Source organism: Ascaphus truei, chromosome 16 (genome assembly GCF_040206685.1).
Source record: "Ascaphus truei isolate aAscTru1 chromosome 16, aAscTru1.hap1, whole genome shotgun sequence".
In the NCBI taxonomy this organism is placed as follows: Eukaryota; Metazoa; Chordata; class Amphibia; order Anura; family Ascaphidae; genus Ascaphus; species Ascaphus truei.
Genome location: NC_134498.1, coordinates 34328183 through 34450078, shown reverse-complemented (window position 1 = coordinate 34450078; position 121896 = coordinate 34328183). Strand labels below are relative to the sequence as shown.

General features: G+C 44.1%; 1 protein-coding gene across 1 annotated transcript; it reads right to left on the bottom strand.

The window, feature by feature from the left end:
- Nucleotides 1-8659: 8659 nt before the first annotated feature.
- On the bottom strand, nt 8660-86134 carry PLS3 (plastin 3). Its single transcript, XM_075573131.1, is given in 19 exon segments — nt 8660-9895; nt 10590-10714; nt 12120-12243; nt 18651-18784; nt 19081-19195; nt 19574-19652; nt 25859-26054; nt 26299-26394; nt 27929-28071; nt 30151-30316; nt 31204-31236; nt 31238-31273; nt 31275-31287; nt 32143-32275; nt 39707-39836; nt 47472-47635; nt 53986-54071; nt 57479-57529; nt 86022-86134. Coding segments are annotated over 17 exon segments (1887 nt in total). The 5' UTR covers nt 54053-54071; nt 57479-57529; nt 86022-86134; the 3' UTR covers nt 8660-9762.
- Between the last annotated feature and the right edge of the window lie 35762 nt (nt 86135-121896).

Sequence of the window (121896 nt, the reverse complement as noted above, 5' to 3'; positions counted from 1 at the left end):
CTGTAGGACCGTGTCAAGGTATATATAAACGTGACAAATTCCCCTGAAGAAGACGTAATCACGTCGAAACGCGTAGAGTCGGGCTTTCTCCGCCATCTTGGGAGAGGAAAGAAGCAGGGGAACCTCCGCAGTCTGCAGTTCCGGTGAGCGGTGACGTCACATTCCGGAAGTGACGTTCGCGGATGCCGGTGGAAAGAAGACTGCATGAGACGAGCTACACTACTGCAGAGACTTTATTCCCAATGCTGTTTTTCCTCGTAAAGCCGTAAGCCTCCAATTGTCTTTTACATTTTATAAATTGTATTTCCATCTACACTATGGCTGTTTTCTGCTTTCTTAAGATGTGCTGACCCATATACCAAACCTCCGGAACGGGCTACACCACAGAATTTATTTGATTCACATGCTTGCGTTCCTGCTACTTTTGTGAGTAGGAATTTGTCACGTTTATATATACCTTGACACGGTCCTACAGTATTACACTATCCACTGTTTTCTCTTTTTTGGGTACTCGGCGACGCTCCCCTGGAACCTCATCCACACAACTTGTATACCAAGACCAGGTAGGGTCTATTCCCACTAGGCAGGCTTCTGACAATATCCGCAAGATAATAGATCTGTCCCACATATACTGGCAAATACTGACCAGGGTCAAAGAGCTATATCGCACTCGATCAGTAAAAATTACAAATGCAGGATTTATATCCAGCTCTATCCATATCTCAAGATTGACTAGACAGGGTTGCCTCTTGTCTCCATTGCTCTTTGCTCTATTGATCGAGCCCTTGGCCCATCTGGTCGAACCCTAATATTGAAGGGATATGAGCAGATGACATGGACTACAAGGTCTCCTTATTTGCGGACAACGTCTTATTGACTATCACCAAGCCCTTAACTTCTCTTCCTAATTTGTTGCAGGTGCTTGAACTGTATCCAACGGACTCAGGCTTCGAAATTAATCATTGAAAGTCCCATGCCCTTGACATTAATATGCCCAAGGAAATGGTCAAATTAATTACATTTCAATTTTAACTGGCAATCTCTCCCGTACCTGGGGGTGAATATTCCCAAGAATTAGGCTACTCTGTACAATTTAAATTACCCTCGCCTAATCAAGGATTTTAGGAAAGACTTGGAGACATGGGGCAAATACAACATCTTACGGGTTGGCAAATGGATCTCCATCCCAGAATCATGTATTTCTTTAATCGCTGCCCACACCAGTCCAACACGGAGACCCGAAAGGGCTCCAAACACATATCTCCAGGTGTGTGCGGGGAGGGAAACACCCCAGGATCAAAAAGGCGATCTTATACAGAGCCTCAAATTGAGGGGGATTGGGTCTTCCCAATCTAGTGAAATATTATCCAGTATTTTGATTCCAGATACCTAGAAAAGGGCCTAATTTCCTCAATTTAAAAACTATTGCTGGGCCAGGCCTATGACCAAAATAATCCATATGTGCGCAAACGGGGGGGGGGGGGGGAGAATAAGGCGAGATCCTATTTGAGGACGCATGGGATAACATATGTCTGGCAGCAGCAAAGCGCTCGATATGCACGACCATTAAGGGAAATGCATACAAGACTCTTCAGGTGGTACGTGACCCCGGCCAGATTACATGCCATGAATAATAGGCACCCAGCCAACTTCTTTAGAGGCGGTGGCCAGAGTGGTTCAATGGCTCATATCAGGTGGTTTTGCCTTGTGTTGGCTCCTTTCTGGGAAAGGGTGTTTGGCCTCATTAACTCATTGATGAACACCTCATTGATGAACACCTCATTGAGGCCTGAGCCTTGGTTAGCTCTGTTGAGCAGACCTCTCCCCCTCCCCACCTCTAGATGGGAGGTTAAACTCAATCACATTCTCACGGCCTCCAGGTGTTGTATCGCGGCTTGGAGAAAAACAACTGTCCCAAATATGAACAGGGTTAAAAACAAACAAAAAAACAGGATTTGGCAAACCATTACCATGGAACGTATAATGGCTTTCCTGAGGGAGAGATGCAGCCAGTTCTCTGGAGTCTGGAACCCCTGGCTGCAGTCAGAGGGACTGGGGTACCCCAACAGTGGCATAGCATTACTTTAATCAGGTTACTAAAAATATCTAAATTATTAGAGAAGAGAATTGGAGGTTTCGGGTTAGGTGACACCCTCGGGGGTTCCGGACCTGGTAGTTGGTGTCAGACAGACCCCCCCCCCCCTCCACACTTTTTTCCCCTGTGTTACATCTTTAAGAATGCTGTATAAAACTCCCTCGCAACAAGACATGACCTTTGTAATTTGGAAATGGATGGGGGTGTACCCATTTCACTGTCATAATGTCCAATTCTTTTTTTTTTGTTGTACTCTCTCCCTCCCCCCCACCCCCCATTTTTGTTATTTTAAAAGCTCTGTGTAACACACAGTGAATGGTACAGTATTCCCCACTTTCATTGCCATCGGATCTTGTGTACAGGACAATTAACAGCCGCATTACGAGTGAGATCTGAGAGAGAACATTTTGTGCAGTAAACAGCGCAAGAATAGGAGAATGCTAAAAATAGCCTGCATTAAGCACAAAGTATAACCAGATGTAGGGAAGGTGTTGGCCAACTGTGGGCCTGCGGCAAAAAATATATATTGGGAGTTTCCATGTGACCGTGCCCCGATCGGCACTCAGTTTAATGAATAATCCCCCCGCCCCCACGCATAGAATAATAACTTGACATTTTGTATCCTGTTTCAGATCCCATCCGGCTCCATCCATGTTCATATTAACCAATTCAGTGCCTTTACAGAATGGAAGGGGTTAAAACAGGGGCTCTCAACTCCAGTCCACAAGACCCCCCCTCCCCCCCCAAAAAAGGTCAGATTTTAAGAATATCCCTGCTTCAGCACAGTCTTCGTCTGAGCCTCTGATTGAGCCAACTGTGCTGAAGCAGGGATATCCTTAAAACCTGACCTGTTGGGGGGGAGGGGGGAGGAGGGGTTCTTGAGGATTGGAGTTGAGAACGCCTAGGTTAAACATGTAATCTCCCTAGAAGCCGGGGAGGGAGGGGTTAATTCGGTGTGTTACTACGCCGCATGGGATACCGTGACTCGGGGGCGGGATTCAGGCGGCCGGTGATGCGGTGGCAAGGCTGTAGAATAATAGGCACCAGGAACTTTTGTAGCACAACGGTTATTTGTGTGCCCAGCACAAGGACAGATCATACACATTAATAACATAGGACCGTGCTATATAACAGACAGACATGAACACCGTTCTTCCATCATTGCCCACTCAGCACTCCGATGAAGGTACTTTCATTTCGTTGCTGAGTAAACGTGGGACCCCCTTGTGGCTACAGAACGATAAGTGGTATTAATCCGATTATTCGGGCAGCCCCTTCAGAAATCCTGGTGGGTCCTTCTTACTTGACCCGGTACCTGGTGCCTGGTTGGGAACTGCTACTTCCACACAGACAACCAAGGAAAATTAACTCTTTGGGCACTGGAGGGCTATGGCCTCGCCGGCAATCCGTTTCCCCTACATTGCAGACGGCGTCCGGCGATCTCCCCTGGGACACGAGCATTGTGAGGGCATGACGTAGCCACTACGTTGTGGCGCCCCCTGCTGGAGTGCCAGACTCCATGACGCAGGGCATGGGTGCTCAACTCCAGTCTCCAGCACATCTGGCTCAATCAGTCCCTGCTTCAGCAAAGGTGGCCCAATAAGAGGCTCAGTCTTAGACTGAGCCACCTGTGCTAAAGCTAGAATATCCTGAAAACCTGACCGTGTTGCTTGAGGGCTGGAGTTGGGCACCCCTGATGTAGGGTGTTAAATATGTAAAATCACCTAATCCTGCAGCCATTTAACTGTTACATACGCCTACAACGTATATTATCTCTAAGGCTGAGGCCCCAGTACCTCCGCTGCACGCGCGCCCGCGAGACTGGCGGCGCGTGCAGCCGATTCCCCGGTCTGCAGGGAACTGCAGACCAAAAGACCGGGGGGGCGTGGTGAGGGAGTGACGGGGGCACGGCCATGACGTCACCTGGCAGGTTCGCCCTCATTGGCTGAACCGCCCGGGGGCGTGGCTTAGCGCTCCGTAGCGAGTCCCGCTCTCAATTCTATTAAGAGCAGGAGCAACTCGCGCCACAGCACTGCGGCCCCCCCTCGCAGCGGGCCCGGCGCCATTGAGGGGAGGGCTCTCGTCCCTGCAGCGTCCGCCACAGCGGGGACCAGCCCTTACTGTGCATGCAATGTCTTGTATATAATGTATAACCCTGCTCACTTAATGTAACCATGTATCTGTCATCATAGCTCTGTGCCCAGGACATACCTGAAAACGAGAGGTCACTCACTGTACGACTTCCCGGTAAAATATTTAATAAATACTGTAAATACATTTAAATACTGAGAAACAAAACAAATAAATGCACATTTCCTCTGTTGTCAGCCAAGCCATGTGACTGCCAGCAGCAGCAGCACCTCTTATCAAGACACTTGTGTGAAGAAACGTAAGGATTTCCAGTCTTGATGGTGTTTTACATTAATCAAGTATTTTCTTTGACATTTTAGATGAAATAATGTGGGTACTGGGCACTGCCTGCCAATTGATGCCTCCCAATGTAAAATATGCAGCTGTTAACAGCAGAAGTTTCATTCAAGTCACATGGTCACAAGGGAAGGGAATAAGAGGACTAGTTAGCAGTAACTGGTAATAAACAAATTGAATGCAGAAGTTATATTCGGCAAAGGTGTATGTTAGCCCTCCAACTTTTGAAGAAGCAATTCAAGCCTACAAATATATATATATATATATATATATATATATATATATATATATATATATATATATATATATATCATAGAAGCAGGGGGTCTCCGGAGCTGAACCCCACTAATTTCAGCTCTGGGGACCCCCTGCTTCCGGAGATACTTACCTCCGCAGTAGGTGCCGGTAGCCGCTCCGGCAGAGCAAGCTGGCCTTTAAAGTTTAAAGCTCCCGTGTCACGTGGGCCAATAGGAAGCCGCACAGATGACATCACCGCTTCCTATTCCCCCGCATGACGCCAAATCTTTGAACAGCGGCCATTACGTAATCCCTGGTAGTCGAGGAAAGCTGGTACCGGCACGTAATGCGGAGGCAAGTATCTCTGGAACAGGAGGTCCCCGGAGCGGAAATTAACAGGGTTCAGCTCAGGAGACCCCCTGCGTCAAAAAAAAAAATATATATATATATATATATAAATCTAAAATTCGCAGGCTTGGATTAACTCTATAAATGTCACCGACACACGCACACCCGTAATTAACTCATGATGAAACCTGCTGCAGAATTTGCCTTCCTCCTTGTTGCATAGATCTGCGACTGGACAGCGATTCCCCCCCTGCTGGCGGCTCAGGTAACAGCAGCGCTAATTGTTTAAATCTACGAGAGGGGAACAAAGCTACACGAAAAGGGAAGCGCAAATCCTAAATTAAACAAATGTTCTAGAATTGCAATCAGAAGGGTCAGTACATAGTGTAAAAAGTGAAGCATTTAATTTATAACCACCTTACTATACACGCTCATATCTGGGGGGGGGGGGGAAGGGGGAGGGAGAGATATTGGGGGATATCGGTCATATCTCTTCACATTCATCCGCACAGATATTTTTGTTAGTGTTTAATGATAAGGAGCGGCTCAACTAGAATGGGTTCCAAATCATTATAAACTTTTGCTTTAAATTAAAACCGTTAATCTTATCTAATGTTTCCATGTGTCTTCTGTAAAACTAACATCTAAATAAATGAATACAAAAATATACTTTTTTAATGACAGCCTTTTGTTAACGGCTTGCACGTAATGAATACGGGCTATGAGCAGCTCCCCCTGCTGGACAACGTGATCTGATAATGTTGAAAGCCTTGTACTGTACATGTTTTCAAAAGGCATTCAACTATTAGCTTCCTTGCTTTTGTTAATAGAAAGAATAGGGGCGAGCTGTGCTGTGTATAGGCTGGGAGGTGTCTTATAGCAGGGGTGCTCAACTCCAGTCTTAAAGACCCCTCCCCCACGCCCGCAAAAGGTCAGGTTTTCAGGATATCCCTGCTTCAGCACAGGTGGCTGATTCTGTCCCTGCTTCAGCACAGGTGGCTCACAAACTATGCTAAATGTGCCTTTTTTTTAAAGTCTACCAAAAAAAAATGGCAAAGAAGTCAGAGCCGAGTTAGGGCTCCATCCTCATTCGCTAAGCTTTTCAATATTGTGCAGCATGCCAAATACCACCCCCCCCACACACACACACACACACACACACACACACCCCGCCCCCCCTCTCCAAACCCTGAAATAGGGCTTTTGAAGGCAAGGGAAAGAAAGCAGAGAGGGTTGCAAAAACAAAAGCCGTATATCAGCTGTTGGGTGAGATTTGGCACCATTGAAACGCTTGGCCAACCACTTGCAAATTGCGCCAGCTGCGATTCAGTGGCAAAAACAAGTATGGTGGAAATGTGGCGCTTTACTTGGCCGCGATCATGCGATTGCCCCGGCACAGACAACGGAACGAGAGTTGTCACCGTCCCTGTACGATCATTATAGCATGTAGCGGCTGTATCATGGCGTGCCAGACCCCACGACCTAGTTCCGTCCCTGGGCACCAAAAGGGGTTAATGTTGATGGCACAAGCAAAGATGTTGAGCATTGTACAAGTCACAGACCCATGTTACCTTAGGCAAGTCGATTGACTTCTGTGTGCAGTCCGCTGTGACGGGATTGTCAGGCTTTCAGACGCAGGGGTTCTTTATTACGCCAAGTGCATTAAGAGAACTCTACAAGCATCATTACTGTTATACAGAGCTAGCCGTTATTTCCCTCACTGCCTGGAGACAGTAGTGCGCTGCAGGGAATGCAATGGTGCGGATGAATGTGCCTATAGATGTTGGTCTCTAGAGCCCTGAAGATTGAATATAATTCAGCCTTTATGGCGTTCGCTGTCCTGTAATTTTAATAACGAGTATTGATGCAAAAATACACATGCCGGTCACCAACGCAAATTCTTCCGAGGTGGGCAAACAACAAAGATGGCAAAGTTGTGATCAGATGTGAGATATAGATATATATTAAAGGAAAAAAAATTGTAACCTGTATGGGTTTATTTTATTTCAACGAAAACAAAAAGTAAAACAAAATGGGAGTTTCCGAGCGACAGTGCCCCGATTGGTACTATTGCAGTTCGTTAAATAGCTCTTAGGAGTCAAAATGATCAACAAATGCACCTACTCCATCATGAAATTTGATAATTCACGGAAAACTTACCATTTACAGCAGGGTTGGCCAACTCCTGTCCTCAAGGGCCACAAACAGGTCAGGTTTTCAGGATGTCCCCGCTTCAGCACAGGTGGCTCAGTCTTCGGTTGGTGGCCCTTGAGGACTGGAGTTGGCTACCCCCAATCTGCAGGCTATATCTTTATCTTATTTACTTGTGAGAATAAATCAGAAGCCTTGATGCTGAATCAGACATACTTTAAGTGAGCAGTCCTACGTACCTGTACCCGGATATATTAGGAAGGGTACTAAAATCATTTTTTAATAGTACCATTTTTTTTTAGCATCCAACTTTTATTGTGGCATAAGAAAATACAACAAGCAAGCCTTGCACAACATTTTGGAGGTTCTGCTCCTCTTTGGCAGGTGAGAAGACTCCTTTGCTTGAACCCTGAATTACAATTGCATGGCAGGTTCATCTGGCAGCATAGGACTTAACTAATTATATTTGAGATTACTTCAAATCAGCACTATTTACATATTAAGGGTGGGAAAGGATCAGTTCTACAGGGTAGCATAGAGCATAGGGATATCATAGGACATGTCCGGCTCTAATGCTATATACGCCGAATCGGCTGTTCGGACCATTAATGGACAAAAATCCCAATTGATCCAGATGGCCACTTCAATGTATATACTGTAGAATGAGGCCCTAAATAAGAAGCAATCACCATAAAAAGTGGGGATTCAAGAGCATGACGTTTGCACCCATACCACACGTTATCTCCTCGTGTTGCAACCCTTGTGGGAGATCACCCTCCCTCTATCCTAGCATTGAAACCCTTGTTGGAGTTCACCCTGTCGCTCGTGTTGCAACCCTCATTGGGGGATCACCCTTCCTCTCCTAGAGTTGCAACCCTTGTTGGAGATCACCCGATCTTTCCTCGTGTTGCAACCCTAGTTGGAGATCACCCTCTCTCTATCCTCCTCCTCGTGTTGCCGCCCTCATTGGGGGGTGGGGGGAGGGGAGATCACCCTTTCTCTCCCAGTGTTGCAACCCTTGTTGGATATCACCCTCTCTCTATCCTATTATTGAAACCCTTGTTGGAGATCACCCTGTCTCCTCATGTTGCAACCCTCATTGGGGGGGGGGGGATCACCCTTTCTCTCCCAACCCGTTTTTGGGATCACTGGATTAAAGTCATCTTTCCAAGTTAAGAAAAACACTAAAGTATGTGCAGATGTAGCAAGACTTAAGGTTTTCTGTAGTGGAGCCAGACGCAAGGTTTATCGCTGTGGGGGTCCAACCCAGAAACATGGACCACCCGCAGCGTGACCGCGCCATCTCCAAACCCGCGTCTTTTAACTCTGGAGACAGCAGGTCTGGCTTCCTCTGTATTCTGCCCATTGGGTACAGAGAACAAAAATGGACAAAACAGGACATGCTGAAATTGATTCTTTTTATTTTAATTTTGCTTTGCCACCATATTAGTTTGAACAGCTTAAAATAGCAGCACGGTCTTAAAAATATAGCAAACAGCTTGCCAAAGCAAGAATAATACCTGTAAATATAGATCTATTTCTTTGGTGCTTTGCCTTTTCAGATGCAAAGATATTAACGCTCAGCACACTGCTACTTGCTGTCTATCGTCTGCAGCACGTATTTAACCAGCGGTTTCCAGATAAAACAGGGTCGTTTTATAGAGGATAGCAGTTTTAAATAAAAATTGTAACAAAAAACGTTCATGCAGGTCTTATACAAAAAGAAAAATATTTTCTATGGTTATGCTTTAAACCAAGATACATACAAAAATGCGTTCATTCTGAATATTACAGTATACTGATGACTTTGGGGCAGGAAAATACTTATTGCTCATAGTATGCACGATGCTCTTAAGTGGAATCTATATGGACAGCTATGGAATAAAGAGAAGCAAGCTGGTATGTGTTTCTTCCAAATAGGATTAGATAGCAAGCCCCCAATATCCAGATGACTGCAGTAAATATTTGCAGTCAATTTGTGTATATAGTTCCTTCATACAGAACTTAAAAGGCTGTCTGCATGGATATTCAATGGTGCGGTCTCAAACGAAAAACCATGATGTTGAATGAAAGATAAATATTTTAGTGTATAAACAGAAAATTAGAGATGTGTAATAAATTCCATCACCATATGAAGAAATGCCAGCAGTAGAAAAACGTCTTGATTGTACTTTGTGTTAAACCCACTTACTACTGCGGATGCCTGAATCGCATTGCTCTGCAATGCATTGAAAGTGCATCCTATAGTAAAGGGGTTGAAACTGGAACAACCAAAATCAGCCCATGTATGAATGCATTTCAGTGTGAACTTGACAGGTCGACGGGGAAAGAGAGCACTTCTGGCAGACCGCTCTTCTTCCTGAGAATCGGGAGGTTTTTAATGTTGCGAAGCAAACCTTAAAATCTTGCCACCTTCGACAGTTCTTAAACCGGAACTGCCAAATTTTGCAAGCCGTACACCATGGGGTTTTATCCACGCTCCTCGGTTACTGCGAGTGCCAGGCTTAGACTTTCTTCATCCCTCGGCCCATCAAGCAAGCAAAGACTGTCATGACCATCTTGGGTTTCACTTCCACCAGATCCTCGGGGAGAGCGTAGACTTGTGCACCAATTCTTCTGGCCATGGACACTGCATATCTGGTGGTAGAAGAGATGCAAATGGTCTTCCCATGATCACAGGCACAGGGGTTCAGGGATAGAGGCCAGCAGATTTGAGAGGGATTAGAAGAGTTAGCCCAGGAGTAGTCAACTCCAGTCCTCAAGGCCACCAACAAGTCCAGTTTTAAGGATATCCCGGTTTCAGCACAGGTGGCTAAAATCAGTGACTCAACAACAGCCACCTGTGCTGAAGCAGGGATATCCTTAAAACCTAAGCTGTTGGTGGCTCGAGGACAGGAGTTGGCCACTCCTGCTTTAGCCTATCAAATTATTTGGATGCATCACACATTTGCCTTTGACAGTGCTAGACCAATGAAGGTCCATGGTAGGAATAGTTTGGGGCAACAATTTCTCTTCATAATACAAATGTTAATAAATAACCATGCATAGTCCACGTTCACATAAAATCGGTCAGCATTTTGCTTGATGAGACTGCTCATCTCTGGATTCTTTAAAACACGAATGTATTCTTCATAACCGTATGTACAATCTACAGGAACAATCGCTTGCTCCTACAAATACAATCTACATTTTTCCCAGGAACAAAAAGATTATACTTTTGTACCAAAACCAGAAAAGTTGTCCAAGACTATAGGGCATTTAATCTATCTTCAAGTAGGATGTGTGTTCATGGAATATCCATGCTTGTTTTGTAGTGTTTTGCCCAACTTACTTGGCATTCTCATGTTTGTCTTCTTCGGAGAAATCACCAGTCTTAACCAAGTCATAATTAATGCAACCGGGCTGTATGGCGTCAATCAGATCTACTACTGGCAAGCTGGTACTGATGGATTTGTCCTGGAAAAAAAGGGAATATACTCATGACCAATGCATGCAGCTTCTAATTATTACCAAATACATATGCAGACGAGAGTAGAGTAACCACAAGGTTGTAAAGGTACCATACAACCTATGACAAATTAACCAAAAGCAGTGGAATGTTGAGTTAAATCTGTGTGTTTAACAAGAGGGGTTTGCGTTTCTCTAGTTACGCCCTTTTGTGCGATTTAATTGCATTTGGCAAGAGTTTGCATAGGTAACCCCCCTTCCCTCCCACTTTATCTTTATTGCCATTCACAGGTAAAGAATGGGATAGAGGTTGAGTAAATATTGGATTAGTAAACACTCCTGCATTCAGAAGCCCCAACAAGAGGAAAAATGTACTAGATTTTAAAAGAAACAAAATAAAAAGACAAACTATTACCTGTAAGTATGATTACATTTGTTTAAAGAAGATGGTTACATTTGTTATTTTTATTCATCTTTAAGTAGGATATCTAGGTATAAGGAAACCCAACCACCAAATAGAAAACGTTATTTATTGCCATTTAATCACCAAATGTTAAAATGACACATTCCCATTGCCTCATCTGGAGTACTAATAAATGTGAGCACCTCACATGGGTAGATGGGTTGGGAGGAAAGGTGATACTTTGTACCCTGCATTACAGGACGTATTGTGAAGTACATTGATCTCTCCCTCTTCCCTGACATTTGAGATTCATCCTCCGTAATATACAGAACACTTGCGAGCACATCTCAAGGCAGGTGCCCAACCCTGTCTTACCCCATAACCACAGAATTACTGTCTGTCTTACCCCATAACCACAGAACCCTGTCTTACCCCATAACCACAGAATTACTGCATGTTATTTGACTGCCACTTCAAAATCCTTCATTTAAACTCAAGCCCCCTCTCTAACTTACAAAGCCTTCAACAACACTTCCCCCCAATGCATCTTAACCCTCATCTAGAAACACACCCCAAAAACACCCCTTCCATTCTGTCCATGACCTCCGTCTCACTTCCCTTATTAGCTCTTCTCACTACCGTGCTGCCCCCTCTCTCCGCAATTCCCTACCATGCACCATCAGACTCTCCCCCAACTTCCAGACTTTTAAAAGCTCCCTGAAGGGCTTCCTTAAAAAGGTGAGTTATTCAACATAAACTCACTCACTCCCCCCCAAGCCACTCCCCCCCCCCAAGCCACCCCTCCCCTTCCCCCCCCACCCCCCGGAGCGGAGGCCTTCTGCGGAGCGCATGTGGGCGAGCCCGGCAGGTCCACCGGGCCCCACTTCCGGCATCCGCCTGCCGGGGCCCACCTCCACCGTCAGACCAGGGATAACCATTCCGGCTCTTCCCCCATCAGCGGCCCTGGATGTTCTACCAATCACTTGGTAACTGTATACACACAACTATTACCTTAAAGCTCTGAATAGAGGACGACTTTCCAGCATCAGTCAGGGAACGGTTCACCCAACTTACGATGATGTCATCGTTTGCTTTCTGTCCGTCGCCAAGATCCTCCAGAACATTGAGTGTGTACCTGGAAATAAAAGAAAAATCCACAAATTGAATTAGACCAACATGGTCGATTAGAAAGAAGATCTAAACGAGAGAGAAATGGGCTTACAAGCCGGGCAGAAAAGAACCAATCGGCATGTATAGATTGTGACTGTAAATATTGACAACTTCTACATGGTCTAATTTTCTTACACTGGTGTGAGTAGCATTACTGCAGGGGGACTCAACTCCAGTCCTCAAGCCCCCCCAACAGGCCAGGATTTAAAGCCATCACAGCTTCAGCACAGGTGACTCAGTCTGTCCATGCTTCAGCACAGGTGGCACAATCAGCCACCTGTGCTGAAGTTGGGATATCCTGAAAACCTGACCTGTTGGGGGGGCTTGAAGATTGGAGTTGAGAACCCCTGCTTTCCTGTATTTCACATAACTGGATATGCTCGTCGCCCATCACAACAGCAGTGCATGTACTATTATTGCCTACGTTGGTTTTGGAAAAGGTCCCTCTAACCTGCATTCTTGTTTCAAACTAACCAAGATACAGGATTAATAAAAAGTAAAGAGACACAGCTTGAAACAAAACTAATGATAAACTAAAAAAAGATATACCCTATAACTCAGCGCAAAAAAATATATATATATATAAAGTGTAAATACAATATGTGAATAATAAGCTTATTGCTAAGTGAAAGCTGCCACGGGGTCTCTGCCAAACAAATTCCTCACAAACTCATTACAAACAATTATACAAAAAATGCAATGACCCGGCGCTTCAGGCTACAACAATACCCCAGTCCAATGATTAGTCCATATAGATATGGAAAGTTCTTTTCAATATTCCAGCTGATGGAGCGATGGTGATCCAATTGCTGGCTGCTGGTTCCGAACTCCTCCTAGTATGTAATGGACAAAAAGGAAAAGACCATTGCGCAGCCACAAGAATCCATAAATAACTCCACAACAGATTAAAGTAATGAACTTACAGACTTGCTGTGTTATTGTTCCTTTGAGACAATCTGTGCTTTTAACCTCTTCTCTTCCAGATATCACAAATCCCACGTGTTGTATGTCTATCCTCCAGGTTTTCTGTCTGTTCACAGCATTACCACTTGGTCATAGTTCCCATGTGTTCCCAGAAAGGAAATAACATGAAAGATGATGGTGCAGATTGATAAAAATGTATTACAATAAAAATAAAAAACAGCCAAGGGCTTACTCACATAAACCAGGCTGTATAAAAACAGCTGACAACGTGCCGTCCGCAGCTTGATACAATCAGGTAGGCAGGCAGGCTTCTGGGAGGATGGCGCTATTGTTGTTTGCAAACCCTGAAGTGGCGTCTAACTCTCAGTAGTTACTCTGCGAGATTCACCCTCTCTATTTGCTATAGCTTCCTCTATCTCAGCTTGAGGTGGCCAGCACTGCAGAATGTGCTCTGCTCACCTCTCTGGGTAACTGCCGTCAGCCCGCGCTAAGCCTCGTGATGTCACACTCTGGCGTCTCTCCTGATCTCTATGCTCCTGCTTCTGAAGACCGTGTCAGTTCTAGCTCCTCCCTCTCCATACGCGTTTCTATCATGGCACTATTCACTAATAGAGCACTTTTAGAAAATGATTTTCAAGGTTTCTTTGAAGAAACCACAAGTAGTATGGAATTAGAATCAAATACACTAGAAACACAATTCACAAAATTGGAGAAATTGTTGAATCAAGAAATTAGGCAAAAATGGGAGATTTTCACGTTGAGGAAGTATTTAGAGCACAAAAGGATCCCTAGGGGGTTACGTAATGTTAAAGCACCCACCTTAGACACGGATGATGAAAGCTTTCTGACTGAATGGAAATTTTTATTAGACACATGCTCTGTAGGGTTAATGCAACTACTTATCAAACATAGAAGCACCATTCTAGATAAGATAGATGGGGAGGCCAATAATATTAAAAACCAATTAGAACCTTTTATGACCATGAGAGAATATAAAATCCTGGAGGACAATATTATTCAAAAAATGGCTAAATTAGGTAAAGAAGTAAAAATAATTAAACAGAAAAAATTTCTGAGAGATAAAAAGGACTATGATGAGGAAAAAGAGAGGAATTGGAAAAGAGACAAAAGAGTTTCAACTACTGATGATATTGACTCTAAGGTAGAACCGAATCCAGAATCTACCCCCAAGCCCGAAACTTTACTTACAAAGAAAAGGGCCATAAATAAATCCAATATCACTACCCCGGGACGAGTAGAACCTAGTACTAGAACAGATAAAATACAGGGAACTAAAAATAGTAAAAAATCTAACTCTAAACAGGAGTGGTCGAGGTTAGAACGTAAGGGGGAAGAAAGGGATTATGATCATAGGGAGTATAGAGAAAGATCACCCCTACATAGATTAAATGATAGGGACCAAACCTATAGGGGTTACAGAGAAAGATCACCCATTTTAAGATCGAATGAGAGACCCAAAGAGAACCATAGGGGTCCTACCCATTTTTTAGAGTATCGCAGGGACCACGAACCAGTGAAAGCACAGTGGAGAGAAAAAGGAATTCCATCAATGAAACAAGGTGTATTAGAAAGAAAGCGGTCCAGAGCGGACGATATAGAGGAAAGAGGGGAGGGACACGAAAGAGAAAGAAAAAGACAAGACCCAGGAAAACACTGGTAGAGCATAAAAGTAATATCTTTAATATTAGTTCGTATCAACTTACCCAGACTGAAACTACAGTTTTAGAGAAAGGCCTAAATTTTGCCCCAGTACGTGGCCCAAACCCCTTTGAACTCTATGTAGATGTCCATAAATTCATCAGGAAGCTTACACTAAAGAAATATTTCCTGAGGGACCCTGTTAGTAGAACTTTAAACACAGGAAACCAAGTCCCTAAAGAAAAAATAGAAAATCCCATAACACCCTTTAAAAATAAAAGTAAATTTTACCCCAGAGCCATAAAAGGGAATTATATTGATACTTTTACAGATATGGTGATTAGTGATCTTGAAAAAACAGGGAGTAACTTTAAGGGTAAAAAATACAACCTAACCAAAGGAGAAAAGGAGGCTGTAAAATCTTTAACTGAGAATAAGGACATTGTTATAAAAACAGCGGACAAAGGGGGGGGGGGGTCTGGTTGTTATGGACACCAGCTTCTATAGAGAGGAGTCCAGTAGAATTTTAGGTGACAATTCCACCTATGATAGGCTTTTGAGTAACCCTACAGAGACAATCAAAAAGGAATTAACTACTATCATGGAAAGAGGATTTGAAGATGAAGTAATAACAAAAAAGGAATTAGAATACCTAATAGTTAAAAATCCTAAAGTACCAATATTCTACTTCATCCCTAAACTACATAAGAACACAACCAGACCCCCCGGCCGCCCAATAATATCAGGCATAGGTTCGCTTACATCTAAACTGAGCAAATTCTTAGATCATCTGTTACAGAAATATGTCCAGAAAACTCCTTATCTAAGAGATACGTCCCATGTACTACAACTAATTCAAGATGTTGAATGGGATGAGCAATTAATATGGGTAACATGTGACGTGGTGTCTTTATACACCTCCATCAAACACGTGGATGGTTTAAAGGCAGTCCAGCAGACACTTGAGGGAGATATGAATGTTGGAGATAATTTGAAATCATTTATATTAAGTGGGATACAATATATACTAACCCACAATTATTTTAATTATGATGGAGATTACTTCCTCCAGACATGCGGCACCGCAATGGGCACCCGGTTTGCACCTAGCTACGCTAACCTATTTATGGATATGTGGGAGCGTGGCTACATATGGAACAACAACCCATATGGTGCAAACCTGGTGCTCTGGAAGAGATTTATCGACGATGTGCTGTGTGTCTGGAGGGGGACGATAGATGATCTAGAATTGTTTAAAGTATATTTGAATAATAATCCTTTTAATATAAAATTCACATTTACCTGCAGTAGTATAATTATCAATTTCTTAGACTTAACCCTGTATGTAGAAAACAGATACAAACAAAAACATACCATAAGGAGGTGGATGCTAATACGTATCTTTTGGCTTCTAGCCACCACCATCCAAAATGGATACAAAATATCCCACAGGGACAAGCCCCAAGAATAAAAAGAAACTGCTCACAGAAGGATGTTTGCACAAACCAATTGAACTCCCTTAGAGAAAAATTTCTTGAGCGAGACTACAGCAGGGAAAGGGTTAATAAAGCTATCTGTGCAGTTAAAGATATAGATATGTCTAGTCTTACCAACCCTAATAACAGTAAAAAGACGTCCACTGTTCAAGGAGAATGTATCCCCTTTATCACCAAATTCAATAGTATGGCCCCAGAAATAAAGAAAATTATAAATAAGCATTGGGGGATCCTCCTTAGAGACCCAATATTGAATACATTCCTGCCAGAACACCCACAAATTGTTTATAAACGTGCTGACAACTTGAAAAGTAAACTATCACCTAGTTGTCCCCTCAGTGGGCCAAAAATAAGTAGCACCATGTGGTTATCTAACCTGAAAGGTTTCTTTACATGCAACAAATGCATAGGTTGTTCTTTCAGTGTTAAAGGCAGTACATTTCAATCAAATGTAACAGGTAAAAGTTATGATGTAAACACTTTTATAAACTGTAAGAGTATGTACTGCGTATACTTATTAGAGTGCCCATGCGGGTTGCAGTACGTGGGGAGAACAGGGAGGAAACTCCAACGTAAACTGGCAGAGCATGTATACAACATAAAAAGGGGGTTGGAAACTCATAGTGTGTCAAACCACTTTAAAAGCAAACACAACCAAAACCCAGAGGGATTGACATGTAGGGGCATAGAATGCCCAAAGGCATATTGGAGAGGAGGTGACAGGCTGACCCATTTATCCAGAAGGGAGACCTTCTGGATTTATACCCTCAAAACCTTGTCACCGCATGGTTTAAATATAGACTTTGATCTGGCCTCCTTTTTGATAGATTGAAGTGACCCCCCACTGCTGTATGTAATGATCAATCATGCAATAATTGTTTTCATAATTATTATTTTTTATGTGGAATGGTAAGAAATGTTATGTCTATGAGCTTGGTGCATTGCCACTTAATCCCAGGGATGATTCCCTAGTGGCTCTTATCATGTAAGTAGATGTGTGCAATTTTAATCAGTTTATTCGCTTTTAATCAATTAATTTGCAATTAATTTGCAATTAATTTGCAATTAGTATTCATCACCTTCCAGGGTATATATATCAGTAGGTAACAACTCCCCCCTCATCCACTGATGAAGTGACCACATTGCGTCACGAAACGCGTATGGAGAGGGAGGAGCTAGAACTGACACGGTCTTCAGAAGCAGGAGCATAGAGATCAGGAGAGACGCCAGAGTGTGACATCACGAGGCTTAGCGCAGGCTGACGGCAGTTACCCAGAGAGGTGAGCAGAGCACATTCTGCAGTGCTGGCCACCTCAAGCTGAAATAGAGGAAGCTATAGCAAATAGAGAGGGTGAATCTCGCAGAGTAACTACTGAGAGTTAGACGCCACTTCAGGGTTTGCAAACAACAATAGTGCCATCCTCCCAGAAGCCTGCCTGCCTACCTGATTGTATCAAGCTGCGGACGGCACGTTGTCAGCTGTTTTTATACAGCCTGGTTTATGTGAGTAAGCCCTTGGCTGTTTTTTATTTTTATTGTAATAATTTTTTATCAATCTGCACCATCATCTTTCATGTTATTTCCTTTCTGGGAACACATGGGAACTATGACCAAGTGGTAATGCTGTGAACAGACAGAAAACCTGGAGGATAGACATACAACACGTGGGATTCGTGATATCTGGAAGAGAAGAGGTTAAAAGCACAGATTGTCTCAAATGAACAATAACACAGCAAGTCTGTAAGTTCATTACTTTAATCTGTTGTGGAGTTATTTATGGATTCTTGTGGCTGCGCAATGGTCTTTTCCTTTTTGTCCATTACATACTAGGAGGAGTTCGGAACCAGCAGCCAGCAATTGGATCACCATCGCTCCATCAGCTGGAATATTGAAAAGAACTTTCCATATCTATATGGACTAATCATTGGACTGGGGTATTGTTGTAGCCTGAAGCGCCGGGTCATTGCATTTTTTGAAACAAAACTAGTGCAATAAAATGTACGAGATCCCTTCAGTCAATATGTCACTGGGTATGAAAACACGCACATTAACATATATGTATATGTATACCTTAATAAATGTTAAAACAAACAACCAGTGGCCCCCTCGATGCACTATTCCTATTCTATAAAACTGCATTGAAGGAGTCCATTTAATTAACCCCAGTAAGCAATCTTCAGTGCCAGCTAGAAACACATTATTTCTCACTGCTATGTTATTTGCAGTTTCCCAATAAGGAAGCCCATGGAAGTAGCCTTGTGTTTGAGGCTCTGATAACACTGTGTGCACTGACCTTCTCATCAGTTGCCAGACCAATGCCAGCGTCAGTGTCGAGTTTCCATCATTCAGGTCCTGCCCGCCAATCCCCACCAGGGAAAACTTGGCCGGATGCTTTCCCAACTCCACTGCGTAGTTGCAGTTCTCCAGCTGGAAGACCAAAGTGAAAGAAGAAAATCATCTCAGGTGCAGCCCTCATTTACCCAAAGTGCTGCAAGTTCCCCGCGGGCTGTTACTTCAAATTACTATCCCCTTGTGAACTGGTAAAAGGGAGCCAATGGACATTATTAATAATAATAATAATATTAATAATAATAACATAACAGCCAATGGACAGTAAAAACAAGAAGTCCCCCTTTCTGCTCAAATGACCTGCACTGAAGCCGTGCCAGCAGCCTTGTGGTTAATTTGCCCTCCCAATTCACAAGCAGGCGTTTTCTGCTTACCTTTTTCATGTTTGCCCCAAGTTTAGGGTATGGTGGCCGGTTAACTTTATTCCAGTCTACAGGGACTTTGATCTTCTCGTACAACTGTAAAATTACTAGGGCGTCCTGTAGGTCACTGAAAAGAATTGGGAGATACTGCAATCAGTGAAATAGGCCTCAAATTAAAGTACTCACAGCGGAGTCGCGTATAGATTCAACATGCGTATAACGTGATGCTAGTTGTGTCTGTTGCAATGCTCGATATGGAGGATCTTTATATATCCCAGAGTTTACATAACACAACTGCGTATCATTATGGAAACCTCCTGTAGGGAGACACCTTATGTTCTCAAGACCCTACCCTCGCTGAATGCAACTAGTCACTTATAACATACAGATCTGCAGATCTGTATTAAATACCCTGTGTTTCCCCCTTGCATGCAATGGACAAAGCTTGCCGGGGCCGGCGTGCCTTTTGCAGATCCGAATGCCGTTTTCGGGAAACGATACGTACCCGTACAGATGGTTAACGTGGGGATTCACGCCCAGGGAGTTCATCCAGTTACGGAATGTTCTTTCTTCCCGGGTCTCTCCTAACACAAAGTGAGAAATGCGAGTTCACTATGAGAAGCCAGTGGGGTCTGCCGCGAGTTTCAGGCCATTAACGGACTTGAGCCATGTGGGATGTCCAAGCTTCCAGTGGATTACCCTTTGTATCGTTTGCACTGGTGTGTCCTTGTTTATATGTCATTCTGTTTATGTAATTCATGTCCTATTGTACCGCACTGTGAATATGTTGGCTCTTTACAAACACACAATAATAATAATAATAATAATAATAATAATGTCACTGACCATCTGTCCCCATCCCAAGGTAGTATCGCGACGGCAATACTTAAATTAAATGTATCTTTGGAAACAGGTTGGTCAAGTAGAGTGAAACCAGCAGCTTTTATTTATGTACAAATCAAAGGAGCAATCCAAGCAATATCCTACGTGTGGTTTCAAATTAAATTAAAAAAAGCACTTCAGTAGTGTTAGTTAGTACTTACTATTTTTATAATTTTAAAATTCAACTCTTAATGCCATTTGTAATGTTTTAATATACTGATCATCATTTCTTTTCTACAGCAGGATTTAGCACACTTCCCCCAGCAGTGCAAGATCTTTGCAACATTTTCCTGTTTGTGATAATTTGTTGCCAACGTTCCAGCAGTTTGAGCTGCAAACTAACAATAGATAATGTTACCATAGTAATATAAGGATATATTGTAGCTGCTGAGTTACACTGACTGAAGGATTGATTTGAAACTGAAAGGCGGCCATTTAGTGAACCCTAGGAAACATGATTTTGCTGATCGGGAGAACCAAATCGAACGTCAGCTTAGGTAATCAGATTTTACTAAAGGTAATCAAAGGCTGCAAATATTAAACCAAGAAAAATATTGTTTTATTTTTTTTAAGCCGACTTGATTGCTGCTTTAAAATCCCTCGTTTGGTCTCGGCTGTGTATAATGCATGAACTACATCTAACCAGTAGATGGCGCACATTTACAATCTTTCATGTGCATAGTGCCTCAAAGATGTTGAAATCCAACCGAGTGCTGGCGGGCTCCCTGCATCTGGGGAGAACGGCAGGGTGCCTCCAATGTATGGCACTGAGTGCAGGCGGGCACCCTGCATCTGGAGAACGGCAGGGTGCTCCCAATGTATGGCACTGAGTGCTGGCGGGCACCCTGCATCTGGGGAACGGCAGGGTGCTCCCAATGTATGGCACTGAGTGCAGGCGGGCACCCTGCATCTGGAGAACGGCAGGGTGCCCCCAATGTATGGCACTGAGTGCTGGCGGGCACCCTGCATCTGGAGAACGGCAGGGTGCCCCCAATGTATGGCACTGAGTGCTGGCGGGCACCCTGCATCTGGAGAACGGCAGGGTGCTCCCAATGTATGGCACTGAGTGCTGCGGGCACCCTGCATCTGGAGAACGGCAGGGTGCTCCCAATGTATGGCACCGAGTGCTGGCCGGCACCCTGCATCTGGAGAACGGCAGGGTGCTCCCAATGTACGGCACCGAGTGCTGGCGGGCACCCTGCATCTGGAGAACGGCAGGGTGCTCCCAATGTACGGCACCGAGTGCTGGCGGGCACCCTGCATCTGGGGAACGGCAGGGTGCTCCCAATGTATGGCACTGAGTGCTGGCGGGCACCCTGCATCTGGGGAACGGCAGGGTGCTCCCAATGTATGGCACCGAGTGCTGGCGGGCACCCTGCATCTGGGGAGAACGGCAGGGTGCCCCCAATGTATGGCACTGAGTGCTGGCGGCACCCTGCATCTGGAGAACGGCAGGGTGCTCCCAATGTATGGCACCGAGTGCTGGCGGGCACCCTGCATCTGGGGAGAACGGCAGGGTGCTCCCAATGTATGGCACTGAGTGCTGGCGGCACCCTGCATCTGGAGAACGGCAGGGTGCTCCCAATGTACGGCACCGAGTGCTGGCGGGCACCCTGCATCTGGAGAACGGCAGGGTGCTCCCAATGTATGGCACCGAGTGCTGGCGGGCACCCTGCATCTGGAGAACGGCAGGGTGCCCCCAATGTATGGCACTGAGTGCTGGCGGGCACCCTGCATCTGGAGAACGGAAGGGTGCCCCCAATGTATGGCACTGAGTGCTGGCGGGCACCCTGCATCTGGAGAACGGAAGGGTGCCCCCAATGTATGGCACTGAGTGCTGGCGGGCACCCTGCATCTGGAGAACGGCAGGGTGCTCTCCCAATGTACGGCACCGAGTGCTGGCGGGCACCCTGCATCTGGAGAACGGCAGGGTGCCCCCAATGTATGGCACTGAGTGCTGGCGGGCACCCTGCATCTGGAGAACGGAAGGGTGCCCCCAATGTATGGCACTGAGTGCTGGCGGGCACCCTGCATCTGGAGAACGGCAGGGTGCTCCCAATGTATGGCACCGAGTGCTGGCCGGCACCCTGCATCTGGAGAACGGCAGGGTGCTCCCAATGTATGGCACCGAGTGCTGGCGGGCACCCTGCATCTGGAGAACGGCAGGGTGCTCCCAATGTACGGCACCGAGTGCTGGCGGGCACCCTGCATCTGGAGAACGGCAGGGTGCTCCCAATGTATGGCACCGAGTGCTGGCGGGCACCCTGCATCTGGGGAACGGCAGGGTGCTCCCAATGTATGGCACCGAGTGCTGGCGGGCACCCTGCATCTGGAGAACGGCAGGGTGCCCCCAATGTATGGCACTGAGTGCTGGCGGGCACCCTGCATCTGGAGAACGGAAGGGTGCCCCCAATGTATGGCACTGAGTGCTGGCGGGCACCCTGCATCTGGAGAACGGCAGGGTGCTCTCCCAATGTACGGCACCGAGTGCTGGCGGGCACCCTGCATCTGGAGAACGGCAGGGTGCTCCCAATGTATGGCACCGAGTGCTGGCGGGCACCCTGCATCTGGAGAACGGCAGGGTGCCCCCAATGTATGGCACTGAGTGCTGGCGGGCACCCTGCATCTGGGGAACGGCAGGGTGCTCCCAATGTATGGCACCGAGTGCTGGCGGGCACCCTGCATCTGGAGAACGGCAGGGTGCTCCCAATGTACGGCACCGAGTGCTGGCGGGCACCCTGCATCTGGAGAACGGCAGGGTGCTCCCAATGTATGGCACCGAGTGCTGGCGGGCACCCTGCATCTGGAGAACGGCAGGGTGCTCCCAATGTATGGCACCGAGTGCTGGCGGGCACCCTGCATCTGGAGAACGGAAGGGTGCTCCCAATGTATGGCACCGAGTGCTGGCGGGCACCCTGCATCTGGGGAACGGCAGGGTGCTCCCAATGTATGGCACCGAGTGCTGGCGGGCACCCTGCATCTGGAGAACGGCAGGGTGCTCCCAATGTACGGCACCGAGTGCTGGCGGGCTCCCTGCATCTGGAGAACGGCAGGGTGCTCCCAATGTATGGCACCGAGTGCTGGCGGGCTCCCTGCATCTGGAGAACGGCAGGGTGCCCCCAATGTATGGCACCGAGTGCTGGCGGCACCCTGCATCTGGAGAACGGCAGGGTGCTCCCAATGTATGGCACTGAGTGCTGGCGGGCTCCCTGCATCTGGAGAACGGCAGGGTGCCCCCAATGTATGGCACCGAGTGCTGGCGGGCACCCTGCATCTGGGGAACGGCAGGGTGCTCCCAATATATGGCACTGAGTGCTGGCGGGCACCCTGCATCTGGAGAACGGCAGGGTGCTCCCAATGTATGGCACTGAGTGCTGGCGGGCACCCTGCATCTGGAGAACGGCAGGGTGCTCCCAATGTATGGCACCGAGTGCTGGCGGGCACCCTGCATCTGGAGAACGGCAGGGTGCTCCCAATGTATGGCACCGAGTGCTGGCGGGCACCCTGCATCTGGAGAACGGCAGGGTGCTCCCAATGTATGGCACTGAGTGCTGGCGGGCACCCTGCATCTGGAGAACGGCAGGGTGCTCCCAATGTATGGCACTGAGTGCTGGCGGGCACCCTGCATCTGGAGAACGGCAGGGTGCTCCCAATGTACGGCACCGAGTGCTGGCGGGCACCCTGCATCTGGAGAACGGCAGGGTGCTCCCAATGTATGGCACTGAGTGCTGGCGGGCACCCTGCATCTGGAGAACGGCAGGGTGCCCCCAATGTATGGCACCGAGTGCTGGCGGGCACCCTGCATCTGGAGAACGGCAGGGTGCTCCCAATGTATGGCACCGAGTGCTGGCGGGCACCCTGCATCTGGAGAACGGCAGGGTGCCCCCAATGTATGGCACTGAGTGCTGGCGGGCACCCTGCATCTGGAGAACGGCAGGGTGCTCCCAATGTATGGCACCGAGTGCTGGCGGGCACCCTGCATCTGGGGAACGGCAGGGTGCTCCCAATGTATGGCACCGAGTGCTGGCGGGCACCCTGCATCTGGGGAACGGCAGGGTGCTCCCAATGTATGGCACTGAGTGCTGGCGGCACCCTGCATCTGGAGAACGGCAGGGTGCTCCCAATGTATGGCACCGAGTGCTGGCGGGCACCCTGCATCTGGAGAACGGCAGGGTGCTCCCAATGTATGGCACTGAGTGCTGGCGGGCACCCTGCATCTGGAGAACGGCAGGGTGCCCCCAATGTATGGCACCGAGTGCTGGCGGGCACCCTGCATCTGGGGCACGGCAGGGTGCTCCCAATGTATGGCACTGAGTGCTGGCGGCACCCTGCATCTGGAGAACGGCAGGGTGCTCCCAATGTATGGCACTGAGTGCTGGCGGCACCCTGCATCTGGAGAACGGCAGGGTGCCCCCAATGTATGGCACTGAGTGCTGGCGGGCACCCTGCATCTGGAGAACGGCAGGGTGCTCCCAATGTATGGCACCGAGTGCTGCGGGCACCCTGCATCTGGAGAACGGCAGGGTGCTCCCAATGTACGGCACCGAGTGCTGGCGGGCACCCTGCATCTGGAGAACGGCAGGGTGCTCCCAATATATGGCACTGAGTGCTGGCGGGCACCCTGCATCTGGAGAACGGCAGGGTGCTCCCAATGTATGGTACTTAGTGCTGGCGGGCACCCTGCATCTGGAGAACGGCAGGGTGCCCCCAATGTATGGCACTGAGTGCTGGCGGGCACCCTGCATCTGGAGAACGGCAGGGTGCCCCCAATGTATGGCACTGAGTGCTGGCGGGCACCCTGCATCTGGAGAACGGCAGGGTGCTCCCAATGTATGGCACCGAGTGCTGGCGGGCACCCTGCATCTGGAGAACGGCAGGGTGCTCCCAATGTACGGCACTGAGTGCTGGCGGGCACCCTGCATCTGGAGAACGCAGGGTGCTCCCAATGTATGGCACCGAGTGCTGGCCGGCACCCTGCATCTGGAGAACGGAAGGGTGCCCCCAATGTATGGCACGAGTGCTGGCGGGCACCCTGCATCGGGGAGAACGGCAGGGTGCCCCCAATGTATGGCACCGAGTGCTGGCGGGCACCCTGCATCTGGAGAACGGAAGGGTGCTCCCAATGTATGGTACCGAGTGCTGGCGGGCACCCTGCATCTGGAGAACGGCAGGGTGCCCCCAATGTACGGCACCGAGTGCTGCGGGCACCCTGCATCTGGAGAATGGCAGGGTGCTCCCAATGTACGGCACCGAGTGCTGGCGGGCACCCTGCATCTGGGGAACGGCAGGGTGCTCCCAATGTATGGCACTGAGTGCTGGCGGGCACCCTGCATCTGGGGAACGGCAGGGTGCTCCCAATGTATGGCACCGAGTGCTGGCGGGCACCCTGCATCTGGAGAACGGCAGGGTGCTCCCAATGTATGGCACTGAGTGCTGGCGGGCACCCTGCATCTGGAGAACGGAAGGGTGCTCCCAATGTATGGCACTGAGTGCTGGCGGGCACCCTGCATCTGGAGAACGGCAGGGTGCTCCCAATGTATGGCACTGAGTGCTGGCGGGCACCCTGCATCTGGAGAACGCAGGGTGCTCCCAATGTATGGTACTGAGTGCTGGCGGGCACCCTGCATCTGGAGAACGGCAGGGTGCTCCCAATGTATGGCACTGAGTGCTGGCGGGCACCCTGCATCTGGAGAACGGCAGGGTGCTCCCAATGTATGGCACTGAGTGCTGGCGGGCACCCTGCATCTGGAGAACGCAGGGTGCTCCCAATGTATGGTACTGAGTGCTGGCGGGCACCCTGCATCTGGAGAACGGCAGGGTGCTCCCAATGTATCACTTAAAGTACAGTATTCTAAAACCCCTCCATAGCCCTTTGGTGGCAAAGCGAGTTAAACTGTAACATTCTCACCTTCTAAGAGCGTCCAGTCAATGTCTTGGTTCTCGGGTTTGGTAAGTGCTGGGTACTTGTTGAAGAGGTTGGCTACAAAGGCCAGGTTTAATTTGGGGTTTCCACAGACCACATCAGCCGGGGTAACAAACTGCCTGCAGCCCAGCCGGTCTGCCTGCTGAAGCATGTATTCAGCTCGCTTCAGATCATCTTTTTCCTGTTGAAACAAACGATAACATAAATACCAAATCCAAAAAAACCTGAAGGAGTGGCCTCAAAAGTACCCTCTTATAAGCTAATAAGTACTAGCTCTACAGTACAGTGCGAGTACCTGGAGTAAGCATGCAGAGCATTGAAGTGAATGAAGCAGGAACCACCAGAAACGTTTCTACCATTCCCAGAGCGTTAGTAGCACTTCCCCACTATTAGTTACTACAAAGCATGTTCAGTGAGACACTTACACTTAACCCAGCCATACTCAGGTCAATCCTCTCCTCGCCTTCTTTCTGTCCTTTGGGTGCAATTTGATTAAGAAGATGGAAATAGGCCCTTGAGTCCTGAAAAGATTAAAGGGAACCCTGCGTTACACTTGGAATTAAAGAGCTGGATCGTCATTATAATAGTATCTACTGAAGGGAGAGAGAAATGAATGCAATGATTTTACTGCTACCTTGACATATCACACACACACACACACACACACACACACACACACACACACACACACACACACACACACACACACACACACACACACACACACACACACACACACACACACACACACACACACACACACACACACACACACACACTGAAAATGGGTTTACTTAGTAAATAATCTCTCAAGGATCAAAACGGTTTGCAAGCGGGTGATTACAGGATGATATGAAACCTCAGCTACAGCTAACGGATAAGAATTATTCTGTGGTCTTGCATTTAAAACACCGCGCAACTTTTCAATATGCCGGAGACTGGCTGGAACGGCGTTCTAACATCTGAAGGGTAATCCTCCCAAGCGTGGCACAACAGCAATGTCCTTCCAAAGCCATAGCACCAATTGCTAAGGAAGTGGCCTATAATAACGGAGGGTCCGCCTGTGGTTAATGCTGTATTTAGCCAGTAACATATGTGGCAAACAGTAGTCCCAATGCCCAATGGCAATTTCATATACTAAGCAACAGGTCATTTAACATGGCTGTTTGAGGGTGTTGTCTAAGTGGGGAACGCAGTTTGTGAATTACAGTATGTACCTTGACAGAATTACCAAAGTCAATAAGCTGAAGAGAGAAGGGGGGAAAGCAGCATACATCCATTGAAGGCATTAGAGGAAAAATAGAATAGATTAATTAGATCGCAGTTATATTTTATGCTATCACAGATATCCCTTACTGATGGCAAAATAACAGCGAAACTATGCAAGATTCATTGGCAAACGTTGCTAATATTTAGTAACTGGCGTAGATCCACAAAACGGTGCTTGATCTTTAGAACGTCTTTACTTCCATCAGATAGGAAGCGTGGCATGCTTTTGTGGATCTTGGCCTTTCGTGCGGTTAGGTTTTCACCGAAAAAGGTACACATCACAGAGAGGAGTAAAACCATAATGCGTCCTGTACCACTTTCCAGGGGATACGTCAAAGCATATACCCAAGTTAAGAATTTTTTTAGAGCAGGGGTGCTCAACTCCAGTCCTCAAGAGCTACCAACAAGTTTTCAGGATATCCCTGCTTCAGCACAGGGGGCTCAATCAGTGGCTCAGTCTTCGACTTAGCCACCTGTGCTGAAGCAGGGATATCCTGAGAACGTGTTGGTAGCTCTTGGAGACTGGAGTTAGCCACCCGTGATTTAGAGATGGAGAAATAGATGGATGGGAAAGACAGATAGATGGGGAAGAAAGGGTTTTTAAAAGAAAAAAAAAAAAAGTGCCACACTAAATATTTATGCCAAGGGACTCTTCATTTGTTTAAACGCTAGAGCGACACATTGCTGCCTGTTCCAGACCAGAAGGGACACACTGCATTATTAAGTAGTCACCATTCCCGTTGTTGCATTGTCTTGCACAGACAGGCCTACACATGACACAAGTACCTTTATGTCAGAGCTGAAGTTGTTGATTTTCTGATAGCCTGCGTTTTCCAGGTGGAAGTTTGCCCATCTCAACAGCAGCTCTTCTGGGGACAGCTTCATGAGATCTTCCAACGTCTCTCCGTCACGCAGCAATGCGGCCAGAGCTGGAACGCAGGAGGGGCGGGAAGGCCAGATCTATTACTCCAAGCTTTTAAAGAGGCAATCAAAGCCGTTTCCCCCTCCGACCCCCCCCCCCCCCCCCCCCCCCCCCCCCCCCCCCCATACAGGATTGAAGCAAGGGGTTTGCAGAGCCGAGCACCATTCATTTAAGCTGCGGGGACACCCTGCTTCCATGACGGTAGCCACTCCAGGCCTCACTATATGGCTGCTTGCTGTGGGCTAACAGGAAGTCGTGACATCATCCTGTGCGGCTTCCGATTGGCCCATGGGTCCGGGAGCTTTAAACTGCAGACGATACTTACACTCCCTTCAGCGATAGGTATCTCTGGAAGCAGGGGATGCCCGGAGCTGAAATTAACAGGGTTCAGCTCCGGAGAGACCCTGCTTCAAACTGGTATTCAAAAATGAAGGGGGGGGGGTGGGAAGCAAAGAACGAGAGGATTGCTCCTTTAACAGATGTATCATTCATCTCAAGTATTTCCCTGAAATGAACACACAGCCACATTATCTGATGGAGAAGTCACCCTGGTAGAAAAGGGCTTAAGGATGGGCCCATGCATTCCTTCATCAACTTCACATCTACGCTCCCTATGCTGGTGTTCATTGTATAGTCACATATATAGCAGTGGATATTGGATAGGAGAGAGCAGGAAACTAACACTGACACGGACCAGATGCCGTAGGATATATAGAGCTTTCGCTATTCAGTTGTAATTTATCCAACTACCAAATTACAAACAGGGATAAAACGGAGCCCAATGCTTATAACAAACGGACATGCGACCTACATTGTAACTGATAGAAAAGCAAAGAAAACAGAGGGGGAAGGAGCAATAATATGGGAATCTCTACTGCCGTATAGAGGAGCGGCTCAGAGAGCCAAGACACGGACTGTAAGAGATGACACGGAGAGTGAAGCAGGGGATTCTGGTTCGATTCTCGTGTCCGCTCCTTGTGACCTTGGCAAGTCACTTTATCTCCCTGTGCCTCAGGCACCAAAATCATAGATTGTAAGCTCTATGGGGCGGGGGCTGTGTCTGTAACATTCCTATGTGCTGCGTACCGCGTGCTATACTGTCATTGTGACGCGCTTCGTGTCCCATTGAGAGAAAAGCGTTAAATGAAAGAAGTTATTATATTATTATATAGAAGGCTACATACAGGCTATTGAGATTGATACAGTACTTTGTGTTCCTCACCTGCTCGTTCGACCTCCTTAGGCTGGGGCCATGGTACTGCAGACCGTGCGGACGCGAGCGATCAGACTGCCTTAAGACAGTGATCGCGTCCATACGGCATGCGGCACGTGTGGGAGGGGGGCGCGCGTTGCGCAAGAAATCAGTTCAAACTGATTTCTTGGCGCGACAGGCCGGTCACGTGAGCGGTTCGCCCAATGAGGGCGAACCAGCTCTGTGACGCCCCTCGGCACGCCCCCCACAGCCAGGTAAGCGACTGCTCACTGACCAGCCCCCGCACGGGCGAAGGCGCCATGCCCCAGCCTTAGTTACAATCTCTAATAACACACATCTAGTCTGCTCTCCTGCCCAGGGGCTCCCTACACAGTGCGAGAGATATCACATTTCTGATCCTGTTCATTTTCTGATCCTGTTTTCATATTTACTATTATTTTGTATTAGAACACTATTTTTCTTTAGAAGAGCATTTATTTTAAAGCACACTTCTTAAAATTTCGTTTTTCATTATCGTACTTTTCAATTACAAAAATATGGATTTCATTGTCCTTTAAAGGCAGGGGTTCTCAAGACCCGCCACAACAGGTCAGGTTTTCAGCATATCCCTGCTTCAGCACAGGTGGCTCAATAAGTCCCTGCTTCACCACAGGTGGCTCAATCAGTGGCTAAGTCTTGGACTGAGCCAATGATTGAGCCACCTGTGCTGAAGCAGGGATATCCTTAAAACTTGACATTTTGGGGGAAGTGGGGGGGGGGTATTGAAGACTGGAGTTGAGAACCCCTGCTTAAGGACTTTATTTGCACTTGATATTAAAACCCCAACCTTAGCTTGGACACCAATCTTGAGCAAATGAATAAAAGATGTGTTACCTTCATTCCGGCTGAGCTCAATGTCTGCAAACAAGCCGATCTTAATAATCTGCCAGAGAAGTCCCAGCACCAGGTGAGTCTTCCCTGCCTTCAGGTCTTCTGCGCCAATGTTCACCACGTGACACCCGATGGCAGAGGCAGAGTTCAATGCCAAGTTCAAGTTTTCCTGCAATTAACAAGGGTAACAGCAAATATTCACGACAACCGGATTACAACCAACTCGCATAACTAATTGTGACAATGAATATAACGTGCGGCGTTTTCGCCCTCAGACAATGAAAACATTAAACACAGCTTCGGTCTTTAGTCACTGTCCCGATTTGGTAACGTGTGTGTGATCTATAATATTGTACAATCAAAACTGGAGGTGTATTATTTGAAGCCTTTTTTTAAAAGAAATGGAAGCATCACTATTTAAGGACATCGGTTACTTTCATTGATTAGTAATCAGGTGTGTAAAAAAATAACAGATTATAATTTGGTTGCAACATTATTATAGTTATTGGGACCTATTATATATCCAATTCACTTTTTCAAATGTATACCATAAGTACCTAAAGTTTTCAACTACATCTGGGATGGAATTTTGCAGAACACCTAAAGGCCTGTCCCGGTCCCTGTCTTTGTCCCTGTCCTTTTTGGAGGTTGCTGTATAAACCAGAAGGGTAAAAGCACACAGTATAACCAGGAGTTGCAAACTCCAGTCCTCAAAGGCCACCAACAGGTCAGGTTTTAAGGATATCCCTGCTTCGGCAAAAGGTGGCTTAACAGTAGCTCTGTCAATAACTGAGCCATCTGTGCTGAAGCAGGGAATATCCTGACAACCTGACCTGTTGGTGGCCTTTGAGGACTGGAGTTGGCCACCTCTGATTTATGCTATTCCCAAACGATAGGTGAAAAGACAGAGAGAAAGTGATTTTTCCCTAAGGTGACTGCATGTGATTGAGGCTGGAATCCAATCCACGCTTCCTGCACTTCAATCCCAATCCCAAATCCCCTTCAAATAATATGCACTGGCAGGTAACTTCCTACCCAAGTTTACAGCTGCTTTACCTGAATGGTGAAAGGGGTCAGTTTTTTTTTGTTCAATTGCTCTTTCGTCAATTGTGTCCGCAACAGACAAGGTTGATCATTTTGCTGTCAAGGAATAAAAAAAAAAAAAAAATGATAAGTTGGACATGCGTTACGCTTTTTACAAAAATAAAATACATGTATGCAGCGCTGCTTTTTAATGCTGCTCCGTGCGTTAATAAAATAAATACAGGTACAAAGCATTCCCCCCACTCACAAAAATGTGGGATCGTTTTTAGAACCTGAGCTAGAAGGAAATAAAAGGAACACAAAAGGACAGGATACTTTATAGAGATGTAATTAGTATGACAAGGTTACATATATAACAAGAAGCGCGGGGTCCGGCAGAGCGCCTGTCGCCCGGCAGAGCGCGTGAACGGTAGTGTCCGCAGAGTGCCCCGTCATCCGGCAGAGCATGGCAGTGCGCCCCATCATGCAGCAGTGCGCTTGTCATGGGGCAGAGCGCGCAGTGCGTGGCAGAGCGCGCGTCCCGGATTGCTATATTGAACCAAAGTGCCAGAATTCCTTTCATTGCGCTGTGGAGCAACTTCCCAGTGCTGGACAAGTGTTCAGCTCTGTCCAAGTGAGAATAAAATATCCCTCAGGCACTGGGAAAAGGAGGTTTCACAGTACAGCTCAACCCCGTTATAACGCGATCCATTACAACGCGAATCCGCTTATAACGCGATACAAGCGTGGCTCCCAATTTTTCGTATTTATGAATACTTTACAACACGATTATTGGTATCTTAAATACTTTATTATACAATGCATACAATTGCACATTATTTTTAATGCGATCCGCTTATAGCGCAATGCGATTCTTTGGACCCCAAGCACAGCGTTATAAGGGGGTTGAGCTGTATATTGATGGATCATATAATTCAGCCCCAATTCATATTTTGTCTCGAAGCTACTCACCAAAGCACAATGCCATCGCCAACAGCTTTGAATAAGTCATTTGTGTTTGGGTTCATTGGGATGACATGCTTGCAGTCTGGGTCATTCTCCAAGGCTTTATTTATCCAGTTTACAAAGGCATACTTTTCTTCCTCTAAAAGCAAAAAGAAACCATAATTTTATTGGTCTCCTATTACTGATCAATAATCACCAAGATTGGCGCTCACACACAAAAAAACAAAAACAGGAAGTCAGTGACAGTGTATCGTTTTGCTCGTCAAACAATAAACCAATGCTGTACATTCGAAGTTTGTAGGGGTCCAAGTAAAAATGGACAAGAAGCAAAATGTGCCACACTGAGTGCTCATTTGCATGTCATTTTCCCAGAATCCCTGCCTGCAGTGGAAGCACTGTATGCCAAGAGATAATGGGGAAGGCCGGGGTGCAGAGCTGTCGGAGACGTGTGAGTGTGCCACGTGGCATTTTTTATTTGCTATTTATCTAAAAACATTTCTAAGTTGAACACTGTCCTGGAGATGGGTCAGAGGAGAGACCCAGCTGGACGATTGTTAAGCGACAGACCAGATAAAGTACTGAAGGAGTTAAACTCTTTAATAACGCTAGTCAAAATAATTGTAAAACGGTTATTACACCCGTCTCTTTCGGCGTAAATCGGTGCATAAGAGAGGCCGGATTCAAATACTGACCGGGAGCAATGACAACTAACAACCATCTCCCAACACCTAAAACGTGTCCACCACGGGTTTGATTCATAAAACGAGATTACTGTGGGAGCAATATTGCATACCTTTTACAAATAACCCAAGGCAAGAGGACACTACGGCAGTGACATATTTAAGGAGTTCAATCTAGGTGACTTACATTTTCTACCCAAATATGACAGCGTATGCCCTTTTAAATATATTAAACTAGCTGAGAGCCCCGGCGTTGCCCGGGATGTTTGTGGTGTGGGGGTGGCATTTGGGTGGGGAGTGGTCCACGCGGCCCATGTGCGGTGGTACTGCTGCTGTGGCTGTACTGATGGTGATTGTATCGGTGTGCTGATTTGGGAGGGTTTGGTGCTGATGTGGGGGTGCGGATGTGGGTGTGCCGATGGGGGAGGTGCAAAGGTGGCGATGTGTGGGTGCTGATGGTGTTGATGGGGGCTGGGAATGGTGGGGAGCCGAGAATGCCAGTGTGCTGGGGGGGCATGGGATACCGGTGTGCTGATGTGGTGGTGCTGGGGTGTGTGTGTGTATACATGTTTGTGTGTATACATTGTATGTGTGTGTGTGTGTATACATGTGTGTGTGTGTGTATGTGTACGTGTGTGTGTATACACGTGTGTGTGTATGTGTATACACGTGTGTGTGTATACACGTGTGTGTGTATACACGTATGTGTGTGTATACACATGTGTGTGTATATACACGTGTGTGTATACACGTGTGTGTGTGTGTGTATACACGTGTGTGTGTATACACGTGTGTGTGTATACACGTGTGTGTGTGTATACACGTGTGTGTATGTATATATTGTGTGTGTGTATACGTGTGTGTGTGTATACACATGTGTGTATACACGTGTATACATGTTTGTGTGTGTGTATACATGTTTGTGTGTATACACATGTGTGTGTGTGTGTGTATACGTGTGTGTGTGTGTGTGTATACGTGTGTGTGTGTATACATGTGTGTGTGTGTTTATACATGTGTGTGTGTGTGTATACATGTGTGTGTATACACATGTGTGTGTACACATGTGTGTGTATACACGTGTGTGTGTATACACGTGTGTGTGTATACACATGTGTGTGTGTGTATACACGTGTGTGTGTATACACATGTGTGTGTATACACATGTGTGTGTGTATACATGTGTGTGTGTGTATACATGTGTGTGTATACATGTGTGTGTATACATGTGTGTGTGTGTATACATTATGTGTATGTATACCTGTGTGTATACGTGTGTGAGTGTATACGTGTGTGTGTGTGTGTACATGTGTGTGTGTGTATGTCTCCATGTGTGTGTGTGTATGTCTCCATGTGTGTGTGTACGTGTACATGTGTGTGAGTATACGTGTACATGTGTGTGTGTGTACGTGTCTACGTGTACATGTGTGTGTGTGTGTACGTGTACATGTGTGTGTGTGTGTCTACGTGTACATGTGTGTGTGTCTACGTGTACGTGTGTGTGTCTACGTGTGTGTGTGTACGTGTGTGTGTGTGTGTGTGTGTGTACGTGTGTGTCTACGTGTGTGTGTATGTGTGTGTGTGTCTAAGTGTGTGTGTTTGTGTATACGTGTGTGTGTTTGTGTCTACGTGTGTGTGTTTGTGTATACGTGTGTGTGTATGTATATGTGTGTGTGTATACACATGTGTGTGTGTACACGTGTGTGTGTACACATGTGTATGTGTGTATACACATGTGTGTATACACGTGTGTGTGTATACACATGTGTGTGTGTGTATACATGTGTGTGTGTGTGTGTGTATACATGTGTGTGTGTGTATACATGTGTGTGTATACATGTGTGTGTGTATACATGTGTGTGTGTATACATGTGTGTGTGTATACATGTGTGTGTGTGTATACATGTGTGTGTATACGTGTGTGTGTGTATACATTATGTGTATGTATACCTGTGTGTATACGTGTGTGAGTGTATACGTGTGTGTGTATGTCTCCATGTGTGTGTGTGTATGTCTCCATGTGTGTGTGTGTATGTCTCCATGTGTGTGTGTGTATGTCTCCATGTGTGTGTGTGTATGTCTCCATGTGTGTGTGTACGTGTACATGTGTGTGAGTATACGTGTACATGTGTGTGTGTGTACGTGTCTACGTGTACATGTGTGTGTGTGTGTGTGTACGTGTCTACGTGTACATGTGTGTGTGTGTCTACGTGTACATGTGTGTGTGTCTACGTGTACGTGTGTGTGTGTCTACGTGTACGTGTGTGTGTGTGTCTACGTGCGTGTGTGTCTACGTGCGTGTGTGTCTACGTGCGTGTGTGTCTACGTGCGTGTGTGTACGTACGTGTGTGTGTACGTGTGTGTCTACGTGTGTGTCTACGTGTGTGTCTACGTGTGTGTGTGTGTCTACGTGTGTGTGTTTGTGTATACGTGTGTGTGTTTGTGTCTACGTGTGTGTGTTTGTGTATACGTGTGTGTGTATACGTGTGTGTGTATACGTGTGTGTGTGTGTATACGTGTGTGTGTGTCTACGTCTGTGTGTGTGTGTGTGTGTGTCTACGTGTGTGTGTGTGTGTGTCTGTGTCCCTGTGTGTCCTTTGGCCCGTGACTCCGCCTCAGGGAAGGGGGGGGGGGGGAGGTGGTGGGAAGGGGGGGGGGGGTGGGGGGGAGGTGGTGGGAAGGAGGGGGGTGGGGGGGAAGGGGAGGTGGGGGGGAAGGGGAGGTGGGGGGGAGGTGGTGGGAAGGGGAGGGGGTGGGGGGGAGGTGGTGGGAAGGGGGGGGGGTGGGGGGATGGTGGTGGGGAGTTGGGAAGGGGGGTGGGGGAGGTGGGAAGGGGGGTGGAGGTGGTGAGGAGGTGGTGGGAGGTTGTAAGGGGGGAGTGAAGGGAAGGTGAAGGGGGGGTGAAGGTGGGGGTGGAGGGGAGGTGAAGGGGGGGGTGGAGGGGAGGTGAAGGGTGGGGGTGGAGGGGAGGTGAAGGGGGGGGTGGAGGGGAGGGGTGGAGGTGAAGGGGGGGGTGGAGGGGAGGTGAAGGGGGGGGGGTGGAGGGGAGGTGAGGGGGGGGGTGGAGGGGAGGTGAAGGGGAGGGTGGAGGGGAGGTGAAGGGGGGGTGGAGGGGAGGTGAAGGGGAGGTGAGGGGAGGTGAAGGGGAGGTGGGGGGGGGTGGGGGGGGTGAAGGGGAGGTGGGGGGGGTGAAGGGGAGGTGGGGGGGGGTGAAGGGGAGGTGAAGGGGGGTGGAGGGGAGGTGAAGGGGGGGTGGAGGGGAGGTGAAGGGGGGGTGGAGGGAGGTGGAAGGGAAGGGAAGTGGAGTGAGGGGAGGTGAGGGGTGGGTGAGGGGAGGTGAGGTGAAGGGGGGTGAGGGGAGGTGAAGGGGGGTGAGGGGAGGTGAAGGGGGGTGAGGGGAGGTGAAGGCCGCTCCCTCACCCGTCCGGCCGCTCACTCACCCGTCCGGCAGCTCCCTCACCCGTCCGGCCGCTCCCACGTGTATCTGAGGCGGGAGGCAGCTTGTTGTGGCCGCTCCCCCGCTGTGTCCCGGGCACTCGCTCCTCCGCTGACTGTAGCGGCGCCGGGGGGGGGGGGGGGGTGGAGGGGAGGTGATTTGAAGGGGGGTGAGGGGTGGGTGAAGGCCGCTCACTCACCCGTCCGGCCGCTCCCACGTGGAACTGAGGCGGGAGGCAGCTTGTTGTTGCCGCTCCCCCGCTGTGTCCCGGGCACTCGCTCCTCCGCTGACTGTAGCGGCGCCGGGGGGGGGATGGGGGGGGTTGAAAGCGCGGGAGACACGGGGAGAGGAGGAGGTGCGCGCGGGTTTGGAGGCTGATTTCGGGGAGGAAGAGGCGGAGGCTCCGGCGGGTATGTGAGCCCCCCCCCCCCCCGGGTTATACATGCTGCTAATGTACACCCCCCCCTACTGTGTGTGTGTGTGTGTGTGTCCCTGTGTGTGTGTGTGTGTGTGTGAGTGTGTGTGTGTGTGTCCCTGTGTGTGTGTCTGTGTGTGTCCCTGTGTGTGTGTTTGTGTCCCTGTGTGTGTGTGTGTCCCTGTGTGTGTGTGTCCCTGTGTGTCCTTTGGGCCGTCACTCCGCCTCAGGCCAATGAGAGGTGTGCGGGGGCGGCCCAAGGGACCAATGAGATTTCCCCTAGGGACACCGGACATCCAGCAGGCAGGCAGGCTGGCATGCATGCAGGCAGGCATACAGTGCTTTCACTAATATAGTATAAGATTTAAAGTTGGATCACGATGTTAACAAGCCAAGACTTGGGAGGGGTTTTAGTTACGCTGGCTGCTTCCTTCTGTGTGTTATCAGTGTGTGCTAAACAGGAGTTTGCACAAGCAACGCCCCCCTTTTCCCCACTCTTCTCTTATCTCAAACAGGGGAAGGGTGGGCTAGAGGTGGACAAAACCAAGCACCTTGCAGACCGGCGTTTCCTTATTCAGAGGGCTGGTTAGGAAAAAGATTGATGCATTCCAAAGAAACTAGGACCAATGTTTGCTTTACTGGTGATAACATTTGTTCGAGTGGAAGAAACCCAAAACCCAAGGTGTGTGGGGTGTGAGAACACGAAAACCATGAAGACGTTTTTCTACGAGTGAGATTTCAGTTCTCTCAATTTAAATATATTAAACATTGTTTTTACATTGCACATTTTTCTTCTCTTTTTTTAACTATATTTCCCCCTCCGTGTGCGTGCTCATCTGACTTGGATTAAGCACGAAGCTCTATATAAGAGAATGTAAAACATCTTGGATTAAAAGGAAAAAAAAAGATAGTCTTACATTTTCACCATTAACCCATCAAGAGCTGCATGGGGCACATGTCTCACAGTTCATTTCAGATATAAGTGCATGTCCCTATAAATTATTTGGCCAACACTTTTTTTGACATTGGTATAAAGAACTCATTCGACTAACTACGTTTTAGAGAAAAAATTGGACTTTGTGCGGGGAGACTTGTGGCCGGCAGCAGGAAGTAGGGAGAGAGGCTCTCATATTATTGGGAATTGGATTTCTCACTGTATCACGTGATATATAATTAACTAATAGATCAGTTCCCTTATGACTGTATAAACCACGTTGCTTTTGCACATTGTACTTTTCCTATCCTCTCCCACGTCATCCCTCGGCCTTCTATTGGGAAAAAGGGCCGCCATACTAATTTCATACACAAATATGATGTTGGAGGTGGATAGAAGGAAATATCACATTAAAAAGCACAAAAGATGGCTACATTAAGAAACATTTTTTTTTTTTTTTTAAAGATAAGTATACGAAACGGCAATTTTAAAAAGAAGACTAACTTTTTTTGCAGCAAAATATAAATGTAAAAAAAAAGTTTGCATTTCTAAAGCAAAATTTAATAACTACGGTTCTCCGTTCTGATTTGGAATCAACCTTTCCCTGAAAATCAGACCGTGGAAAAAAAAATTAAAGACTATTACGCAGTCGTATAGAAAGATATTCTAAATAGCCACACAGAAGGTAGGTTTAAAAAGCAGAAGAGCACACACAGTCATTTCCTTCCCTGTTGTCTGGCATGGGTTGTTGCACTTATTGTATTATAATTCCCTGTAATGTCTCTTCTGTAAAGAGCTACAGGGTACACCAGCTGTGGGTGCTAGTTAATTAAAGATATACATGCAAAATATGTAAAGCTTTTTCTTAAAACATTCTTTGAACCATAGAAGAGTTTCTGTCCCCCGAACCCTCACTGTTCTGTAACTTTCTTCCCCATGCAGTACATGCCAGACAGAAGCACTTGGCAAGTCCAGCCCTATAACTTAACATATCAGTTCACATCATCAAATAAAAACAGGTGCACAAACTTTGTCTACTGTGCACAAATGTATAAACCCGCAGTTGCAAAGTTCTGAGGATTTATGATGTTTTAAATATGTATATTGTTAAGAGTATGTGGCTTTTTCGTCCTTGTATGCAGTGGCGTTAGCATTCATCATCTTCTCTCTGCCCTTTAATAGAAGTGTTATGTGTTTTTTAATGGGAATTTGTATTTATTGCATATTTATTTCATTCACTTTGGTAGATGTGCAAGAGAGCTAATCACACCCCGGATACAGATATATAGATAGAGAATAGATCTATGTAATTACCAACCCAGGGGCTATGTATGTATGTATGTATGTATGTATGTATGTTTGTATGTATATTTATATAGCGCCATTAATGTACATAGCGCTTCACAGCAGTAATATACATCATAGAGATAAACAATATAAATAACACAAAGGGGAAAAGTGCTTCAGACATAAAACAAACATTTAGGAAAAGGAGTCCCTGCTCCAAAGAGCTTACAATCTAATTTATAGGTAGGAAGGTCGTACAGAGACAGTAGGAGGGCGTTCTGGTAAGTGGGTCTGCAAGGGGTCAAGGCTTATGTATGCGGTGTAAAACTGTCACTCATAGAGCTACTCATGCTTCCTTAAGCAGGTGTGTTTTCAGTTGGGTCTTAAAGGTTGATAGAGGGTGTGCTTGTCGGATATTGAGAGGAAGGGCATTCCAGAGGTGTGGGGCAGTCAGTGAGAAAGGTTTAAGGGGAGTGTTTATGTGGGAGTATATGCATCAATTGAAAAAGAGCTCCAGCGCTCTTGGGACTTTCATTAAATATTTCTTAATGTGGTGATGGGTGTGTCGGTTCCCCATCTTGACAAAAGATCCCAACGGGAACCGAAACGCCGACAACCACATTAAATATATATATCTCTTTAATCAAAGTCCCAAGAGTGCTGGATCTCTTTGAATATGAGCACACAAACACAAACATTTTCTTTAACCAAAATCTTGGGAACCGATCTAGCTCGACCCTATAAATTTGAGGAAATGCAATAAGAGTTCAAATTGGGCGCAGTTCATGGGGAGGCCGGGACCCGCAGAGTGACCGCACCTGAGTAGGAATGCTGGGTGCCTTCGCTGGACAGCTCCGACGTGCCCCCGAGGGCACATATCCCCTCTTTGCGATTGATGGCTTTTCTGAAGGTCTTGGCAATGTCGCTGCTTTTCTGCTCTTGTACAATCTGCATAGAAGGGGGAGATGAAACCAATTAAATCACCCCACATTTTGTAGTGACTGAACAGTAAATATTTAAAAGGCAACTTGTGCATCAGCTTCCCCTCTGCAGTCTTAAAATCTTGTTTGGTGCACAACGCTATGGATTATATATTTACATATAGTCACTTTTTTTACTCATAAATTTATTGTGCATGTCTGGCTAAACCCACTATCAGCTTCACGTTGCACAGCCAGAAACCAATATCCCACTGATGAGACCCAAAAAGGTTGGATGGCTGTCTGTGAGTAGGCTTACTGGCTCTGCACTTCTTTAAGCCAGGCTGTGCTGAAAAAAGCTGTGTAATACGGCAGGCATAAACTTATAGGGGTCCATGTTAAAATGGCTAAGAAGCAAAAGGTGAAACTGTGCGCTCATTTGCATGTCATTTCCCAGAATCCCTGGCTGCAGTGGAAGGATTGTATGCTAAGAGATCATGGGGAAAGGCAGGGTTGTGTACCAGTCAGACATATGAATGTGCTCACACGTGGCAATTTTATTTGCTATATTTACATTACTTAAACATTTGTTACTGTTACAAAATAAACTTTTTACTATTGCTCTCTGTTTTCACCCTGCTCACTGCCAGGAAGGGCCAGTAACACAGTACCCTGTAGAGGGCTCACGGCCAGGAAGGGCCAGTAACAGTACACTGTACAGAAGGGCCTTCCAGGAGCCTTTGGCAGAAAAGGGAGAAACCATTCTTCCTGATATCACATCACCAGTAATTCTATATTGTCGTTATATCTGTGCTGCTAAACACCCATGTAATGGGAAAGCCGGGAGGGTTTTCACAAGCTCCCAGTAACGAGACTGGGAACGGCGTGTGTTGGGGCAGAGTACGTAGAATAGTGGTACATTCCCTTTTTCCCCTACGTGCAGAGGTGCAGCTTGATGCCTTGGGCCATTAAACACGGATCAGTGTTCCAGTGAAAGTAAATGCACCAGTTTTACACGCGAGGTTTCTCACATGTAGGGCAGAGTGCCATCCTCCTGCGCCGTGGTTCCTTCGCTTATGGCCAAAGCAACACGTATTTATGTTCACCCGAACGCAACAAACTCGTATTTTACAGGACATTGTTATTATCTGCCGAGATTGAGTAATATTAAAAAATACTGTACATAGTGTGTGTGTGTGTGTGTGTGTGTGTGTGTGTGTGTGTGTGTGTGTGTGTGTGTGTGTGTGTGTGTGTGTGTGTGTGTGTGTGTGTGTGTGTGTGTGTGTCCGTCCATTTGCAATAATCTAACTTTTCTTTTGTTGATCTTCTATTAGACATGGGGTGCTCCACTCCAGCCCTGAAGCCCCCCACCTCCTCTCTTCCCCCCCTCCCCCCCCCCCCCCCCAACTGGTCAGGTTTTCAGGATATCACTGCTTCAGCTATAGGTGGCTCAATTAGAGGCTCAGTTGAAAACTGATCCCCTGATTGAGCCACCTGTGCTGAAGCAGGGACTGATTGAGCCACCTTTGCAGCAGCAGGGATATCCTGAAAACCTGATCTGCTGGGGGGGGGGGGGACTTGAGGACTGGAGTTGAGCCCCCCCTGTAGTAGACCATAACTAACAGAGACCACCTTGAAACTTTACGCACGGGACTCCTAAATCTAAACATTATAGATTAAAATTTAACATTTAATAGATATCTAACTAAAATAAAATCTACACACATAATAATGGTTATAAACACACAATGTAATTAAAAAGGAAAGGTGAAAGGAATAAATCTGTGGCAATCAAACCAGAGACACAATGTAACAATGATACCAGACTCCCATCAGTCCTCCCTCGTGACGTCACCACGCCGAACGCCTTGATCGGTATAAAAGAAAAAGGGGGGAACCGGCGCCTCTAAAATATAAAATCTGACCAAATATAAAGTCCGACAAAGATGAGGAGGAGTCCTGGGGGGAATCTTCAATGGAGCACATGTATGTGGGCTGGAGCCACTAATAACGCTGTATCCTGCGGTATAGGTAAAATTGAAAACCTACTTGCAGCAATGCTGAAAAGTAAAGCCCGTAGAGCAACTTGTCTTTGGATTCAGACCAAAGCCTCTGCAAAGATGGAAACTGCAGCCTTCGTCAGTCACTTCGTCACGAAACGCATAGGGTGGGTTTTATCTGGCTGAGCATTGTATCATCCCCTCCCCGTGTGCGCACTGTCCCCTCAGACTTTGCCTCAGCTCTTTTGAGCTTTCCTGCCTTCTTGGGAATTCCCCCTGCATCGCGCGACCTGGTGGTCTGTGAGCTGGGCGCCAGGCGATCCCTCCACAGCGTGCAGCTCCGGTTCCCCCTCTGCGACACATCCCACTCACTCCAGGATCTGTGTGTGGCTTAGCAGCGGCTGTTCCGGCGGTTTGGATCCCTGAAGGCTGCAGTTTCCACCTTTGCAGAGGCTTTGGTCTGAATTCAAAGACAAGTTGCTCTACAGGCTTTACTTTTCAGCATTGCTGTAAGTAGGTTTTCAATTTTACCTATACCGGATGATACAGCCTTATTAGTGGCTCCAGCCCACATACATGTGCTCCATTGAAGATTCCCCCCAGGACTCCTCCTCCTCTTTGTTGGACTTTATATTTGGTCAGATTTTATATTTTAGAGGCGCCGGTTCCCCCCTTTTTCTTTTGTACATTTGCACTGGTTTGTGTTAACCTTTTACCTAGGCAGCCCTCACTTTAAATGTAAAGCTTATTGTATATAATATTGTCACTTTTCATAGTCACTGCATTAGCGCTTTTTACACTGCTCTTCCCTTTTATCGCCTTGATCGGTATGCTACGCTAAATGCCGCACAACATATGCATGTCTACAACTGTTACTGAAGCTTTATCATTGGTGGCAATCATGAGATTCTATGTCCTATAAAAATAGGTGACTTGTGTTTATTTAGCCTCTCTGTGCCTTGATTAATTTGAGGCAATTTTCATCTGTGCTACACACCCTGAGCCCAACCCTGCCTCCCCATCACCTTTCCTTTTTAATTACATCGTGTGTTTATAACTATTATTATGTGTGTAGATTTTATTTTAATTAGATATCTATTAAATGTTAAGTTTTAACCGCCCAGGAGTGCTTTTGACAAATGAGCTACTAGTTGGAGAGTTGAGGCACTAATATGCTTCCATCCTCTAATTTTTGTTAATTTCAGCTCATCAGCTGCACCCAACGTCCCACTAGGCGTTTAAGAGCACACCCATTATTACATCTACATAATCACTTTAGTGAGCTGTATATTTTGTTTGTGACTTTGTAAACATTATAGATGCACTCCGATTGACTAAATCACAGCACATGAATAGAGCTACATGGGAGGTGTACAATGTAGTGCAAAGACACACAACAGATTGCATGTGTACAGAGAAAGAACACCGTGTAAAGTGCGCAATTCCAGCAGACAATAGGAAACCATTTACGTGACAAAATTGTGAATTGCCGTGTACATGCAATACGGTTTTCCAAAGCGAGTGGAAATGTCAACAAGAGGTCATGCATAGAAACAAACGCATGTGGGTGTGTAACGCACAAGCATATCATTTCAACATAGGGTGCAGGACCACATACCGGAGTAAAACACATTACCAGTAAGCAGTGGAGATTAACCCTGCAATGCATGATAAACTCACCAGAAACAGAGCACACAATGACTCCAAGCCTAAAAATATCTCTGAATGAACGAACCAGTGACCAGGCTTGTTCAATCCTAATGCAGCGTCTGCATTCACATCTGGATGTATTAACAGCCAAGGGCAAATTGGAGAGTATTTCCCGGCTTTAAATGGACCCAGAGTGATATTTAATGCGCCATTGTCCTTGCTGAACATAAAATGGAACAGTCTCAGAGACCCATCTAATAGGAAACTCGTCTAACCTGCTACCAAGACCAGCTTTCTTTTAGAGAAGGAGCCCGATGTATTAGAACAGAATGGTGCATCGGAGCCTCTTCCACCGGAAAACACCTCTCCATACCATGTAGTAACAGAGGGAGAGAGAGTAGGGGGTATTATACATTTTATAGGAGCAACAAGTAGTTGATATGTTACAAGCTTTCAAACCGCTCAGGGTCAGGGTTACCCAATGAATGACCCCAACATTTTGAAAGCTTTTAAAACTGCAGTTCAGCCTTCTTTTTTTTTAATTAATTTTTTTACTTCAATAGTTTCATGTGTGCAATCTCTAATTACCTAAAGAACTGTATAGCTGCCAGTCAATTCGTTCTCCATGTATTGATCGGCAAAATTTGGCAAGATCTTTAGATATGGCATATGTTTTTCTTCTGCTTCTGTCACTCAGTGGAAGCTCATGAATATTCATGAGCACTCCTGCACTGACATGTGCTAGAGGGAGGGCAGGGCTGACAAAGGGGTGTGCCAGGGCTTGTGACAGGACATGAAGGGGCAGTGCCTTAGCAAATGCTTGTTAAAATAGAATACAAGAAAATTGGTCTCTCAAAGTTGTTTTTTTTAAAACAGAAAATGCTAAAAGTATTTTTTCTTACTACAGAACCGATTTATTAAAAAAACACACATGCAGGATATTGACTGAACTGCAGCTTTAACATAACTACTTGTTTCTTCAATAAAAAGGTATCACACCCCCTACTCCCTCTCCCCCCTTTGTTACTACATGGACGATAGGACCCACACAGCGACCCACCCTTCTTTGCTCTCCATACAATGAAATCATCCCACAGGACTATACCACTATGCTATAGTACATTGCTTGATGGATACCTCCGTAAAACACTATAAAAGCTCAATTGAGTTTCATTTTCACATCAAACTTTTCTTCTTTATTACTTTCTAGGTTCTCTGCTGTAAAAGTAATAAAACTTCCCGGGTGTGTAACCGAGGAGACATCGCATAATTGTGCACCATTTACCAGTCAATATGGCACCTGGACTATGGGACTCTGGTGCAATAAGACACCAAATCATGTCTGAAAGAACTTTAACGATATGGACATAAACCCACACAGTTTAATGCTGAGAACGTGCGCATTTAAATCACCATCTACATAAAATACAAAGCACCGAAGAGTCTGAACAAGGATCGCCAAGGTTAAAATAGCGACTTTCTACAGTACGTGCTCCCACAGCTATAATCTTTGTATAAAGCCATTGTAAGGGGGTGGGTGGAGTTCTTCTATACGTGTAAAAGGTTGTAAGAAAAGCTTACTCCATGCACGAGATGTAAATTAAATGATTTGCAATAAACTACAAAAATAAAAAAAAGGGTATTTAAAAAATATACTAGATTAACCTTTCAGTGCCTGGAGGGACCAGCCACGAAATGCATAACATTGTGCCTTTGTTTTCATTGCAAGCTCAACCACTAACAAAAGCCTCTCCGTTCGTGGAATATTCCACAGCAGTCTGAAAGCCCAGCAAAGCGCTGGATAACCACCTCAGCAAAAGACCAACGTCACTTAATTGTCAACGGTAGGTGGGATACATTAGCATGACCACCACAAACCTCTGATAACATTGCGTGGCACAGGTCCAAGGCTCGTGTAATGAAGGACTGATCTGATCCTCAGCGCTGGGATGGGAAGGATTATGAGTACACTAGTCTGCTGCAGGGCATTAAAATCCAGCAGTTCTATTACAGAGGTTATTCATCATCTTTGCACAAAAGCCAGGTAGTCTTTTTATAGCAGAACATACGATCAATACAAGTACCAAATAACATTTTTAAAGAGCTGGAGTCGCTCAGTGGTAACATCACCCAACCTAAAACCCGGTCAAATCCTAGTTTCCGCTGTGACCTTGGGAAAGTCACTTCATCCCCCTGTGCCTCTGGCAAAATAAAGATTTTAATCTCTACAGGGCAGGGGACTCATTGTGCCTGTTAAGTTCTATATACAGAGCAGCGTGCACTGTTGGCACTATATAAAGAAACCCATTTCCTTACTACACTCATACACAAACCATGTAACTAATTAGATGGTGTAACATGATATATACATCCCCTATGTTTACTGTTGACTCCTAGATTTACAGAGTATGCAGTAAAACAGTTATAAACTTAATTGCACTGAGGGACTGAAACCAGCTCACTGCATTACATTTACCCTCTACTCTTGCTGTCTTTATAGGCTACTAAAAGCAAGAGGATTCAACAAAAAGCGGGTCATATTATGGTGCAAGCAGTAGCTTGGTTTAGGTGCTTTTCCCGAGCTCCCTCGTCTTTTTGTGGCGGGTATGAGTTGCTAGAACTAAAAAAATAAATTTAAAAAAATCTGTGGGAATCGGGGGCACAGGTCCTCCAGTGAGTTGAGAGAGCCCCACTGCACTTGACAAATCTGTATACAGCTAAGAGAAAAATGTGCAGTTGTAACACATGCAGTTGTAACTTCTACACAATACGCATTGTGCATGCAAGTGCTGACACAACACAAACCAAGTCCAACTTACGATGTAACCCAGGACTCAAAACAACTGGGTGGTGGGGGGGAGGGGGGAAGGAGATAACGATGAAGCTAAAGGAGAAAAGGACATTTAAACAACTGAAATAAAAAATTAAATGCTTGAAAGATTCTAAATTCTACACCTCAATAAGAAATGCATATATATGAGCTATGCTACGAGTACATCAGATTTTTTTTATTCAAATCGGAAACCCAAGTTTAATTTGCATTCGAGTGGAGAACTTCTCAAAAACAGCTTCCCATCAGACTGCAAAGCGGTCTGCAATGTTTCATGGCCTTGAAGCTCTGAGAGGGTTAAGTGTGCGGTTTATCAGCACCTGCAGATCATAGGACTAACTTGTACGGGCACTTTTACATAGTACAGCAGATTAATAATTGGACGTAGTATGCCAAATTAGGGAGGAGTGGCTTGTGAATAAAGGCACGGACTGTAAACAATGAGAGAGTTCGAATTAGGGAACCCCGGTTCATCTCCTGGTGCCAGCTCCTTGTGACCTTGGGCAAGAAACTGTATCTCCCTGTGCCTCAGACACCAACACACAGATTGTAAGCTCTACAGGGCAGAGACTGCACCTGTAAAAATTATGTGTGCTGCGTACCGCGCGCTATACTGTAATTGTGACGCGATTCGAGTCCCATTGTGAGAAAAGGGCTATGAAAAAAGTTCATTATTATTACATTAAATATTGAAAGCTAGACAATTAGTTACAAGACAGGAATTAAATGGCTGGCCAAGTGAAAATGGATGTGATCTGTGAAAAGAGTCATCTACAGATGGAAGGAAATAGAAATTAAATAGGACATGGAGCAAAAACATGGATCATGTGAGGACGGGTAGAATTCGTTTTTTCTGGGTAAACTAAAAGGCAATGAGATAATATATTAGACTGTCCAAGTTGTGTTGTCATAAAACCAGAAATCATTAGAACAGATTTAAGACTGCCCATTACGTCTTCATACAACCACTTTGGGTTAAACCAGAGGTTCCCAACTCCAGTTCCCCCCCCCCCCCCCCCCCAACAGGTCAGGTTTTAAGGATATCCAGCCTTCGACTGAGCCAAGTGTGCTGAAGATGGGATATCCTTAAAACCTGACCTGTTGGGGGATCCTGAGGACTGGAGTTGAGCTCCCCTGGGAAAAAAGGAAACTTTGACTTGTCAGGAAAGTCAACAGTACTTACAAAAACAAATTCTTCAAAGCCGATCTTTCCATCCTTGTTCTTGTCCCCTTCGTTCATTAGCTTCTGAATGATCTCCCTCACTTTGTATCCGGGAATGGATAGGTTCGCTTCCTTGAACAGATCGTGGAGCTCATAGTCTGAAATATACCCGCTGCTGTCGAGATCTGCAAAGGAATAAAAAATAAAGATTATGATGAGTATGACGTAGCTGAGTAAGGACTCTTATTAAGGTCTTAAAAATGGTTTTAAAGTCTTTGAAGAACCATCATGTTGGTCAGTGAATATTCGCACTACCTGTAAACCCATGTTTGACCAAAGTGAATTAGTGGCAGAAAGAGGCTTTATGGGGCTTCCCCCGTCTCAGGCCCATCTGGCAGACATGGGTGTTAATCTTGGTGTCTGAGAATGTTCCATTGGTACTTCAGTGACCCTGAGGTGACTGAAGACCATGTTAAACCTTTTCAAATTGGGCTAAAGTTAGAATTGGGGTACCTCAAGGTTCAGTACTGGCGCCTTTGCTTTTTTAACTCGTCCTTTAGGTTGGCAGAGAGTGCAAGGTCTCAATCTTCGCCGACGCTAAATTATGTAAGGTAGTAAAATCAGAGGAGGGGTCATTTCTGTATAGATGGATTTTGATGGACAAAGCTTGGACAGGCAAATGGCAGATATGATAAAACAGATAAATGTGAGGTTATGCATTCGGGATGCAAAAATTATCATGCTGTATACAAACCAAATGGAACAAAATTAGGTAAAGACTTGATAGAGAATGATTTAGGGGTGTTTGTAGACAGCAGGATTAACCATAGTGCTCAATGTCAGGCAGTAGCTGCAAAGGCGAATATGATTATCATGCATAAAACAGGGTATGAATATGATGTAACACTGCATCATTCTGCCACTGTATAAATCCTTAGTAAGAACCAATCTGGCATATGGAGTACAGTTTTGTGCACAACTCCATAAAAAAATGCTTTATGAAACTAGAAAAAGTGAACAGAAGTAGCAAAGGGTTCTTTATAGCTACGGCAGTAAAAATGTTGAATTTACTACCGATGGAGACTTATGGCAGATATAATAGATATCGTTAAGATATTTGTATGGAAGGGTGATATGGACAGTTTGAAATTATTCTTATTAATATATTATAGAAATAATGTCAATCTTAAAGTCTCATGTACCTGTGACAAATATAAAGGTTGAATTTCTGGATCTATTGACATTTATAAACGGTAAGAACAAAGTAAAACTTTCTTTAAAAATGTAGATATAAATAATTATATTCTCAATTCCAGCTATCACCATACACAGTGTTTGCCCAAGGTGCCCTGTGGGCAAATTAAACTAATTAAAAGAAACTGCAGTCAAGAAGATTTCAAAGAACAAACCGAGATGCAAAATAAAAGATTTACTGATAGAGAATACAATGTGTTAAAAGTAGAAGCTCTAAAAAGAACTGAGTCACTAGATAGAAATGACATAATTAATCCAATAACAAACGAAATTAATGATTTTAGTGATTAAATTATGTTTATTACCAACTATAATAACAAAGCCTCAAGTATTAAAAAGATTATTTCTAAATACTGGCACATCTTGAAAAGAGATTAATTCCTTAAAGAATAACTGACAACCAAACCATCAGTTATCTTTAAGAGGGCGAATAATCTTAAAAGTAACATTGCCATGAGCATTTAAAAAAAAAAAAGAGAATCCAAGATGGCTACATAAATGAGTTGGTTTTTACAGATCTTATAGATGGAAAGCTTGCTCATACAGTCATGAAAAAGAGTCTGAACTTGTGTCAAACAAAAAGGGAGGGATGTATAAAATAAAACAACATATAAATTATAAGACTAAATTGGTTGTATACCTGCTGGAGTGACCTTGCGAGCCTCCAATATGTAGGTAAAACCATTCAGCCCTTATGCACCAGTGTCTTGAAACATTGTGTTAACATTTGCATTGGAATATTCCGTACATACTCCAAGACATTTCTTTAGCCATCACAACGGAAGCCCAGTAGGATTAAAGTATACGGGAATTGAGATGGTAGAAAAAGATTGGACAGGGAGGTGATTATGACAAAAATGGTATTCTCTAAATGGTTCCAGTGATGCCTCAATGTAGACGTTGATCTCAATGCATTTATTACTTTAATAGAAAAGATTTAAAAAAACAAAGGTAAAAATGGAAGAATCTATTTAAGGTTGTATATCTGATTTAATTAGACTTGTATAAATTATATTATCCTCTGTCTGATTTCCGTTCATACTTATGGTTGTTTTCGATAAATATATACTGCTTATCTCACTGTACTTTCAAATGTTAGATTGAATTAGTCAAAACAATGTGGAACTAATTTTTTTGTTCAACCTCATCTACTACAGTATGTATATAATTTAGCTAAAATAATTATTATTTTTGTATTACCAAAGTCACTGCGGAGGTGATTACAAACAACTCTATTGCCGGTCACTCCTAGCACAAAGACCGGCAGATCTGCCGACGAGCTTCAAACTATTATTTTGATGAATTTTCGGAAAAGGGGGTCGTTAAAAGCCCGCTAATCCACAGAGCGGTATTAAAAAAAAAAAAAAAAAAAAGACAATGAAAGAGTGCAAGTTTAAAAGTAAAATGATGTAAGCTTTTGCTCAATTCTAACTAGGCGAGACACTTCTAGTCCATTTATATTGACCTATGGAAATATAAATTAAAACCGTGCCACTTTTGACAATTATATTTCACAAGGGGAAAAAGAAAAAAAAAATCGGTTTGTTTATAGTGTAGCATATTATACTACCATAAAATATATTGTTCTAAAGCTCAGTAGTCTCTGGAAGAAGGGGGTTATATTAGGTCATTCAAGTGCCTTCCTGAATGCAAACACATGTGCCCTGTCTGTGGAAAGAATATTGTGCGTTTATTAGCTACATTCACTGGAGAGACCGGAGGCCTATTTAAACGAACAGGCTCATCGAGTCCTGGCAGAAATAATGACAGCACTAAAGGACCATGATCCTTCAAGAACGTTTGCCTACCTGATTGGGTGGTTCAGACAAGAAGAAAAGAAACTGCCCTAAAGGAAAGAATGACACAGAATTCCAACTCCAAGAAGAGTTAGGCTGGGGCCATAGAGGGGTGAGGAGTTCTGAACCGCGCTGACGCTGAGGCTCGCCTGCTGAAATCTGCGCGATTCCATGGACTTGCAGGCGAGCCAGCGTGCGCGAAGGGAGCCGGGGGGGAGGTGGTTGGAGGCAGGGCAGTGACGTTGCTGGGCCAAATCGCCCGCGACGCACTGACGTCAACGTCACGGCGCCGACGTCACGGGGCCTTGACGTTGACGTTGCTTCAGGCTGATTGGATGTTTTCAGCCGACAGCGCGCTGAAAAACAGCTTGGCTGTTGGCTGAAAATTCCAAAGCCTCAGCACGCCTGCGGACGCTCTCGTGAGCCCCCACTCAAGGCATCCTCATTGAGGATGCAGGGGCTCAGCGCGGAGCGTCCGCACGGCTCAGCGCGGCCTGTCCTATGGACTCAGCCTTATACGGTGGACTTAACTTCCCAATTGCAGGTGGTGTACAAAAAAAGCAAACCAAAAGAAACGCGACCTTTTGTGGATTAGCTTCCTCCAGATGAGGACTCAAAATAGCCTGCAACAGGATGCAATTTTAACAGAAAAGGTACGCCGACAGAAGGATGTGTATTTATTTTCCGTCTGATTCAGCAATGTGCTCAACAGCACGAGTTGACATTATGTAAATAAATATTATTATTTAAAAAGCGCAGTTAAAAAAAAGTTTCCAGTCCAGGTCGCTGGCTAGTCCGAAAGAGCTGAATTAGCAAAAGTCCACTTTCTAAAATAACACGTTCAAGGCATTGACTTCACCACAAGTGCAAGCACGAAAGTAGATCATTCTGATACCCTTTACTAGTCTGCCCTACTGAAGTAGGATCACTATATTGAGATTAGCCTCCTAAGAAGGCAAATGAACACACATGGTGATAGAACTTCATGAGAAAGACCATGACCCTCATCCAAAGGGTCACATGTAACCATGCCATACAAACCATCTATGGATGTAGCTATTCTCTGTACAATGATTACCCCTCCCCACATTGTCTTTAGTTGTCAGTTATTGAGGTAGTAGTGTCCAAGACAGACATATGATCAGTGTGGAAATAAGACCCTTGCTAGAGAAGATCACTTATCCCAGAAACAGAGACCCGGTGTTAGGAACCACAGTAAAGGCTTAATTCTACAAAGTCCAAAGTGGCAAATCGAACCATGATTCGCCAAAAACTCCAACTGGCGTTTTCCGGCTTTACAGAATCAGTCCCCAAGAATGAAGGAAACCATGAGATGTTTGGAACCAGCAAGATCATACTGAACTGCACAAAGTAAGGCTAAACTTCATTATTAATGGGGAAATCTGTCTATTAAATTCCATGAGCATCTAGACAAATCAGGTAAGGTGGTTGGATATTGTGAGTTCACCAGCATGTCTTGCATATATACAAATTAAGCCATAGAACCATGATCTAGCTGCTGATGCCTTCCATGTCCTTCAGGAATCTCTCTCTCACTGGGATAAAAGAAGAGAAGCCCTCCGGAAGTTTGATACAATTGCCTGTCGGATTGCCGCACTTGCATCCTCACAATGTGTTTATCTTTCCAAATATAGCTACTGTTCTCCCTCGTAGTAGGACAGAACTATTTCCCTTTTGCAATCTGAACGGTTATATTGTTGTTCTTCTGGCTGATGACAGGAAATGCCACCGAGACACAAGGTCAACAAATCCAGGTTAACTTCTTCCTGTCTTTTTAAAGTATTGGCAATCCAGCCCTTCCTTATGAGGACATTGTTACCCAAGGTATAACGTGCTTTATCTCAAAGGCTCTGGTTTATATATATATATATTTTTCTCTCTATAGCATGTTCATCTACCAGTCAACCCCTAGGTTTCTTCACGGGTATTCCCTGCTCTTCTCTCAATGCTTACAATATTACATGAAGTGATATTTTTTTTTTTTTAGGGAGTGCAAATGTCTAAGAGCTGCGATTGTCTAAACGTAATTGTTTCATTTTTAAAAGATCTTTCCTCATTCTCAAGTGGGGACAAACAAAAGATGAATCACATCTCTGGTAGAATCATTGCGTTAATGCCGTGCCAAGCTCAATAAACCCCACAAGCTTATTATATTCTTGAGGTACGGCTGCCAATGGTGTCACAGCTACATACGGTGGCTCATTCCTTTGAGTCAGTTCCTGCTATGCAGCAACGCAAGAAAGAACCTGCATATGTTTCCACTTATATGGTATTCATCTCGCGTTACACCCTTCCTTTCGGTCGGAGGACAATGATGGCAACGTAGGAAATTCAGATGTACTGCACACACATTACTCAAGTAAAACTATGTTAAAGTAATATTAGGACTTGCTCGTCGGATCTACAGACAGGAAATTTCAGATTGCTGTTCAGTGAGTCACTCGTAAGGAACAAATCTACCAGGACTGCCCAGACTTTCTCAAACACAGATTTTAACGGTGCCGAGTATCTGTGTGGCGGGATCTCCTGCGGGCCGTTACCGCATCACTCACATGTCATCCAGAGATATAGATACTGTATATATGCACTCGTTTCGGTGAAAAGGGCGCAAAATTATTTATTGTGTACAGTATATAGAAAGCTAGATAGACAGGGCACATTTCAGGGGTGCACCTGGGGAAGGGTTTATACCCCCCAAAAACGTTGTGCCCAGTCAATCTTTCGATATACACAATAAATGGTCTAAGACAGGGGTTCTCAACTCCAGTCCTCAAGCCTGTCCCCCCACCAGGACAGGTTTTCAGGATATCCCAGCTTCAGCACAGACTGAGCCTCTGATTGAGCCACCTGTGCTGAAGCAGGGACTGATTGAGAGACCTGTGCTGATGTAAGGATATCCTGAAAACCGCACCTGTTTGGGGGACTTGAGGACTGGAGTTGAGCACCCCTGGCCAAGGGGTGCACAAAGTTATGACGTCATGTTGCCATGGCAACATGATGTCACGTGACCTCGCAGCGTCATTTGACGCCGGTCGCCATGACGACGCGTCGCCGAAGATTAGGTAGCAGAAGCTGCAGAGGCCTCGCGCAGTCCCCGGCATTTAATTTAAATGCCTTGAGGGAGAGCGCGGGACCTCTGTAGCCGCCGCGCCCCCCCGGAAATTCTCCCGCCCTCCACTTTGCGCACCCCTGCTCTAAAGGACCCTTTTTCACTGAAATAAATGCGCTTCTCTTTCTCTGGATGACATTTAAATACTAAATCCCTGGCGCACTTGCTACAAAAAGTACCTCTAATGGAAGGGTTAAACTTTTTTTTTTATAGATCTTTAACCCTTTGCTGAAGAGGGAACCTGCAGCTTTCAGTAGGGGAGTGGTGCCGTAAGATTACTTTTGGGCCACTAATTTTATTGATATTAAAAAATAAATGGAAAAAAAAATAAGTGATAACAAGTGAAACTACTCACCGACTTTGGCGAACGCCTCTCTCAGCTCCTCCAGCTCATCCTTGGAGATCTGGGTAGCGTGCGCCATTGCTGGAGGCAACTGGCACCTGGAAAGCAAAATGGAATATTAAGTACACCAGACGTTTAATAAATACGTAGAAACACAACGCTATGTCCGCGTTACGCGTTACGTTGCAGATTTTGGGCAAACATTTTCAAAGCCATTAGAAATGATTAACTATGTAGCAAGTCCTTTCTGTATGGGAATGTTTCAACCCCCTCCTCGGGGGACCAGATTGTGCACTTGTTTAAGGCCGCGCTTATAGCGGTGGCGACGCGACCGATGTCGCCACCAGCGAAAGTTATCGTTTTTTTAGCGACGGTCGCCAGTGACGTCACTAAAGGGGGCGCAATTTGATTGGTTTAGAGACAGTCACATGTGGCAACTGTCTCTAAAAAACTTACTATAAGCGCTTGCGACGGAGTCAATTAATTTGTTTTGGAGCGCCGTCGCAAGGCACTATAAGCGCAGCCGTACTCTGAGAAGTAGAATACAGCTTAATTATCCTCAAAACATGGCCTGGCTGGGGGGAGGGGGCGGGGCAGATAGACATTACTGTATATGAAAAATACTGATTTCCGTACCCTAGTGCCCAAGGTCATTCAATGTGATGCCAACTTCCCGTAAAACTGTTAGGATCATTTTGTGGGCCTATACAAACAATTTCTAGAAGTTATAAAAATATAAAAGAAATATATATATATATATAAAACCAGTTAATGATTTAAAAAATGGAATTACACTACATCCATCATGGTGTGGCAAAATGTTGTGAAACCCCCATTCCCCAGCTACGAATGGTGTCCCATCAGGTTAGGTCATAAAACATAATTGTTCAGTCTCTCAGCCATATAGCTGGTGCGTGGGTAAGTGCTGGCTGGGTGTGGAGGAAGGTGCAGTATACAAATGGGTGTCAGCGAGACAACTTATCCAATTTCCTACCACTAACACAAACACTATTTACAGGACTTACAATGAGGACCTCAGTCAGAACTCTGAAGAACCTGCTTCCAGAACAAAAAAGGTTGGGATATCTATATATATCCCCTTTGTACTTCCTATAGTAACATCACAGGTCAGAGGACAGAAAGGGGAGGAAAAACCTGGAGTGACTCCACCCAGTTAACTCCATAAGGCAGTTGACCTCTTTATAGAAATAGTAGCCATTCAAGAGGGCGGCTATAGTTGGTTGGGAAGAAATGATCATTGTATTGGCTAACATTTGTAAAGACGTCAGTTCACACATCAGAAACCATGCATCTTATGGCTACAGGTGTTTAAACAAAGGGGGAGGGGTTCTGAAAGGTTGACTTTAAAAAAAAAAATTACAAATATTGCCTTTTGGGGGAGGGGGGGGGAAGAGAATGGATAATGCGAGACAAATGATTGAATTCTGTGTAACATTAAGCATATTAAGTGGATACTTCCAAGGTATGTTCTTGTATATTTTTGCTCCAGCGTTTCACGCATCGTTTCTCATGGTAAAAATCACATGATTCATTTAGAATATGGTCAGTCGATGAAGGACCACACAAATAATATTTCAATAAATCTAGAGCGTCTGCTGCAAGATCCAGCAAATTGCTGCGCGGATTACCAGTGCGGTTACTAAACCCAGTTAACAAGACCCTTTTGTGTTGGATTTGGAAGGCACATAAAGTATTAAAATGCTTAGCTTCCCTAAATTGTTCAACCTCAACGTCAGTGCTGGAAATAAAAGGACCCACTGCATAATTCATGGGCCTGCTCAGTGCCGGACGTGCCTGCAGTGTTTAGTTACCTGCAGTGCCGGGCCACAAAAATAGCATTTGTGAACCCCTCAGGGCATGGTGCTTTTGTGAGTAAAACGGTTCCTCCTGTATAGCAGCGAGGCACGATTTGTGCGCACTCGTCACGATTTCATTATAAACCTTCCATACCTGGAAGATTAGATCAGTTTATAAATGCAGTCTGGATGATGAAGTTACGTGTACCTCCTGTAGCTAGAGAGATACATTGATATATCCAAGAGGTCAGAGCTCTGGGATTGAGTCAATAAACAATGTGACTGGAGTGTTTGCCTTTAATTTGGTGAACGGCATCAGATTTTGCCTGGATGTTCATGCATAAAGGTGTGTTGAAAGCCTAGTGTTCATGCCTAGATATCTCTGACACTGGAGAAAAGTGTACAGTATGTTTGTTCATCTTCTGACAATTTCAGATCAATAAAATTCCAGAAATCAGTCATACATTGGAATGGCGGTCATGAGCAGCAGACCCTGCAAACCAAGAAGGAGGAGGTCACAGGAGCTGTGCCAAGCCCCATAATCCAGAATGCATTTATAAACTGATCTAATCCAGGTATGACAAGTTATAATGAAATACTGATGAGCGCAGACAAATCTCGCCACGCTGCTATACAGGAGGAACTGTGTTATTCCTTTCATTGTTGACCAGTGCAAGTCCCGAAAAGAATAAAACATTGTACGCTAAGGGTTCCTGGGGCTGTTTGTTTGCATTTTCTTTAAAAAAATTAAAAAAACAACAACTTTGTGAACGTTTTCAGCAAGCTTCCTGCAAGAGATTTGCACATCTCCACCCACCAACACTGAGCAATCAAACGTATAAGATTAAAATGCATTTAATCAATATGTGTGAAGCAACTTCCTTGTGCCATGTAAAATGCCAGTCCTATTCATTTAAACTTGAGTGCCCTTAGGACATAGCTGATGCAGCACGAGTCTAACGCACCAGGGGCCCTATTGATGTACCATGTATGTCATGGCACAAATGCTGGTTTCCTGGGGGTGGGAGGGGAGACCGGGCCAACTGCTTCAGTAGGCGGTTTCGGTCCAAACGAAAAACAGAAGTGAAGCCTCCTCCGCTTCAGGTTTGTCACCCGGGGGGTGTTGGCAGTTAAGCGAAAACTGCTGAAGCGGTCACATGATAACAAATGCCAGAGGTCTGGTGCCAATCTGGAGCTGCCAAACCTCAGCCACTGTAAAGGTTAAATAATGTTGATCATTTCTCTAGCACAGCGAAGCCGCTTCATGGTATATAAGGGTCTAAAGTAGGGCACAATTGCATGCATAAACCGGGGGAACTAGCAGAAGATGGATAAACTACGACATATCTACAAATGCAGCGGGGCTACGTTTCCCCCCAAATGTCTCAACATACCCAGGGATGCCCAAGAGAAGTTCCCATCAGAAACAATGGCAGTGTTGCTGCAGAATACGATAGCTGCAGCCCAGGCATACCTCACAAAAGGCAACAGTGAAACGGCTACATCTGTACATTGGTTAACTGCACGAGTACACAGACATGCAGAGGAACTGCAGGATTGATATAGAACTAGCCAACAATGATTTATTTTATTCTTCTACGTTGACATAATACATTTATAAAAACTGCCCTTGTGACCTTTTGTTACATGGAAACCATTACGGAAAGAATACTACATTTAGAACTTACCTATGTGGGATGACTTACAAAAAAACTGCTCTTCGGGGCTTCTTTTCCTTCCTAAAATGAAAGAAACAAAGAATATTAAAGGTTGGATTTTATAAAAAAAAGGTACATCAGAAAATAATTCACCGACACGTATTAATCCTCTTCAATGCTGGTTTGGTGTAAGTACAGCTGGGGGTGGGTTTTATATTGCCAAGCAATCGTGCCCAGCCGAGTTGGGCAGCTAAATTGTCTAGAATGTGTACACAAACATAAAAGTTTATGTAATGACCTAGATAAGGCAAGAGACTTTGCAAGAGATGAGCGGCTGCTCATGGAACCTTCGGAGGAGCTGCCAGCACCGGGTTCTAGGGAGGACAGTTGGGATTTGAAGGTGGAAGTGTCCGTTGAAGAGAAGGTTAGACAACAGGACTCGGATGTATAAAATTGACATGAATGTAAGGAGAAGTAAATAAATGGTTTCAAGTGCCACGTTCTCCTCCTGCCTCTCGGGGATAGTGGCGAAGGTGTCCTGCCTGTTACTTGGTGAAATTAGATAGATTTGTGGAACTGTGGAAAGGGAACCCTACATTTAATAACCGTACAAACGCTAAATAGCATTAGGATCAAACATCCCCATACCAAAACTACATCGTCATTTAACCTCTTCAGCATCCAATTGATGTAAGGCGCATTTAGCCAGGATTTGCACGCTCGAGTGATTTTGGGATTACTTTCGCTCAGACACAACAGCAATAATAACTATTATGACTAAAGCTGAAATCTGTAACAGTCCTCCCAAATAATCCTTGGGTAATGAAAGGAATACTCGCCCTCTGCCTGCCAATGAGGTGTTAAGAGAATATCGTCTACGCATCACAGCACGTGCAGGAGCTCAGAGTGTTTCCAAAAGAGCATTCAGGAAGCAGAGCTGTCATTCACCGCTCAGCTTGCCGATGTCACACCCACATGAAGATGAGCCCCACAGTGACCACCCATGGTGCACGAAAATTACATTATTTTAGCCCCGAGTCCATGCTCTCCACAAGCCAAAATACAAGGGCCCAATCCTATGTGATGCCTGTAACTACTTACACATGTTCCACTGAAGATAGTTTATAACATTCCCCGACAGGCAAAAGCAATGAACACCCGAAAAACACAGAACCACCGATAACTGAATCAATATTATGTTCCATATTTATTAAGTGGTGTTATTCTATAAGACACCCTCAAGCAAGTGTGGGCCAATGTGCTCCTCATCCACCATGCAGGAGAGAGGTCACACATTACTAGAAGCATCATATAGACATACACATGTATATCCAGATGTACAGTATGTAGGATATGCTTAGTAATTATTGAGTTCTTACATATAGAATGAAAGCCAAATAACCTAGTGCAAGGTTACCAGGACAAATAGGAAGGCGTGGTAGGACATTTGGACATCATCTACCATGAACATCGGTGTCAATGTTAAGAATGTTGCTGCAATAGTATTAAACTTGGGTAACAATTACCGACTGTAGAATTTCCAGCAGAACAAAAATCAAAAAAGGAGGAGATGACATATGCAAAGAAAACAGCCCAAGAAAATAAAAAACACCCACGCACACAGCTTTTCTAAATGAAGAAGTGCATGGGCTACTTGCCAAAACCATCTTGATGTAACCAAATGGAACAAAAAGGACTATTTCAGTCTTCAGACTAATTGTAGGGTAAACTGTAACTCCCAAGTGTATCCTACTTTATTCCCTATTCCACATTATAAACACTCAATTAACTGTAGATACATCTCAACAGAAAGCTCTACATTGCCGGAAGAGACGCCACAAAGGTAGCCGTGTGTGGCAAGAGACGAGGGCGTCTGCTACAACAAAAACAGCAATCCATAAGATATGTAAGAGATGACACACTAGCGGCTCACCCAGTGCCTGCTAACATGTCTTTTCAAGCCTGGACACAAATATCCCTCCACATTCCATGCACTGGGTTTCTACTGCTAAGTGAATTCTGAGAACACTCAAGTAACAAGTTAGATAAAAACGTATTCTACTGGTGAAGAAAAAGGCGGCAGTCTTTGACTTTAAGATACTAGACCATGAAGACTTTTCTGAACACAAATGTATAGCTTTGATGCACAAAATTGCTTTGTTTTAGTAACACACCACTGGGAGAGAAGGAATTTATTGTTTATGCCTTTTGCCCTGCACACAGCTCACCGAGTTTTCCCATATGGGATTGTGCATTAGCAGCTTAGTTACATTATACACAAATGAAATTCCTCCTTTTAATGGTAACATCTAACAAGCAGATTGAGTCTCACTTTAGGATGCATAAACTTTGCTGTCAGATAGGGAAAAAATGGTCAAACCTGACATGTAAATGCATGCAAGACTGTTCCACATTCATACTATAGCTCCACATGAAATAATGCTTCTTACTGGACTATCCCAACTCAAGATACAAAGTAGAGCAGAACTCCAAAGTCTACAGACAACTTTGCTTCGGATGCCTCAAAGGGGGCGTGCCTATCAGTTACTGTTAGACCTCCTCCCATTCCACATTTAGGGAGGCGATGCAGCACTAATGCTTATTTCTACAACACGCAAGCTGAACAGACCTAGCCAGTTATACAGAACGCCGATTGGATACCCAGAGAATCTGCTTCCACAATACAAACTATGTTACTGTATGTAGTTGACCTTTTAAGAGGGACCCCACCTATGATTTGTCACCCTTTGCAATGTGAGATAATTGTAACAACGTATACATTTATTTTTAATAACAGCAACAGTGTGCAAATATTCTTGCAATAAATGCCTACTCTAAGATCTTACAATAGAACCGTTTTTGATACGTGAAACACAAGACGATGAAGTGTCCCATTTAGCCACTTAGCTGCCAGAGAAGCCTGCAACCCATCTATCAGAAATGCATGGAGTACCTGGCAGCCAAAGATGGTGCTGCAGGATGTGGTTCCCAAGTCAGACAGGGAAAACATCCAGTTTATGGCCAGTCAGATAATAATAATGTTGCACCAGCATTTTAAAGTAAGGCAACAAATAAAGCATCAGCCCATTCTAGATTGTAGCGCCTTCATTAGCAAACCCAGTTTTGTCCACAATTATCTTTATTCTCTACAACACTACAATGAAGAGTAAAATCCTGCTGCCGTTATCTACATACTATTTATTATCTAACCTATTATCTAACCTATTATCTAACCTATTATCTAACCTATTATCTAACCTATTATCTAACCTATTATCTAACCTAGCAACTCCTGTCCTCAAGGGCTACCAACAGCTTTCAGGATATCCCCACTTCAGCATAGGTAGCTCAGTCAAAGAGTCACCTGTGCTGAAGCAGGGAAATCATGAAAACCTGACCTGTTGGTAGCCCTTGAGGACTTGAGTTAGCTACCCCTGATCCAACCTTTCCACTTTCCTCTGTGGCAGCAAAAGTGTTAAGGGACAAAGTCTTCTCCCCCAAGAACTGGAACAGTTGTAGTAATGCACGCAGCCATGCACACAGCTTTTGCAAGCCCAATTGGTCTCTGCACTGAAAACCTTTAAAAATGTGGTCCCCGAGACCAAGGAAGATGATAAAGGGGCTTAAAGTTAGGAGGAGAGCGGACAGTGGGATTCAAAACCAGATTACCAGCTTTATCTGCACTTTTCTTTCCACTCCATCATAAAGACAGCTCTGAACCTCAAAAAGCTTAATATATCTCATTTTGGTGCTTACCCCAGATGAAGATGAAGTGTCTTCTCCATAAAGAATGCAATGCACTCTACATCCTAATACTTCTGCCATTACTGCATCTGTTTGATGGTTTTATCATCTGACGACTGCTGACAACGTCACCTTAAAGCAGGTTTTCAACGCCAGTCCCCAATACCCCCCCCCCCCCCCCAACAGGTCAGGTTTTAAGGATATCCCTACTTCAGCACAGGTGCCTCAATCAGTGGCTCAGTCAAAGACAAGCACCTGTGCTGAAGCAGGGATATCCAGAAAACCTGTTGGTGGATCCTGAGAACCTCTGCCTTAAAGGACTCAGAATGACCAACTCCTAACAAAGGAACAACCCTTTCATCCACTTTTGTAGAAAATACACATGACAAGTAAAGTCTACTGCAAAATATTAAATCACCTTGTATACCATCAGTATGTCCAAGGGGGGGGGGAGTAGCCATTTTAAGCACCCCAGAAACAAATACAAGCAGACATATCCACAGTACTAGGAGCATAAAAAGAAAGCTTAAGAATGATGTGGGCACAATATCACGGATTTGATGAATGGACTTAAATCCAATGACACCAACTGCACATTCAAATGCTAAGAGACAGTTTCTTGAATATGAATACTTACTACCGCTTCCAAACTCCCTTTCCAAAAGCCCAAGCTGCTGAAATATCATTTACCTGTACAGGGAGCGAGGAAGGTTCACCAGCAGTTCTCTGTGAAACAGCTGGAAAGAAAACGAGTGACAGGTAAAGTATTCACCGTAAAGTCAGGGCGTTTCCCTGTGAGCTCACTGCATTAAATATAGCAGGGAAGAGAGCTACCGTGACAGACGGAAGAGCACCGTCCCTCCGGCACGCCCTATCAGTCACTTTTGTGTACACGCCTTTCTAATCTAGAAAGCCACACAGAAATGTGTAGTTATAGCCTTCAGAAGTTGGCCCGAAAACCTAACAAAATAGCCAAGTGTAGCGTACATACCAATTTAGCAAACTTCATTGCATTATAACCCAGAATATCCGTTTCCACAGGATCCCGTCATATAAGGATACCTCACCTTGTGAGCACATTCACGTCTCGTGTAGGACCACAATTCTGCCTTTCCCCATTATCGCGTAGCATGCAATGCTTCCACTGCAGCCAGGGATTCTGGGTAATGACATGCAAAGGAGCACTCACGGTTTGTGTCACCTTTTCCTTCCAGTATCATGAAATATCCCAAACGAACGCTCCCATGGGAGGAATAACCTTTCCTACATCTATACTGATTTTATTAGGGGCTGAAACTCAGCGAATCCTAGCAATACTCAAATAATTCACCAGTGTGGCCGCATTTAAGAAGACTCCTTTTATACATCGTCCTCCTTCCAACAGCAGACTTCTCAAAGCAAAGTATGATGTATTTTGTACAGAGACATTCTCTGCTGGAACGTCCTGAAAACGGGTTTCAGAAAGGTCAGCCTTCAAAGGACAATTTTTTTTTAAAAAAATCAGTGAGATTTGGGGCTTTTAGACTAAATGTGGACTATAATAATCAATGAGTGTGTTGGCATATCTGAGGTTAACAAGGCACTGTGGGGCCAATTTTCCACGTACGCCAGGAGTACAGAAGTAAAAACATCTTGCACTTAGTTACTTAAGTCAACATTATTAACTGTGAACCAACCCATGGACTGTTCATGCAACCACCATTGTTACCAACTCTAAAAAATAAATAAAAACCAATCATTATCTTAAACTCTGATAATCCTAATCTAGTTCTCGGATTTATTGCACAACCTCTGGCAGGGGTCGGCAAGCTATAAATCATACAAACTAAATACTTTCATATCTGCTCTGAAATGCAGGGGAATAGGGCAATAGGGAATCCTTTTTTCCATTCTGCTGTAGATATTTAGTGCAAGAACAAGTCCTAAAATCTCAATTTTTCCAGCCTCCCGTAATGCTGTCTCAACTTCAAGAACGATTGTTTGTTTTAGGCAAAATGTACTAGACTATCATTCAATATCTGCAATAAAATCCATCTGGCATAGGTCCACAGACATTAGAAAAATACCCCAGCCAGATAACGGTAATCTATCTCTGTTTTCCTGACACACATGGAATTAATATTTGAAAGACAGGCTTAATATATTTAAATATAAATATTTAATATTATTTGCCATGTAATCTGGAAGGGAAATATTTGTATGCATACATTTTTTTGTGACCTTAAAGGTTATTGTAATACTTCATGTCTAAGGGGTGAGCTGGAAAAACTGCAGAGAGTATTTTTCGCGCTACATATTTCAGTGCCAAAAAGCCACTAATATATATATTTTTTAATATAAATACATTGACCAAACCATCGTTTCTGATTTTGTCTGGTATCTCAAGCAAAACCTAACACAGCCATTGCTCTGTGTGTGATTTCTCTATTGGCTTTATAGTGAGCTACTGTAATTAATGAAGAACTGTGATTGTAACCTTTAAAGTGTATTCGTGTATGGCAAAGGGCGTGGATGGCCAGGGTCCCTTATCACGCACTCTCCCTTCCTCCCCCTGTGTAACCCTTTGCTGGCTGCACTAGAGCTAGTCCTTCCTAGAAGAGCTGAAATAATTCAGATCACTAAAAGGGATAGGGGTTATTTCTATTTCAAAATAAATGTTAAAACTGCAGTTCAGTCAATATCCTGCATGTGTGTTTTTTTTTAATAAATCAGTTCTGTAGTAAGAAAAAATACTTTTAGCATTTTCTGTTTTTAAAAAAAACAACTTTGAAAGACCAATTTTCTTGTATTCTATTTTAACAGCCATTTGCTAAGGCACTGCCCCTTCATGTCCTGTCACAAGCCCTAGCACACCCCTTTGTCAGCCCTGCCCTCCCTCTAGCACATGTCAGTGCAGGAGTGCTCATGAATATTCATGAGCTTCCACTGAGAGAAAGAAGCAGAAGAAAAACAGATCCCTTCACTAATGATGTCACCAAATTTCGCCGATCAATACATGGAGAACGAATTGACCTGCAGCTATACAGTTCTTTAGGTAATTAGAGATTGCACACATGAAACTATTGAAGTAAAAAAATAAATGAAAAAAAAGACTGAACTGCAGCTTTAAATGGAAGGTCCATGTTCCTGCCTCCCATCTCCCCTGTTATATGGGGAGCAAGGAACATCAGATCTCATTGGTATTTGGGGAGAGGGGGTAGGGGGGGACACGCCTCTAATATTTTAAACCCCTAACATTCCTACTCTAGCCAGTTTCCTACCCCCTACACTGGTGGAGGCAATCAGTCGCTGGATGAGCTCCAATGCTGCTTCCCACACTGCCGTGTGCTGCCACTCTGATCCAGGGGGCGGGGGGGGAGGGGAGGGGTGTCTCAGGATGATTATATTACAATACATAGACAAAACGTTTAAATGATCACAAGCGGTCAACATGAAACGCACCCCTCCCCGCTGTATAAAAAATGAGGGGGTAGCACCATTCTTACCTCCGAGAAGTGTATGCGAGTGGTGTTACTAGGGAAGCCCTAAAAATCAAGAGGGACCATTAAATAGTTTAATTTTGGGGGTTAACCAAGTACACCCATATTTCTCATACCCCCCCCCCCCCCCCCACCCGTTGGTGCTGTTGGTCATCTAGTGGGACCAAGGACCTGTTTTCCTGAACCAAGCTAGTAGTTCAGCACACCGACACCATTTACTAGTATTTGTTCCCCAACCGTATGTTTCACGAGCCAGAAGTTGAGTCATGCTCACTGCTGTGTTCATTTTGATGGAATGGTCCATGTGACCATGCAAGAGGGTCAGGCCAACTCCCAGGCGAGGCATATATTACACTTTACTGAAAGCAATCAGGGATTACAAGAGCTATATATGGCAACGTAGGGACTTGGAAGTTAAAAAAATGAAGTTGAGCAGATTCCCTGGGCTGGACGCTTCCAGTCAAATGCAGTGTTAAGTGCTGCTGAAGGAATCATATTTATATAACTGTATGGTACACAATAATAGCGAGTTGTCTCGAAACGCATGGGTTATCAAGACTGACTTAAGTCTGGGCAGTATTCCAAGGTACTCCAGCCAGAGGTGCCGGCAGGTGTAGCAATTGTGTATACATGGCAGGATTCCCCTGCGGACGAAAGTGCTACTATTCATCTCAGGACTGTCTTCCAGATCTCTAACTGTGTTGCCAAGAGTCATCATAGTCCTCATCATGAAATGTAAAACCATAAAGGATGGTGTGAACTGATCTAGCACGGAAGGTTTGCACAGTAGAAGCAAAAGTCTAAAGACAAACATCTGTGGGAGTTCTGAGGCAGACAAATACTGAACATTAGCCTTCCCCAGCGAGCTCCAGCTGCACAGCAGCTCACATCAGGAAGCCATACGCAAGGCCGGGTTATTTCAGCGGAATCGCGTTTCTACCAGAAGTGGAATTACAAGCTGAAAACAAGATGGAAACTGAACGGAACAAACCGGCTGAAATATCTATTGCTTCAGGATGATCAAATATTTAAAAAATGGACAAGTCACTGGAAAAGTCTCTTAACATTTATCATCTATTACGCACAAAGACCCCATCATACACTTAAAGTAGCAATATTACCCTCTTTTTCTCTTATTTTTATATGTAAAGCATGCGACAATGTATAATTCTACATTCTTACTTAAACTGGCAATCCTTTAATGCTCCTGTTATAATCTGTAGAAATCCTGGTTGTGTGCCTAAATAAATGGCCACCTTTCAGTTTCAATCAATCCTTCAGTCAGTGTAACTCAGCAGCTACAATGTATCCTGATATTACCAAGGTAACATTGTCTATCGTTACAGTTTGAAGCTCAAACTGCTGGGAACATAACAACACACTGTGATAATTTGTTGCCAAATGATCTTGCACTGCTGGGTAGGTGTGCTTTAGCCTGCTATAGAAATCAAAGGCTGCTTTAAAACGCATTAAAAATGGCATTAAGAGATGAATACAATTTTTTTTTAAAAATTAAAAAAAACACAAAGGCACTCCAATACTACAGAACTGATTTATTTATATAAAAATAATAATAATAAATGTATGTTTGTTGCTTTAAAGTAGAATTAGGTAGTAGGTCTTCCACCCACACAGACTGGAAGGCGTATAGAGACTCCCTTTCCTGTGTTTTATTTGATATCTTCTACACCTGTCCCTATACGGCATCATTGCCCAGAGCATAAAACCTCCAAAAAGAATGAGCGAATATGCAAGAAAAACATTGTTTCTTTTGTGAATATACAAGCATTTTTTTTTTTTTTTAACTCTACCTTCCAAAGAACAGAAAAAAAAAATACAAGTTACTCTTCCCACCTCGATTACAGGTAAGTGATTCTTTAATCATACTGTATAATAAATGTATATCTAACAGGCGAGTCCGACCATTATGGTTTCCATCAATTGCGGGCATGACACAAAAGCTGTGGCGTACCTTAACCCCGCTCCTTGTTCATCATCACAAGAGCAAGTCTGCAATATAATTTGTGATGTAATCAAAAGGAGTCGGCTGAATAAAGTTATTATGAGATCTTCAACCAGAGCCGCTGAATCATGCGACTGCCCTTTCAAACCAAGGCGTTGACCCGTCGTTCTGATCGGCTCTTTTCTCATTGTATCATATGTGACAAGAAATTCCAATAAAGTCAAAGCAGAAATTGTGAGTCAGCATAGAACAGGGGTGGGGCACTCCAGCCCTCAAGGGCCACCAACAGGTCAGGTTTTCAGCATATCTTTGCTTCAGCACAGGTGGCTCAGTCAAAGACTGAGCCACCTGTGCTGAAACAGGGATATCATGAAAACCTGACCTGTTGGTGGCTCTTGCTGAAAGAAGTTGGCCACCCCTGCAGTATGAAGATCATGCTATGACGTGCCCTCACAGCTTCTAACACACACAAACACACACACACACACACACACACACACACACACCTTTTCCTGTTCTACTGGTTCCTTCAGTCAGAAAAAAAACTGGACTGCAGAAAGAAGGCGGGGGCAGGAAATGGCCGAGGTGAATTTCCCAGTAGCACTGCTCTGCATCATGGAAACTGCTGCAGGAAGGCCCATGGCTGGCTTTAAAAACGTATTACAAATGTAGAACTGCAATCATTTACTGTACATGCATGAATTGTGCAGTGATGCAGCGAGTGCAATACAAATATGCAGGTATCTCAGTTTTGGCTGCACTTTAGATGGGTCGTTGGATCAACTCCTGCAGAAAAATTATAATTGTGACCGAAATGAATTCTGCCGAAATGCTCTCGTTCAAGAGTTTGCCACATGTTTTGGGAACCATCCCTGGTTACTATGTGGCAACGCAAAGTATTTTATATAGGACCATGCTGGTCCGAGAAACGTTTCACGCCTGCTACCAATTACAGATCGTTCCTATTCAGAATGACCTAGTTAACTCACTGTGGGTTTCTGTTACTCTCATTTTAATTTTGTCTGTAAAATGAGAGCTAAAGACCTAGAACGTAGGTGTACAGATTATACAGTGTTTTATGGAAAGTGGATGGGTTATTGCTAATACGCAAGTATACAAGATATGTACAGTACAAAGATTTTCTTTCCCCATCTTTGAGAAAAATAGATGGCTCATCTAATAATTAGCAGCTGAAAAATGGCAATATTTTATTCAATGTACATATCATCGTTGTAGAGGAAAAAGTCTTAACTACATTCTTGGAGTACTGAGGAAAAGGCGAATACATTTTTCCTTTTGACATTATTTCAAAGTCATGCTCAATGAGTTTTATGTTTTGGCAACGTTGAAGTTCGGCTAAATAGGCACTTGCGTTCTTCAATAGAAATATCAAGAAATTCCAAGTATTGACGTGCATTTTGCCAAAAACACACGCAATGCATTTTACCTTCACAACGACAATATACAAGTAAATCACGTGTGTATATCTGAAGACACCTTTTTAGCCAAAAAGAACAAACATGAAAACTGTTCGTGTTTCATATTATTAAAATATAATACATACATATGGAGACACTGACATTAATGGGTGTGATCGTTCCTGAGCATCAAATAACTCTGCATGGTACTCAGCTTGATGCACTTCCTCTCAAGCTTCATTGCTGAGTAATTCCGTCCCAGAAGTACCAACCCCTACGTAGGCAATGACTTGTCTTTCTACATATTTAATGTTGGGTGTGAAAGTGATAAAGCGGCATTAGCTGGGATGATGGGATGAATTCAGTCATTTCCATGCAACAACCTATTTAACTGACAGTGCAGACACTACACAACTGTAGCTCATACAGCTTCTTCCCCTAACTGGATGATACATTATAGATAGAAGTAGATTAAAAATAGATGAGGGTTAATGCATGCGCAGGGCTGAGGGGTACAGCAGCAATACAGCTGTTAGCAGAGAGAGCCTTTTCCACAAGGAGCGTTATCCACCTAGAACTTCATGCATGCAAAAAAAACCAACAGCACGAGGTTACAGAGTTGTTTAAGAGACGTACTACTGTGGCACAGGGATAGCCAACTCCAGTCCTCAAGACCCCGTCCCCTCCAATAGGTCAGGTTTCAAGGATATACCAGCTTCAGCACAGGTGGCTCAAACACTGTGCTGAAGCTGGGATATCCTTCAAACCTGACCTGCTGGGGGGGGGGAGGGGTGGGAGGGGGTTCTTGAAGACTGCAGTTGAGCGCCACTGACCTATACACTGCCTGAGCCTTCTTGGAGCCATAAGTGTTTAAGAATAAGATGTTACAAAATACAGTGCGGGCACGCTGACCAATATGTAACCTGGACAAAAACTAATGTTAAGAATTGTCAAGTGTCAATCATGTGGTCTGAATTAGCAGACAGCCCAAGGACAGGATTGGGAAGACTGCTGACAGTTTTACAGCCAGATGGCATTGGAACGTGATGCTGTGAAATGTCCACCATTTATTGTCACACACATGTCCCACTTACATGTTTAAGTGTTGATGTATCAGGGAACAGGTCTGCTGCTCTTTGACATGGGAACGGTTTGTTGGATACGATCAGACTATTACTTCCCCCTCTACAGAAACACAAAACATGCAGCCAACAGCACCAGAATACAGCAAACCAAAAAAAAGGTGATACAGGCATATCCCACATTAACGTACGCAATGGGTCCAGAGCATGTATGTAAAACGAAAATGTACTTAAAGTGAAGCGCTAACCTTTTCCCCCACTTGTCGATGCATGTACTGTACGGCAATCGTCATATACATGCGTAACTGATGTAAAGAAGACATTTGTAACAGGCTCTATAGTCTCCCCGCTTGCACACAGCTTTGGTACAGGTAGGGAGCCGGTGTTGCTGTTCAGGACGTGCTGACAGCCGCATGCGTGAGCTGCCGTTTGCCTATTGGGCGATATGTCCTTACTCGCGAGTGTACTTAAAGTGAGTGTCCTTAAACCAGGGTATGCCTGTACAAGCTTAACACAAGATTACTATTGCAGTTGGTGAGCATGGATGTCTTATATGAAGAAATGCACCAGGTTCTGTCAAGTAAAAAAGCAACACTTGAAATCAGGGAAATGGAACGCAAGGCTTTCTGCCGATTGGCCCGGTCACCGGGATGTTGTACATGCATTTTGCTTTGCATGTGGGTGGGGTAATTTACCAGTGAGACCATGTAATTCTGTTACACTCCTATAATACAAAAAAAACCTTGAGGGCCACCAACAGGTCATGGTTTAAGGATGTTGCTGCTTCAGCACAGGTGGCTCAATCAGTGGCTCCGTCGTTGACGGGGCCACCTGTGCTGAAGCAGGGATAGCCTTGAAACCTGACCGGTTGGTGGCCCTCGAGGACTGGAGTTGGCCACTCATGCCATACGTAATAAAAAAGGTGATTGTTCCAATAGCTGCCCATCCACGGAAGGTATGTGAACAGCAAACACTAGCATCCACCAGTTTGATCATGCAAGGTAAGAGTGACTATTACCCGTGTGCCCTCACTAAGTATGTTACAACAAAACGTTGAATGGTAAAGAGTGCCTGGTGGAGGCACAGTTATGCGACAGGGTTGAAAAAGGTCAGATTCAGTCTAAAATCCCCTATGGCAAGTTAGCATAAGTCCTCAGCTCAGAGCAAATAAGAAAGGTACCAATATCAGAAGAGTATCCACCATTGGTCCGTGCGACGGTCGGCGCACGCCTGCGCGACGGTTAGTGGGACTGTCAGCGGGTTGGTCAGTGCACGCCAGCGTGACGGTCCGTGAGACGATCCGTGCACGCCGGTCAGTGGGGATGGTCCATGTACACCAGTGCAACAGCCAGTGGGACGGTCTATGCACGCTGGCGCACCGGTCAGTGGGACGGTCATTTGGATGGTCAGTGCACACCTGTGCAACGGTCAGTGGGCCCAGGCCTGTCAGTCAGTGCAGCACCTTTAATAAGCTTTACACTGCAATTGGCACTGCAGATTCCAAAACGTACCACATTCTTGTGACCAACGGGGGAACGCAACACTTATTTAATTCGTTTTTGTTATGTTACTAAATCTTTATTGATGATTACAAAGTTGTCATACAAGAAGTCGCCCTATTTTGCTTCATACTGCTGTTCCTCCGGAATCTGCTTCTCTCTCTGAATTGAATGTGGGAACTTACAGCCATTAGAAAGGGTTAGGCTAGGTTTTTATCTTTTGACAAATGGAGGCGCTGTAGACAAAACTATTAAACATTTTCCCAGGGCTTGGTCTCTACAGCTCGTCAGTGAAGTAGATATGGAACACTAGAAACCAGTTATGCCGTCAGTGAAGCAGGCACGTCAATGGGTGTGAAAACCCAAAGCTAGAGAAAATTGGAGATTCAAACAATAAAAACACTTTTTGATTCTTATGAGAGATGAGGCCACCTATAAAGTGGTCAAAAGCCTTTGAATTGTTAAAGTTGCCGTTCAAGCAATATCCTACATGTGTTTTTTTTTTTAAATCAGTTCTGTACTATGAGAAAATGCATGTAGCATTACATATTTTTTATTTATTTTTTTTAACTATTTTAAAGACATTTTTAATGTATTCTAATGTAGTAGGCGCTTTTGTTCCTATCGCAACCATTTACAAAGCCACATCCTCTTCCCCTTCCGAAATAGCATCACCTTTTTGAGCCCTGCCCTCTGTAGCAGTTTACCAATTGAATCTAGTGCCTGCCTGGTCACATGATCTTCCTCACAGAACTTTTGCTGTCAGTGCAACAGAAGATTGCCCAAGATGCATTTAGTGAACCACCAGCTGAATTTCATTGATCGATTAGCAATTTAGCTAATCGCTTGTCAGTGTGCAGATTGTATTGAGGCAATAGAAAAAAAGAAAAAAAGAAAAAAAGAAGAAAAAAAAAACCACAGCTTGAAGAATAATCTGAACTCTATTTAAATGTCTATACAGTGTTGCCTTATTACTGTTTTTTATTCCCTTTTGTTCCTGGATGAAATTTGCTCCCTTATTTTTTTGCCACTATTCTATCTGGACTGGGTTTGAGTCCTGTTTGGCAGCTGCATTTCCCATTAAGGACAGTATAAAATTACTTGATTATCACTATTCACTTTGGAATTCATGTTCATTTAATGGTTGTCACATTTAGGCTGAGTCCATAGGACTGCAGCCGTGCTGAGGCGCACGGAGGCTGAGGGAAAGCGGGTGCTTTCCCTGGCCTTGGTCCGTGCGCCATCCGTGGGCATGTCGGGGAGGGGAGGGGGGCTGTGACATTGGGTGAACAGCTCACGTGACCGGCCCTGCGCACCCTTGAGCGCTGGAATTTAAAATTTTGCTAAGACTTACGCTTCCGCAAGCGTGCGTAAGCGAGCCCCTGCTAAAACCGCTCTCATTGCGGCTGCAGGGGCTCACTGCCGAGAAGCAGCGCGCCTGCCCGAGGCCTTAGTAGTGTTATTTGCGCTTCAACTTTTGTTCTTCAATTAGCTTTCAACTTAGAAGGCAATAGTCTGACTTCCCAAACCGGACGGGACGTCTAGAACACCCGAGCCAACTAAACTTTGTAAACTCGCGGCTACTTCGAGGTTCCCTGAAAGGGCAGAAAGTCACTAACAATTGCTAAAAAGGCAGCAAAGTATTGTATTGTATATCTTTATATAGCGCCAAAAGTGTACTCAGCGCTTCACAAAGAATACAGTACAGCGAATAATTATACAATAAGTGCAGCAAAATCAGACAATAGGAAAGAAAATCCCTGCCCCGAAGAGCTTACAATCTAAGAGGTTTGATGGGAAATTTACAGAGACAGTAGGTGAGGGAGTAAGTGCTGTAGATCAAAATAGTACAAGGAGGTTCCGGACATATCCAAAAGGAAGTCATCTGATTTCAAGTGCTTAAAGAACCGTATATTTCATTCTAAATGCTCCTTCATAGTTTCTAAGACGTTACCATTTTTTCTTCCCTCAAACGATGTTCGTCATGTTAGAAATAGAATTGTAGCCCAATACACCGTACTGGAGACTCCATCTTACTGTATCCCAAAAATTTCTTTTAAAAGACTTAGCCAGCGAATAGTCTTGTAATAGGAAGGCTTGTTACCATTCTGCAGAGTGCAGTCACATTGAATGCACCCTTTTAATGGAACTTTCAGGGGATCCAATCCATTAACTCGTGGCATAATATAATTTGGAAAATCAGTGGCTATGGAGAAACTTAAAGCTTTAAATAAGATGAAACCATTGAAATACTTTAGTATATGGGAACCCTTTATTAAATACACAGAGATAGCCAATGGTTTAAGCAAGTATCCGTACAAAATATGTGTTTCTTATAAATCCCCAAAAGACTGGGGTACCCCACTTACCAACAACCTAGCTCTATACACACGGAAAATGAATGTGACTTAAATGTACTTTAATGCAAGGTTTTTCATTTTTCTACTTACTGTATTCTGTATAAATGTATGCAAATGTTTGCAATACGGGTAATAATGAACCCCATTTTATTTCTGTACCCTTAACTCCCACCCACTCTCCCCTTTACTCTTAAAAAATTAATAAAAACGGAAAAAAAAATGAAAAAGATATATGTGTTGGTGTCAGATTTGGGTACAAAAAGGAATCTTTTACCCAGGTATGGCCCCTTAAAAAAAAGTCACTAGAATTAGTTCCCTTTGGTCCAATGAGGGATTGCCCCTTTAAAGGATCCAAGCAGTCCTTAGAGAGCGTACAGTATGCAAACATCACAATAGATAGATCAAAGACCTGATAGTATATAGCAGGCATACCCACTATTGATTTAACCAATTCCAACTGAGAGAACCGTTTCCAGATACAAACATTTGTGGTAAGAACATTAGAAAGTGATAGGAGTCGGCACTAAGTGGCACCAGTAATGCTCGTCTGCACATTAAGCAGAGGAAGCTTTAGACCAGGAGTGCTCAACTCCAGTCCTCAAGAACCACCAACAGGTCAGGTTTTAAAGGATATCCCTGCTTCAGCACAGGTGGCACAGTCAAATACAGCTGTCAAAAACCTGACCTGTTAGTACAGTAGCCCTTAAAAGACTGGAGTTGGCTACGATATACATATATAACCGGTTCCTTGTGTGCACTTTATCCGGGTTTGCCAACAACTTCCGAAAACATATTTTTATCTTCATTGATCTTTAAATGTAGCCCACATTAAAACGTCGCAGTCACGCGCACGCGGAGCAAATGACTTTAAAACACATCCATAGGGTGTCTCCTGATGTAGCCGGAACTCTTTAGCGCAGAAGAGCCTCCCTGCTAGCAAAATGACAACAGGTGTGTGTGTGCATCCGCTCTTTGGAAATATTGACAATGGCATTTGTGTAAATAGTTCGTTCATGACCGAGGCGCTTTAACGAATGCAAAGCCACCCACCACCGCTGATGCAATCTTTTTTAGTCAAATGGCATGCTGCCATGAGAACACGCTTACTGTACATACACACAGTGTGAATGGGAAGTCATCATTTACAGCACAGAGGAGCTCATTTCTAAGGTTCCTTGCCTATCATTTATTTATAACGAGCCCACATATGCCGTGGCGCTGTACGATAGGATTGGGGGACAAATACAGTAAGTGACAAACAGTAACATACAGTGTTACAGTAGGTTAGGAGTGCCCTGCCCCACAGAGCTTACAATCTATAGGGAAGGGTAAGTGGAAACAGAGGCACGGGGGGGTGAGAAGGTCGCTGTGTTATATGAAGGAGGTGGGGAAGCAGTAAGTGGGATTATGCGGAGGTAGAGATGCGAGAGCAGGTTAAGTGTGAAGAGGGAGCGGGTTCAATATGCTTCTGAAATACTTCACCCATCCCAATAACCGGGCAGCTGTAATAGCAGCGAACAGCTGACGCCTTTGGGGTGACTCGGGTGTTATGTCCCAGAGATTCTTTAAAGCATTTACTGTAGCTGCTTCCATCAGAAAACCATGAAACAATCTTTGTAAGTACGATTTCCTTAATTTACCAAATGTCAAATATTCCTATGGAACGTGTTTATCCATCATAAATCTATATTTAACACAACATGGCATGTTTCAGAAAGTAATCTGTTTTTTTTTTTTTTTTTAAAGATGGCCGTCGATTGATGAAGTTACGGCATGTGATATAAATTTTAGACGGAGGCCCTCACTTTCAGTTTCAAGTATTTAAACGACCCCCCACTCCCTTTTCTGAAAAGGCCGTCATACGCAAGACAATGTTACATAGATGAGGCGGCAAAATGAAATAGCTGTCCCTCGAGTTCAACCTGTGCTAAATGTAGACAACAGATGCTTATCCTATATTTGTACTTACAGTATTGTGAACCAGAGGAAGGCAATCAAAAAACCCCAGTAATACATTTTTTTATTGTCTCATAAGGAGAAAAGGAAATAGTCTGAGAACCCTTTTGGACATTAGAATTGAGACTCTCTCCCCTTTATTTTTTACTATTGAAATTGTGATTGTTTGAGCGGGGTCCTGCCTCGTTGACGCAACACCAAAAATCAAAGCTATTTTTACCCGGTAACAGGAGTGTAAGGCAAGTACACTTTTTTCTATTTGTTGTATAACTAATAGGCATTCGCTCACTTTCAAGTTATAACAGAGCTTGATGAATCTGGGGGTTAAGCGTTTAAGTGAAAGCGTAAGGTGCACGACAGCTTGGCACCGCTTAGTAAATATGGTACTAAGTGCCATATGTGATAAAAATGGTCAGCTTCACTTCAGCAATCACTCGACTGAAGATTATTCTACCTCTCTGATACCCACATTGTCAATAAAGTACATAAACTGCTACAAATCCCATTTCTACTAAATGCCTCAACGCAAGAGGAAATGTAAGAAATACACAGATATAGCTGCCATTATTGCACCCACTGGTGAAGTAGCGCAGTACTGTACTACCTCCCACCCCCTTCTTGTGCACTGGCTGATTTAGCACAATGGCTGATTCTCCCGCATTGTGCGTGTCCCAAAGCAACATGCCACGGTGTGCAAAACCATCTCCTACATCTGTAGCTATACGACGGCTACTTGTGGTAGCACAGGAGAGGCATCACACATTGGCCACAACCCAATCATGACAAGAGCCTACAAGGGGTAGAAGATCAAGACAGATCATTGGGGGTCACTCTACTCACAGGCCACCTGTTCCCAACACGTGTTAGGGGAGACAGTAAAGCTTTTACACGAGGAGGCCAAACATGCAGCACATGTTAACACATCTGTTCAACGTGTTTAGAGTTAACGTTTACATACAGAAGTCAAAGCCATCTTAAAAAAATATATATTTATCACATAAACTGGCCGTGACAAGACTGACTTAAGAACAAAGAGGAAAGATTCTGTATTTCATTTAAGAAGTGTTCAAGTTGCATCAAAAAAAAAACAAAACAAAAAAAAACAGGTGGTTAGTAGAATTTATAGATAATAAATCCTTACTACAATGAATAAGCAGACGGCTTCATTCCTAGATTATGGAACCAAACCTCTTATTTCCATCAATGGTTGTTATTCGCTCCTATTATATTTTAGGTTTTTCAGGAACATTCACTATACTCGGCTGATCGCAGTTATCGGCTAAAAATAACTACAGCTGAAGTCGGGGGTACTTTTCTGCCAGTAACGGGGCGAACAGCGGTCTCACAGTATCTAACTGGCTCTTCTAGCCGTTTGTCAGACAGTGACCGATTCCAAACACTCGCAGGAGACATTATATGGGAATTACCCATTTAAAAACAGTTTCCAGGTTTGATATGGAATCAACATGGAGGAAATAAGCAGGGCACTGGATGAAAGCGGACCAAGTTGGCAGTGACAATGTCAGAACAGTTCCATGCGATACCAGTTGCCAACCACTTTAATTTCACTCAAACAAAATACCATTGTTTATAAGCATTGAAGCTGAATAGACAGTGGCTGACCCCATTTGCATTCTTATTTTCCTTATGTAACTGAGAGGACGGGCTCCTGCTGGAACCAACATCTTGTCTGTGTCTCCACCATCCAAGAATCGTGTGAATGGGGCCAAACAGGTTTTAAAAGGCTTTGCAATTCCACAAGTTTAGTTTCAGCGTTTATTTGTACACAATATGCAGTGTTACAGGGGACCCCTTTATCAGTAGCAGTAAAACTTTGAGGGTGCCAAATGAAGCTGAAGATTGTGGCACAGACTACACAAAGCCCACGCTCCAGTATCTCTATAGAAGTTTCTCTCCTCACGCACAATTAGCAGTTTGAGAAAAGACAGAATTAGTGCAATACTGCAACAGCAAATAACAATAAAGACACAATCTGAAAGAGCAGGTGAGACATGTGGATGAGTTACCAGCGTTTAATGTGTCAATGAAGCAAAGTTGTTTACCAAGTGGCACTGATGCCTTCAGTGACCCAACCAAGCATCTAAACCAGAGCTCTTCAACGTGCAGGCAATGCACCAAAGCCAGCCCCCAGAAGACCTTGCAGTACCCCCTGGATGGTCTGCTGCTGTTCATTTCACTGGCTCAAGCAGCCAAGTGCAAATTTTCACACAGAATTTCATTATAAAGCCAAAGTAATAAAATATGTGGTATAGATCTTTATAAATTCTTACAAAGTGTTGAGACATGGAACATTTTAGAGCAGCAATCTCGCCTACTCATTTTCTTTTAAAGAAGAAAAATAAAATGGGGGAGTGCTCCGGAGATGGACTGCACTGATTTTTAGCTTTAGAGACACCTGGTCCCAGAGATCCTTACCAATTTAGTTCCCTGCGCTTTCTCCACTTTAGGTGAAGCAAAAAAGGTCACCAAATCTCATCGGTCCTGTGGGCCCACAGGAAATTGCAACGTCATGGAGGGAGCGGCCCCATCACAGCTTCCTCTTGGAAGGCCATGGTAGAAAACTTTGGAAATCCGGGAAGTGTCCACTACGGGCAACTTAAACCATGCGGAGAACAAGGTATCTGGGTAGAAAAGAAGCAGGCACTCGGTCTTAATCAGCAAGTGAATTTAATGTGCCTAAGAAACCAACGTTTCGGCAGTGCAATACTGCCTTCTACAAGGTGAGGGCCCAGAACAAAAAACTGTATAACTCCTCTCCTGCCGACCAAAAGGCAAAATGGACAGGATTGCTGTTTTTTTTAGTCTTTTTAGATATAGATGTAAAATCCCATTACTGCACAATGATGGATGGCCCTTCCAAAATGTTTTCTAATCCAGCCCTTTGGAAAATGAACTGATCTAGAGCGTTACCATTAAATCCCTACACGGCGTCTGTTATACAGAAGAGAGAAGTATGTTATAGCACTCACCCAGGAGAAAGAAAAACGTTCTGTTCCGTGATGGACGGCCATGAAGACAGGTATGAAACAGCACAGCCTTCTAATCATTTAAAGTCACAGGGTGACAGGTCTGATGGAGGTTTCCTTCCATTAGCTACAATCCCTGATCCCTGGCCTGAGAGTTGAGAATTCCTATCTGAAGAACAGTTAGTAGGTTGGGAATTGTAGGAATGCAGTAAAGTTAGTAATCAAACACCAGCCTGAAATTTGATCGGAGGGGAGGTTATGGAGGTAGCATGCTTGGAGTCAGAGCTCGGCTCTAAGGCATTCAGACTAAACAAAAGGAATTGTGCCAACTTAAATCTTACTAAAATGTGTTTAACAAAAGTATGATTACATCAATCTCAATTAACACCTTCAGATGCTTCCTGCCTCCCAGAGTTTCTCCTTAAATAACGGAGGCATAACATTAATTGTACTTTCGCCAGTGTCCTTAACTGCTAGAGGATTTAATATGAAATACATGCCATAAGATGAGAAATATAAGAAGCCGTTTAATGGGTCTTTCATGCTTATTATGTGATTTTAAGGAGAACTTTAAGAGCTGAGAATGCTGAATATTTTAATAGTATTTTGTATGTTACAAGCATTTTGAGGGACTTGTGCTTTAAAATAGTCCCAAATCACCATCCCTTCCCAGGTCTGCTGTGTCACGTTATGAAAGCAGGAAATTCTATAATTATTTTTGGTTGATGCTTTAGAACAGGGGCGGCCGACTTCCGGTCCTCAAGGGCCACCAACAGGTCAGGTTTTATGGTTATCCCTGCTTCAGCACAGGTAGGTCAATCATTGTCACTGATCGAGCCATGAATCTCTGGTTTAAAGAAAGCCATGAACCCAAATAAAAAATGGGAGGCAGGGAAAATAATGTAGATTACATTTCTCAATCTGCATTTAGATCCTCTATTTGCCAAACACAAACCACATGCTGTGCGTTCTTTCATCTGTTTGGTATATCAAAATGTATGTATGTATGTATGTATGTCTTTATTTGTATAGCGCCATAAAATGTACATAGCGCTTCACAGTAGTAATACATGTCATATAAATAACAAATATAAATAACACATCATGGGAATAAGTGCTTCAGACATACTGTAAAAGTAACATTAAGGAAGGAGTCCCTGCTCCGAGGAGCTTACAATCTAATGGTAGGTAGGGAGAACGTACAGAGACAGTAGGAGGGAATACTAGTAAGTGCGTCTGCAGGAGGCCAAGCTTTGTGTCAAGTGTCCATGATTATCCAGTGCTACTCATATGCTTCTTTAAGCAGATGTGTCTTAAGGTGGGTCTTAAAGGTGGATAGCGAGGGGGCAAGTCGGGTATTGAGGGGAAGAGCATTCCAGAGGTGTGGGGCAGAAAGTGAGAAAGGTTTAAGGCGGGAGAGAGCTTTAGATACAAAGGGGGTAGAAAGAAGACATCCTTGAGAAGAACGCAAGAGTCGTGATGGTGCATAGCGAGAAATTAGGGCTGAGATGTAATGAGGGGCAGAAGAATGTAAAGCTTTAAAAGTGAGCAGTAGAATTGAGTGTGAGATACGCGATTTAATCGGAAGCCAGGAGAGGGATTTCAGCAGGGGAGACGCTGAGACAGATTTAGGAAAGAGTAGAGTGATTCTGGCAGCAGTGTTTAGGATAGATTGTAGGGGAGACAGGTGAGAGGTAGGAAGGCCGGACAGCAGGAGGTTGCAGTAATCGAGACGTGAGAGAATGAGGGCCTGAGTCAGAGTTTTAGCAGTTGAGTAACAGAGGAAAGGGCGTATCTTTGTGATATTGCGGAGGAAAAAGCGACAAGTTTTAGAAACGTTTTGAATATGAGAGGAGAATGAGAGAGAGGAATCAAGTGTGACCCCTAGGCAGCGTGCTTGGGCTACTGGGTGAATGATCGTATTTCCAATAGCAATGTGGAAGGATGTAGTAGGGCCAGGTTTGGGAGGTAGTATAAGGAGCTCTGTTTTTGCCATGTTAAGTTTCAGTCGGCGGATGGCCATCCAGGATGATATTCCAGAGAGGCATTCAGAAACTTTGGTCTGTATAGCAGGTGTAAGGTCAGGGGTTGAAAGGTAAATTTGTGTGTCGTCAGCATAGAGGTGATATTTAAACCCAAAAGATGTGATTAGGTCACCTAGAGAGAGTGTGTAGAGAGAAAAGAGAAGGGGTCCCAGGACAGAGCCCTGGGGTACCCCCACAGAGAGATCAATAGAGGAGGAGGAGGTGTTAGCAAAAGAGACACTGAAGGTACGATGGGAGAGGTAAGAGGAGATCCAGGATAAAGCTTTGTTCCGAATACCAAGAGTATGGAGAATGTGAAGGAGAAGAGGGTGGTCCACGGTGTCGAATGCTGCAGAGAGGTCGAGTAATATGAGCAGAGTGTAATGACCTCTGTCTTTGGCAGCGTGGAGGTCGTCAGTTATTTTAGTGAGGGCTGTTTCAGTAGAGTGAGCAGTGCGGAAGCCAGATTGTAGAGGGTCTAGTACAGAATAGGTGTTGAGAAAGTGTAGCAATCGAGAGAATACAAGACGTTCAAGGAGTTTGGAGGCAAAAGGCAGGAGGGAGACAGGTCGATAGTTAGAAGGACAGGTAGGGTCAAGCTTGCTGTTTTTGAGTAATGGTATAACGGTTGCATGCTTGAAGGATGAAGGAAAGGTACCAGAGTAGAGGGAAGAGTTAAAGATCTGTGTGAGCATAGGGATTATAGAAGGAGCAAGAGGTTTTAGGAGATGGGAGGGAATGGGGTCAAGTGGGCAAGTGGTAGAGGGCGAAGAGGAGATCAGCAGTGATACATCCTCCTCCGAGATAGCAGAAAAAGAGTCAAGAAAGACAGGAGGAGAGTTGCGAAGCATTGTGGGATGAAAATACCCTAGACTGAAACAGAGCAATGTAACCAAATGGCCATACAGCGTTAAAGTAACTGTGGATGTTCACAATTAAAAGGAGGAGATTTCACACAATTAAATATTGGTAGGAATTGTCCATACTTTGGATCTAAGCCAACAATCTCCACATACAGAATTCTGTTTGTCAAAATGAAACAGCGCCAATGTCTAAGGCTGTCACACATTTTAATCTGGTCTGTAACTGTTTCATACGCCCATAATATAATCTCTAACTGTGCATGCAATGTCTTGTATATAATGTATACCCTGCTCATTTAGGTAACTGTATTTGTAACCATGTATTATTTGTCTTAACTCTGTGCCCAGGACATACTTGAAAACGAGAGGTAACTCTCAATGTATTACTTCCTGGTAAAATATTTTATAAATAAATAAAATGTGATCAGTTAACACCTTACAGATCTGCATTCATTCTGTGCCAGACTGTCTCCTCTTACTTCCACAAGCAGCAAACAGGAAGCACAACTCCCTGCACACATTCCACTGGGATTATGTAACGCCACATACAGTTCTGCAGGAGGAGTTAGGTATTATTGTTTTTGCTCAAAAAAGGATGGCACAAGGGCAGTGCAGAAGACTAAACAAAAACAAACTGACATGCAAGACTGAATACGGCATAGTTTAAAAGGGGTGCGCTTATTTACAAAGCGGATCTATTTCTCATACCCATGTAATGCCTAATTTTCTAAGGTACTTCAAATAAAAATACCGCTTGTTTACACATTCACGTCTCAGACAGGCCTGCCTTTCACCATTATCTCTTGGCATACAATGCTAGCACTGCAGCAAGGGATTCTGGGTAATGACCTGCAAATGAATCCACACTAGCTTTTACTTTCTGTCCATTTTAACACGGACTCCTTATAAGCGTATGCCTGCCGCATTACACAGCGTTTTCAGGTACTGAAGAATACATTTTTAGATCTGTTGACAGTCTTGGGAAATTTAGGCTCAAAAAAGGTAACACTATTTATTCGGCATTGCAGTCTCCATATACTCTCAGATACTAGTCAATGGCAAATATGAGAAAAGGTTCATCTGGATGTTCCCAACAAATTTGTACATACAATTAAACCGCACACAGCAATATCTTCCCTGCTATTATCCGCGTGTGATGGCTTTTTCTGGCAATGATATACTAAATCAAAAATACAACATTTCAGACCAGGAAACATAGCCTAATTGTGAGCATGGACATCCATTAAACATACAGTGGTCACTTACTGTAGCAGCTTGTATGGAGCTTTGCACGTTTAGGCAAAAAAGCCCAATTGCCAGACGAACAATAACAAAGATTACAGAATAAACATTAGACAGAGTTTTCATTCTAGTTACGGCAGGGGTTCTCAACTCCAGTCTTCGACTGAGCCACCTGTGCTGAAGCAGGGATATCCTGAAAATCTGACTTTGTTGGGGGCCCTTGAAGACTGGAGTTGTGCATCTCTGAACTAGATGTTTTAATCATAAATACACTGTTCCAAAAACGTAGCCAGGCGTTACCTGCAATATACAATATTGTCAGAGTTCATGGAGTCTCACTTTGATTTATGGCTTGTACAGCAAATCGATACAGAGATGCAACATGAAACTCCGCCGTGTTAAAACCACTGATAAACTTTTATGGACCAAACTTTTGTGCTTTCACTTCCCAAAACAAAACGTAAACGTGAGCACAGAGAAAGCTGGTTACCCAGTCTGGATTTTCTATTGATTTGAATAAAGTTAATGATTTATTGATGATGCCCATGCAAGAGTGTCTGTATATTTATGGAGTCTGCGATAAAAAGCACATTCAGAGCAAATAGAAAATACTAAAAATCAATCTTAGGTGTGATTATTGGGGAAAAACCACTAAGAACAAAAAAAAAAAACCTTGCACCAAGAAACGAACATTAAAAATGTGTTAACTGAATTACTGGGTGATAAAAATGTCTGCAGTAAGACAGCGCTGGTTCACAGACATTGGTCTCACACTTTATAGGCAAAGACATTTAATTTATTCCAAGACAAACAGCGATTGTGATGACTGTTTGTAGTATATGGTTCAACAACTCATGAAGCATAGAGGGGGAGAGGAATGTATTTCCCTGGGGCAATACATGGCTTCCTGGTGCTGTAAAGAGATATATGGGTCAGCTTCAGGCAGTCTACTGTATGCTCAACTAAGGGAACTTCAAATGTAGGCTTGGAATAAGGCGTAATTGGAGGCCTATAGTAAGGGTTTGCCATGTGACTGAACGCCCATTATCTCAGGGCACGCAGAACATGCTACAGACAGCACAAACCAGCAAATGAACAACTGATTACTTATACACAATCACCAAGTAAATGTGGATTACTATGCAACCGTTATGGATGGTAACACTGTGTTGTCTAACTGCTACAATTTTAGTGTTTTATTACCATAAAACGAGAGGAAACTCTCAATGTATTACTTCCTGGTAAAATATTTTATAAATAAATAAAACAACAGTTCCCAACCTATTACATGGTTCTCCCTCTGCTATAAAATATTTGTTCCACAAACCTCAAAATAATAAACCTTATTGCCAACGCATCAGACCATTGCACCAAAACCTGTGTGACCGATCCCAGTCAGTATAGTGTCCTGAGCTCGGGGGGGGGAGGGGCGCCTACTGGGTATAACCGTCACTCACTGCGGGAGCTTCCAAAGTCCCGTCCCATAAAGCAGGGGTGCACTACATTTTCTGGGGGGAGCGCGGCAGTTATAGAGGTCCTGCGCTCTACCCCGAGGCAATTAAATGCTAGGGACCACGCAAGGCCTGTATAATACACTTACCTTCCCACGACGTGTCGTCCTGGTAGCCCGGCGTCAATTGATGCCACGTTACCATGGCAACGTAACGTCACATGACCCCGCACGTAATTTGACGCCGGGGCTGGGCAGGGGTGCGAGGCACCAAGGAGAGCAGGTAGGGGTGCACACGGGGGAAAGTTTGCGCACCCCTGCCATAAAGCCTTGCTGCTGTGCATGCAAAGCATTGTGGGGAGCATCTTTGGAAGCTCCTGCTGTAATTGACAGCTGTACCACCCACACTAAGGTGCAGTTGGGGTCTTACTAAGTGCCCAGTCCTCACACAGGCTCAGTAACCAGCTATACTGCCTGGTATCCACCATTTTTTTGGCAAACCCCTTGGAGACACCTTACAAAACCCTATGGGTTCCTGCATCGCATGTTGGGAATCGCTGCCACAATGTATTCAACCATACATACTACATAGTTGGTATTTTGCCATTTGCTGAGTTGCACAATACTCCTGTTGCACAGAGATCAAAAGAAACATCAGAGCTCGTGCCGTCAGTTTTCCAAGTACTGTGTTTAGATTTTTTTGGATCAAAGAGACTTCTTCTTGCAGGTGCAAGAACAAAAAAAAGCTCAGAAGAGTCATAGTAAAAATCAAGAAAGTTCCACACTATCGTCCTCGGATAACGAATGTGTGTACACTTGGGGTGGGCAACTCCCATCCCCCAGGGCCACCGGTTCTCAAGATGTCCCTGCTTCAGCAAAGGTGCCTCAATCTTCGACCGAGTACACAAAATGGTAAATGGTGTAGTACCCCTTTTGGAGAGGCAGAGAAGTGGTATAAGAACACCCCTTTTCTGTCCTCTAGGGCTGACTGCTGTTATTAGCATGACAGGTAAACGTTATTAATAGGGTAAAATATATCACCACGTTGGTTTAACCGCTTCAGTGCCAGAAAGGGTCTGCCACCCCATCTCGCTGAACACGCAGAAGAGAACAGACACTCCGCAACGCGCTGCAGGACCCTCTGGCAGTTAAAGGGTTGCGTTTTTAAGCCCCACAGTATTTGGGTAACCATTACAGAACGCATTAGAGTGGCGCACACATAGGGGGCAGTAACGGCGTTTGAGGTGTGTGAAATTTTCACTTAAGTTCACAAAAATCAGGCGAAATTTACACTTTTACCATTTTTTTCCCCAATAGTGAAAAATTGTGCGCGGCACACACACACACACACACACACACACACACACACACACACACGGCATTAAAAGGCAGCATGTAGGTCACATGATCCTAGATTCATGTCATCTTTTACAGGAGTACAGCAAAGTTTAAAGAGGAATGGCCTACACATTTTAAAAAGCCCATTTCAAGATATTAGCACCTCTCTAAATGGCGACCGTCCCACAACTGGAACGGATTATTTACTTTTTAATGGCCTCATTGGCAGCATCACAAAAGTTGAGAAATGCCAGCAACTGTTCTCCCCCCCCCCCCCAACTGTTCTCCCCCACCCCCACCCCCAACTGTTCTCCCCCACCCCCAAAAAATCATGTGCACATTACTCCACAAGAGGATCACGGAGACAAAGGGATTTCCTTCTAGTCTTCCCAGCACTTAACAGGTTAAACATAAAAGAAGTTTACATGTGTATATAATGAAAAATCGTTGCACAAAGAATACAGGTATATAGTACAGTATATAAAACCTGTATACACAAGGCAAAGAAGATGATACCCACATCTCTCAAGCCTTAGTACCCTTCAATGCCAAAGTACCATACGAGCCCTGATCCCAATGATCCACTAGCTCATGTGGCAGTGAAAGTGTCAAGGAATAGCAGGTCCACGCCCTACAGGTCTGACTGCAGGGGAAGCATTTTAAAGGGGATTCTGCTGAATGCATTTAATTATTTCCCCAGAAATGTGATCGGTCACAATGTGTTTCCCTATAAGTAAACATGCTGGAAAGCAGTCATCAGAAAGGCTGCGGCTTCTTATTCATTGACACAGGGAGGTAAAGGCTCAACGTGATCAAACACAACCTTGTGATAACCCTTTAAAAAAATATATATATTAAAATCAACAGAGGGTATGTAATGCATGGATATCCTCTTAAAGGCTCCAAAAGTTAGCAACGGGTGAGACATTGGAAGAACTTGCCCCGATACAGATGCTGATCATCAAATCCTATTTATGGTATTTTTTTCCCCCGTTCCACCCCATAGTTTTAGGGTCATTCCACAGGGTCAGCCCCATGCTGGGAGCATCCCAAGGGATATGGCTGATGCAGAGGCAGCCTCCCTGCAGTGGGGTGTCTGGAACCTACCTCATGCTGTAACCTACAAGGGAAGGTGGGGGGGGGGGGGGATAAGGGAAATAGGACTTACAGCAACTTTGAGGGCCACCTACCGCAGCTTGTCCAAGGTATCCAGCCCCAGCCAGCACCCACTCTCTCCTCCTCTTCCTTCCCCACCGCCAGCTCAACCCACACACAGCCCAGCACAGCCCCGGCTAAGCACAGCAGCGCTTCCCCCCGCCCCTCTCCATGCCATTGGTAGTGCAGCCGGTCTGTCCCAGGCACACGGGACTCCTGATTGGGCTTCATAGCTTTCAGTATCTCCACAGGCTGCTGGGGGAATGGACAGCTGAGGAGTGAGTGCTGCACAGGGTGGAGGCAGCATGCCCGGAGAAGATACAATGTATCATGTCTGCCTATGAATAAGAGACTTTGTGGGCTCTGCTACCTTTCAATGCACCAGCATATTCACCATACACGCTTTTCTTGTGCATAAACTTCCTCTGCAGGCTGATATGTAGTTGGTTCATTAAAAAAAAGCAAAGTATACCAATCTTTCTGGGACCTTTCTGGCTTAGTGGTTAAAATGAGTGACATTCAGGGGTTCTGGACAACAAAATGACATCTTAATGAACTATGTTTGTATTATATAATGTATACAAGATCATATTTTTATCATGTTATATAATAATATAACATATTATTATTTTCATCGTTTATTTGTAAAGCGTCAACATACTGTATTCCGCTTGGCGGTACAGTGGGGGTATATTACATTACATTATTATATTACGAAGTGATGTATATTACATAAACAAGTGCCAAATTAATGACATTAATAAAAATAAAAAATGAAATAGATAACTAAAAGGTTAAAAGAGCTTAGAAAAAATAAAACATGGAGTGGAAGGCTGGGTGGGAAGGGAACATAATGATAATAGAAAGCTAATCCAGCATGAGAGAAGTAGGATACAGTGTGCGGGTGTATGTCCTGGCATGCACGCCCATAGGAGCGTGCATGCTCAAGGGCACTCAGCCGCACCTGGAGACAAACGATGACTGCTTGAGCAACAGTTAAAAATATTTTGTCAGAAATGGTGCAAAAAGAAGCAGGACCAGAAAGATAATACTCACACTAGAATGCTTGTGTCTATGCATTCGTTGAGTCCCAGTGGAGCCAATGTACCTAAACAGTAGATCCAGTAGGACTCACGAATGCATAGTGTTTTGAACTTGTCTCCTCCCAATTTGGAACTGGAGACAGATTCAATGCCTGTAATTCTGAGACTCGTGCGGTCCTTAGAGTGCATGGTGGAAAAGTGTCGAGGAACACTATGTGTAAGGACCCCTTTGATGATAGCCCTTCGATGCTCTAAGTATCTAGTACTTAGGACGTACCAAACGTCCTCTATGTACTGAATGTTGCAGGCACAAGACAAAGCATACACCAGATGTGTGGTGAGACAATCAATCCGACTTTTAATGGAATGAATGGATCCATTGGAGGCAGATGCAAAGGAATTGCCGGTGGTAAGATGCTTGTACATAGTGCATCTTAACCTACCGCATTTGAAATTGCCAGAGGGGGATGAGCTGGAGTTAACCACCATATGGGTCTCTCTCATTCTACTTGGAGCTAGCTGATTCTTGACATTAAAGGCTTTGCGAAAGACCACAGGTGCCCTAGATGTGAGATATTTATTTAAAAGAGGGTCACACATCAACACTTTCCAGTGACGATTGAGTATTCCAGTGATTCTACTGGAATACCCACTATATTTAGTAATAAATGTAACTCCATTCTTAAAAGATTTGCCTTCCCCATTGTCTCCAATAGCTCTGCTCAGACAGTTACCTCTCGATTTGTTCAACAGTTCAATTCTGTTCATGGCCTTGACTTTTAAAAATGATTCTTGGACCATATCAGAGTCATATCCTTTGTCGGCAAACTGAGAAATTAGTTTGCTCGGCTGTTCTTCAAATATATATACTCAATGAGAGAATATGGTGAGAGAGGGGGCAGTGAGAGAGGGGACAGTGAGAGAGGGGAGCAGTGAGAGAGCAAGATGAGAGAGGGGGCAGTGAGAGAGCATGGTGAGGGAGGGGGCAGTGAGAGAGCATGGTGAGAGAGGGTGCAGTGAGAGAGCATGGTGAAAGAGGGGGCAGTGAGAGAGCATGGTGAGAGAGGGTGCAGTGAGAGAGGGGGCAGTGAGAGAGCATGGTGAGAGATGGAAAGCTGTGAGAGAGCATGGTGAGAGATGGGGAGCAGTGAGAGAGCATGGTGAGAGAGGGGAGCAGTGAGAGAGCATGGTGAGAGAGGGGGCACAGAGAGAGCATGGTGAGAACATGGTGAGAGATCGGGAGCAGTGATAGAGCTTGGTGAGAGAGGGGAGCAGTGAGAGAGTATGGTGAGAGAGGGGGCAGTGAGAGAGCATGGTGAGAGAGGGTGCAGTGAGAGAGGGGGCAGTGAGAGAGTATGGTGAGAGAGGGGGCAGTGAGAGAGCATGGTGAGAGATGGGGAGCAGTGAGAGAGCATGGTGAGAGAGGGGAGCAGTGAGAGAGCATGGTGAGAGAGGGGGCACAGAGAGAGGATGGTGAGAACATGGTGAGAGATCGGGAGCAGTGATAGAGCTTGGTGAGAGAGGGGGCAGTGAGAGAGCATGGTGAGAGGCGGGCAGTGAGAGAGTATGGTGAGAGAGGGGAGCAGTGAGAGAGCATGGTGACAGAGGAGGGCACAGAGAGAGCATGGTGAGAGAGAAGGGCACAGAGAGAGCATGGTGAAAGAGGGGGGCAGTGAGAGAGAAAAAAACACACGTATGACTCTACCCTTCCCTTTTCCAATAGGAAGTTAGTGCCAGCGTTCTGCTGCACTTCCCTAAAACAGACAATCATAAAGTGTGTTACAATCCCACAACCTCTCTACGGTGCAGTGAAATGGTTATCTCCGTTCCCTCTTTTACTCAGAACAAATGGGGGGACGGGGGGGGGGGACAAAAGCCTCAAAGCTTTGCAGAAGAAATAGGAATTCCTTTGTATATTGATGATAACAAGTAGACCATAACTTTTCTTAGTAACATTGCAAATCTCAGCATGGCGTCGGGTAATTTGTCTTAAGAGGGTTTTTTTTTTTACCCTAATTCTACCATATCACACATTAGAAGAAGATAAGAAACTGTGTAGAACCCCTTCACTGCCAGAAGACAATAATGATAACTGTTGTGAAAGCGCGCTGTTCCATCCTTTTGTGGCGGACCATTGATATAACAGAATATTTATGGAACTTATTATATATAGCACATATTGTGCATTTTCTCTGAGTTGCCACTTTGCTTTGGAAGGGAATTTCCCCTGGCCGCAGTGGAAGCACTGCATGTTAAGACAGGGGTGCACAAACTTTTCTTGCTGCGCCCCCTCCTCCCTGCTCTCCTCCGTTGTCACGCCCGCCCCCCCCCCCCCTTACCTCGGTGCGGCGTCAAATGTCACTGCGGGGTCATGTGAAGTCACGTCACGTGACCCGCGGCGTAATTTGATGGCACGTTACCATGGCAACCGTGACATCACATGACCCGCGGCGTCATTTGACGCCACGATGCCATGGTCACGTGTCCTGAAGCCGGCTGAACCTCGGTAAGTAGAGGTTACAGAGGCCTCGCACTGTCCCCCAGCATTTAATGTAAATGCCTTGGGGAAGAGCACGGGACCTCTGCAAGCACCCGAGCCCCCCACCCCCAAAACAATCTTGCGCCCCCCAGTTTGCGCACCCCTGGGCTAAGAGATGAACGTGTGAATGTGCTCACATGTGAGAGTTTGATTTGCTTTAGAATTCTTCCCACTGCTTGTTGTACAATTCCTTTATGCACAAATTATTGGCATAAGCAGTATGGGGTGTTGTTATCATAATTCTCTGTCCTAGATTAAAAAAAAAAAAAAAAAAGAAGAAGCAAAGTAACAAATCTATAATGCTGAAACACATACTTAAAACTAGAGATGAGCGGGTTAAGAATGTTGGACTCAGACATTCCCAAACCTTGGCACTCTATGCCAGATGGGGCCAATACTATTTTGCTAAGATTTTTTTTAAAGCCGTGTAATACAGCAGGCATACATTTATCGGCTCCATGTTAAAATGGATTAGACACAAAAGGTGACACTGTGCTCACTTACATGTCATTACCAAGTTGTGTAATGTGACAGGCATAAGCTTATGGGGAGATGCATGGACAGGAAGCAAAGAGTGACACGCACAGTGCTCATTTATATGTCATTACCCAGAATCCCTGGCTTCACTGGAAGCGTTATGTGCTAAGGCCGAGTTTATCGTAGGGGCGACGGCGACGCGGCCGCGTGACGTCAGCCGTCGCCGTCCTACAGCGATTCCTGCACTCCGGTGCAAGAGACCAGAGATTGCGACTGGGGGGCGTGGCGGAGGCGTTGCCGTGAGCGGTTCTCCCTCATTGGCTGAACCGCTCACGTGCCCGTGATGTTACCGCTTGATCGCTGGAAATATCAAAATCTCCTGGCATCCAGCGATCGCGGCGGCTGACGTCCCGCGGTCGCCGTCACGGCCACGCCCACTATGGGCACCCGCAACGGACAACATGTACTTGCTACGGCGCTGCGCAACGTCGCAGTTGCCGTAGCCAGTACTATAAACGCAGCCTAAGAGATAACGGGGAAAGGCAGGGTTGTGTTCCAGTCTGAGACATGGGAATGTACTCACAAGTGATATTTTTATTTCCTAAGATTTAAAAAATTCAAACTCTACCACCTCCAGTTTTAATTATGTGTTTCGTCATTTCAGAAATGTTACTTTGCTTTTTTTAATCTAAAAAAACCTGCACAGATTACTCTGTAATTTCAACGACAATGTATTGTGTGTCATTATTTTATCACTGTCACCACAGGAATTAACCTAGTCACATCTAGTAGCCAGACAAGAAAAAGTGTGCGCTATAATTCTGTTTTACAACATCTAGAAAGGGGCATTAGCAACACATTTGTAACCATTAGCACTGTATCTGTAACCATTAGCCATACACATGCAATCCATTAGCAAATACATTTAGTCAAACTGTTTGATGCATCAAGCTATTTGAGAAGTAATTTAATACTAATACAGTCATACAGAGTATCAATGTAACAAGTTGATATCATCCTGATACTTTGCCTTTATCATAATTGTGACGGTTGGACTCCCTTGGGCCCCCTCTCTCTGTGTGAGAAGTCTCCCAGCCGTCAGTGCAAGTGTTATTTACGTGGCATGTAGGGACAGTAGGGATGTAGGGACTGCATCAAAATTACTCTGCTTGCATTATACTGTAAGTAGGGATTCCGGTGTAAATTTTTCGGTGAAATCGGGGTTTACTTTTTTGTTTTTCCGGCGTTTTTATATTAATAAAAATATCTGTGTTTATAAGTGTTAACACCGGGAAAAGATTGACGCGTTTAAATGGTGCGCACTTGTTTTAGTGTCCATACTTGCTCTGCGGCAGGGCTGCTACAAGAGGTCTGATTCAATAAGAAATTATGCTTAATTTCCGTTTTTTTTTATTGGTTTTAACTGGAAGCGCGTGCCGGGGAGGAGCATGCTGTACCAGCGGCAGACAATGGAAGTCATTGAAGACTTCCCGGGTCGGACCGCTGGGGCGCGCTTCAACTCGGCCGTCCTCCTCCTCTGCCCCCTTCTCCGCTCCGGCTGTCCAACTCCTCTGCCACCCTGCTCCGGCCGTCTAACTCCTGATTCCTCTGCTGCCCTGCTCCCATGGTCATCCATCGTCCTCTTCTCCTGCCACAACCTCCACCCCCCTCCCCCTCTGGTTGCGCTACAGCACTGATAAGGCCCAAAAGGTTGAAATAGCTGTCTGTGAGTAGGTTTACTGACTATGCACTTTAACCCAGGCTATGCTGAAAAGCTGAAGCAAAAGGTGACACTGTGGGCTCAAATGCATGTCATTTCCCAGAATCCTTTGCTGCAGTGGATCCAGGAGATAATGGTGAAAAGCAGGGTTACAGACCTGAGACATGTGAATGTGCTCACAGGGGATATTTTCATTTGTTGTAGATTTTATAACCAAACTGTAAGCTTTCTGAGATAAATTGTTCTCTTCCTTTACATCTATTTTATATTTTTATTGTATGCTCTTATTCCCACATTGTATAATTAGTTCCTGTACATTGAATTTCTTTTCATCCACTTATGTTCCTGTATGTATGTTCTTACCGACAGGCTCATCTGTTGGTGCAGTGCGGTTACCATGAGTGTTGATTTCATTATAAAAAAACATTGAACAATGTCAATTATCAGCTGCTCTTGTACACGTGCGACGGCCTTCTGACGTGAGGCCCAAGAAGCAGCTGTTTATCAAGCGAGTGGTAAACCGACGTGAATATTCCCCTGGTGTAAGTACCAAATCTCCAACATTACACTCCTAGTTTTCATTTTCCAAAGCACACAGCATGGATAGAAGTACTAGCTGTAAAACTAAATAAGTGTAACTACAGCTCAACCCCCTTATAACGCTGTGCTTGGGGTCCAAACAATCACATCGCGTTATAAGCGGATCGCGTTAGAAATAATGTACAATTGTATGCACTGTACAACAAAGTATTTAAGATACCAATAATTGTGTTGTAAAGTATTCATAAATACGAAAAATGGGAGCCATGCGTGCATCGCGTTATAAGCGGATTCGCGTTGTAACGGATCGCGCTATAACGGGGTTGAGCTGTATAAGTCAAAGGAGCATTCCATCGAAAAAAGAATAACCTCACAGGTGGGAAGCAGGGGGAATCTGGAGCTTGATAGCATTCATTTCAGCTCAGGGGACCCCCTGCTTCCTGAGATGTTCCCCTCTGAAGGTGCTGCGGTTATATGACGGACGTGTAGATGACATTGTGGCTTCATATTGGCCAGCGTCATGCTGCGGGACCTTTGCACCTCCATATGGTTTACCCTGGAAGGGACAGTACCGCAGAGGTAATTATCTCAGAAGCAGGTGGGCCCCGGAGCTGGAATAAACGAGGTTCCGCTCCAGAGATCATCTGCTTTCCACCAATGTTTAAAAAAAACAAGAAGAAAATCCTAAGCATCACTGCTCCATTAAAGCAGAACCCCTCTCCAGAAGCCTGTATGAGTTTAACTCACATAGGTGCCTATTCAGGTAGCTCTGATAAGCTGGCTGCCATATCGATCGGGTTGGCATGTTCCTACCTCACAGTATGAGATTCGTATTATCAAGGTATTCAGAAAGAGTTATCGCAAGCCAGATACCGCTTGGTAGGAAAATGCCATACTGACTTAGCAGTTGCTTTTTCTAAGATCCCTTATCTTAACCCCAAATACTAACACTGCTCCCTACCCAAAAACCCTTATCCTAAACCCCTTACCCTAATCACCTACCCTAAAAACCTTAACCCCTTACCCCAATTCCCTTTCATGAAAACCTAACCCCCCTACTCTTAGGAATCCGGCAACGGATCGCTGAATCCGCCAACGGGTTGTATCCAATGGTGGATTTTCATGAAACCGCGCGGATTGAAACCGCCCAAATTAGTTTGTGGATTTCCCACTGTGAAACGGATTTTGGGGGGGAAATCAGCGAAAATCCGGGAATGGATTACGACGGATTCACCCATCCTTAGCGGCAAGAGCATAGTGTTCACATCATGTTAACTATAAACCCTCCTGCACTGGTACTGGTATATGGTTCTGTTTCTGAACTGCACCATTCCCGATGGAGCTGCCTAGATCAGGGGTGCGAAAACTTACCTTAAAGTGCCCCCCCTGTCTCCTCTCCCCTCCGGCTCGCGCCCCCTTCCCCCCTCCCTGCACGGCTCTGGTGTCAAATGATATTGTGAGGTCATGTGACGTCACGTTGCCATGGTCATTTGACACTGGTTGCCATGGAGGCGTGTCACTGGAAACAAGGTAAGCAAAAAATTACAGAGGCCTCATGCGATCCCCGGCATTTATTTGAAATGCCTTCGGGGTAGTGCGAGGCCTCTATAACAGCTGCTCACACCCAGAAAATCTCACGCCCCCCACTTTGCGCAACCCTGGCCTAGATGACATCTCACCCTTTGGCTCTTTACAGCCTCCACCAATGTTTTTCTAAACTCTCCTCGTGACCCTTGGCCACACCAGGATTTGGGAATAACCGATGCGCCTGCTCCCAGGTGAACGCCCTTTTTGTTTGCATATTAATAGCATGTTAGGTGGTTGCCCCAGAAGCCTGGTGTGGGCGTGGGTCACGGGAGAAGGTTTACTAAACACTGGCCTAAACAATTTCTACTACAACCTGGCCACCTACGGTCAGTCATTTCATGCAATTCTCTTACATTTATATTAGAGCGGAGGAGGGGAGAGGTGAGGGGGAAGGGATAAAAAAAAGAGGAAGAGGAAATAAAGAGAGAGGAAAAAAGGGATTTGAAAAGAGGACTACTACGTGTTAATGTAGCCAGAGTATATTAAGATGCTCCCTGGATCCGTTACATTGCGTTCAGGGATCAGCTGCTGCGTTCACTGTACCCCACCAGTTTTCATACCCAAGTCAGACATGGTTCCGTCTTTTCTGGGCCCAGATTATTGTTTGTTTGCAATATTTTTTGACTATTTTCTGTCTTTTTTTCCTTTGGTTAATATTTTTTCCCATTCGCATTTTTTTCTGGTCACCACCTGCAGTCCATGCTGAATCTCACTGGGCCAGGTACGACCCTTTTAGAAATGTAGCTGCATGGTATATTTCATCAGATATGTCCGTGGCATCACTTCAATTAATTTCCCATAATGTAAAAGGCTTCAACAGAGGCGGCAGATATAATCTTCTTGCAGGAGAATCATTACTCAACAAGCCCTCCAGCCATTTTGTTTCATAAACAATATTCCCAGGTATATCTCTCATCTGTTACAGCACAAGAAAGAGGTGGGGCAATTCTCATTAACAATAACATTTCCTTTCAGGTGGATCTGATTCAAACAGATAAAGGCGGTTGGTTATTTCTCTTGGTTGGCCTGCTTGGTTGGGTTCAGGTGACCCGGATTAATCTATATGCCCCAAATTCCGCTAGGATTCCCTTGTTTGAAAAATTGTTAGGCAATTTAGGCAAAAAAGGGCCTTCTCATAGTAGGCAGTGATTTTAACTTGGTACTCAACCCAAAACATGATAGATCCAGTAGTCCTAGTGCTGTGGTGGAATGATCAACCACTAAAGAATCCAAAGTCTGAGCCATTATGCTAAGTGAATTACAAGTAGTCGACATTTGGAGAATCTTCCACCCTCTGCCTGGGACTATACATTCTTCTTAACTCTACATAAACTATTGTCGTGGATAGATATGTTATTAATGGATACGCGACTGGTGGTGAAAGTGCCTATAAGAGGCATGTGCACAGGGACACACCAGGAGACAGTTTTGGGGAAATTAAAACATGGCTTTATTCAGCCTGTCCCTTTAACAAGGCAAAGCATACAAAAAGAAAGCCTACTCCATTTGGTGACTAAATAAACACTACATGCCCTAACTATCTGACTGGCTGGATAGGAAAGTCTTATCTTAGAATGCCGGTCCGACGTCTCCATTTCTCCGGGCAAACTTCAGATGTAAGAGTTGCAGTCCTGCTGCTCGCTTCAGGGCCCAGCCTCTGGCAGGTTCCTGGGTCCTCTTTGTCCAGGAATATAGGTCTGGTCTCTGGGTGTCTTGTTATCAGCACAGCCTTTGTGCTCAAGACATCTCTCCTTTGTCATCTCATTTCTGACGGTGCTATGGAGTCTCTCGGTCTTTCCCAAGCAGAGGGGTTTTACCCTCCTCTGATTACCCAGGTGGAGCTGGTTAATTGACTAGCTGCAATTAACAAGCTCTCTGCTGGATTTCTCAGACCACTAGAGGCAGCTTTATTTAAATATGGATAAGTCCCTGTTACAGTGCCCAACGCAAAAGTATAACTTGATCGGATATTGCAATAATAGACATTTCAATTCTCAATTTGGCTACACCAAGGATGGCCCGTCAATGGAGATTAAACAAATCCATGCTCTGCATCCTGGAGGTGCTAGAGCAACAGGAATGTGATCTCAAACTATTCTTTGAAACAAATAGTTTGCGGGAAGTCCCCTACACAACTGTTTGGGAGGCCCATAAAGCAGTTATCAGAGTTACAATAACCACACTTGCCTCTCATAGAAAAAAAAAAAAGAGTAAAGAGGATCCAGGAGTTATCCACTGAATGAACAAATCTAGAACGCAGGTATAAACTTGACCAATCTGACGAGATTCTAGCTGAAATTATTAAAACCCGGGGTGAAGTAAATTTATGCCTAGCAGATAAGGCTGAACAGGCTGAGATGAACATCTCACAAATTCTACGGGGAGAGAACAAAGCCCATACTATACTAGCCAGAAGGCTCAGGGGTATACGTGGGATCATTAATCTTCATGCCATCAATCTTAAAAATGATGTGAATTATCTGGGCGAAATTGTAGAGGAGTTTAAGAACTTTTTCCAAGATCTTTATGGAGGCAAGAGTTTACGCCCGCATTTGATTTCTAATCCGAGCCTTGAAGCATTTTTACAGTCCTGCCATTTTACTAAAGTTAAACTAGAGCAAATACTGACACTAATCAACCTATCTCATGTGAAGATAGCTTTGACAATCTATGAAATTAAACATTTGAAATCCCCGGAAACCCAGTGGCTTCTACCAACATGTATTATAAAAAATTATCCAAAATTCTAATTCCCCATTTCACTATTGTATTCAATACAATCTTAGATGGTGTGCAAATACCAGAATCAATGTATTCTGCAAACATAGCTCTAAAAGGGAAAGACCCTACAGGCTACAAGTTATCACCGTAGCTTTCTCATAAATACTGACGTTAAACTGTTTGCTAAGATACTAGCCAATCGCCTGAATGAGTATGTCATTCTTGGTCCATCACAACCAGGTCAGTTTTATCCCCACCAGGCAATCCTCGGACAATGTCCACCAAATTTTCAACCACACCCATAAAGTCAACAACGATGGGACTCCAAGCTTGCTTATCTAGATGCCGAAAAGGCCTTTGTTAGGTTTGATTGTAGCTTCCTTTACTCGGTCTTAAGACATATAGGTTTCACAAGGAGAAATTCTTCAGGGCAGTCCAGGGACTATATTATTCACCCTCTTCTATAGTCAGAAGTGCGAGTCTTCTCTCTAATATGGTACACATACTGTAGCCAATGGTACTAGACAGGGTTGCCCTCTGTTCCCTATACTATTTGCAATGTCTATTGAGTCTCTGGTGGTCAGGATCTCTACCCTTTACTGCACTTTACTGTTCTCGGAGACGAACAGTAAATGTGCTTATTTGCTTAAAAGGGAGTAAGAATGGGGAGATACAATAGATGTAGAGGACTGGGATTATATATATGAAACAGCTGCTAAGAGCTCCATTTGTACTGTTATTAAGGAAAACACTAGCAAGCTGATATTTAGATGGTACAGCACCCCAGTCAGACTACATGCCATCTATGGTGGAGAAACTGGGGCGCTACCTCAGATGGGAGAAGTGCTTTGATAGCACAAACAAAGTGTACAAATGACACAGGCGGTGAACGAGAGTACGCGACCGAAAGTATTAGAATATACTGGCCCGAACTCTCTCTGCTGCTCAGCTGAAAGAGGATCTTCCCAGCATTCTCAGGTATTGGATGCAAACAGGTCAACAGCGTTTCTATATGAGACCGATACATGCCGTCTCTATCTTCTAAGGGCACCCTGCCAGTGCGTCTAAGGGCACCCTGCCAGTGACGTGAAGGAAGAACACTCCAGGGAACCGTAGCTGGGGGGCAAGAGGGCACTCACACGTGCCCGTGTGAGTGATTTAGAATATATCTCATCATCATACCACATACTGTTGTATGACTGGCACCACCCTCGCCATTTCTTTATCCCTCGTGGAGTCACTGTTTGAATACTATTAGACATCCACTGAGGCTGAGCAGGAGCTGAGATCATTTTAAAGTAATTTTACTCTGCAACAGATGTGATTATCACTCACACATGGCCGTGTGAGTGTTGGTTATTATCTTGTTATGTATTAAGTTCACATGTCCCCACCCCAGATTGAATGAATAATCAATTCTGAGAAAGTTAACACACCATTAATTGTTCATTATTTCCTTTGGTTCCATGTGCGCTCGCTGTTGACCTATTTATATGCCATCTATAACTCCCACTCACCCGCTTACTTCAGAAGGTGTGGCCAAAATGGATCTCTGCCACACATATAGTGGACATGCATAGTGGTGGTACCATTCTGGAGACAGATATTTCGGTTTATAAATTCTCTTCTGGACACCTCCCTAAGACCGTATCCCTGGACTGCTTTTCTAGGTTGACCGGTACCAGATATCCCCAAAAAACTCCTCCAAGCTTATACCCAATATTCTCTCTACTACAAAATGTTGCATTCCAGTCTTGTGGGAAAAGCATGACGTCCTATCCATAAATATCGATAAACGGAGGATCTAGCATGTCTCAATAATGGAAAAACTCAAAGCCTTTCTAAGCGGGAAGTATTCTAAATATGCCCTAGTTGGGAGCTCTGATTCATCCGTGAAGTTAAACGAGGTACGGGTGTGAACATAGTACCTACTTTAGACCTTCCCCTTGTGACGGTTTCTCTAAGTCAGACTCAATAGTACTACTGTCTCTTGCTGGATAATCTTTTAGGAGAAGTAAAATTAAAATATGTTTTGTTTTATTTATGAATTTTTGTATTTCCCTAGCCACTGTCCATGTTTCTCCCATTAATGTTAATTTAACTGCCTACGTTAAAAATGTTTCCACTGGTGACCATGTGTTGAAGGCAAATGTGCTTTTCACAGTTCAGTGGCAACGACTGAGTGTTTGCTAATTCAAATCAGGCAATGGTATTATTCCATCATATTCAGAGATCATCATACGTGATTTCAACTTGATAAACTCACAGTAAGTTACATTATTGTGAATTCTACATTCTCTTGACTCCCGTCACTCGTTTTAAAAAAGCATTACAATTGGAGTAATTAAGTGGCAGACTCAGCCTCTCTTGTTTAATCTTATGTCCCCTGAACATCTGCATTGTTTTATGTATGAAACAGGTATTTCGGAATCGGTCAAGATGTCTGTGATTTCCTTTCATCGGAAGAATGCCCGGGGAATATCCGGTACCTTTATAACACCGTTAATGACAGAGAGGCCTGCAATGTTAGCAAAGTTACGCTCCGTTGTTAAACAAAACAGTTTAATAGAAACATACGCCAAATAAAAATACCACTTGTGGGCACATTCACATGTCTCAGACAGGCCTGCAACCCTGCTTAAATAAAGTGCCATAAGAAACATAGAATTTGATCGCAGAATAGATTGTAAGCTCTTTGGGGCAGAGACTCCTTTTCCTAAGTGTCACTTTGATGTCTGAAACACTTCTTCCCATTATGTGTTATTTGTATTTTTTGTTATTTATATGATTGTCATGTGTATTACTGCTGTGAAGCGCTGTGTACATTAATGGCGCTATATAAAGATATACATACATACAGTATATACATACATATATACATTCATACAATATATATATATATATATATATATATATATATATACACATACATACATACATACATACATACATACATACATACATACATACGAACCACTTGGCCCACCGTGTCTGCCCATTTTCCTATCTGCTGTAACACCTCAGACTCTATTTGATCCTTGGATTTCTTTCGTATTTGGGACTCAGCCTTCTATCTATCCCATCCATGTCTCAATGCCCTTACTGTATTAGCCCCTACCACCTCTGTTGGGAGACTAGACCACGAATCCACCACTCTTTCAGTGAAGAAGTACTTGCACACATTCAGTGTCAGATTTCCCATTAGGCCCGTTAGGCCAGGGTCTAAGGCGGCAACATTTTTGCCCCCATATAGTCGCGCCTATCAGACCTAATGAGAAGGCACTTGCCTGTGTCCTTCCTGCCGCCCTCCTGCTCCTTTGGAATCCCGACATCTCGTTGCCATGGTGTTGGTGACGTTGCAGCGTCATTTGACGCCGGGATTCCAAAGGAGCCGGAGGACGGCACCAAGAAGGCGGCAGACACGGGCAAGTGCATAGGGGCGCCAAATTTGGAAATCCACCGGTGCACAGATTATTATTATTTTCAATGTCAAATCAGCCCTCCTGCAAAACTAAAACATATATATGTTTTAATTGAAATAACCCTTCATTTGCTTGTTTTAGATTCTATTTCAAAGCTTCTGGGACTGTATGTCATTGTTTGGTTTTGCAGTTTATGCAATACATATTTATTAAAGAAGACATCGAAAAGAATAAAACACTATATATATATATATATATATATATATATATATGTAACGGCTGGACCCCCCTTGTCTGACCCACCCAATCTCACATTGGCCCGTGTGGTCTAACCGGTCCCCATTACAAGGTCGTGTGTGGTGGTGCACCTGCAAGTAACAGGACTCCTGAGTCTCCCGCTTGGTGTTATAAGAGGATATCATCAGGGCAGGTAGCTGAGGTAGTGGGTACGAGTCCAACTTACTTCACGTGCAGCGCCTCCACCTCATCAGGGTCTATGCTTCCGCAGGGAGATGGTCCTGGTGAGGAACTCCTTCTCGGTGGTGACCGCCACTGCAGAGTAATCTCACACTCACACAGTGGGGGTTTCTTTGAACAAGGCATCTTTATTATAGACTTGGATGTAGCAGACTGCCCTATGCAGCTGCCGGCTCTAGCCGCACATCTCTCCGTGCTGTCCCTTTGCCAGGTACGCCCTCCCGTATTGAAGTGGGATTCCCTTTCTCCTAGGGAGATCACCACTGCGCCAGGTCCCTGGACACAGTGTGGCTTAGACAGACTTGATTGGTCACTCTGCTACCGCTAGTTACAGCACTAGGGTCACAAAAGTATTCCTCCAATCCCTTATGCAGGAAGATACATTCTACCAGATGCTTCTCTGCCAACCTTGCAACAACACTAACTGACAGTGTTGTGCCCTTTATACCTCAGGGGGCAGGCGCATCTCTGATGTCACTATCCAGGGACTCAGAGCATACAGCCACTCCCTTCCTTACACAGGGCACCACACCAGGGTGTGAGGGAAAACCTCCATAACTACTGCTGGCAGGCCTGTACTTACCAGGACTTACTGCCAACAGGGAAGATGTATGCAGTCATTATTATGCATGGCTACATATATATATATATATATATATATATATATATATATATATATATATATATATATATATATATATATATATATATATATACACATGAAGGTCAGTCAGCACACTGTAGTAGAAAAGGTTGTAATAGCAGATGCTAGTCCCATAGAGAATAAGTATGATACGAACCAATCCAAAGACCAGTAAAGAGACAGCAGACCGCACGGGGTTAATCCAAAAATCTATATTCACAACATGAAATACACGTAAGCCAACGTTTCGGTCCCACAGAGAGACCTTCCTCAGGGCCGTGCAACCCACAAGTGCAAGTGACCAAACATATATACCCTCACCCATAGTGCAATGCAAACAAAGGGAACCAATCACCAACATGCAATCAGACAAAATATGCAACATAGCTGTGCTCCGTGCCCCCTCCCCTATTACCTGATTATCCAAATGACTCATCATGACATGAGAGTAGGCACTTAAACTATTAGGAGAGAGACACCCTTAGACACTGGTCCCAGGGTCTACTGCCATTGCGGGGGATAGTCGCGCGCCGCGCTTGTGCAGTGGGCCAAAACATATTGACTGCCGGAGCGCCAGCAGGGCGAGTGCGCCGCGCATCACAGCTGTGAGCAGACGCCTCAACCCCCTGTGGTTCACCTTAACGCTCTGTGTATTACTATTCTGTTTAGCCCATTATTACTGTCAGTGTGCGGGTAACTGTGCACCGAGGCGTTTTTTCAGACTGCGCATGTGCGTTTTGCGCTGCCGGCGTCCCTGGTGACCAGGGAGAGTTAATGAGGCGTCTGCTCACAGCTGTGATGCGCGGCGCACTCGCCCTGCTGGCGCTCCGGCAGTCAATATGTTTTGGCCCACTGCACAAGCGCGGCGCGCGACTATCCCCCGCAATGGCAGTAGACCCTGGGACCAGTGTCTAAGGGTGTCTCTCTCCTAATAGTTTAAGTGCCTACTCTCATGTCATGATGAGTCATTTGGATAATCAGGTAATAGGGGAGGGGGCACGGAGCACAGCTATGTTGCATATTTTGTCTGATTGCATGTTGGTGATTGGTTCCCTTTGTTTGCATTGCACTATGGGTGAGGGTATATATGTTTGGTCACTTGCACTTGTGGGTTGCACGGCCCTGAGGAAGGTCTCTCTGTGGGACCGAAACGTTGGCTTACGTGTATTTCATGTTGTGAATATAGATTTTTGGATTAACCCCGTGCGGTCTGCTGTCTCTTTACTGGTCTTTGGATTGGTTCGTATCATATATATATATATATATATATATATATATATATATATATATATATATACTGTATAGTGTGTGTATGTATATATATATATATATATATATATATATATGAAAGAAAAAATACAAAAGTGCGCAAAAGTACAATTCAACTTAAAAAAAGATAATTTTTTTAGATGTAATGGAGGTTGCTACAATGTGTAGGGCACACACAATGCCAAAATATATATAAAAATATAACACACAGCACCAACCAATACAATGTGTTTAAAATAATAAACACTGGTGTAAATAAATAGTCCAATTGTCCAACTGCAGAGGATGAGGGTTTAGAATATCTAAAAATAAAGAGAAGAAGCCAATATGGTGAAGTAAGTATATTCAGGACTTTCACAGCATAAGCACTGATTCTACTTACAAGATAGTAGATAAAATAAGCATATCTGTAGGAGCACAAGCTTTAACCGCAGCCCATGAAGCTCTGGCGTAGTCAGATCTGTCTCTCCTACACACCAAAAGCCGCCTGCTCTCAGGTGTCTTGTGGTGACTGCAATCAGACAGCTCTACAGTTGGACAATTGGACTATTTATTTACACCAGTGTTTATTATTTTAAACACATTGTACTGGTTTGCGCTGTTTGTTATATATTTTATATATATATATATATATATATAATGTGTGTGTGTTTTGTCCTATATGTATTGGATCAGTTCACCTTTACATGTTGGTGTTATCTGAATGTAACATTCATTTTACGAAATTCACATACTGTCATTTGATTGGTTATTCTGCCATTACTCCCCTTTCAGAACACTGTGTAACAATACTGTAATTAGGATCCTTTTCCAACACACAGCAACAGGTGATCTTCATTCATATCATTGTTTATTTTCTCTCTGCAAGCCACAGAGCTAACAGCTGTATGTGTGTAACCAGAGAACCCACATGTCATTGCCCTGTTGTCTTGAGTCAAGGGCAGGTGTTAACCCCATTATCTCACTAGCTATATATCTGGATGGATCTAACAGTTGGGATTACTTGTCATTCATGATACTCTAAGGTTTTATTGCAGTGTTTAATGACTGAAATCAGATACAGTGCTAAAGGGTGCAGTCAACAATTGTAGCGTTTGCTACAATTGTATAATTTCAGTACTATTTTCATGGCTTATCCTTTTCAACATTTTTTTGGTTAAGAAACCCTATAATCATATTGTGAAATTCTGTGGAACCCCGACCCTCTCTAATACCGTGTCTGAGATCAAATGCATTGCAAGGAACCCCAACCCTCTCTAATAGCGTGTCTGAGATCAGATGCATTGTAAAGAACCCCAACCCTCTCTAATAGCGCGTCTGAGATCAGATGCATTGTGAGGAACCCCAACCCTCTCTAATAATGCGTCTGAGATCAGATGCATTGTGAGGAACCCCAACCCTCTCTAATAGCGCGTCTGAGATCAGATGCATTGTAAATTCTTCTGTATTTGGTACAATTTTCTATTGACCTGAAAATTGCAGAGAACCCTTTAGTGTTCCTTAGCGATATAAACCCTGTTGAAAAACACTGATCTATACTGGGATTTTAAAGGATGCTTTCCCAGATATTTATAACAATCACTCTGACCATTCTTAATCACACAATTAATTTTGATAAAAGTTGATATTGGTCTTGCCTGGTACATTTCAATATAAAAAAAATATATATATATATATATATATATATATATATATATATATATATATATATACTAATTTGATTGTCTATCAGGTTTTCTTTAGAAAGAAACACTTTCTCACGCCAGGTGACCCACTCATCACAGGACACAAGCATTGGTCCTTAGTAATGACACATCTCATTTTTCAATTCGCTTTCACTGTGTATCTTTTTTAGATCACTCTATAACATTTATTATGATTGGGCTTCCTAGTCTGATATGTAGCTATAGCTGCATGCCGTCTCAAGTCCTTTTTTCATGTATGTACAAAATAAACCGTTATTAATTTTTTAACAGTTCCTATGGCACCTCAAAATCACCTTAGCAAACTTGACACCCTCTACAATTCAATTTGTCGTTTCGTTCTCCAATGCAACTACAACACACATCACTGCGAAATGCTCAAAGAACTAGATTGGCCATCACTCGAGTCTAGGCGCAAAGTTCACATTTCCTGTCTTGCCTTTAAATACTTTCTGGGCAAGCTACCCGTCTATCTGAACAAGCTCCTCACCCCTACCACTTGCAGCACTTATCATCTGAGATCTGACTCCAAAAGACTGTTCATGGTCCCAAGGCTCAACAAAGTATCCGGCCGTTCCTCCTTCTCTTACCGTGCACCACAAAACTGGAACAACCTACCAGAGACTCTCACATCTACCACCAGTTTAAGTTCTTTCAAATCTAAGGCTGTCTCACATTTTAACCTGGTCTGTAACTGTTTCATACGCTCATCATATATATTTTCTTTAACTGTGCATGCAATGTCTTGTATATAATGTATAACCTGCTCATTTAGGTAACTGTATTTGTAACCATGTATTATTTGTTTTACTCTGTGCCCAGGACATACTTGAAAACGAGAGGTAACTCTCAATGTATTACTTCCTGGTAAAATATTTCATAAATAAATAAATATGCCTGTGAACATTATATTATTCTTCACCCAGGCTGCAAAATAGAGTAGTTAAACCATTGAGAATACATTTTATTTAACGGTTTTCTTACTATTTGATGTTTTACAAGCACATTGTGGTTCACATGTGCATTTAAAGTTAAATTGTGTATCTCACTTGCGTATACCTCTATTACAATGCATTTCAATGCAATAAAACACTCGGCTATCCTGTCCTTGGTTTCGGCTGTACTATCTGATCCGAATCAGTTGTTTTCAGTAGTTGCAATTTTTGCATTTTGGGGTGAATAAAGTGGAAATGCACACATTTTGATATGCTCATGGAGTACACTATCAGGTATGTATGTATGTCTTTATTTATATAGCGGCATTAATGTACATAGCGCTTCACAGCAGCAATACACGTGACAATCATATAAATAAGGAATAATAGAAATAACACATGCCGGTTACATGGTGCAATATAAATAGCTTTTTTTGAACCATGGAAGTTGCACCCTACACATTTGGTGTCACCAACAGGATATAAAGAGTCCAAAGCAGGGGATGACTGATGGGCCCCATGGCATTTGCACATATAAGTATGTATGGACTGTATCACTGTGACCCCAACATTTTGCCACACTTCTTTGGAGCACCCTGGTTGCCAAGGTTCACCGGTGAGGAGACAGATCCGTCTCACAATTTGTGCGACTTTGAGAAAATAGTGAGGGCCTTGTTTGGGCAGTATCAGGTGACAAACACACAAACATCAGATATGATAATGGGACAATCGGATGGAGTTGCCATTCGAGAAATTAATCAATGGCCTGATACAGATACGGCTGAAAAAGTGTCTGTACTACTCAGGAGCACATTTGGCACCAGAAGTGATCAGCAACAGGTAAGTACCTACATTTACTAGACCTGATTCCACATGTCAGGCTGCGTGTATGCGATTAGAAATGCAAAATGCAATAGATTTCAGGCATCAAAAGCCTCAATCTGACTCTGAACATTGTGTGCCTCACATGAAGAAACATCACTGCCTTCAGTCAGTTTATAAAATCAAATGAGATATTAAATGAAGGGGCAGCAAAATGGTGCAGTGAAGATAAGGCAGACAATAACAATGTCACATTCACTAGTGACAAAGACAAAGCACAGCAGCCAACTGTTCTACAGAGCAAACCACACAGGAACATTGCAGCCAATGGAGGAGGAGAAAGTGAGCACATTAAGGATTTTCCGGACAGTGCAATAATTTGATGCACAAACTGCGCAGAAGGGCGCAGAGGTACATAATGTGACCAGTACAGACAGATGCCATTTAGAGGCAGTAAGGCTGCGCTTATAGTGCAGGCTACAGCGACGGCGATGGTGCGCAGCGTGAAAACAAGTAGATGTAATCCGTTGTGCGTGCCTAGAGTGGGCGCAACCACGATGGCGTGACGGCGCGGCACAGCGACCAAAATTGCTGAAATCAATAGATTTTTATATTTACCGCAACGGCTGCACCACATGACTGCAATAAGCCAATCACATAGCCTCTACCTGATGTCACCGGCCCTTGCAGCCAGCGACATCGCAAACACTCAATCACAACTTTTGCGACCGCGACAGCAACGGGGGACGTCACCGTTCGGTTCGCCGGCAATGTAGCCTGCACTATAAGCTCAGCCTAAGAGTGCAGGAAACAATCAATTACACAACATAACAATTTTACAAACAGCTCCCGGCAAAACAAATACCAAGGAAGACCGTACACACGAGAAACCAAACGTGCCGCAGAGAGAGAGAGACAGATACACAAACATTGCCCAATATCGGGGATGGCAAAAGAACAGGGTGCTAAGTCAACCTACTCCGACAACAATAAAAATAAGGAGATAATACTACCTTACATGGATCCCTCAAAGCTCCCCCTTTAAAAAGGAGCACGCTTGAGGAGGGATCAATTCCTGCAGCTCAACCCACTTGGATCTATCCAGGATCCTTAGAAACAGTAAAACAGAAAAAACGGGGATCACAGATTGATAAAAAAACCACATATGAGTTTACACAGACAGTGTTTAGTTGATAAAGTGAAAATTACAAGTAAGTGCTGATATCATAATGATATTGGTAGCAATAGGGCAAATATAAAAATCTTACTCACACGGCCACAGAATATTAAATATAATGGTTTTGCTATTACTGAACTTAACTCCTTGAGAACTCTTGGATGTATGCCATCGGGGCCAGGTGCCTTATTTACTTTCATTTTTCAAGCCGCTTATGAACTTCTTCCTCAGTTAACCAATTGTTCATTAATATGGAGGTTGTGGCTTTGTCCTGTGGCACTACTATTGAACTTGATTCCTCCCTAGTAAACACAGAGGCAAAGAATGTGTTTAATACCTCAGCTTTTTCCTTATCTCCAATAATCTGCCTGCCCATCTCACACTGAAAGGGTCCCATATTTTCTTTTCTAATTTTTTTGTTATTAAGGTACTTAAAGAACTTTTTAGGGTTGACCTTACTTTCTATTGCAATCCTCTTTTCATTATCCATTTTTGCTAATTTGATTGCCCTTTTGCAATTGTTGTTACATTTCTTATAATTCTGATACGATGTCTCTGTCCCTTCTGATTTAAAGAATCTAAACGCCTTCCTCTTCTTGTCCATTTCCTCCCTTACCTGTTTATTTAGCCAAATTGGTTTTGACTTATTTCTTTTATACTTATTACCCAAGGTTATACACTGATAAGTGTGCTTTTCTAACAATCTTTTAAAGACTGCCCATTTATCTTCTACATTTTTCCCTGCAAAAACATCATCCCAATGTATTCCTTGTAGATTAGACCACAGTTTATTAAAATCTGCCTTCCTAAAGTTTAAGGTCTTTGTTGAACCCAAGTAATCTGTTTTTTGATAATTTATTTCAAATGAGACCATGTTATGATCACTGTTACCCAAATGTTCCAGGACTTGAATATTTGTCATTACTTCTACATTGTTTGATATTACCAAATCCAGTACTGCCGCTCTCCTGGTTGGTTCCTCGATAATTTGGGTCATGTAATTGTCTTTAAACATCCCCCAAAACCTGTTTCCTTTTGTTGTAATGCTAATCTCATTTCCCCAGTCTATGTCTGGATAATTAAAATCCCCCATTATGCAAACATGACCCAGTTTTGATGCCTTCTCCTAATTTAAAAAGTATTTTAGCTTCCCCAATCTCACAGATATTTGGTGGTTTATAGCATATCCCTGCAAACATTTTCTTTATACTTTTACCTCCACTGCTAATTTCTATCCACAAGGTCTCTACATTTTCTTCATTCCCTTCATAAACATCTCCCCTTATAAATCGGTTTTAGATCCGGTTTAACATATAAGCATACTCCACCTCCTCTTCTATTTATTCGATCCTTCCAAAAAAGGGAATAACCCTCTAAAGTAACTGTCCAGTCATTTTGCAGCATTATTTACCACTGGGTTTGGACATTAGTAAGACACCTCACTGACTAATATCACAGGCTACTTAATGGAAGGAAAAAAGCTTGCAACAAGTAATCTTTAGTAACAATTCTCTACTAATAACTCAATTTGTGTCGGAACACACAATTCTACTTTGATAAGAGCCTTATCTGCTCTGTGCTAGATTTAGTTTAGACTAACATCTAGTACAGGGGTAGCCACTGATTGAAGCCACCTGTGCTGAAGCAGGGATATCCTGAAAACCTGACCGGTTGGTGGGTATTGAGGACTGGAAATGGCCACCCCTGATCTAGTAACTTCAATTTTTTCTCAAAATGCCACAATAAAATGCAACATTATTGCCATTTCAGTTTTTGGTAGCAAGCAGCGACAATCAGCGGTGGTCAAGGATTCGATTGGTAAAAATGACAATTTGAGAATTACTGGGTTTTTTCCAGCAGTACTTCCTAGAAATTCAGTAAATATTCCTGTAGGTTTACTAGAGTAACACCACCAACTTTGTTTAGCGTGCTCTTTGAGGTTAAATCTTCAGGCACATGAAACCACACAGTAGAAACACAGCACACTTCACAGTGCAGAGTGCACTGCTTCCCAACACGAAATGCAACATTGGATTAATAGCCGGGCGTCGGTGTCGCTGGGAATAAATGTAGGAAAGTCAGCAGAATAATTCAAAATGTAAAGGAAATTGATAGAGGATAACTATGAATTAGAATATTACAGGCATACCCCGCTTTAAGGACACTCACTTTAAGTACACTCGTGAGTAAGTACATATCGCTCAATAGGCAAATGGCAGCTCGCGCATGCGCCTGTCAGCACGTCCTGCACAGCAATACCAGCTCCCTACCTGTACTGAAGCTGTGCGCAAGCGGGGAGACTATAGAGCCTGTTACACATGTCTTATTTACATCAGTTCTGCACGTATATGACGATTGCAGTACAGTACATGCATCAATAAGTGGGGAAAAGGGAGTGCTTCACTTTAAGTACATTTTCGCTTTACATACATGCTCCTGTCCCATTGCATACGTTAATGCGGGGTATGCCTGTATTTGAACTTTGAAATTAGATCTTGTTTTAAAACAAAAATGTGGGGAGGTGGGACCTTCCTTCCTTCCTGCCCTCCCTAAATTGTGCCCCTGATCTTGGCCTTGTATTGTGTAGATATAATATAGTACCAAAAATAAAAAATGTTACAGTGTATCCAACCTCAATGTAGAAAGGAAAAAATCCAGCCAAACAAATACAATGTTAAAACCAGGCAGAGAAAATAAATCCACCAGCTACACCCTACCTCAGTGTAGGCAAGCCAAAGAAACCACAAGCCCCCCAAAAATGCAGTGTCAAAAGTGTACTCAGCACTTCACAAAGAATACAGTACAGGGAATTATAATAACACAATAAGTGCAGCGAAATCAGACAGTAGGAAAGGAAATCCCTGCCCCGAAGAGCTTACAATCTAAGAGGTTTGAGGGGAAACTTACAGAGACAGCAGGTGAGGGAATAAGCGCTGTAGATGGCAGTGCTTGGTCACAATGGGTGGTAGGAGTGACTGTGGGACAGTAACCATGAGTGCAGGCTATTGGGATACTTGATTTGTGGGGCAAGTTTTAAGGTTAGTCAGTATTAAAATGAGAGGGTTAACACAATTTACAGGGCAAGAGATGGCAGGGAGGCATGGGTGCAATCAGGTGTGTATGTCTGGCTGTGTTGATGACCTACTGTATTATACTATAATGTTATAAGGAGTTTTTAATCCAATCCTGGTTCTCCAAAGTAACACTTTTCTATATACAGTAGATGCTGAGCTAACACGAACCCGAATGCGGAGGGACCAAAGTTAGAGGTCCAGACCATGATCTCATGGCAATATGGTGCCATCAACATGGAAACATTGAAAGCGTACAGTTCTACTAAGCACAACCTGGATGGCAGGTTAGCATTACAGTGTTATTTTGGTGAGAGAGTGTAAGAGCATACAGTACGGTATGTGTCGAAAAAAACGGAAGCACATCCCACCATTGGGCTCAAAATATTAAATGAGTAGCGCTTACTTGACACATTTTGTAGATGAGGCCTGTGTGAAATAAATATGAACTGAGAAATAACTATAATGTGATCTTAAAAGATACAGTAATGAAGGGGAAGTACCTAGTGGTTGCACCAAGTGAGTAATGCCATGTCATTTATTCCGTATAATGCATTAATAGCCGTCATTTTAGTTGGAGAAAAAAAGGTTGTTTCTTTGAATTTACAGCTCTGTCCCATAATAATAAGAACATGTTTTGTCTCAAACTAAGGTCACATTATCTTGCTAGAAACACGTGACTGATCAACAATGTATCCCGCAAGTAATAACCGGCTGGGTCAATAAGATGAAGTGGAAATCAGCTGGGTTACTCATCAACCTATTTAATAAAAATGGACTTATTATGATAGCATCTGATTGGAAAAAAGAAACAAGGAAAGTTGTTTATGGGTTGGTTGCCGGAACTTATATTCCATGTCTCGAGAGAATAAAAGAAACCTCTTTGTTACCCTTTTAATAAACCAAAAAAAATGGTTAAATCTCCAAGAAATCTAATAGAAGTATTACACAAGGATATTGATTGCTTTTCATAAATGTCATTTGTATTTAATTTTACATCTCTCAAGTAGCATGCAGTGGTCACAACTTTAAGGTGAGTGACCATTGTGGACTGGTTCCCTAATTTACTTCAATTTAGGGTCCACGGTTAGACTAATTCTACCGCTGTAGCCGGAAATTATTTTCAGACATACTGTAGCTTTTCGTCTATTCAAGAGGCACATACGCATCAACAATGCTTTAACAAATCAGCCATGAAAATAGGTTAGTAATGAAAGACTCAATTGCAGAGCAAGAAAGTGACTTTACCTATTACTTGTATGTATATCTCTATTTATATAGCGCCATTAATGTACATAGCGCTTCACCGTTGTAACACACGTGACAGTCATATAAATAACAAATAATACAAGTAACACATAATGGGAAGACGCGCTTCAGACATAAAAGTGACACTTAGGAAAAGGAGTCCCTGCCCCGAAGAGCTCGCTATCTAATTACTTGTTGAAAATTATTTAATACACTCAACGGCTTTTCCTTTCTACAACAAAAATCTCTTTAGAAACTTTGAAAACGGGCAGAAAAACTCTTGTTGAATGCACGTAACAGTTTCTAACCTTTTAATAGCCATCGAATTCTATGTAGAATAACCCCTGCCATAGCACTGCCGAGTATTTCCACGATGAATTTCCATAATGGGGCTAATTCAATATGCTCGATTGCAGCCGATCGCACTGCAGCCAATCGGAAACCACCAGTGTCTCCAGGTCATAATGAATTACACTCCATATATTATATGTGTAGGTGTAAAGTGAATGTAACACAACATGAATTATAACAGGTATTATATTCCCAACACATGGCTCGTAACTTTTTCACCTGTGAATTATTTCTTAATGCGTGCATTGATACAGTATTAGTTTCCTTTGAATAAAGAAGATTAAAGGATTAAGTTCATGCTATTACAATAATACAGTTGGGACACCTGAAGCATAACATAATATTTTCACCTGATGAAAGGCATGCCAACAATCATTACCAATCACCGGCTACCTTTCACATCCAAGTATTGTGTCTGCAGAAATATCGCTGCGTGAAGTGAACGGGAAAAGAATAGAGAAGTCGAGAGGGAAGTTTTCATTTAGCAGTTTCGTTTGAAATGTCAAACAGACAAAATAAGAAGCAGTGAGGGCGGCTTTAGGCTGCGGCCCCGCTGCACGCGCGTCAGCGAGGCTGGCGGCGCATGCAGCCGAGTCCCCCGGTCTGCAGTGAGCTGCAGGGGGAAAGAAAGGGGAGGGACGTGATGGGGGAGGGATGGGGACGCGGCCGTGACGTCACCTGGCAGGTTCGCCCTCATTGGCTGAACCGTCGGGGGCGTGGCCTAGCACTCCGTCGCCTGTGGCCAGCTCAATTTTCAGGTATCCCTGAAAAACTCAGTGCACGGCGGCCGCCCCTCGAATGGGGCCCGGCCCCATTGAGGGGCGGCTCTTGTCCCTGCAGCGTCTGCCACAGCGGGCGCTGCAATAGCCAGCGGGGACCTGCCCTTAGTTGATCATCCAATGTCACATGTTGACACCATTTAACATGCTTGAATGTGAAGTGCAGACAAAAATTATTACATAGTTACATAGTAGATGAGGTTGAAAAAAGACGTACGTCCATCAACTTCAACCTAACCCTATTACGGTGTATACTGGATTAGAGAATCTGATAAGATTGGAAAACCAAGATTGACAATGGTTTCCTGATTGAGGAATTCGATGTGTGAGACCATTGTCAATCTTGGTTTTCCAAACTTATTTGCACAGGTTTCATTCCTTTAATATTTTACCATCCAGTTTGCGCCGTAATACTTTTTGTCTGCACTTGGTTTGTTACGGTTGGGAGAGCGCGAGGATTTGCAGCATCTGGTTTGGAGCACTTGATTGATTTAATTTATTGGTATTTGTATTTGCCATATACACTTGTAGATCACTGTTTATTTTCCCTATTTATGGTGTTTGGGTTTGCGCCGGGTTTGCCCCTTTTCTTGACAGTGAAGTGACCCGCCCAGACATACGCCCTCATTCTATAATGTGTGAGAGCGCCAGGACTTCCCGTTGCGGCGTGCTCGAGGTATTCTGTACGTGCATGTATTGTTTGGGAATGGGTTAACATTTATGGAAATACAAGAGTGGAGAAACGATTTCGAAATACGAAAAAGAAATGAAGATTGAAATAAAATCGACAACAATGTAAACAAAAAGTATACTATAAGAGATGTATGATATGCATTGCGATTGGGAAATAAAGAACATAGACACAAAAAAAACTAATCTTAGAAAGAAAGTTGTCTTGTGCAATATTTATGCTCCTAGCTGTTACAGTAAATCCTTTTTCTCCTACATAATTTAGAAATCAGGGCCGCCAACAGGGGGGGAGAGTTGGGACAATTGTCCCGGGCCTGGCGACTGCAGAGGGGCTGGCCAGAAGTCGGACCCAATTTCCATATCCATAAGCGTGAGACTGGAAGCCTCGCCCCACAAGGTATTCTTGTGGGGGTGGGGGAGGAATTGTGTGTTTCTAATGGGGAGGAAGGGTAATTGAGGGTGAGAGGAGAGTGAGGTTGAGTGAGAGTGGGGATTGGGTGAGAGGAAGGGGGAATTGAGTGAGAGAGGAAGGGGTGGGAGGAGGAAGAGAGAGGAGGTGTGGTGTTAGAGATGGAGAGCGGAGTGAGAGAGGGAGGAAGAGTGAGAGAGAGGGAAGATTAAAAGAGCAGGAGAGTGATAGAGATGGCAGAGAGAGAGTAGGCGGAGAGTGAGAGACAGAGGGCGACAGTGAGTGAGGGGAAGCAGAGAATGAGAGGGGGAAGTGTGAGAAGGGGAGAGAAATAGAGGGGGTGAGAGAGCGAGGGGGTGGGTGAGAGTGTGGGGCTTACCAGGCTGCCACCATTGGGGGACCCGATGGAAACTCGAGTCCCCGGAAAAGCTGACGGCGGCCCAGAAAGAAGCTAAACAAGTTTTACATTAGAAACAATATTCCTGGAGGGGATTTCAATTTTTTAGTTCATTTCAACCTAGATATTAAAGAGTAAGTCAGCAGACAAATATATGAAACCTTATCTATGAAGTGTATCCATTAAAAAACAACTTAAATTAATTAGTATCTGGACAGTGCATTTACCCATGTGGGCAAGTATTTTAATGAATGTTATATGGCACCCCCCACACCCTAGAATAGATTATTCTCTTGTTAGCTCTTTCTTCTGTGATTGTTTCTCATCCTGTGATTTAATCTATTCTCGTCTCTGATCACAGGCCAATTCGGTTGGAATTAGCTTCTTCAAAGTTCAAAAAGGCAAAGTTACACTGTGGAGATTAACTCCATTTGTAATTAAAGCTTTTGTATACCCCTTATGGATACAGAATATGAAAAGATTTTGAACTTAACAATGCTGATCATAAAGACAACCCACTGTGTGTGTGTGTTTCTCTGTGTGTGTGTGTGTCTCTGTGTGTGTGTGTGTGTGTGTGTGTGTGTGTGTGTGTGTGTGTGTGTGTGTGTGTGTGTGTGTGTGTGTGTGTGTGTGTGTGTGTGTGTGTGTGTGTGTGTGTGTGTGTGTGTCTCTGTCCATCTTCAATTATTTGTTTTCCTGCGCTTTTTATATTTTCTAGGTAAGCCTGTGCTTGATTTTTGTTTTCTTTGCCCATGATTCTTGTTGTTCTGGGCTTGTGCTTCTTCCTAGTCTGTCGGTGATAGCCCCCCTCAAGGAGATATCCTCATTTCCTTTTAGATCTAACATTTTAGGCTGCGTCCCCAGTACCTTCTACAGGCCTCGGCGTGCGCGGCACAAACAAGCACCTCCCCTCAATCAGGCCGTGCCCACTACGCACCTTGGCGCGCATTTAGCACCCGCGCTCTACTACCAGTTTTTGCAAGGACAGTAAAACAGTCTTTACAACTTGCGACGGAGGGATGGCCACGCCCCCACTTGTGGTTCACCCAATATGGGCGAACCAGCCGCGTGAGGTCATGGCCACGCCCCTGCAAGAACCATGCCACGCCCCCCCGTCGCAATCTCCTGCATCTCCCCACAGATCGCGGTTTCCAAGCAGGCACGCGCCGCCCCCTGCTGGGCACGCATGCTACAGTGCTGACTGGGACCGCGGCCTAACAAATTGTTTGGTGCTGCTATCCTGAATGGCATGGTTGTGTCCTGTTGTGTCTGACACTGGTACCCCCTTCATCTCAAGAGCCTTTAGACTGATTGGTTGTAAGCATATATTTCAGGATATATTTTAGGATGTGTGACTCATTTAATTATACTTTGTATAGACATTAACATATCTCCCAGGGTACCTCAGGTATGTTCCTTTTTCAGCACAGGCATCTCTCCCTAAGTTATCTGGAGGGAGGTTTGAGGGGACATATGAACTCTGCTGCCTCGACCCCAGGAACGGACCCGACCAGTCTTGCCTGCCGCCTGTTTCGACCCTGGAACCAGACCAACCCATTCTTGCCTGCCACCTGCCTCGACCCGGAACTGGACATCACAACTCATGCATTTTTAGGACTCTGTTCCCAGGCCAAAGGTGGCATCTCACTCCCTACCACTGCCCGGTGGGTTCATATCCTAACTTGCAGACAGCAACGTTCATATATTACCAGTGTGCACTTGTCGGCATTTCTGACTTCTCTAGGTGCTACTGTAGTTAAATTTCAATTGACATGTTACTTATAGTTCTTATGGAAACTCAATGGTTCAAGGCAATAATACATGATGCTGCATATTTGTGCAGTGAACAGTATAGGTCTACAATATCCTATGTTAATTATTTAGAGTGGAGTCATGTTTACCTAAATACGTGGGTACTAGTCTACTTTTAATTCCTTTTGTAAGTTTCTCAGCCATTGGTTTATAAACCAACAGTCGATCAAAGCTCTGGGACCTGGTAACTGTATTGGTTCTGGAGAAATGTAGAATTATTGTGGGGACTTACAAAGGACCAACACGATTTTGTAGTTACATAGTTACATAGTTACGTTGTAGGGGCGGTTGAAAAAAGACATATGTCCATTAAGTTCAACCTATGCTAAATTTAGATGACAGATACATATTCTATCTTAGTATTTACAGTATTTTGATCCAGAGGAAGACAAAATGATAGCATACAAAGCTTTGAAAACTGTCCTATTCTGTAACCATATGAAGAAAGGACCTGTGAGGTTTCTAAATTATAGCTGCAAAAATATTAAATGACAAATCATAACTGGAAAAATGTGTGTTAAAAAAGGACATCTCATAAAACTGCGATCGGTGACAGCTAAAATGTTACTAGAACAACTATAAATGGTTCCAGTAGAATGGAACTACAAAACAAGAAAACAACTACAAGATAATACGCTCACACATCATTATTCTTCCAGGAGTCTGCAAATAGAATATAACTTTTGCACTATTTTGAGATACAGTATGTTGGTGTGCATCAAGGTACCGGAGGTGAAAAACATGAAAAGAATAGTAAGTAATAGACAGCGTTGTATGTGAATGTTATATTTTCTTTCTTACATTGCTGAGAGATATATGGAGAGATCCGTTCCTGTCTTCTGAGTGCCAGCATGAGAAACCTTAATGACAAACCTTCTATGTATAGTAAGAATAATTGCAGGGTTCCATATTTCCATATATAGACTGTGCTCTTTCCTGCATGCAACTATATTGGTATGGAAATACACTGGAGCTGCTCAATGACAATTGATGTATGTGGGTAATCAGTTTCACAATGCTTTTCCTATTATTATTGGCATTAGTGCAAGTGGCGATTATTTCTTTTGTTTAGCTTGAATAATTATATAGCCATGTGTGCTAGTTACTTCAAGCATGACTTCATCCTTATATTGGGCAGCCACTAGAAACAAAGTTAACCAATGCATTCGGGGAATGTTTATTTAGGGGTTTAAGGTGAATATGTGGAGCAGTTCTAATTGAAGGTCCATTCTGTTTTGTAATGGCAATTCAGTATACTGTGCTTAAATAAATAACAATCAGAAATTGGTACCAAATGTTCTTTCTGTAAGCATTATTTTAAGTTCCTGTGTATATCCATCATGTAGAGTTATAGTGTAGACTGTTTCACTGCTGTGCACCATCTACTGTTTAATTTTTCAGGCCAATAACTGTAGACCTTTTATCACTTGTGCCTTGATGATGCTTTTCTTGACCTTGAGAGATATGAGACTGGCTTCAGTTATAACTGACCTTGTGAGAGAATGATTAGATCTCTATCAGGAAGGAGTGTCCTAGTGATTAAAGCACTTGTCTTTGGTGTGGGTGATCTTAATTGGAGTCCCAATGCCAGCACATTGAGACCTTGGGTAAATCCAAAAATAGATGGGGTTTTTTTTATTGGGGGGAGGGGGGTTGTATTGTGTTGTATTCTATATTTAGTCCTGCATTGGTTAGTAGAACTGAATAAAATACTACTATAATTAGCTTTCCATTACGTCAATCAAAGTAGCATGCTGCAATGCTAAGAAAATCGTCTCCAATTCCATGACCATGTTTGGGGTTTTTTTTTTTTATTGTTGTTCCGTTTAAAAAGTAGAGTCAAAGTTATACACATAGATAAAAGAGCCTAATCCTGCATACTTCCCAAAGGAGCCACGGTTATCTTTATAAGTACATTTGAAACAATAACAAAGTTACTAAACTACCGGGGTGCTAATAGAGAGCTAAAATATATGAAAGCCAAACCACAAATGGACTCCTAAAACCAGGAGACACCAGAATTCCCCCAACATAATCAGCGCTCCTGATCCACAATCGCAATCTAAGTTTATTAAACATACCACATCAGTTACACAAAGAAATACAAAATCTGAGCCCCTATGTCTTCAAGTATAATGTGTCCCGAGTTTTGTTTTTCAAAATAAAAACACGAAGACAAACGTGGTATGAAAACAAACAATTCATTTTTTTGATATTTTTTTTGGCGTTTCAAACAGTCGAACAGTAATCAGCAGAGGTTTCCATCGTTTTCCAGTCGCCATCTAAAACCATCGAGAGCCCGATGCTGACCACATCGCCTTTGATGGACCAATCTGGGCCGGTGCAGTGCTCTAAAACAGCCAACATGGGAGGGCTTAGGGGGAGTGGGAAATTTGAATCCAACCAATGGGAAACGTATAGATAGGGCGAAGTCCAAGCAAAGGTTCCCAGTGCCCGCCTGATACCACCCACAGAGATAGGTGTCTCCGAGTCGTGGCCGAACAATGACCAAGCCTTTAGAGTGACTCCTTCAGAGTCCCAAGTACTTCACCCAACCTACATTTTGTGGGAAGTGAATTACCAGATAAAGGTCGTATACTGCCCACCAAAAAATAAGCCAAATACATACAGTTACCGTGTCACTTGATAAAGACCACGTTTTGTTGGTCGAAATGTTGTGTGGCTAAATAAATTTAATTTCTAATGATAAAATCCGTAGTGCTCTGGATACATTCCCATTTAAGTGAATTACCAGCCCAGCACAGAAAAGAGTCAAACGATTACATTAGATATGTGTGGAATAAATTGTTTCAGTGGGGCATTCAATATACCCAGGTCGGCCATTTTAGCCACAATAGGATGGCCTTTTTAACCTATAACCTAGGCATCCATCTTGACAAATAGGTAAACTGACGGGTTAAAACTTTAATGTGCCAGCTAGGTTGCCCTTACCATTACACATGTTGCAGGACTGAGTGGTTGTTCAAGAAAAGTAGAAAAGTATGATTGTACCTTTCTGATATAGTTGATTTGTCCGGAACAAAGGGTTTTTTCAACTGGATTTTAATGGCCACTTGAAATTTTTGTGTGCAAGACCTTATTTCAAAAGACTCAAACAAACCAGACACTAGAATGTATTTTTATGAAAAGATGGCACTCAGGCAGTTGTACGTTGTGCCAAATTTCTATCTTTAGATGTCACCCTGCAGTATTATTCAGGAAACTGTAGGAGCCAAGTTATTGCAGAAGCAATGCTTTCTTTCATACTAGCACTTGCGATATGTTAAGAAGTTCTAACATTCTGAAGCCTTTATTTTGACAACTTAATGATCCAATTTGGGGTTATTTAGTTAAAGGGGTCATCCCTCCTGGGACCAAAGTTATCTAATGTCCCTGGCCCCGCCCCCAATTTAAAAAATGGAATAAATTCCTAATAAGAAAAATTCTGCGTCTGGCGCACCTTTCTTTTCCCATTTTATTTCCCCAAAACAATCTGCCACATCTGTAGTGGCACAAGTCTACAATTCTGCATCTCCTCACTCTGCCCCCATCCTCTCTCCTCCCTCTCTCCTCCCTCTCCCCCATCCTCTCACCTCACTCTCCCCCCATCCTCTCTCTCTCATCCTCTCCCCCCATACTTCCTCCCCCCTCTCTCCTCCCCCCTCTCTCCCCCCATCCTCTCTCCTCCCTCGCCCCCTCTACCCATCCTCTCTCCTCCCTCTCCCCATCCTCTCTCTCCTGCCTATCCCCATCCTTTATTTCCTCCCTCTCCCCCCATCCTCTAACTCCCCCCTCTCAACCCAACCTCTCTCTCCCCCTCTCCCCCCAACCTCTCTCCCCCTACCTCTCCCCCATCCTCCCTCTCACCCCATCCTCTCTCTCCCCCCTCTCCCTCCCAACATCTCTCTCCCCCTTCTCCCTCCCAACCTCTCTCTCCCTCTTCTCCCCCCCAAACTCTCTCTCCTCCCATCCTCTCTCTCCCCATCCTCTCTCTCCCCCCATACTCTCTCCTCATTCACCCCCATCCCCTCTCTCCTCATTCTCCCCCATCCTCTCTCTCCTCATTCTCCACCCCCCCCATCCTCTCTCCTCATTCTCCCCCATCCTCTCTCTCCCCCATCCTCTTTCTCCCCATGCTTTCTCTCCCCCCATCCTCTCCCTCCTCATTCTCCCCCATCCTCTCCTCATTCTCCCCCATCCTCTCTCTCCCCTAATTCCCTCTCCCTGCATCCTCCCCCCCTCCTCTCTCCTCCCTCTCCCCCCTCCCCCATCCTCTCTCTCCTCCTTCTCCCATATCCTCTCTCCTCTCATCCCCTCTCTCCTCCCTCTCCCCCATCCTCTCTCTCCTCTCATCCCCTCTCTCTCCCCCTCTCCCCCATCCTCTCTCTGCCTGACCCCCCTCAACCATGTTCCCTCCCCATGGAGCAGGGACAGAAGCCTAGCCCCTGCGGTCAGATGTCCGCTCCTCTGCCGCTGTGTTGGGCTTGACATCATGATGTCATGTAGTGTGTTGTTGTCATTGCAACGTGGTGTCATTTGACGCTGTGTGGCCATTTTCAAGGGAGATACAGGGGGAGACACTGAAGAGGCAGGAAAATGCTGGGAGACTCTGAACCACTCAACAGCGGGCAAAATGCACTCGCCCCAGGCGAGTGGGCAAGTGTATTTGTCGAGCCCTGCCTATAAGTATTTTTTGCCCGAGATTTTCCCTTCTGTGTGATGTCACTGTGTGATCAGCCATCTTCCCTTATCTTTATTGGCTCTCTGATAAGGACAGGGTTGTGATAAGGGGAACGAAAATACTTGGTTGAGAAACACTATTCAGACGCCCTTGAGAAATGCAACTGGCTATGTGGGATTGCACCTTTAATGTTACTGGAAGCATTTTGCAGTTTTATTATTTTATATTATTTGATCTCTCAGCCCCTGATAATTATAAACAGAATAATAAAATGCATGATACTGAACTCCTTCCAACCTATAATAATTTACATATTCTAATATGGATGTGTCAAACAAAATCCAATCTGCATTTCTCTGTCTAAATTTGATTCTTAGATATTGCTACATTTATTATCAATTCAATATTTACAACACTCTTACAGTATTACTAACCAATTCGCCACTATTAGTAACCCATTCGCCAGTATTAGTAAACCATTCACCAGTATTAGTAACGCATTCACCAGTATTAGTAACGCATTCACCAGTATTAGTAACGCATTCACCAGTATTAGTAACCCATTCACCAGTATTAGTAACCCATTCACCAGTATTAGTAACCCATTCACCAGTATAAGTAACGTATTCACCAGTATTAGTAACCCATTCACCAGTATTAGTAACCCATTCACCAGTATTAGTAACCCATTCACCAGTATTAGTAACCCATTCACCAGTATTGTAACCCATTCACCAGTATTAGTAACCCTTTCACCAGTATTAGTAACCCATTCACCAGTATTAGTAATGCATTCACCAGTATTAGTAACCCATTCACCAGTATTAGTAACACATTCACCAGTATTAGTAACCCATTCACCAGTATTAGTAACCCATTCACCAGTATTAGTAACCCATTCACCAGTATTAGTAACCCATTCACCAGTATTAGTAACCCATTCACCAGTATTAGTAACCCATTCAGTGCTTTATATGCACATACTGTACGTATGCTGTACGTCAGTGCCCTGATCTAGGTTTGCACTTTACGGTCGTTATCACCGTCGTTTCTTTTGCTCAGTTGAAAGTTACATGCGGATGGGAAGAATTGTGAAATGTCTTGTTTGTCACTGTAAGAAGAATGTCCAAGTCAGTGTTAAAGAAAGTATAATATAAGGTCCTCGACAGTAATTCCTCCATAGATTCCAAGGATCCACGTTTTTTTCTGAACTTTAATATCACTGTTCATGTTCATCAATCCTGTTCCAGTTTCTCAAGCAGGCTAAACATAGCTCAAACTCCTTACCTGATACTCAGAGTGAGGTCCACCTTTAAAGGTAAATGCAACAATTCCAGAAGCTGGCTATTCCTTATCTCTAGGTGATTCAACTTTA